This window comes from Cololabis saira, chromosome 21, assembly GCF_033807715.1.
Source record: "Cololabis saira isolate AMF1-May2022 chromosome 21, fColSai1.1, whole genome shotgun sequence".
Taxonomy (NCBI): domain Eukaryota; kingdom Metazoa; phylum Chordata; class Actinopteri; order Beloniformes; family Belonidae; genus Cololabis; species Cololabis saira.
The window spans coordinates 26,897,966-27,042,144 of NC_084607.1; the positions used below are offsets into that span (position 1 = coordinate 26,897,966).

Consider the following 144,179-nt stretch of genomic DNA (forward strand, 5'->3'; position numbering starts at 1 on the left):
TTCTAGCTTCAGTGCTACACGGGTAGTACGGGTGATACCAGAGGTCTCAGCTTGGGAGCAGTATTCAGTCCCTGAGTTGAAAATATAACTGTATTTTGGTAACTGTTTCTGCCAACAATGTGACAGTGTTGGAGGAGGCGGATATTGTGTTGTTGTTGTTGCAGTCATGACAGAGACAACAAGACTGGTGCCATCAAAGATGATATGTCGGGACTTAAAGGGGACCTATTATGGCATCTAATACTTATTTTAAACAGGCCTTGAATGTCTTAAAAACAAGACTTTGATTGTTTTTGCTAAATAAATTAGAAATTCAGCCTCTGAGCCATGTCTTTATCTTCCCATTCTCTAACCTCATTATCTATGCAGGATTCTGAGTGGGCGGGGCTATGATAATGAGGCTCTGTGCTGATTGGCTGCCTGAATGACGCGATACACCGCTATGAAAAAATGGCGGAAGCTCCAACGGCAGAGTTAGTTGTGGGCGTGGTTTCACACATCGGAGGCCAACCTATGTAAATCGCTCCGTCGTTACGTAACGAAAGGGAGCAGAATCTGAACGGCTCGTAGATCCACATCACACTGGACGGCTCATCCGGGCGGCTGCACAGACACTGCAGAATTTGGTTGCTTTCCTCCTTCTCTGAGTTGGCAGGCTGAGGGGAGACCACTTTATATATGTTAAAGCAAGAGAAAATGTGTTTTTCATAATAGGTCCCCTTTAAATTCAGTACCATCAGGACAGGAGTTATTTTCTCTCGTTTTACTGATGCAGGAAATTCCCAACAAGAATAATTTTATATAAGCCCTCCAACAACTTTAGGGTGTCATATTGCTCCGTTTTGTTTGACACGACAACACAGATAAGTTGTCCATAACTGACCATATGTCAATGTCAATGTCAATGTCAATTTTATTTATAAAGCACATTTAAAAACGACGAGGTCGACCAAAGTGCTGTACAGCATACAAGAGAATAAAACAATACCAAAAGAAAAACACAGTACCCAGTGTAGAAACAATAAAATCACTAACATACTAAAATGATCAATAAAATAGTAATAAAATACAATAAAAAACAATCACTTCACACAGATGTGGGGAACTAAGTTGTCACACACTAAAAGCCAAAGAAAATAAATAAGTTTTCAAAGAAGACTTAAAAACCACTAGGGTCTGGGCAGATCTAACATTTAGTGGCAAACTATTCCACAGCTTAGACCATAACAGCAGAGTGCCGGGATAGGCCACTCTCTATGAACTGCTACTTACCTATACTGTACTCGAGAGTTCAAATGAATATTCCCCCTCGTGTACTGGATATACTGTACAGGAAACGTCTGCAGATTTTCTGCAGATATTTTTGTGGGGATGGGCTGTAGGAGCTGGGAGCCACAGTTAACTTTGATTAATATACGGTGGGCATGTTCCGTTGGCTTCCTGAGTAACATGGCTGAGCGCCAGACAAAGAAAAATGGGCATCTACACGGCCGTTCAGAAACCAGTTGGTCACGTGACTACATGCCAGTCTGTGGTTGCATATCTGTCGAGTAGCACCCAGAGTCCTTTGGTGTTGCCTCATGGAAATTATAGTCAAATCCTCAGACACCAGACTAATTCTTTGTACGGAAGAAGATAATAATTAGGACGGCTGACTGCACTTAATAGTGCATGTTAGAATCAATAAATCTAAAGAAAAGTTCAAACAAACAAAGAATTGTTCCCACTAACAGCGATGGTCATAGAGGTCAGGGAAAGAAACTATGTCGGATTCAGTATTTTAATATGCTTAGATTAATAACAATATTTAATCATAGTTGTTCTATGTACACATGAACCATGATAATTGCTTGTTCCTGCAAGAAAACAGATCTGTGTTATGGTCTTGAATAAAACATGCCGGGCGTGCACACTCAGCCACGCATATGCACACACACTGGGCGTCCGCCAGTGTATTTTATGGTCTAGCCGTGTTTAATTATTTACTCCTGTCTTTTTCAGGCCACTGTGGTGTCAATTATCACCACAACAGGCTGCCTCCCTCGACTTTTCATCCAACACAATTCCCCCTCGTTTCCTTTAGAGGCTGTGTTACGATTGCTGGATGCTTTAAGACCCACAGACGCTCTGGACGTTTTTCTGACTTTTTCTATATTCTTGATGCAAAGATGTCAGGAATTTATAATGATCAGCTGCACCGCTCTACGTTGGGGATTTACTCGGTAAGTACTTGTTTCACGTCCGTGAGTCACATTAAACACACCTGGTTTCCTTTTAGAAGGCAGTCCAAGTTACCTTTTGGTTACTAGGAAGTCGAGTTTGATTCAGCACTTAAATGTAATATACGCCAAGCAATTCTCAACAGGAATTTAAGTCATTTTAAATTCTAGGAGTGTTTCCTCATCTTGATGAGAGCAAGTCAAAGGTTTGTGGAGAGTTTGGGTGCAGAGATGCAAACTGAATTAAAGATGAGTCCCATAGATTCTCCTTTGGATGAGTCCTGACCTTCTTTAAGTCTTTGGCGAATGTGTGTTTGTGTTTTTCAAACAGAACTTGATTGACGAGTTCAACCCGAGTCTACTGAAGCTGGTTTCACTGGGAAATTGCTATGCTCAAGCTTTCAAGGGTAAGACAGACAAGGGGAAATATCTGAGTAATATCTGTGTAAAAATTCATGAACAGATCCTTGAACATGTCGTGCACCGAACAGGCTCATATCTGATTCCAAAGTTCACATGCTTGTAATTATCCTGGAGCTGTTACAGCCTTATCGCCACGCTGTTAGCAGACAAGTGCGCTCTGCCAACATTGCATTCATCATTTAGGAATTACAGTCATTTTAAGGAAAGTACCTCTGTTTTCAAAGGTTTTAAAAAAATTGGACTATTAACCAAAAGGATGTTAACTGGTCAGGTGTGGTTAAGTCCCCTTTGAAGACAAATGAAGCAAATAAATGGTCTGGAGTTGATGTCAGGTATTGAGTTGGTATTTGGCAGCTGTTTAACTGTAGCTACTAATTTGGAAATCCAAGAAAATCTCAGTGCGAGTGAAAAACATGCTCGTTAGGCTGAAAAAAAGAGATGAAAACACAACATAAATCCAATCCAAAGTTGCTTGAAACATCTAAAAAACATCCTGTGACAGATGAGCCAGGAAAGAAAGAAATGAACAGCTCATGATCCAAAGTGTCAAGCATGGTGGAGGCTCGATGACACGATGTTTATCTGGTGACAGCAGGATGGTGATGAGGTATTTGGGGCTTTATTCTCTGATCACATTCAGACAAATGCTACAAAACTGATAGAAGACAGCTTAACGGAGCAGATGGATAATGAACTTAAACATACTGGAAAAAGCAACTTTATGAAGGTAAAGAAGTAGAACTAATATTCATCAGTCGCATTAAGTTATCCCATCAGAGCAGCTGTTTTAGTTACTGAATGTGCAGAAACGCCCACAAACAAGCAGACACTGAAGGTGAATCAGTGAAGACCTGGCAAAGCATCTGCAGGGAGGAAACTCTGACTGGGACGATGTCCATGAACTCCAGATTTTAGACATTGATGAGGCTTATTTATGAGTATCACTTTGTCCAAATACTCTTGCTTCCCTGAAAACAGATGTTCTTAATTTAAATGGCTGCAATTCTTAAATTCATATTTTTGTGAAACGTCTTAAAATAAGGCTGAAAGTCAACACTTTGTTCACATCTATATATGTTTTTTGTTTAAAATCGATATTTAGTATTTAACAAATCTGACATAGTCATTTTCATTCATTTATTCTTTATTTCATTCAAAAAAAATAAAACAATTCAATACAAATACAAATGTTCTTGAATTGTGAATGAAAAGGGAGCAGAAAGAAGAAGAATCTTATCTGATCTGCCCCTTTTTCGAAGAAATAACTTCACAAATAACATAAATAAAAAAAAAACAAAAACAACAACTAAGTGAATAAAAAACTAAAATAAAATAAAATTACCGCCGTCTCTGGGCTTGTCAATCAAACTTAACTAACATATTTCATTATATTTACTTAACATACAGGCTTTAATTGTTCTTTTGAATGTAATGTTTGATTTGGATTCTTTGTTTTCTTTTTTCAGATTGTTCCATAAACTGATTCCTTTCACAGAAACACAATGTTGCATCAATGTTGTCCTGCATCTTGGTTTTTAAAAAATCTCTGTTCCTTTTAAGTTATACTTTTTTTTTTTTTTTTCAAATCTTTTCTGAATGTTGATTGATTGATAGAGCTTTAAACATAATTTGCAGAATACTATAGTCTACTAGTTCATGAAATTTCAACAATTTTAACTAAGGGGAATAATGGATTTGTTGGATCTCTATATCATTTTCTACTGATTATTCTTATGGCTCTTTTTTTAGTGTCCAAATACTTCTGGACCTAACTGCATATCTGTCAGGTATTTAGTTTAATATGACCATTCTGATGGTTTTTGAGTTTTTAAATTTTCCTATTGAGGTAACCCCAGAACTTTGGTTAAAGTCCATCTATGTAATGATTAAATAACTTGTTTATTTCCAGCAGAATCACCACCGATACACCACAAGTCTATAAATGGCACACAAATTAGTTATCTATAAGAAGCCACAGGACTGCAGACATGAAATATAGATTGAGATGCATCTTTTTGCCACCTGCAGAGGGGCTTTAGCAGCAGAGCTGAGTCAGCAGCATTTATTATTAGAGTTTGTAAACTCTTTTGGATTCATCTACATATTGTAAACTGCAGAAAGAGGCTCCTCAAAACGAGGCCAAGACTTTCCTCTACCGATGCTTTCATGCATATGTCTTTTTGACAGGAGCAGGACGTTTTTATGTGCACATAAAGATCGCTGTCTCCCTGTTTCAGCTCTCGCCGTCACCAGTCAGGCCTACTTCAGTGCACTTTCAAAATTCGGAGAGAGAGCTTTCAAGACTGTGTCGTCACGCTCCCTCGGTATGTGGAAACACACGACACGTAATCATCAAGCAGAAACACACAGACGGTATTTGTGCTCCTCACCCGGATGTGAGCGCTTTGTCTCTATGGTAATTTATTAAACTTATTAAACAAAGCTGTTCTGTATCAGGAAGATCAAAGTTTACCCTCAGGCAGCGTTTTATTACTCATTTCACAATTACTGTGTCGTTTTAATGTGTGTATGTGTGATATTAGCATACCCTTTGATGTGCATGTGTAAAATATATACTTGGAGACGTTATTGCACATATGTATCAAACGATGAGCTAAAATCAGTTTAAAGCTCAGACAACATCAGACTAGAGACTGTGGCTAAAGCGGTGACTTATAAATCCTGATAAGTGTCCAGTTCAAAGCTCTGCTGCAGAGCTGCAGAGCTGCAGAGCTGCAGGGCGATGTGGGTATGAGTTTGTCTTTGGGAGCATATTGGCACATGAGTGTCATATATCAGCATGATGACAGGAAGTGGACCGTTGTCCGATCATTTAAGACGGAGGTGTGTGCGGTAAATCAGCCGAAGTCGAAAACAATGTAGAGTACAAAAACACAGTCTCCTGAGGAAGGAAATGAATCGGAGCAAACTTTTTATTAGGAACCACAGCAGCGTAAACAAGATTAATTTTACCGGATGCAGCCGCAATGTCTCACGATGGGGGGAAAAAAACAATAAAGGAACAACTTTACAGCTCTTATCAGCTGCTTACGTCATTCTTCTGCCATCATTAGAGGCGTGTAGATAGATGGTCCGGCGAGCCAAAGAGAACTGCATTTATGAGCATTTATCAATCGATACCAACTCAAAGGGACATCTGTGAATCTAACTAAATGACAATCTCTGTGAGCAGTCGTTTCATCAAAGGTGTGAGTAAAGAGGATTCAGCGCATGCAGCGTGGAATCATAAAAGGACTCATAAAACTCATAAAAGTACAAAACATGCGGATGTTAGAAACAAACAAGGTATCATCTAAATCAGTGGTCCTTAACCTTTTTTCAGTGATGTACCCCCTGTGAAATATTTTTTCAGCCAAGTACCCCCTAACCAGCGCAAAGCACTTTTGGTTGTAAAAAAAAGACCTAAAACAGAGCACTGTGCCATCAGTAACTGATTTATTAAACATAGAAATATTGCTGCTACGCTTCAACCACGACTCCATCGTTGGTCCAAGTGATTGACAGGTGAAGCCAGGTGATTGACAGGTTAGGAGGAACCATCCTGATGTGGGGGATACTCTGCGGTTTTAGGATAATAAGTTGAATAGCCTACCCCTGAAGATAAAATTCATTTTATGAATTTAGACTTATATTTTCCTCAATTATTTATGAAATATTTATTTTTATGAATGAATGAATGAATATTTTTAAAGGATTTTTGCATGTATGCTACTTTTTAAATATATGTATAATTTAAAATCTCACGTACTCCCTGGAGTGCCTTCACGTACCCCCAGGGGTACGCGTACCTCCATTTGAGAACCACTGATCTAAATATCAATAGTGAGCCACAATGATCAATGACAACAATATTCCAAATGTAGTAAATAAAAAAGAAATTAAATTTAAAACTGTAAAATGTAGATAATTATGAAATGTAGGAACTTGTGAAGTAATCTGGCCTCAGCTTCCCCGTCCCCACCTGTCATCTGGGGTGCTGCAGGAGCTGCAGGAGCTGCAGGAGGGAGATGCCCCTTAACTTGGTCATACATCCAACATCACAACATAACCACACAACCACCGTTCACTCATTCACACACACAGTACCACTCTGCATCAAACAACACATCCATCCATCTCTCCTGTTCAAGATGGTAGCTAGATACTCCAACACGGGTTACACAAACACATTAGAGAGCTTTAAAATGTGTACAGTCGTCAGGTGGGCTCTTTTGGGTATCCAAACACAACAGTACAGATGTTTAATTACACCACCACCTGTCTTTGCACATAATGGAACAAGTAGAAGTAGTAAAGCAGTATGCAGCTCCTGGATTCAGATGTAGCATCAAGCTATTTGAGGACCAAACTGAAGCAAGAACACATCTTTCTCCAACAAGCATCTTTGAGGCATAGATAAGACATATCTAGAATGTGATAAAAGCTTAATGTGTTATAGCAACATAACAAAAACCTACAATAACCAACTGCTCATAAAAGACTCGGCTCGCTTACACAGAAATGCTAGCAACAGACAAACAAATACAGTTGTGTTATCTGATCGTGGTAATGCTTTCTTTTATTGCCGGAGAAGTATTTCACATCATATCAGGCTTTCCTGTGCCCGTTCTATCACAGATTGTAGAATCATTATAACTTAAAAGTGTGTCCATGTCTTCAAGGTGAGGTCATGATTCAGCTGTCTGATAACCAGCAGAGACTCTTCATGGAGCTGGAGGACATGGTACGTTGCACTCGGCTGATCGCAGGGCCCGCTGCTTTGCTTTCCTGATCGTTACACAGTAATACCAAGTTGCCTGTTTGTTTTTATCCAGTTCCGGTGGTTCAGTATGGAGGTTCTTCTGAAGATGGACAACAATGTTCAACTGGACAGAGATTACTTATCAGTGAGTGCGAGACAAGCACGAACATGACAAAACCTCAACTGCTTTTCTGTTTCTGTTTGTAACGGCAAGCTGTTTTTATTTGGCTTTGTCTCGAACACAACAAAACCCAATCAAATTAAAAGCATCAAAATGTAAAAAAAGCAAAACAATTTAACAGTCTCATTCAAAAATAAAACACAGCAAAACAATGTGTTGGAGAGGGAACAGGAGGAAGCAGAACGCTTATTTAGTCCTGTCCCTTCCTCACAATATCATATATAACCTATAAAAATTTAATAAAATGAAAAGAGAGAAAGAAAGAAAAGAAAAGAAAAGAAAAGAAAAAGAAGGAAAAGACAAAATAACAAAAAATAAATACAACACAAACAACCAATAAGCAATATCAGTAATTATAATCATAATGGAAACGGTCTCCTACAATATCCTAAATTCAAGAGTCCAATCTCCCAGTCACCTCTACAATGATCCACGAACAGCCTTGAATGCCAGCAGTTATATTTGTATCGTACATAATCCATCCAACAATGAACAAAATAATAATCAAAGAAATACATATGTAAGGTAAATTACTTTCTTTAGAGGTCCCCATTTTTATACTTGTCAAGAATTGCTTTCTTGTATGTGTTTTTAAACTGTATAGAGTTAGTGCTATGTTTTAGTTCAGTTAAGTTCATTTTATCCATGGCTTTCCAATTTAATTAGCTGATTCTTTTTGTCAGACAATAATTTTTAGGTTTTTTAAATACCTGATATGTTGGAGATTTCTCTTCATCAGAGTCAAGCTGTTCTGTGTGTGAATACTAAAATAACAGCTTTCGTACCTCACAGATGTGTCATCGGTTTAATTATTGTGCCATTATAGCTCCCCTCACAGGGACATATGTCAAACATCAATAAATGAGGAAACATTTTCATTTGCAACCATTATGAGTTCCTCATTTTGACACCGGGTTGAGTTTACACAGATGTGATCTGAATTCTCCCACAGGACAGCAGGGTGAAATACGAGATGAACGTCCGTAGCCTGGCAGCAGCAGCGGAGAGGCAGATGAGGAGAGGAAACGGCCAAGTTGGTGTATTTTCTTTTCAATCTTTACCCCAAATTCAGCAGCACATCTTTGTGTGTTGCGTATGTTCTTCTGCAGCCGGCTGAATAAATGTTCTTTGGACATTTTGCATCCTCAGGATTATAGTGAGTATGAACACTTCGTCAGGAAAAGCCACGGTGAGGCTGTGAAGGAGGAAGAGAGGCGATTTCGCTTCCTGGCGGAGAAACACTGTGGCCTCATCCAGACCATCGCCCAGATCATGAACAAGGTACACACCTCGTGCGACAGTTTCCCTGGGTTTATTGTCTTCATGTGGCACGTGGAGAGGGGCGCCAAATAGAAACCATGGGAACGTAGAGATTATGTGAGTTTATCTTACTGGCCCCTGTGGGTACGTTTTTACAACCAAGGTTTCCACCCAAGCCTAGCAGGACTGACTTCTCATTGACACGTTTGAACTCTGGACTCTAATTTTTATGACACCACTCTGCTAATATAATTAAATGTTTTACAACGCATACATTCGCATGCACGCACGGTTTCCAGTATTAACCTACTTAAAGCACCCTGCAGAGCAAATAGCATTATTTGAACGGCTTATCTCAAATGATGTCAAACAGAGAAAAGTTAAGACATTCAAAGCTGGTGAAAAACCTGAGTAAAGCTCTGTTTCCTGAATTGGTTGTGGATGTGATCTGGGTTTTAGGCAACTATTGCAGTGGTGACGGAGATGTCTTGCAAACATGTAATATTGCTCTGAGTTTGTAGCCCGTTAATGAAAATATAAATGGAGCATCCTCTATGTAACTCAGAGTCTTTGCCAATTTTACAGTCATTTTATCATGTGATAGACTTATTAATGACAGCAGAATGCTAACATTCATGCATAAACACAAGTAAGTTCCTGGGTACTCAATTTAAGGTTCAATTATAACCAATATTCAGGTTTGGAACAAATAAACTCCAAAAAAACATTACCTGTCAGCTGAATGTAGGCGACTATCCAGAGATTATAGCAACATGGCTGAGTGTGTCACCACCACTATGTTGACAAGATTGCAACCATGTGTGTGAAGAGTTCAAAGCTCCTCACTCACTCAATTGTGTGACCATTTTTAGTCAGAAGTGCAATGTGTTGCGATGCAGTGTGAATGCTCTTATGCATTACAAATAACAAGTGTAAGTGCACAAGCATATGATCTGGAGTGCAGCCTTAGTCTCAAACCAATAGGCATGAAATGAAGAAAAAAACTCATATAACAGATGCTACTAGTTTTTTTTTTTTAACATACTGTACACCCCGGTCGTAGCTATTGAGACTGAAAGAAACCCACGTCTATATTGGTGTAGTATGACAGCAAGACCTGAACCGATTCGTTGGTCCATCCAATGTTTTTTCATGGACTATCTAACTTCTTCAAATGATTTGTGGTCACATGATTTAAGTTCATGTGAGAGGGCTGAGTGTAATTTCCTGCTTTTTGAGTACCCAATCAGCAGAGACCAGCCACCAGGTTGCCCCTCTCAGCCGAAAAACAGCCCTATAGTACAGGACCGTTTTTTTGCCACCGTAAATGTTCCTGAAGGCCTCGTTACAGGGCTGTTCCCGCTAGTGTAGCACGTATAGACTGTATAAAACAATGGACCAAGCATTAGGTGATGATGTGACCCACTGATTTATGAACAGTCGTTTTGAATCTTCTTTATACATCCCTATAATGGGTATATTCACTAATTGACTGTATATGTCATTTATATATGTATATCCACACTGCCCTCCCCCTCCCGAAACGTATTATACTTTTATTATAGTTATACTCAAAGACCTACATGCATCCCCAACACACTGCACACGCACTGCACACATCACACCAAATGTATTCACTGATAAATGGAATGAGCCCCCTGCCCCCTTTATCTGTCTTCTCCTGTTTATAAATACCTGTCTGTCTCATGTTTGTTTCTTCTCAAACACAACACATTTTACATTTATTCACACACACTACCATACCTGTACATCCCACACGCACCAAACTGCACCCATCACTGTTTTGTCTTTTCTTTCCTACCATTCATGTTCCACTTTCGGTAATCTTAATAATTAAATTTTTTTCCTTCCTTTTCTCGACCATTAAAATATAGTAGACTGCCAAGAGGGCTGGTGAACGAAACACACACACGCACAAGCACACAAAACAACCTTTGTTTGAAGATTAAAATGCATATAAAAGCTTTAGGTTTTACCAAACTTTGTATAAACCATTTATATAAATGCAGACAAGGGAAGAAAAAGAAAAAACACTCCCAACTTCTGGTCAAAAAAAGACTGGTGTGGAGTTTGGAGGTCAGGTGCACACACAGGACTTTGTGGACATCTTGTTGAGCTCCTGCAGTGCCCGCTGTTGTCCTGCAGGGGGAGTGCTGTTGCCATATGGAAGGAGGGTGACTGGCCTGCAGAAATGCTTATGTAGTAACGTCCATGTGAATAACAGGAAACGTGTTTTCCCAGCAGAGGATGGCGTTTTAACAAGCCAAGAAGTGATAAGTGACTTCACCTGTAAGTAGGTTTAGTGTTTGGGTGGATTGTTGTATTACACTAAATTAGACCTCCTCCCGCCTGGTGCAGCCCTCCTGATGACAAGATGTACAAAGTTCAGCGGGCCTTGTGCCACCACTCTTGTGAAATGCACAGTATATGACAGGAAAGCCCTGCAAATCCTGCATGCAAAAATACTCACTAAGTGTCGGAATCCTGCAAAGAAGAGACAAAAGTTGGAAAGTCAACATCAAAAATGAATCCTCAAAGCTCAGAAGAAGCGTCTCAAAGAGTTGACTATTTTAATCATTTTGTCTTGCCAGGAACAACGATATTTCTTCCACTTCAATGAATATGCCAATGAAATTCTAACTTTCACAAGTAATATTTTAATTAATTAAATTCAAACGCTGCAATCTTTTTGACCGAAAGACATTTCCTGAGCAAAAACAGGTGGCAGTCAAACTAAAACATCTAATTTATGATGAAGCTCCATCTACTTTTCCATAAATAAAGGAGGCCACTGTTTACTCTTATGTCTTCTGTGTTTGTTTTGCTGCTGTGGCAGACGGGAGGAAACCTCCAGCAGAAACTGAATGGCTGGACGGACGACATCAGTGCCACCAGACAACCTGAGGTCCGACAACCCCCCTCTCAGGAATACCCCGTGAGTTCAGAGCAGGGTTATTGACTCTCCAAGCAATGAGTTTAGTCAATGATTCATTCATGCAGGCTTCCAGCCAGATTGCATATAAACTTGCAAAACTTCACAAATGTGCCGATGGTCTGAGCTTTGCCTCTGTCTTTGGGGACCGAGCGGAGCAAATCTTTTTAGTATCGGTCTCGGGGAGCTTCAAATCAGCTCAAAACTTTGTATTAAAGTTGCAGAATAAATATTATTCATGAAGTAAATAGAAGATAAAAAAGACCTATGGTGATACAAGAGTGTGTTATTCACACTGAGAAATTCATCACAGGCAAACAGGCAGTTATGAGGAAAACAATGAGAATTTAGTTAAAGGGTTCCATCTAGTGGTTGATGTCTAATTTAATTTGAAGAGTGTCTAAAAGAATACCACCTTTGGCTAGATGGATAATATGATTACAGGAACTCTTTAGAGGCGGATTTAATCTGTACCTGTCGGAAGGAAAAATAACAAATACAAAACTGAGATTTCCGTATTTGAATCACAACATATAAAAATGGACAATGTGGTTATTTAAAAAGATGATTTACAACCTAAAACCATTATTCTCTCAATGAAAGCTGGACTGTTACGGATGAGGAAGTGATCCCTTATCCTTCCTCCCTCACCGAGGAGGGATAGCGATTACACAGGTAGAAGGATGCTGCCACCCCGGAGAAAAACCAAAGTGAAGATATGCAGTTGGTTTGTGTGACAGAAGATGCAGAAGACAGAATAAGATAGAAACTATTGTACACTGTGATGACCCGTAAGGTTTAAAGCTTCAAGAAGAAAAGAAAAATCTCGAAAGAAATATGTTTATCCCTTCTCATCTGTCTGTCATTATGCTATTTTTTGTACTAATCACGTTACAATCAGTTATCGACATCAGCTGATTGAACATAATTATATATTTTTTTCTTACTCTTTTGTCCTTCAGCTGTGTGTGTTTTTTCCAACCTTTTTCTCCTGCAGGTATCAAATGAAAAAAAAAGAGTAATTTGAAATTAAATGTGTTTTTTTGGAAAAGGAAATCAACCATTAAGTATCTTCGTTTCATGCAGTTTGTAAAATAAAAAATAAAAGCCAAGAAATACAGGAGTTTTATTTAATTTACATTATTCAAGCACCGGCAACTTCTTCTGATTTGGGTATTGCATGATTTGATCAGAGCCTTCGTGTTTGTTTCCCAAGCTGAAGCAGCTGGAACTAAACTGGAAAATGTTCCTTTAAAAATGATCCTATACAGGTATTAAGCTGCTGCTGTGAAGCGTAACGTTGCCAGCGCTGCTCACAGGCATCAGTTCTGACTCTCAACAACTGCACTTTTCTTTTTACCCAAATGACCAGATGTCTACTGCAATCACGCTTGTTTTCCTGTTATATCACTGCTGTGATGACAGTGGAGCTCGCTGGCGTTTCCATGATCTGTAAACTGCCAGCTGCAGCGATTACCGCCTGGACCTGAGCATGTCCATGTTTCTAGGTGGACGAGATCAGAAGGAGCCGAGACGAGCACACGCTTGGCAAAATACCATCGAGGGGTGAGTGGTTTCAAGCAAATAAAGATTTGGCAGGTTTAAACACACACAAGGAGACTTTTACAACAGCTGTGGAGATTTTTTAGCTTAGTTTGGTTCAGTTTTGAAGTAAATGTCTTTTTGTCACATTCATTTTTGTGTGTAAATTATTTACAGCCCATCACAGCTCTGTCGGGGCTCATTCAGCCTTCGACTTATCAGATGGTTTATAATTCCTTCACCCTTTTTCTTCCCGCTCCTCTCCCTCATGATTTAGCAAATCATGCACTTTAACACATCCCGCCATTGTAGTCCCTCTGCTGAAAGTCTGCCTAATCATTTGGTTTGCTTATCTAGAGCGAACATAGACACACTAATGGAGGTATCAACAACAGATTATAAATAATCTCAACAATATTAAATAGTCTTCCTCATTAAATTCCACTTTCCCCCCTCTGAAACCCTGCAAGTAGCAGACTGGTGCAAGCTGCCAATCTGTAGCTCACTGGAGAGAAAACAAAAGTACCTTGTGCAGAACAATCAGAGGAGCTGCATCCCCTGCTGCAGAGACAGAGAAATTAACATAAAGTCATGTGTCAGGACTGCCAGAAGCATGATTATTCTAATAATACTTTATAATGTAATCAAAACAACTATCCATTTAGATCCTTAAGTGAATCTTTTCAGAAGAGACCTTTTTCTTGCAATTTAATCATTAGGTTGAAGTTACACTGTAACAGCCATTTCTGCAACGGTCTGTTTCATTCGTCCTTCCTGCAGCTCCGTCTCCGCAGGGAAGCATTTATCGCTCCGGTGCCGACTCAGGTGGGGGAGGCTCTGGAGGGAGACCCATGAGGGCCAAGGTGGCGCATCAGCCTGCTGGCTCCAACCCCACCTTGCTGCCCTTCAGCAGGGGACAGATAATCACCGTGCTGGTCCAGCAACCCAGGAACGGCTGGCTGTACGGCCGGGGAGACGGCAGCTCACGGTCAGAGATGTTCAGCTGTGAATGTGTGTCCGTGTGTTTCTCAGGTAGCGGGTTTGACATAGGTGCGTCCTGACATCGGTCTCTGCTGAGTTCAACAAGACAGTTTTTGTTAAAAAGAATAAAGTCGTGAGAAAAGATTATGCTTTTAACATTTGTTGATGCAATAAGTAACTACAGACTGCGTAAAAAGAGCTGGACAAACCCTGCTATGACATCATCAAGAGGTTTCTCTGAGCGCGGCCTCTGGAGCCCAGAGCTGACACAAGCAAGTTATTTAAAGGGGACCTATTATGAAAAACACGTTTTCTCTTGCTTTAACATAAAATATATGTATAAAATGGTCTCCCCTCAGCCTGCCAACTCAGAGAAGGAGGAAAGCAACCAAATTCTGCAGTGTCTGTACGGCCGCCCGGATGAGACGTGCAGTCTGATGTGGATCTACGAGCCGTTCAGATTCTGCTCCCGTCGTTACGTAACGATGGGCGCAATAGGTTGGCCTCCGATGCTTGAAACCACGCCCACAACTAACTCCGCCGGCCGGAGCTTCTGCCATTTTTTCGTAGCGGTGTGTCGCGTCATTCAGGCAGCCAATCAGCACAGTCCCTCATTATTATAGCCCCGCCCACTCAGAATCCAGCATAGATAATGAGGTTAGAGAATGGGATGATAAAGACATAGCTCAGAGGCTGAATTTCTAATTTATTTAGCAAAAAACAATCAAAAGCTTGTTTTTAACACATTCAAGGCCTGTTTAAAATAGGTATTAGATGCCATAATAGGTCCCCTTTAAGCTGAGCTCATGCTAACCTGTGATGTTACTAATGTTCCCTTCATGCTGACTGAATCCACACATCCTGGTTTCTGACATCTTATTGGTCCTCTGACTCACACAAGTTAAGCCGGATTTATGCTTCTTCATCAAATCGAGGACATGAACCCCCCTCCGCAAGGCCTCTGGGTCGTTCTGCACCTCCAAAGGGTTCTGACTGATTTCTGGTAATTAGGGCCTGAGCATTTACAGTGCGAAGGCCCTATTGTATCTGTAGGAATTTTTTTTTTTCTCGTTTTTTCCGATGAAATGAGGGCCTTTTTGCCCCCCTAAACGTGCCCCAAAAGTCACCAAATTTTGCACGCAAGCCAGGCCTGCCGAGAAATTTGATATTTAATGGTTTGCATTAATGGACGTGGCAAAATGGCTCAACAGCGCCCCCTAGAAAACTTTGTGCCTCAAGCCCCACAATACGGTTTGACGTACATGCACGAAAATCAGTACACACCTGTATCATGTCACAACTTAAAGAAAAGTCTCCTGGCGCCATGGCCGAAACCGAACAGGAAGTCGTCCATTTTGAATTAATCGTGTAAATTTGGCGCAATTTATGCCATTCCTTAGGAAGTTAACCAGGTGTGTTATACATCAAAATGTTCGTCTCCATCCTGCGACGACGCGCATTACTTTTCTCAGTCAAAAGCGTTACTGTGGCGACGCTAGACGCCAAAAAGCCCGCCCCCCCGTCATCTGATTGGTCCATATCTGATAGTTCCTACTTTCTGCCATAACTTTTGAATGGTTTGACATAGAGAATCGTGGGTGGTGTCATCCGCTAAATGTCCAGGCCTGAAGAATCTACATGTAAGTCATACAAGCGCTTCCACTGCAGCACGCCTGAACGTGCACAAGGGTGCGAGGGCCCGTTCATCGCTGCTTGCAGCTTTAATTAGCTCTTCCAGTTTGTCCCTCAGACTCATTCAAAGGCCATACAGACCGACTTCTTTCATTTACCATGAAACAATTGCAATGAAAGCATCGGTCAGCTCCTTGCTCCTAGAAAACAAAACCGGAATCTAAACGCACAACCAAAGAGTTTCATGTGATGTAACCAAAGATCGCCAACGCTAGCATTTTTGTGGTAAATAGCACTTACGACTTTATACAAACTGGACGCAGAACTTTGAAAGAAACACAACGGCGTCGAGGTGACAGCGTTTCCTTCGCATCAAGTGGATGGAGAAGCATAAACCGAGCTTTAGACTCTTTGGACTGTGTTCTGAGACGGGCTGTTGAAAAGTTAAACTCACATTCATCTGTTTTTCCATGTGAAATCTAGATATAGAGCCCAAAACTAGTTTATGTTGTTTATATGTGTATGTTTTTGTTCATTTTAATTGTTGGTTCCAGTTGAGCTGCTTTTTTTTTTTGGAAGCAGCGCTTTGTCTGAAACATGGCTCTTGTGGAACGAATCACACGTTATAAGTAGTTTCTGTGTGTTGCTGGTGTTTTCAGACTTTTGCGTTGTTGTCATTTTTCTTGGTGAAATGTGACCCGACCTTAAACAACTTCTTCCTCACACAGCACACAAACCTCACCACACTTGTGTACAATGCTGTTGATTTGCAATCAGGGGTCTTTGTGATTAATTAGACTGAATTGGCCTGTTCTGAACTTGTTTGCTTTGTGTTCAAGTGCTTTGAAATGGCTTTTGATGTGACCTGGCACTATACAAATAAACAGAACTAAAATTAACTGAATTGCCAGCACCTGCAGGAACTGATAAAAGAAGTGCAATTCAGTTCCCAATTAAACATCCCCACACGTGACATTAATGTTAACAACACTGCACTCATGTTCTCTTCCTTTCTTTTCAGCCAGGGATGGTTTCCAGTCTCGTATGTGGAAGCACTGGATGATCCTCCAATGTCAACAATCTCCCGGTAAACATCCAATAAAATAGATTCAACAAGAATAGTTCTTGATTAATGTTGTATCACATCCAATGGTGACTCTCCTTCCCTAGAAATGAACAACAAATCCTCTTTGAGTATTCTGAAGTAAATCTATTTCTCCTTATGGTTGTAGCTGCTTAGAAGGGATGGGAAGTGATGGGAAGGGAAGTCTACACTTCGTGTCTAATGTTTGCCTCACGAAAAGCAATAGATTTGTTGTTGCCCCAAGGCTGTCCCTATTGTTTTTGGGACTAATAGTTAAAAAAGGGTCAGCATGTAAATCAGACAGGAAATAATCATGGACTACTTGAGATATTTGGGTGACCCATAGCTGTGAGGGAAACCACAAAAATGTTTAAAATTAAAACTTTCTCACCGGAGTGTGACTGAGGCCTCCAGAGTGGATGACATTGTTTAAATTAACTTATCTATCACAGGGAACACATTTGGAAAAAAAAGTAAATTTTCTATCCTTGAGGGCATTTATAGTGTTTGAAGTTAACTGATACAAAAAAAAAATCCTGATGTAAGAAAGCACTTTTACTTGTTTAAGGAAACTTATGTCTGAAATTTGTGTCAGTGTGAGCTTTATCTGCAGTGTATTGTCACATCACAGACCAAGATCAGGCATGAATTATACAGTTTCTCCATCTTTATCTCCACCCAACTTCAGCCACCCCCTCGGTGAGGGGGAGGTAGAGGAGCAGAGAGGATGACTGCCTCCTCTACCACCAGCTGCTGTGAACACAGCTGTAAAGATAGTGCTTGAGAAGCAAACTGTTGTACTGTCTGCGACAATTTGACTGAAACATGTCACAGAAAGGTTTTTTCACCTCAATAAATTGTGTCAACTTTTACGAAATAGTTGCATGGTTGTCCAAATGCAAGATCATCTTTTGTAAAATCTATGTTTCATCCATCCAAACACCACAGGCCTTAAAGGAGCTTGAGGCCGGATTGTGGCAGGATTTATGAAAAAAATCTGTATACATTTTAAGTTTTCTAGTAATAATGTCAGATGAAGCGTTCCAAACCCAAAAGAATAAGCCCTCTAGTGTATCTCTCCTTTGCCTTGAACAGGCTGTGTGCTGCAAAATGTGCTGCAATTCGGTCCCGAATTTCCCGCGCTGTCCTGCGGATGTGACGTCACATGACGCTGCATGTGCGTTCTCCCCGTTCTCCCGTGCCGGCTTCACTGTTGGCTGCAGTACCCCCGACGGCCGTCGTGGTGAAGGGTGGCGCTATAGAGTCTCATTTCTTAAAAGGAACCTCAAGCTCCTTTAATAAATATGACACTGCATTCAGTGCATGTTGAATTGTATCTTTCCCTTAATGCAGGGGTGTCCAAAGTCTGTCTTCGAGGGCCGCAGGTCCTGCATGTTTTAGATGTCTCCTTGCTTCAACACACCTGATTGAAATTAACGGTCGTCACCAGTTTGCATTCAAGGTCTGGACAGCTCTGTTGGTGTCACAGCTACTTTTATCACGGTGTGCTGAAGGAGGGAAACATCTAAAACCTGCAGGACACCAGCCCTCGAGGACCGACTTTGGACACCCCTGCCTTAATGTGTTGCCCAGTCTGTATCTTTATGGATGATCTGGAAAATCTGGAGGGATGGAACGTTGTTTTTCCGAGTTATACTCCTTAATTTTATCATAGGAAAGACAGTACGGTAAGAGCAAAGCAGCAAGCAGAGCAAATAACTATTTTTTTAAATCGCAGTAACTCCAGTCTCCGAAGCCGCAGCAACATGAGCATGGACAAACCAGATGGAGCCCCAGCCCCAGCCCCTCCACCTCCACCACCACTGCATAATCTATCATCCCACAAACATCCAGAGAGTCGACCGGGCTCACCGACTACTGACACTCCATCAGAAAGACAGGTACAACGGTTACAGACTCTCAAAACTCTCTCTGTCAGAGTAATCAGTCTTTGATTCTTTATCTTAGTACATGAAGTTCCTATAAAGTAGTATCCACCACGGCTCTGAAGTGTAACTGCACTAAATGGATTTTGTGTTGTTTGCTCTTTAACTTATATTTTCCATTATGGATCAATCAATAAAACTCTGACCTTGTCATGAGAAAACTATAATGACTAACAGGCTCATTTCCTTCTGCCTAGTCAGGCAGGCGCTGTCCGTGGTACTGAAGAAGCAGTCAGATTCAATGTTGCAGGGTTTTTTTTTCTCTTAGTCCCACCCTGCTTAAAATGTAATCTCTTATCTATAGTATTACTTAATTTAAGAAAACTCAATTATATTGTGTTTTTTTATATTTAAATCTTCTCATCTTATTATTACTGTACAATAATTGAAAATTGGAATAATAAGTTGTTGAACTGGTGTGAAGCAGAATCTAGAACAGCTCAAAGTGAAGATTTTTCCTTATTGTTGAGTCTTCCTAACATGTCATGACTCATGCTTGGCTTCTTAGGATAATATTTAGAGAAAAAGTCGGTGGAATTAGATCACAGACAGTGAATCAAAATGGAGCCACGAGTGAAGCGAGTGAGTGAAATACTTCTGATGACATACATGCGAGTACTTGCCCATCTGTGCAGCAGGGACACTGTGGCAAAGTGCTGTTCACCATGACACCACAGCCGTCTTTCTGGTGGATGCAGGGAGGATGGTCCAGCTGCTGATGTGAGCCAGCAGCGTGTCTGCAAATATGCGTGAAGCATGAATAGATTCAACACCTGTTTAACACATGCCTGAAGTTCTTCTCTGTCATAAGTCAAGTATTATATAATTGCATGACTTTTCAGAGTGCTGCTGTGTGATAATGCTGCCATTATCTTTTTTCTCTGGTGCTATTTAGCCGTATCAATAAGTGGTTTTAATGGTATCGCTGGGTCCGTTAGGAACATGCAGTCATTATGAGAGAGCTTATGATGAGTGTACCCATCCTGAACTTGGATATATACACACTTTATTACGTGTACCTGGCAAACTGATTCAAATATCACATAGGTCAATCATATCCCAGCAGTTCAATGCATTCAGGCTGTTAAGACGATCAAACTGACCATGATTATAGGCAGTACTGGAGTTGAGGGGGGATGAGGGGGGATGAGGGGGGATGGCATCCCCCCCTGAAATAAAAACAGTCCAAATCATCCCTGAAATAAAAACGGTCCAAATCATCCCCCCTGAAATAAAAACGGTCAAAATCATCCCCCCTGTAAAACTGCCATCCCCCCTTTCCATCCCTTGTGTCATTTCATCAATGAATGTGGTTTTACTGCTATTTCAACATTTAGAGTCGTCACCAGAAAAATAACACCAGAAAAATAACTTATTTGACAATTTTCACCTGTTTCAAGTACATTTTCACTTGAAATAAGTAGGAAATCTGCCAGTGGGACAAGATTTATCTTCTTATTACAAGCAAAAAAATCTTGTTCCACTGGCAGATTTTTCTACTTATTTCAAGTAAAAATCTACTTGAAACAGGTGAAAATTGTTGTTTTTTCCAGCGATGAGCCTTGTTTTAAGTGTAATGAGATTTTTTTACTAAAATGAGACATTTTAACTAGAAATAAGACAAATATTCTTGTTAAGATTTTGAGTTTTTGCAGTGATCCATTTTACTTATCCTGTGAAGGACAGAGTCATATTGATAAGTTCAGAAAACTGTTTTTATTGTTGTGTTTTGATGTATTTGATGTAAGCCCAGTGGATATTTAAAGCTTACAGAAGGCTGCATTTAACTGCTGCTATGTCATTCCTGCAGTATTTCTGCAGGTGTTTTGGTCACTGCTATTATTTGTAATATATTATATTATTTGTAATCAGCACAAAGTATCTGTACCCATAGGATAAAATCCACCATCCCCCCTGATTTTTCAACATGTATATATAATTTCACAACTCGAGTACTGATTATAGGTCAGTAAGGTCAGTAAGGTGGTTGTAGTGACTTTGAACTCAGTATGGTTCTTGGTGCCAGATAGTCAGAGCATCCATGCATCCATGCATCCATCCATGCATCCATCCATGCATCCATGCATCCATCCATCCATCCATCCATCCATCCATCCATCCATCCATCCATCCATCCATCCATCCATCCATTCATATATATAACCTCTCCAGCGTGTCCAGGGTCTGTCCTGAGGTATTCTCCCAGTTGAACATGCCTGAAACCTCTCCCCAGAGAGGTGACCAGGAGCATCATAACCAGATGTGCAAACCAACTCAATTGGCTCATGTTAATGTGGAGGAGCAGTGACCCTCCTCCAAATCCCTCCCATGACTGAACTTCTAATCTTATCTTTAAGGGAGGGTCTAGCGACCCTACAGAGGAAACAAATGTATGCTTCATATATTCGCAGTCTCGAAGAAACAACACATATTGTCCAGCACATCAGTGAGCACCTCTGAAAACAGAAGGCTTGCCGAGCCTCCATATACGCATGTGTTTGCATTTTTGGGTTTCATGCTGGCCCTCACTAACCCACACTCCACCAACTGATCTCTTCATCTTTCAACAGAGATCACAAGGACCGCGCCCAAATCTCTTCCCGAGGTAAGAATAATACTGCTGCGACTTTGCTCTGAAACTGGAGAAAACTTGGAATAAATGGAGCCCATTTATGTTCACTTCTGGAGGAGCTGATGATAATTAGCCAAGTATATTATGAAGCCATTAAATCTGAGAACAAAAGATGAGGGTGCTGATCTACAAGAAGGAGAAATTGCTGTATTTCCATTAAGTATTGAAGTGGTTTCTGAAGCCTTTTCTGTTATAAGCTTTTGGAGTCGTGATTTTTAGCCTCACTTCAAGGTGAACACATCACCAGCTGCTGCTTGTACAGTTTGGAAAGCAGTGCCTGTGAAACATAATTTAGGCTTGGGCATTTTCTGATATTCTTTTTTCCCCACTGAACAGAGTTGTCATGATTGTTTCTTTCTTTCTTTCTTTCTTTCTTCCCCCGTTTGCTGCAGGGGTACCAATCCATTTGCGACAGTTAAGCTGAAGCCGACGGCCACCAACGACAGGTCGGCCCCACGTTTACATCGGCAATGACATGGTGACGCTGAGACGAATGTCTTCATCTGGACGTTGGCAGCAGGTTCAGGTGGAAGATGAGCAAGTGAACGTCGTTTTATGAAACACTTCTGACTGTGACCTGCCACTGTGTCCTTCTGCATAAATACATACAAACCAGGAGAAATAGAGGTGTTTTAATGCCACTAAACCAATAACCAAAATATTTTTTTTTTGCTGTTTAAAAAAAGAAAAAATGTAACATATTTAAAAGTTAATCACAAACATGGATATGTGTAAGTTGAGTTGACATGTGAATGAGGAAAGTATATCATGTACAAGTCCAATGTGTAAAATGTAAATAAAAACAAAATGCAATGATTTACAAATGGTCATAATTGTCTACTTAATTTACAATAGCACATACAAAAACATTTTAAATGTTGACAGAAAGACATTTTAGCATTTCACGTCTTGAAAAGGGCAACACAAGGCTGGAAAAGTAAGCCGGGTTAAAAAGAAACATCTGGACGAACAACTTCCAACTAATTAGGTTAATTACCAACAAGTCGGTGACATGAGTATAAAAAGAACATGTTAAAGAGGGAGTCTGTTGAGGATGAGCAGAGGTTCACTAATATATAAACTGTGATAAAGTGTGTCTGCAAATAATGAAATGATTACAGAATGATAGTCCTCATCATAAAACTGTAAAAACTTCTACAGTTCATGATATTATCAAAAGATTTTGCGAATATGGAGAAATCTCTATGCGCTGGGGACAAGGACAAGAAAATGAATAAACAAAATAATAATAATGGATTCTCCTGATCTGTGGTTCTTCAGGGAGCTTCACGGTTAAATCAGATGTGATTCCAGACTGGATACGACTCCTCCGGGGGCTCTGGGACACTTCCAGAAATCCCTGCTGAGGAACACGGTTCACCGAGCTCGCCAGGCATGCAGGTTCAAGTTCTAGCATGCAAATGTAGACGTGATCCCCCTGCGCCATCGTCTTCTCTGGGTCAAAGTTTATTTTAGATGGTCTGAGGATTGTTACAAATCATTTATATCATCAAGATGTTGCAGAGACAAATCAAAATTGAAATTAGTTTTGGAAATCATGGAGCCTGTTTCCTGCAGGCAAGATGTTTCACCTAAAACGTTGGGAGCATCGTGGCATGAAAGACAACAACGAAGACCCATGACTGTTGAACAGCTTCAACATAGATGAGATTGTTTTTGAATAAAATGGGGTTTTATTAGGCTTTTATTTACATTTTTCATTGTCCCAACTCTTTTTGAAAATGAGAAAAGATGTGCAGGCTTTCACCTGAATGTATTTTACTGTATGTTCTTTGTGTCATTGGAGACTCAGGGATGGATGCTTGATGCTGTGCAACTCTTTAATAATCTTTTCTGTGTTTTTGTATATTGAATTTGCACCATTTTTCTCCACATGTTCTACATGTGATATTAATATTAATTGCATTTCAAATTGACTTTGAGTTGTAGAAAATGGTAATATAACCCCCAGGCAGAGGACAGGGGTATTATTTTTAAGGCAGGAGTGTAATGAATGATGCATTAGAGAATAATTAGTCTCGTACCGACTTTATAGCATCATATGATTGTTTTGGCCTGTAAGAGCTGAAGTCCAAACATCAACTCTTCAGGGGGTTTATTCGACATATTAAGAAAGAGGACTTACAGTATCTTAGTTATTTCCTCTACCACATGCTCTAAAAAGTGATACCCTGCACAGTTTAGATCTGTGCTTATTTGCTCGGGCACTGAACTGTCCTACTAAAAAAAGATCAAGCTTCCTCCACCGACTGTTTGGGTCCTCCACTGGGGATATTTAACCTAAATTGAACCTTGGTGTGAATCCAATTCTGCTAATGGCTTGACAGCAGCCCTGCACTTGTGGGTAAAGTCTCTCTGGCAGTTGGGATGAAGCGGCCTTTATTTCCTTTTCCGCTCTCAGAGATTGTATATGCATGAAGAGGCGTGCATGGAGTTTGGTTTCAGGCAACTTCATTTCCCATCACTGCTTCAAATGGCACTGTTAATCTTAGTGAATACTAACAAATGTCAATGAAGGATAATATATACAAAAGCTCCCGATACGCTTCAGTTGTGACCTGCTTGATAAGTGATGGCTAAATAGAAAAAGTGGGGGGTGAATGGAACAAAGCAAACAAGCTAGATTGAAAGTGCATATCAGATAAGAGAATCGCTTCAAAAGGAATTGCAGACTGCAAGCTTTTCTTTTTTAGTCCTTTATTTTATTCTTTCACAGCTTGACTTGTTTCTACTCTTAGTATTTTACAACAGCTCATTTCCAGAGAAGAAAGTGATGGACAGTAGATAGATTGAAGGACTGGCGGGGTGATGGTGAGAGAAGGCAGTGGGGAATGGGTGCAGGAAGGTCGCTGGGCCAGAAGTGACTTCAAGAGCAGGAAAAGAAGGGAGAAAGAGGGAATGTGAGCAGAGGAACAGCCCAACAAAAACAAAGAGATAAGGAATAAGTTACAGTCAGAAACACAGTAGGACATGTTTCCTTAAAATCCCGCTTTAAGGTGTATTTCTGCAGGTGTGTTTCGTATCTATATATGAACAAAATCAACAGCAGTTTGTATAAAAAGGATCAAATAAATAGGGGAAATGCTGCTATGGGGTATTTAATATGTAGCTGGAGCCCTCTTCCCTGTGGCATTGCACTCTGTGAGAACAGCAGTCAGGGGAGGTGGAGGAGAGAAGCGGTTGTAGTGAAGTAACTTCAGTGTGGCGGGCGGGGGAGCTGGTGAGGTGGGGGAGGCGGTGAGGCCGGGGTCAGGATGTGCTGATGGGCTGGGGGGGGGGGGGGGGGGGGTCAGCGTGATTCAGGTGTCTGTTTATTCTTTCACAAGGGCAGCAAATTCTGAAAGAGAAGAAAAACAACAAGCTTTCAGGATCGTTTAGTTACTTTCTGATATTGAAGATGCAGGACAACGGAGACGGGGACACGGGGACACAGGGCTCTTACAGTGGCGTAAATAAAAGGCAACTGGACTCCCTTTGCAACATAAGTAAGGTTGCAAAAGGGAGTTTTTTTTACATTAAAGTATCTATTTGAATTTGGTTTGATAGAATATCTTTAAGGAAATGTCATTTTGCAACCATTGTTACGCTACGCATCAGCAACGATAAAATAATCTCTCAGAGCTACAGATGACGTCATGGAAGTGAAGACTGATACACTCGTAGAAGTAATGAAGGAGTGGTTGCCTTGTGGTTGCAGAGGAGGGCTGGAGTCTGGAGGATCCAGGTTCAAGCCCCTGGATTGCAACTGAGGTCAACCACTTTGGGCCCCTGAGCAAGGCCTTAACCCTTACTGCTCCCCAGGCGCCGTGCAAATGGCAGACCACTGCTCCTAGTTTGACTAGAATAACATTACAATTTCCCCATTGTGGGATTACTAAGGGAAAAATGTTTTTATTTATTTATTAACCCTTGTGCTGTCTTCAGGTCAAGGAAGGAGGAAGAGAAGAAGGGAGGAAAGTAGGAAGAAGGAAGAATGAAAAGAAGGAAGGAAGGAAGGAAGGAAGGAAGGAAGGAAGGAAGGAAGGAAGGAAGGAAGGAAGGAAGGAAGGAAGGAAGGAAGGAAGGAAGGAAGGAAGGAAGGAAGGAAGGGAAGAAGAAAGGAAGGAAGGAAGGAAGGAAGGAAGGAAGGAAGGAAGGAAGGAAGGAAGGAAGGGAAGAAGAAAGGAAGGAAGGAAGGGAAGAAGAAAGGAAGGAAGGAAGGAAGGAAGGGAAGAAGAAAGGAGAGAGTAGGAGGAAAGAAGGAAGGAAGGAAGGAAGGAAGGAAGGAAGGAAGGAAGGAAGGAAGGAAGGAAGGAAGGAAGGAAGGAAGGAAGGAAGGAAGGAAGGAAGGAGAGAGTAGGAGGAAATAAGAAAGGGAGGAAAGAAGGAAGGAAGGAAGGAAGGAAGGAAGGAAGGAAGGAAGGAAGGAAGGAAGGAAGGAAGTAGAGAGCAGGATGAAAGAAGGAAGGAAGGGAGAAAAGAAGGAAGGAAGGAAGGAAGGAAGGAAGGAAGGAAGGAAGGAAGGAAGGAAGGAAGGAAGGAAGGAAGGGAAGAAGAAAGGAAGGAAGGAAGGAAGGGAAGAAGGAAGGAAGGAAGGAAGGAAGGAAGGAAGGAAGGAAGGAAGGAAGGAAGGAAGGAAGGAAGGAAGGAAGGAAGGAAGGAAGGAAGGAAGGAAGGAAGGAAGAAAAGAGGAAGGACGGGAGAAAATAGGAAGGGAAGAAGGAAGGAGAGAGTAGGAGGAAGGAAGGAAGGAAGTAGAGAGCAGGATGAAAGAAGGAAGGAAGGGAGAAAAGAAGGAAGGAAGGAAAGAAGGAAGGAAGGAAGGAAGGAAGAAAAGAGGAAGGACGGGAGAAAATAGGAAGGGAAGAAGGAAGGAGAGAGTAGGAGGAAGGAAGGAAGGAAGTAGAGAGCAGGATGAAAGAAGGAAGGAAGGGAGAAAAGAAGGAAGGAAGGAAAGAAGGAAGGAAGGAAGGAAGGAAGGAAGGAAGGAAGGAAGGAAGGAAGGAAGGAAGGAAGGAGAGAGTAGGAGGAAATAAGAAAGGGAGGAAAGAAGGAAGGAAGGAAGGAAGGAAGGAAGGAAGGAAGTAGAGAGCAGGATGAAAGAAGGAAGGAAGGGAGAAAAGAAGGAAGGAAGGAAGGAAGGAAGGAAGGAAGGAAGGAAGGAAGGAAGGAAGGAAGGAAGGAAGGAAGGAAGTAGAGAGCAGGATGAAAGAAGGAAGGAAGGGAGAAAAGAAGGAAGGAAGGAAGGAAGGAAGGAAGGAAGGAAGGAAGGAAGAAGAAAGGAAGGAAGGAAGGAAGGAAGGAAGGAAGGAAGGAAGGAAGGAAGGAAGGGAAGAAGAAAGGAAGGAAGGAAGGAAGGGAAGAAGGAAGGAAGGGAAGAAGGGAAGAAGGGAAGAAGAAAGGAAGGAAGGAAGGAAGGAAGGAAGGAAGGAAGGAAGGAAGGAAGGAAGGAAGGAAGGAAGGAAGGAAGGAAGGAAGGAAGCAAGAAAAGAGGAAGGACGGGAGAAAATAGGAAGGGAAGAAGGAAGGAGAGAGTAGGAGGAAGGAAGGAAGGAAGTAGAGAGCAGGATGAAAGAAGGAAGGAAGGGAGAAAAGAAGGAAGGAAGGAAGGAAGGAAGGAAGGAAGGAAGGAAGGAAGGAAGGAAGGAAGGAAGGAAGGAAGGAAGGAAGGAAGGAAGGAAGGAAGCAAGCAAGAAAAGAGGAAGGACGGGAGAAAATAGGAAGGGAAGAAGGAAGGAGAGAGTAGGAGGAAGGAAGGAAGGAAGGAAGGAAGGAAGGAAGGAAGGAAGGAAGGAAGGAAGGAAGGAAGGAAGGAAGGAAGGAAGGAAGGAAGGAAGGAAGGAAGGAAGGAAGGAAGGAAGGAAGGAAGGAAGGAAGGAGAGAGCAGGAGGAAAGAAGGATAGGAAAATGGGTTAACTTAACCTCCACGCCTGTAGGGGGACCCACTGAGCTACAAAATACAAATGCACTTTTGCGCTACTTTAACAACTCTTTCTAGGATCGAGATGATCGGGATGACTAGGCATCTCAACCAGCTTTTTGTGTTCTTCACAATCCAACACTCGTGATGACTAAAAATCATGTGTGACGGGTTGCAAACCGTCAAACTCATCAACTGCTAACGATTGGTCAGCAGGTGAGTCAGCACTGGTTTCAAATGCATAAAGACCTTTGTACTCAGACGTTGGAATGACGGGGTCTAACTTCTTTTAGTCAAAGTAATTTCATTTATATAAAGTGGAACATGGCGGTAACTCATACATTATATGAATTACCATGTAATTTATATCAGTGCCGTCATCTTCAGACGTGCAGTGTTTTGCAAGCTGGTTACACATTTACACCATGGTGATGCAGAAGATATTATGAAAGTTGTGCTGAAGTTGCTCCAGGGCTGCTGCTGCATGCCCTTAAGCTTTAGTGAACAAGTGTCTGGGTTTAAGTGTTATGCCTTCATTTATGTTGCTTTGCATTTTCCCTAAAAGCTCGTCTGACATTTCCAGCTATGAAATTGGATGTTTGAGTTTACCATCAACTCCAATCTTGCCGTCTCCGTCCTTGTCGGCTGCTTTTAAAAAGGCTACGGTCTCTTTGTCTGTCAGGTCCCTGCCATCTTTGGAAAAACCTTTTAGGACGAATCTAGACAGAAGGGACAAAGGACACAAGTGTTGTGAAATGGCTTTGCTCTGCCTGTATCATTGTTGCAATTTTCAGACTTTCAGAAAGTGCGTGTGTGTGTGTGCGTGCGTGCGTGCGTGCGTGCGTGCGTGCGTGCGTGCGTGCGTGCGTGCGTGCGTGCGTGTGTGTGTGTGCTTGTCTCACTTTAGCTCTTCCTCCTCTATGTAGCCGCTGTTGTCGGCATCTAGCACCGTGAAGACCTTCTTCACTTCATCGCAGGACTTGGACTTAAGACCCACCATCTCGAAGAATTTCTTATGGTCAAAAGAATCAGCAACTGCACGTGCAAAGACACGGGAAAACATGCAGACACAGCAAAGTCACATGATCAGTGATTTAAAAGGGCATTTCAAATTAAAATGATAATTGTTCATGCTCTCTTGTCTATTACAAGTTTGACAATTTTTAGTCGTTAAAGCCGAGTCTTGTATAGGACCAAAGATGGCCTAAAAGCCCAGCGTTCCCAAGTGTGCACATTCAGTACATTGTTTGTTTGCCCACAGTCTACTGTACATGAGGTAAAGTTATGTTGATGTACAACTCTACACTGTTTTTTGTGCTACTCTTGCGAAATTTTGCACAAAAATAATTTTTCTGGTGTCGTTCCATTTAACAAATGCATTTAACTAAGTAGAGGTAATAATAATATTATTATTATTATTATTATTATTATTATTATGATTATTACTAATATTATTTCTATTACTATTACGGTAGTATTTATTACTTCTGCTGCTTCTTTTTTTTTAAAGATCTTCTTTTTTTCTCTCTTTCATATAATTTCACACTGTACTCCAGATAGTCCCAATCCACAAAAGCTCTAAACTTGTAACTTTGCATTAATTCTCCAACTATCCAGCCTGAATCCTCCCAGAAAAGGTGGGTGTCTCTTTGGGGATCGACTAGTTTATGACTGACTGGTTTTGGGGCTCAGAGAGAAACAGTGATTTATCTGTGGCGTGTCCGTTACCTGCAAATGCATCGAGAGCTTTCTTGATGTCATCAGCGGTGAGGATGCTGGTCATTGCCATCTCAGCTGCTGGATAAGTCAGAAAGAGGAAAAAAGAAGAGAGACGGAGAAAAGGAAGAGAAGGAAACCAAGGGGACAAGGTTAAAGACAAGGTTGCAGAAGAGCAGCGAGACAACTCAGAGACGTTCTCGTGTTACGCTGGTGATACTACAAATGGAGCAGGAAATCAGGACATGTGAGAGGGAGCTGATGAGAGACGGACTGAATTAGTAACACTTACAGAAGAGTTATGGACAAGAAAGAGACTGTAGGAGGATGAGTAGGAGAGAAATTGTAAAGTTGAGTTGTGACTTTTGAGGACGTATGGTCAGATCATGAGGAACAAATGAAAGGTTAGTGAAGAGAGAAGTTAAAAGTGGACAGATACAGGAAAAGCAGTGTTAATTATCATCCAGACAAAAGTGGGGAACAGGACCACAGGCTAAGTTAGAGGGAGTTTAAAACATCTGCTGACTCATCTGCTGTCCCTGAATCTTCCCTTTGTCATCTCAGTCCATGCGAAGCCTGTTTTTGTACCCGACAGTGAAAGCAGAGTCTGGTATTTAACAAAGATTCTTAAAAAAAAGAAGAATAAATATGTATTTTAGATTCAAAAGGGAACCAAATATGGGTCTCATCAGCTTTACTATGTAAAGGTTTGTACATTATAAATTCATTGGTCAGTATTTTGGCGAAATGTTCTGTAGTTGCAGGGGAGTTCAGTGTTTTGACCTTAAATGTCGATGCTGCAAACAAAAAGGTCTAATCTGCAGCTGGATGCATGTTAGCCCCAGTCTACTTATGAAGTCAGCTCATTACAGAGCACAGAGAGAGGGGGAAATCTTGAAGCCTTTACGCTGTGAGGGAAAGAGAAAAGGCCCACGCTTCTGCTCGCGTGCCTCATGATGCTGGCAGGCCGGCATCATCAGACCTCGTCAGGCCTGGGAACACAGCCGGAGGTGCTCCATACATCTCCCTCCACTCAAAATCACTAAAGCCACAGCATTTTGCTGAGTCACACTTCAGGCATGATAATAGTCCTAGTATCATTTTGTTATACAGAAAGAGCAAAATCGACATGGCAATGCAACCCCAAATCAGACATTATGGAAAATACATATCTTAATCACTTTGAAATGTTGCCATAGCTTCTCATAATACCTTATTAGTTTATTTTCTCCCATTTTGTCTGCTGTTCCAACTATTTTATGGATGTATTGCTGCCATTAAAATCAAAATGAGGTAATATTTTCTATGAAATCGCAAAATGTCTCAGCTTTATAATCTGACATATTTTTGTATGTGCTATTGGCAATCAAATATAGGTTAATGGGATTTGCAAATGACTGCATCATTCAGTTTTTATTTACATTTTAAACAGCATTTCACTTCTTTGGAAATGGGGTAGTAAAATGAAGATAATACGGGAATAAAACATGAAATATCTTGGGTTTTAAGTGTCTGCATAAAGAAATAAAAGTCAGAGAAAATGTTAGAATCACTGTTGCATTATTTTTTTAACCTGTATTCAAACCACAAAAAAGTTTTGGGGAGTAACCACTTCCATGGTTGTCACACTTGGCCATACTGATGTACGAGCTTCTGCAGAGGCATGCCGTTATCTACTTCAGTAACACACTGCTGCACACACAGATCAATACTGAGCAGTACTGAACTTGGGCAACCACATCCAATGTTTTATCATCGCAGAAGCACCACCACCTTCTCTGACCTTTAGCACAAAGGTGTTCACGGGGAAAACAAACAATTCGACGTGAAATGAGGAGGATAAGATTGATTTAGTGGGATATCTCGGTCGGAGTGCCACTGGCGGTGCTGTATGAGGGAAGACACATCGATTCAATTTAAAGGAAAGCGCAGCAGTTGTGATTGTGCTGATGATCGCTCTCTCCGTGGTTAATCATCACCTGGATGAAAATATAGCAAGGTTTCCACAGCACAAAGGCAAACCATTTCATTTGAGCCACGTAATCCTTTTAAAAGACAAATTAGACATATTTAGAAGTGCACTTCTTTACCTTCTTGCAGAAAGATGGATGAGAATATAACCCTATTCATGTATAAACTGTAAATCAAGACAATGCTGTAGCGATTTTTGGGAAAGGAAAAACATACAGGGAATATGGCATCTTTGACTTTGTTCTAAGTGTAAAACAAAGAAAAAGATCCCTTAACAAGCCTGTAAGGCTCACCAATTATACTGTGTTGGAAAAAACTAACATTCATTTGGTTTTCAGAAACAAATCCGATTTATTTCCTAGAGATAATATATTTCCTAACACAGCAGGAGAGAGAAAATTGACTTTTCGGACTTTCTAAATTAAATTAAGCTAATGATAGCCACTATCTATCTAGAGTCATTTGTACGGAGCAGGAATATTCAGAGCATAAAACATAAAATGTGTAAAACTAACCGGTCAAAATATTTTTGATGACATTTTTGAAGTGTTGTCATATTCATTTCCCTGGAGCCTGCCGTGTTGAGACCACCCGACCCAGGTTAAAATGGACAAACTTTCAGCACAATCCCCGCTGAAAGCCAGCTGGAGCACTCACACCTTCGTTTAGTGAGCAGAAGTTAACTGGCGTTGATTCTGATCAAAGAGAAGCAGACGCTGAAGAGCTGGAGCCCGTCCATCTGGCATATTCATATTCAGCCCTTCCAGGCCAACCCAGAACCAGTCACACTGTCTTTTAGTAAAGTTAGCAGCACAATAAGTCCAGCTATCTTTAACATGATAATGACTTTGCTCTGTTAGGTTTTTTTTCACAGCTCAGAAGTCAAGTCAAGACAGTGCTGAGTACTGAGTAGCTAGTGATGGAAGCTAGGCATTAGCTGTAACCATCAACCAAAGTAGTGCTAAGTAACTCTACCTCGTGGTACGTGAATGTTAACCCTTTGTGTGGATGTATATCAACTCAAGGTATGGAATTCGAAACCACTTTTGAACCATGTTGTAAATACGTTTATTTCTGCTAAAAAGTTGGACATTTCATGGGGACTCGATGGAAATTGACTCACTTTTGAAGCCTCCGGTGGTCAGTTGAAGAACTACAATTTCGATTTCCATCGGAGTCCATTGGTTTACATTGGACTTATCAAATATGCAGGACAATTGTGTGATATCGTCTCCTTTCACGTTCTTCTAATGGCGCTTTTACACAAGTACCTACTTGGCTCTACTCATCTCATCTCAGCTCGACTCAACTTGGCCAAGTTTCTTTTCCATAACAATTCAGCTGGAGCAGAAGTAGGCGGGTTGGAGCGAAGCTGCTGTGACCAGAGCCGGATTAACGCAAAGGCAGACTAGGCACGTGCCTAGGGCCCGACAGGGGGGGGGCCCAGACAGAGGGACAAAAAAAAAAAAAAAAAAAAATAAATTTTTTTTTTTTTTTGTCTGCACACATATTAATGGTTGATAACATGCCGGTAAAAACCTAAGGCATATATATATATGTGCATTATTACTATATTTAGTATACATACATATATATATACGCATACATACGCACAGGGCCGCCGCAAGGGATGTGCGAACCGTGCGACCGCACGGGGCCTGGCGCCCCAAGGGGCCTGGCGCCCCAAGGGGCCTGGCGCCCCAAGGGGCCTGGCGCTATGGGCCGTTTTTTTTTTTCCCCAATTTCTTTTTTTTTCCTTATAAATATCAACAGTCACGTTCCATTACGGACCTAAATGTGTACTAGTCTGTGCATATCAATAAATATATGTGCAATGATGACGCGTGTCTGTTGTTCAATACAACTGATCAGACTAAGCGCAGACACAAGCTGCTCTGATCCAGACGGGTGGAGTTGGAACAAACTGTCACACAATGTCGAGAGAACGAGACAGATTAAGGAAATTTCCATCAGGGGATGAAAAAAGAAAAAAACAAAAGAAAATGGAAGAGTTTAATGCCTCTCTGAAAGGCACGTTTGATAAATTTGTTACAAAAATCACCGATCCGCCCGGGTCTCAAGCAGCCGTGGGGCCCCGCGTCGAGGCAAGAGATGATGATGAGGCAGGGGAAGGTATCCAGTATTTTGCTAATTGGAGAGTTAAAATTGCGCATATAGACACCCGATCCGACCCGAAAAACCCAAAAATTTCGCGCGCGCGCTCGCTACGCTCACGCGCGAGGGCCCCCCTGGCTGTTTCACACAGGGCCTCGCAAATCTCCCAAACGGCTCTGCATACGCATACACATACATACATATACACATACAGACATACGGTACATACTACAGCACACTTTGTCTTACTGCAAATTGTATTGGTCTTTGTAGATTTTACTTCTTATTTAAAGCGACACTACGTAACTTTTCCACCTTAATATCATATTTCCAGAGTCATTGTGATGGTACATCAACTTCCAACAGGTTTAATGACACCTCTGTCATGGTCTGAGGGAGTCTGTATCACCTTCACTGGCACTATGTAACTTTGAGGAGCATGGTAGGAACCCTGCCACACTAAAAAACTACAAATCGTTACGACTTTGACTGCTTTACGGCATACGTCACTTCCCCCTCCTTCCCGATTCGCAGTCGAGACGAAAATGGGCGGGGCGTGGAGCGCAGCTCCGCAGAAGCTGTTGCTGTGTTGTGGCTGCAGCAGCTCCACACAACAGACGTGGGGAAAAGACCCTAATGGTTTAACTTTTCACCGCTTTCCTGCTCGGAGGCAGAACCCCGGAGGCCAAGTATCTGATATAACAAAGTAAAAGAGTGAAAGAGCCGTCGGCTCGCTTTGGATCGCGGCTGTAACGACCAAACACACAGTAAAGCATGATTTATGGTTCTGCGTTAAATCGACGCAGACCCACGGCATAGGGTACGTGGCGACGCGCAACGTACGGTGCGTGTCGCCGCGTACCCTACGCCGTAGGCTCTGCGTCGATTTAACGCAGAACCATAAACAGCCTTAAACCACAAACACTCACACAGACGGGCGTCGGATCAAAACACGGGTTTTATTCCACCACTCTCCAGCTAAACGCAGTTGCTGGCCAGCTCTCTGCGGAGCAATTAACCCCAATCTTCAGATAAAAAAACTAGTTTGTTGAGGAAAAAATATTAACTCTATTTGTAGCTGCAGAGGAAAAAAATAATCTCACGAGAAAAACAAAAATATTGCTCACGCTTCGGAGCCTCTTCCACATAATATAGCAGTCAAAAAAAAGAAAAGAGACGTAAGAGGGATACAAAACATGTAGTGTATGTTGTACTATTATACAAATTTATTGAAACACATGGCTCTTAAGGGATTCAGGGATCTCTTAGGGATTTCATATGGATCCAGACCGTTAATAATCATTATTTTCTGCATATACCGCTCCCTGGCTTCCTTGTTTAAGGTATCCAAGTAAATTCCACTTCCTTTCCAGCAGTTTAACATCTTTTTTTTTGCGTTCTGTCTGTTCACTTGGTGAAACAGAAAAGCATCCCGTCTCCTCTCATCAAAACAAATGCAGCGACGGGACAGGAGTTTTCCGGCTGTACGCGCTAGTGCTCATGGGAAACGTAGTGTTCTTTCTGGTAAAACACTACCGATTTTGTCCACAAGATGCCGCCAAACTCAGAAAAGCTGAAAGTTACGTTGTGCTGCTTTAACTATTCAATTTAATCAACACATTTAATTAAGATTTTCTGCAAAATGCTCACAATCGATAAGATAAGGATAATTTAATAGCATTTAATAGAGCATTGTAATAACGTATAAATAATAAAAATCTAAAGATAGTCTGATAGACTGTTTAATATACAACACATGACTTATTTTGGAATACAAAGAACCAACTTGACTATGACTTTGCTATGTAAAATGTGAATTAAGTTTTATTAGTAACTTTGGTAAGTTTAAGATTTCATAAATAACATCGATGGAGGGGGGCCCAAAAATCACAGGCTGCCTAGTGTAGTCCATTTATTTAATCCGGCTCTGGCTGTGACGTATTTGATTGTGTGATAAACGAAGAAGACAACATCACTAAATATGTAGAACCTGGAGGAGATGATAAATGTGCTGCTGGGTCTGTGACTTGTGTTTGATATCAAGTTAAAAAATGAGAGTGAGAGAAGCTTCAAGCGGCGATGCTTTTTTTTTTGTTTGTTTATCTCGGCGCTGCTGAAAAGTCCGTTGGGAGCTGCGAGCTATGAAGTAACAGCTCCCGGTGGATCTGGTCATTCCTCATCGCCCGTCTACATCCCTTTTTAATTCTCTCCTCAGCTACCAGGTTTATGAAAATCTGCAAATCAGAGTTGGATCACCAAACAGACTTTTGCGCTGCCATTGCTTGTTGAATAAAATGAACAAGAAGCTGCTTATTTCCGCTTCCTGACTCGGACGTCTGACTCCAACCCCCCGACCAATCGGTGGCCTGTATTGTGATGACGTCAGATGCAGCTCGACTCAGCCCGCTTAGAACCTCGGCAGAATAGATACTGAAAAAGTAGCACGCCTCGACCCCTAGTGGAAAAGCGCAAAACCGAGGCGAGGCGAGTCAAGTTGGGCTGAGTAGGTACTAGTGTAAAAGCGCCATAAGTTAGCCACATGCTAACTAACGGTACAACTTTGTTTGTATGTTTTTCTTTTTTACGCTCATTTTTAATTTTGCTCACTAGGTTCCCTTCAGCTCTGTTTCTTAGTTGGTTTATACTGGATTCACACTACTTGAGTTTCTTTGTATTTGGCTTCTTAAATTGTTCTTTCATTTATTTCACTTTATTTTCTTCTACAAAACACCAACATTTCTTACAGTGGGGCTATGTGTTTTATTTTCTAGGTAAAGTAAGCGTGAGGTGAGGACTGATACTGAGCCTTTGGTTGTTCAGCTGGTCCAACCGGCTTAATGTTTAAATGCGGCAACCTTCATCTTTCCTACTTTAGATTTGCCAACCTGAAGGGTGCAGGGCACCTTTTGTGTTTTCCTTTCTCTTACTATTTACAGTCTTGGAAGTTTGCCCCCGAGCTGCGCTATTCTTTTTATCTCACAAACAATCAGCATTCGCATTTTACTCCAGCAAGACAGAATGACCCGTGAACAAACAGCACACCAATCTTCACCGGGTGCATTTAATAGATTTACATTTTAAATGTGTTTGCATGTTAAACAGAGGCTGCCATTTCAGATAAGCTCATAATTTTTATTGCTGATGAAGGGTAATTTGAACTTCATGTACACTAACACAGATGGTCTGAAGTTGTTGGAAAATCTTTGCTGGAGACAAGTTGGTAAGGTAAAATGAAACGGTAAGCTGTCAGTATGTGGCGCAGTGATGTATTGACGTGACTCCCCTTAGCACCCGAGCTATGGAAAATCAAATCGGTTCTCAGCTGGTTCGCAAGCTGAACGAGTTGTGAACCAGCCCCGGAACCGGTTTGGTGGAAAAGGGGTATAGGTGTGGGAAACCTACCTGTGCTGGCTCGCTACTACACAATAACAGCTGCATGAGAGTTGCAGAGGTGCCAAGCAGACTAGAGACACAGGAGGCGAGGGGAGCATGCTTCAGGAAGTCTTCAGGAACCAGAAGGAACGTGTGAGTGTTGTAGATATTACACTTATTCTGCTTTCAGAGGCAAATACTGTCCTGAATGAGTCTTCCTGGTGCTCTTTTCTCAGAAGGCACAGTTTTGAGACTCACAGATCTCCTTTTCTCACTCGTGCATTTACAAACATCCACAAAGGAGTAATATGACTCCCCAGTTGGATGTTTTCAAAAAGCATCACAGTGTTTCGGCATCCAAACTGTGCCCAATAAGCCTCTCCACCCTGCCTGCCTTCATAAAGAGCAGCTGCACACCAGCAAGGGACTGCTGGAGGAAGCTGCTGAAGGTGACGGCACGTGTTTCCTTGGGTGAAAGAAGAGAATAAAGAGTTCCTGCACTAAACCCTGTGTCCTCTGTCCTGTCGGTCAACCCCCGTAGCACTAGCCTTGCTACACCCTGGTTTTGGGCTCTACAGCCAGTGAATATCTGGTCACTGACTGTGTCATGTCCAGTTGTCACTGGATTAGCGCAACATAAATCCAAGTTTCCACCTGGCTGTCCCATTGGAAAGCACGCAGCAGTGCTGGCTTCAGTTTCACGCTGGTGTTTGCAGCATTTCGCTGCAGCAGGAGGGAAACGTCAGGTCGGCCGAAGCGGCTCTCTGTGGTGGCTGAGAAAGGAAACGTGGTTTGCCGAATACCCTTTGTCCCAAGTCAAGTGATAACGTCTGTAATCCAGCAGTCCACCAGTGTGGTTAAACATGCATCAAGCTGCATGGCCTGTGAGGAGATGGTGCACATAAAAAACAGGATTGGGGCGGAGGTTTGTGATGTATTGCCTTCAACACGCATTTTAAGACATTTTGCCTAGGAAATAAATGTCTGGTGCCTTAATTTGATTAATTGTAGTTTGGTTAATGTTTGTTGGACTAAAAACTCTGTGCTCCTTTTGTCGCTCCAATAAATCACTCTGCAGACAAAAGTAACTTTCAAGAACCGATTTATTCAAATCATGCAGTTCTTCATCAAAGAGATGCTGACTTTCCTGCACTTGTACTGCGTGATCAACTGTGTTAGTGCTGCTCGACCGGATTCTTCTGTTGTAAGTCGCTCATGAATGTCATGTAAAGTAAACTGAAAGCAACTCCTGCTTCATCTGGCCTGGGCTCCTTCCCCTGCTTCTCCCGAACCACGAGAAACTCCCGTCATTGAAGATAAACATGTTATATTACACTTTTATTCTCATTTTCAAAAAGTGTTTTCAGAATCAGAATCAGAAAAGGGTTTATTGCCAAGTTTTCACACGAGGCAATAAACTGATTCAGTCATCTGATTCTGATTTTATTCTCATTTTATTCTCATTTTCAAAAAGTGTTTTAAAGGGTATCTGCCTATTTCAGAAATAAGAGTCTGTTATGCCTTGTGTGTCAACACTGAACTAAAAACAACAAACATATTTTGTTGGATTATTATTCGACTGAGCTTTATGCCATTGTAAGCTTCAACGGTTGCTTTATTATGAAGGACTCAAAGTGACACTGAGAAGCGTTTCGTGTTAAGATGTCAGTTTCATTCCCACTGCAGGCGAAGACCACCCAAACTGGCTCTGCACGTCCACCCAGCCGTCTCTAACGAGAGCTGTGTATGACTTTATAACACAGCATCACACATCTGCAGCGATGCTTGAAAATGGACATGAAATGAACGTAGCTCAGAGGACTAAAGTGGACATCAAGAGACACAAGAGAGTAATGACTGAAGACATGAGGGGAAGAAAATGAGATAAGTGACTGAGCAAGACACCAAACAAAAAGATGTTTTGGACCGAGTCCTAAAAGTAATTTAACCTCCTCAGACAAAACTTGTAAAAGTTCTCATCGCTGCTTCAACATAAAAACTAGGAATTTTTTTGTGTTTTTATTTGTGTATGACGGAGCTGGAACCATGAACTACAACTATAATTCAGGAAGAAAATGTCATAAAGTCCTTTACTTTAATTAACAGCTTATATTTATTGTAAAGTAATTTGATGGTAATGTAATCTTTTTCTGAGTCCAGCTGCTGTAGCTGGGATATTGAAGTGGAAAACAGACCGTTTACAGAATTCATGGGGGGTCTCACTGATTTTTATCCCTCCTGTGAAAGCTTCATCTGATCGGCCACTAATCTGCCCAGTTGATCCTCAGAATGAGGTCAGCGGTTAAATGAAACCAGCTATCTTTTGCCTATTGATTCACATTATAAAACAAAGGAAGAAAAGACCTTTTATGCTGATTGTTAAAGTACAGAAACATGTAGATATTATTCATCCAGCTGAGTGCAGTTGCAGCTACACAACGAGGATGCTGGGAGAGGATTTGATAGCTGGAGCATATCGGCCGGGGAATCATCCGGCTGTTATCGCCGCTGTCCACCGTCTAATCCTCTGGCAGGTAGAGGACAGACCAGCCAGCCTCCAGCAACCGCAGTCCTGAGTTTGTGCCGTATGAATGTGTGCTATTCCCATAAGCTCAGAGGAAAGAGGAAAAGCAGCTGGAAACAAAACAACTTTTAGATCCTATTAACGTATTTCCAAACGCCAGATTAATTGTTGTTGAGTCTAATTAATCAAAAATGTTTTACACACTGTCAAATTGTTATTCTGTTCATTATTGCTTTTCTATTTCCATGTTAGTTGTTACATACATTTGTGTGTCCACAGTTGTATTATGCGTATTTGTTATTATTATTACAATAACTACTTTTGTATCTCTGGTGGAGCACTGTAACTGAGCAATTTCCTCCCACATATCTCCTCCCAGGCATATCTGCATCTGAAATGAATGCTGTGCTATTGTGGACATTTTAATTTGTACAGAATTAGCATACTCACAGTGAGTGAACTCAGATGAAACAAGCTTTTAGTCTCTTTTTCTCTTTCTCCGTTAATTGTTTTTGGTCCAGTACACAACATTTAAAACAGCTTTAACGATCTAGTGCCAAGTCAGCAGCTTTAATTGTTGACTTCTTGATGTAAATGATTCATCAATGCATCCATCCATGTATCCATCCATCCATCCATCCATCCATCCATCCATCCATCCATCCATCCATCCATCCATCCATCCATCCATCCATCCATCCATCCATCCATCCATCCATCCATGTATCCATCCATCCATCCATCCATCCATCCATCCATCCATCCATCCATCCATCCATCCATCCATCCATCTATCCACCCACCCACCCATCCATCCATCCATCCATCCATCCATCCATCCATCCATCCATCCATCCATCTATCCACCCACCCACCCATCCATCCATCCATCCATCCATCCATCTATCATATCCATCTATCATCCATCCATCCATCCACCCATCCATGCATCCATCCATCCATCCATCATTCATCCATGCATCCATCCATGTATCCATCCATCCATCCATCCATCCATCCATCCATCCATCCATCCATCCATCCATCCATCATCCATGCATCCATCCATGTATCCATCCATCCATCCATCCATCCATCCATCCATCCATCTATCATCCATCTATCATCCATCCATCCATCCATCCATCCATCCATCCATCCATCCATCCATCCATCCATCCATCCATCCATCCATCCATCCATCCATCCATCCATTCATCCATCCTATACCATCAATGCATCAGAATAGAAAATAGAAGCCACTTCACCTTCGTGGGATTATTTGAACAGAGATCTCCAGACTTCTCTTTTAGAGATCATCTCTTCCAGCTGTACAAAAAGTGCCTGACAGGTACCCAGACCAACGTATCTATTAATTTGATATCTATATGACTTCATGAAACTGAAGCCAGCAATGCTGCATGCTTTCCAACAGGACAGCCAGGTAGAAACATTGATCTATGTTGGCGCTGATGCAGGAACAACTGGACATGGCACAATCAGTAACCAAACATTCACTGGCTGTGGGGCCCAAAAACAAGGAAAAGGACCATCCTCAGATGGCGAGACATTGTGATGTTTTCAGTACACAACTAGTGAGTATAGGGAGAATAAAGAGGAGATCTGTGTGTCATGACAGAGCTAAGAGGCTCCTAAAAGAGCACTATGGTATTTGTCATTTGATTAGTTGGAGCATTCTGAGACCAGGTAGTCGAGGACAATTAGCAGCGCTGCATAAGAAACTTTGCACCTGCAGTTTCTACAATCTGCTAAAAGAACAAGAGGAATTCAACATCCTCCACCAAGGCCAAGTTTGTATTTAGCCGTTTTTAAGAACGTTATTCCAATTTATATTTTTATTTCCACAGGTAGGTTGGTATATTCCCTCTGTTCTTGTGCAGGTTTTTTCCGGATAATGAGATTTCTTCCCTCAATCCCAAAGCAGACATTAGGGAATTTTAAACTGAGTGTGAGTGTGTGTGGTTGTCCGACATCAGAACCTGAGTTAGTTGTCATGGTGGACTCATCAATACTTATATTTTCATAGATGCAGGATTTCTTATACAAAGTTAGACAATGTTGGAGCATAAAAAAATATCTTGCTCAATTTGGGCACCAGATAATTGTGTGGTTAGATGTGGTTTGGGCAGTTGGACATTTCCTGAAATTCAAACAGATTTCTGCTCCCTTTGAATCACGCCACTGTTGCTTGGCTTTACTCATTCACACTAGGTAAACCGAGATGGCGACACGTTGCCAGTGTTGTGGCATGTAGAGCAGCAAATACCTGATATGTGAATTTAACTCCAACGGGCTCTGCTGCTGGCACTTTTGGTCCCTCATGTCTTGAAAATCTAAAGCCAGGGCACATTAAATAAACTGTAGTGTCTTCATATAACTATTGGATGACCTAACCCCTTTTTTTGTATCCGTACCATATGTGGTTAGTTGAATTTCATTGAACTGTCTGACTTTTAGGTGGTTCGCTCGCATTAGTGGAACCATCTGTGTCACAAATGTACTGAGTCAAAAGACTGTCCCTTCACTGTGAACGGTGTGAAGGTTTTGGTTAAACGTACAGTAAGAGCACAACAAAAGGACCTCGTAACACAAGAAGAAGGGGGAGCTGGAAATATGTAGCCTACACGAAGATTCAATGATACCAACTGGGCCGGTCACATTTTTTGCAGTCCATTTGGCCTGGCGATTAGAGGAACGTGGGTACGTTTGTGTGGAGGTGTACGTCAGGCTATTGCCAAGGTTTTAATGTCGGGCTACGGTGGACATATGGCTGTGGTTTGACTTCAAAGCATAAATAACACCAAACACACCTCAATAATGAGACTGACGCTGAGCCAGCTGCTCGCTGCTCACAAGGGGAGGGTCCTGTAGTGCATGTAGAAAGAGTCTCCTGGCCTCCCCAGATAAAGTTGGTTATTGAGCAATGGCAAATGAATTTGGCAATAAAGAAGCAACTATTGTCTGGGCTGCAAACTGCCTCCCCTTCATTCGGTTTTTTACCTGGAACTCCAAGCTCACGTTCCAACTAGTGAGCGACCCACTAGTGTTATCTCACAACCTGAGAGAAGACCTCACATGATCAGTTCACACGGACAAAAATAGTGAAGAAGAGGCAGCATCTTCTCTTCTTTCTCAGAGGACTGAAGGGGTTCAGTATGAGCCCCCACGTCCTCAGGACTTTTTACAGCTGTAGCATTTAGCGCATCTTCACCTGGTACACCAACAGCACCACCTGCAAGAGAGTGGTGTGGTGTATCTCGAGCTCCCTTCTGTCAGTGGTTGACATTTCCTCCAGTTTGTGTTTCTGTTTTGCCCCGCTTGTACTTCCATCTGCCCTGATTGTCTGCACCTGTGTCTCGTTACCCCCTTGTGTATATCTGCTCTTGTCCTCCCCTTGCTCCTTGTGGTTCCGTACTGTGCTTCCCTCCATGTGTCCTGCCAAGTTTTTGCTTAAGTTTTTGGATCCCTGCTTTTTGATCCTGCCAAGCAGCGCTTTTGGTTTTTGGTTTTTGTAAATAAACCCTTTTTTGTTGAACTCCTGCCTTTCGCTCTCCTGCATCAGGGTCCTCACCACACCAGCCTGACACCTTCCCTTCAAGATGTCTACAGGAAATGCTGCCTTATAAAGCTGAGGATGAGGAACTGTTTAGCACAACACCACTTTTTCAACCTTCCCCATTTATCTTACCGTCATGTATTACTGTAGTTTATCATCATTATTTGTAGTTTAATTATTGTTCCTGCTGTACACATGTATAGTCTGCTGTGTGTGTACTTTAATATTGTTGCTCGAGAGACTTGCACACAAGCGTTTCACCGTCACCAGTGGAATGATGCAACATTTAAAGTAGTTTGATTTGATTTGTTTTTATGTATTTGCATAACTCCATGTTTTCCCACTCCAACTTAATCTTGAATTGACATTGAATATCATTCATAATAAAGCAGAATGACAAAGGTTAACATTTGCATGAAATATTACCAAACAAATTAAAATGTAAATTGCATTTAATCCCCTATTAAAACAATCAGCAGTAAGAGCATTTAAAGACACTCATAGAGACTAAAACTATAACCACGTGCACTTCTGCTCATCAATATTTATGGCTGTATGGCGGCCCGCAACATTTTTAATTCTCTCTGATCGCCTATAGTAACACAAGCACGTCAGTGTACTCCCAAAAGGAACTTCACGTCTTTAACAACATCAGCGTTTTCAAACCTGCGTCCCCCTGGGGCTCAGAGGTGAGGCTCCATTCAACCTAATTAGGTGTGATTAAAATTTGTCCTTGAAAAATATAGCGTGTAAAAGGGTGCAGTAAAATTACACTGTGTCTATTGCTCTGGCAGCAAACTTTTTTTTTATCAGAAAGTAATTACTGCGTTGATATACCGTCTCTGCATCCTGATCTAATCTGGCTCTATACGGGAGTCTGTAAACGAGGGAAACTCACAGTCCCGTATATGTCTCTGCATCTTTTCCTATGAGTTTTGTCCATCACAACACTTTCATACCATAGCTTTTATAGTTCAGTACCGACGCTCTGCCAGGTAACCCAGTTATGTGAAACAGTTCATTGTCTAGCATGTCTTTTCTCCATTAGTCTTTCTTTCAGGTGTGTCAGACCGCTGAATGTTCTCCGTCTTCTTCTTTTCTCCCTCCTACCTTGTTTTTGGCCGACGGGCGTTGAAGTGCTGGCAGAGCCAGATTGGTGCAGCAGGGGCAGCCGGTGAAGGACCAGGGGCTCTGCTCATGTCTGTTTTATAAATGTCTTAGAAACTATTTTAGGATGAGAAATGGGCTCCCGGTCGAGGTTGAGGTCAGTGATGTTCAGCTGCTGCGCTGGACATCTCATGCTAATCAAACATTACTATTAATAATAGTCCACTTTCCAGCCACATTTCAATTCTTACACACTCCCTTCGCTCTTCTAACACTATCTCCTTGTAGCCTTTTGATCTCTCCACCCTCTACCCCCACCATCCACCCACAGGAACGTTTTCGTCCTCTAACTCCCCTCTGACCTGATATCTGCCTCTTCTCTTTCTCCGCGCCTCTGTCAGACCCTCTTCTCTTAAACTTTTAATTTTCACTTTTAATTCTCAAGTACCACTTCCTCCTTCAAGGCATTCTGTATAATCAGTAACAAATTACAAGACTATGCCCTCTCTGTCCCCCTTTCTTCTCCCTGAATCCATAATTTAATTGAACATTTGCCATCTTTGTCCAAAATGGCAGCAAATGTTACAATTAGCCACCTATTTTAAGTATTATTAATGATCCTGGTAACTGGATTACAGGTACAGTTTTATGTACTGGTTAACAAGTTTCTTGCCAGGATTTCATCAGTTCCCAGAGTCAGAACAAGACGTGGAAAAGCTCCACACATCTGGATCAAACTCCCACACATGGAAAACAAATGTTTTTTTTTTCCAGGAACTTGTTTTACTTGTGATGTTTTTGTCGGGCGTTCTAAAGTAAAAACTGGAGGTGTGATGGGTGAACAGCTAGTGCAAAAGGACACAATATAAGACAAGTGTGGCTGGAAACGGCCATCTTGTTGACATGTCCTTCATGGATGCCAACAATTTTCCCTTTAATGGAAGGAGAGGCTGAATTTATGTTAGATGTTACATCTGCTTCAATGCTAACAACCTTAAATCCAGCACAGACTCTGGATGTGGAGGGTAGCACAAATGTATAGTATCCCCCTTCTTCTTAGACTACTGTTCGGTAAACCATGATGGGTAGACTACAGTTAGGTAGACTACTAGAGTTGCCAGCCACCTTTCAGAAATAGAAATAAGGGACGCCTCGATTTCAGCAATGCAGGCGCCAAAAAAAGGGACATCCCCAAAAACTTCTATACTGAATAGAAAGGTATTTATTTTATAAGAAAAAACTAAATGCTTTGATTTAAAGTTTAAAGTGCTTTAATAGCTTTGAACTTGCATGACTGTACAGACTGCCAACCATATAGCAACTGAAATAGCCTCCTATGCTAATATGTCCACATCAGCCCAGATGTAGAATATACATACAGGTGAAGAATATGGTGTAAAAGTAAATTTATTTCAATAATTGAATTTAAAAGGTGAAACTAATATATTAGTCTTATTACATGCGAAGCAAGATATGTTAAACCTTTATTTGTCATAATTTTGACAATTTAATTGTTGATTTCATAAAATATTCAAATATTTTGAGATCTTTTATTTGGGGTTTTCATAAACTGTGAGCCATAATCATCAAAATTATAACAAATAAAGGCTTGAAATATCTCACTTTGCATGTAGTCAAATCAAATCAAATCAAATCAGCTGATTTGATGTAGTGGGAAATAATATATTTGTTTCAGCTTTAGTTGAATTTATTATGAATATAGTTTTGGAATATATTCATATTTTCCGACCTTCACCTGTATATTATGACATCAATAAATAAGAGCATAATATGTGTCCGTAGTGGTTCAATACGGAACGCAACTTTTAATTCCCAATTACATAACAATTCCGTATTTCAAGGGACGGGTGTCAAGCCTACTGTTCGGTAAACTATGATGGGTAGACTATGATACTGTAGGTAGACTACAGTAGGTAGACTGACTCAACTATAGATGGAGACACAACACTTAAGTGAATTCCTTGGTTTTATTCCCATGATTCACTCTTTAAATTCAATATTGTTCTCACCTGTCACCATGGCGGCCAAGGGTCAGGCTTGTCACCAGCAAGTGTTAGACTACTTCTCCATGATTGAACGTATTTGGGGCAAGGTTTTAGTCAATACTGTGGACATTGAAATGCCACAGACTGATGCCCTCATTTATCTGTCCTTCCTAGAGAAATGCAGATGAAATGCAGGGAGGTGCGTGTTAAAAGACTGAGTTTCCCTGCAGGTGGACACATTTCAAAGTCTGAGTTGGGCAGGAGCAGGTTGCATGTATATGTACATCACGTACCGTGAACTGATAAATCTAAAAAAGCAGCCCCGCTGTCGTTAATGGGGATCACAGGAGAGACAAGAGGGAAACGTGAACAGAAAGTGGCTACCTTGATGTAGCCTATTGCAGCCTAATTAAAGATAGGAGCGTTCACCTTTGATGTTAAAGTGTTTGTTCACCATGAGGTGGACCCGAAAATGTACTGTAGAAAAGACATTTTTTAAATATTGTAAATATTAGAAAATATTCTTAATTCTATATTTAGACTTCAACTATACAGCAAAGAAAAAATAAAGAAAGTAACACTGCACCTCTGCTGTTCATCAGCAGTAAAATAAAGACGCTAGAATCTCTTCCCCCTCCTCGGACAGCCGGCAGACCCTGTCCAGAAATCCTCCTGGAAACGTACTTACAGATGTGTGTGTGATTAGACGCCGCAGCAGACGTCAGCTGTTTGCACCAGTGACATTACCGAAGCACCACCCACATTAACCTCCAGAAACCTCTGCCCGCTCAGAACTCAGAGGCTGCCGCATGCGTGCAAAGTCATTAACAAGCGTTATTGGGCGAGATGGATTTATGCGCTGCAGTTTCACGTACGCAGCGTAAATGTGGAGAACGGTGCGAGTGTGTGTTAGACCGTAAACGCGACTCAGCCCTCCTCGCTGACAGGATTTATGGGTTCATTTACTGTCAAGATAATGTTTAGGAGAAAAGTTTTATTGGTTTGTGTTCTGGCAGAATAGTTTATCAAAGCCAGAGATTTATTATCTTTACCGTTCAATCGTGGCATGTCACGTAGAGGTTGTTGTAATTGTTTCAGCAGCAATTTTGACTTGTATAGATGCTTCCAAGATGCACGACCGTTCATCATGTGTTATCTCATTTAGGGTTTTTTAAGGGTGCATGGAGTCCACAATTGTGGGGAATCAATCCGACGTTTGCTTATTGTCACATCTAAATTGTTTGGCATTTGCTGTCTTTCAATGAGACGAGCGATGGTGACACGGGGCTCTGATATCACTAAATATTGGCTATTCAAGAGGTTTTTTGGTTAAATTCCCAACCAGATAACGTTTCAACCTACTTTAGCCATCGAACAGCAGTCTTTAAACAAGACTAGTATCAGAAATTGTCCCGGCATCAATGCATTATCAAGATGTAGCATAAACAATGCTACAAAAACAAATGCTCTTGTCTAGGCAGCATGCAGCCATCTTTGTTTCTGCCGTGGGAGGCGTGAGAGGAATAGTTTCGTATCTGGAAGTGCTAGTTCTGTATTTCTATCCGCGCTGGTTACTTGTTGGTACGCAGCCAACGGCTGGATTTAGTCAAACAAAACGTGCAGTAGGGAAGATGTTGAATGATCAATCTGCAGCAAAGTTTTTTTTCTTCCAGCTCAGTTTTTACTCGTCCATGCATGTCCTGTCAGCCTGGATGGATGTGCGATACGTGACCACGGCTATGCGGCGTGGATGGATCTCTCTTTACATGCTGAGCTGAGATGAACAGATGCAGTGCTGTTCTGCTTTGAACGTTCAAATTAAACTCAAATTAAATCTAGCCAGTTAACATACATTTTCTCTGAGAAACATGACATATTAGGGTCATTTGAAGAGAAAACAGCTGCATAACAGTGTAATTTTGACTTTATAAACTTGCAAAATGAAAAGACAGAAACGCCAAAATTCTGATGTTTTAGATTTCAAATTGGCAAGAAAAACCTTTAAGACCACAATCAGAATCAGAATATCTGTGCATATCTGTGACATAACAACTGCTCCTTAGTGATGTAATTAAATCATTCCCCAACACTTCATATTGAGGCTGGCCTTAGGGCGTGGTGGTGGGTATGAGACCCCCGGTGTATCAGCAGGCTGCTGGTTCTGGTGGGGATTCACTTGTATTCTTGAACTCATGAACACAGTAACAAGGCTTTATCAAAGCAACAAGAAAGCAGGACGCTGAGACGTTGGATCAGCGTTCATACCTTTTTGTGGGCTAGATAAAGTCCTTGAACGGTGCTGACAAGTTACTTATTTTGTTTGGTTATCAGAATTCACAGAAGCACATATGAAATGTGCCTCGTTCTCCTGGCTTTCTTGAGTCCTTTCCCGAGGATCTGATCAAAAGAAAACATTAAATTGAGAACAAGAAAGATATCAGTCCTTTCTCTCTCATCCCACCTTAAATATCTTGGTGGAATTTTGATGCAAAGAAGGATTTTTTTTTTCTCTCTCCCTCGGGTCATTGCTAGTTCGCCAGATTTATCAGCTTCTCCATCTCCTCAGAGCCGCCCAAGGGCTGCAGAGGGTGGGGGTGGGGGTGGGGGTGTCGGGGTGTCATGATCCCATTTTGTGCTTGGGTGCTTCTTCCAGTCATCTGCCATGAGAGTCATCAGCTCAGTGAGAGAGAGGAAGGTGATAGAGTACTGGGAAGAGTAGCAGTGAAGGAGATGAGGTGGGTGATTAACAGACATTAAACTGGTATCAACAAAGCGGCGAACCGACACCAGTGAAGATGTGGTTCTAGAATCTAGACAGTGACAGCTGAGCTTTGACTCCTTATGTGGTGGAGGTAGGATGGATAGAGAAAGGAGACTCAACCGGTGAAGTTTAGCACCAAAACTCCGCCCTTGGAGGCTAAATTTAAATATCAATATGCCATCATCAACGTGTCCCAGCTGAACAACGTCCATGTTAAAGTGTCACTGTTGTGTTTGGACTCGTTTACGTTTGGAGCTCTCATCAACCATCTGCTCTAAGGTGACCAGCATAAAGAAATTCACCACAGACTTTAATTACAGTCTTTAGCGATAACAGGCTCATTATGTTAATTTTCTTTTTTGTCACATTTTTATGGCTTCTACACTGCAAAATCTTACCATTTGTTTTATTTCTAGTTAAAATGTCTCATTTTTAGTCAAAAAAATCTCATTACACTTAAAACAAGACTCATCACTGGAAAAAACAACAATTTTCACCTGTTTCAAGTAGATTTTCACTTAAAATAAGTAGAAAAATCTGTCAGTGAAACAATATTTTTTTGCTTGTAATGAGAAGATACATCTTGTCCCACTGGCAGATTTTTCTACTTATTTCAAGAGAAAATGTACTTGAAACAGGTGAAAATTGTCAAATAACAAGTTCTTTTTTTTGGCAACGACTCTTGTTTTAAGTGTATTGAGATTTTTTGACTAAAAATGAGATATTTTAACTGGAAAATAAGACAAATATTCCTGGTACCTTGGGTTTTTGCAGTGTAGTTTTTATTTTTTGTTTCACTTTGAACATAGCAATTGAGGCTCTGGCTTTTAGCACCGGATTTGAGTAAAACCTGAGATTTCACATCTTATCAAAATAAAGGAAAATTGATTATTTGGCTCAACTGTGAAGTTAAATTACAGCAAAAGGTGGGATGGATGAGAGGAAAGAGAAAGAGACCGTAAAAGGTTGAAGAAAGATGGAAAATCTTTTGAATTTGGGTCCAAATAAAATACATCATGCAGAAACGTTGTAGAACTTCTATACCTACCCCGTAATCAAAACTAACTTAGCTGAGTTTTACAGTTTTTCTCTATTGCCAAAACACAAAACCCAGTACTCTAAACCGAATGACCAGTTGCCTAAACACATTTAGTAAAACTATGCCCCTTTTGCCACAACCACAAACACAATTCACCTGTAGACACTGTTCACAAAACCCATCCCCTTTTTCTCAAAACTCTAAACACATTTTGCTGTGCTAAAACACATTTTGCATATAACTCTGCTCCAATATGCATTGTGAAGCTCATGTGATGCAAAATGCTACCCACAATCAGCAAAACTTGAACACAATGAACATACCTGGTGTCAATCAGTAGACACAACGACTCATAATTGAAAACACCTATTGCAAATGATGTGACCACACCTATAAGTCAGTGCAGTTTGCTGAAGGCTTAAAAACAAAAATGGATGATCAAGACAGAAGAAGAGGAGTTTGTGTCAGACCAGCAGATTCCTGGGCCAGCTGATCTTCCCATATACGTCATCCTCTGGGACAATGTTAGCTTCCATCGCAGCATCCAGGTCAGAGAGTGGTTTACAGTAACATCAATCAGCAGTTCATTACAGTAATGTGTGTCTGCCACCCTACTCTCCGTTCCTAAACCCAATAGAGGATTTCTTCTCATCATGGCGGTGGAAGGTCTATGACCGCCAACCTTACACCAGAGAGAACCTTCTCAGGGCTATGGACCTGGCCTTTGATGATGTGGCTGTGGAGGCGTTCCAAGGCTGGGTGTGGCATGCCAGGGCATTCGTCCCACGTTGTTTGGCTATGGACAGTATTGCCTGTGACGTTGATGAGGTCCTGTGGCCCGACCCAGCCCGACGTGATACCGCCCCATGATTTCGATGTCAACATCATACTGTGTCAATTTTCAAACGTACTGTAATACAGTAAAAGAAATCGCACCCTGAACATTGTGTAACATTGTTACTGTGCTGTATCTATTGTGTGTAATGGATCCTCTATGGAGTTTACAGTACTCATTTTTGCATTGAGTTGTGATATTACTGCATTTTCTGCATTAATCTATAGTAAATGCCCAAAACATATTTGAGAATATATAAGGGTTGCTCAAATGCATCCTGGCAGTTGTAAAACTGTAAAAAGAACAGTCTCACACTGTGAAAATTGTGTTTTCAATTTTTTTGGTAATGTGGTTAATGATGCTCAGTAGTGTTTACATTTTTGCAAACCTTGAGTGGTATTTTGGTGTCAGAGTTTGCTTTTGAGCATATGAGCAACTGTTTTGGTGTGATGGGCTGGTTTTTGAGCATATGAGCAACTGTTTTGGTGTGATGGGTTGGTTTTTGAGCATATGAGCAACTGTTTTGGTGTGATGGGTTGGTTTTTGAGCATATGAGCAAATGTTTTGGTGTGATGGGTTGGTTTTGAAAAGAAACTGTGAGGTTTAGTGTACGTAGCTTTAGAAAAGTGTTTTGTGTTTAGAGTTTTGTGAAAAGTGAGGGCAGTATCGTGAAATGTGTTTAAGCAATAGAGAAAAACTGTAATAGTACGACTCACACCAAAACAGTTTATGCAAAATCAGAAGTAATGCTTATGTCATGTAACTCATCTCGTCATGTAACCTATGTATCATGACGATACATATGTACAAAGAATTGGAGGAAGGGGGGTTGTTGGTTCTAAACAGATGAATGTGTGAACGTGCCGACAAAGAGAACTGGAAGTAGTTCATAACATAATAGACTCTCAGTCACTGGTAGAATTCAAAATCTTTGAAAATTCAAGTTGTCAGTGTGAAAGTAAGCATGTAACTTGTTTGGTTGATACTTCACACACACACATACACATAGAGAGAGAGAGAAACACAGAGAGAGAGAGAGAGAGAGAGAGAGAGAGAGAGAGAGAGAGAGAGAGAGAGAGAGAGAGAGAGAGAGAGAGAGAGAGAGAGAGAGAGAGAGAGAGAGAGAGAGAGAGAGAGAGAGAGAGAGAGAGAGAGAGAGAGAGAGAGAGAGAGAGAGAGAGAGAGAGAGAGAGAGAGAGATTGTGAAACAGCAGGAGAGGAAATAACTGCAACACAGCCGTCTTTGTCCTCGATGCCACTATTATATTTCTCCGTCTCAGCAGTTTTCCGGTCTGTCTCTCACAGTGAGAAAGCACACAAAAGGTCAACATTGGTTTAAAAATAAAGAATCTGTGTTTTCTTTTGTTTTTTAATAAGAGCGGAAACCATTTTTATGCATATTTTTATGTTCAGCCGAGTGATAATCATCATCCACCTTTGAATATTCTTTCATCTTTTTCCCATGTAGAGAGGTTAAATCCCGCAACGCATTTTGATGCAAAAAAACAATTCTGTCGGCAGTTTCTGCCGATGTTGGACACACAGTTCATCAGCAGCACTAAGACGCCAAGAGACTTACAGTAGGAAAAGAATGATTGACGTGCCTGGGTGGACGGGTGATACTATGATAGAGAGAAGTCAGGAAGCAGGGGGTAAACGGAAGAGACGGAAAGCTGCACCGATGAAAAGCACATTTTGTGTATGTGACCTAGAACAGGAAGACGTATGAGTCCGGTGTCAGAGGTTGTCAGATATCCTTCCCCGTGTCTGCCCCTGACCTGAACACTCTGGGAGACGGGATGTCCCAGACTAAGCTGAAGCACCTGAACCATTTACACCTGCTGGACCTTCATTCTTAAGAAACTCTTGAGAGAAATTTGAAGAATTATTTTCATTATATTCAATCATGGTAATGCATCTAGATTTTTTCTACAGTTAACATTTATTCAGGATCAGGTACATAATACTTAATATGATCAATTATGGTAATATTATGAAATAACAATGGTACATGCTCTCTGTTTTAGACCAACCTTTTAGACCAACTTGAAGCAGATTTTACATACCGTATTTTCTGAACTATAAGCCGCACCTGTATATAAGCCGCAGCTGCTCTATTTTTTAAAAAATAATAAAAAAAAAGATATACAAGCCGCACCTGTATATAAGCTGCACCCACTCTATTTAAAAAAAAAGATATGCAAGCCGCAGATATTTCTGTTGTTCGATTAGATATTTACTACATGTACAGAACCATTTTGAACTGTAAATGATGTACATGTTTGTACCTAAATAGATCCTTTCCTAACAGTGTCTTTTAACACGGCAGCAACTTTGCTGATTAAAACGGGACAGAACCAAGAGAAAATAACCGCTATTTATTTATCTATTTATCTGTTTGAAATCTACTTCTACCTACTTCTATCTGCTAAAGAAGAAGTAGCGTATTCTTCTTTGCATTTATTTTGTCTTAGTTCTGATTCTAATTCTGGTTAGAGCGCCCCGAGCGGTGGAAGAAAAATCCACAGAATAGCCGCACCTTTGTATAAGCCGCATGGTTCAAAACCTATGAAAAAAGTAGCGGCTTATAGTCCAGAAAATACGGTAAATCCAAACGTCAGTATGCGACTGCTAATGCTAACATTTTAATGAAGTGGCGGTATTATTTCATCAAACTTCACAGCAGACATTATAGTAAAAAGAAAACACGGCTTAAACTAAACTTAAAAGTGAAAATAGAATCCTGTTATCTGAAATGGAAATAAAAACTAAACTTAAAAAGTCAAAACTAATTGAAACGAACAGAATTGCAGGTGAAATTAATAGTTTTCGTTTCATACCTTGTTGTTTATTTATCACTTTATGTTTCTAATTACTGAAAGGAAAGAATAAAGGATTTTTTGTGCTGTACGGCATAGCTGACATCCTTTCATCCTAGATTTTTCAAGTCAATTTGCTGAAAAACTAAGATTAAAACTAAACTAAAATGATCCAGTTCTTAAAAACTAAAACTAAGAATACTGATGCACTTGCCTAACTAAAAAACTCTAAAGCTGAAGTAATCAAACAAACTGAAAAATGAAATAAAATAAACTATTAATAAATTCAGAACCATAATAACCGGTTCCTCAGTAACCAGTTATTGTGTGATGTTGGTGGTACATGTGGCAGCTGTAATCATTATCATGATAGCAGGGCACCGTTAATCTAAAAGTTTTTGGGATATTCTAGACTTGTTTGAAACTTTAAACCTGTAATGAAGTTACTCCTTTTCTTTTCTATGACATATTTTTCTACAAAACAACAGGAAGTAGGGTGATGATGACTTGATTACACACCATCTATGAACGGATAAAAGACCAAAACAAATCTCTGAAGACCACATGGAGGTTGGCATATGCCTGCTGTCAAGCGCACACCCCGGGACTGCCGAGCGGAGCTGCAGCGTGTGAAGCGCGGGCTCTGGGATGAGCGATGAGGGGGATTGTCAGATTCACACAGTATCTGTTGCCAGTCTTGGCTTGAAGAGCGGCGTGAATTTAAGCAACAGGTGTCTGGGACCGGCGGAGAGTGTCTTCAGGGTCAGTATGACTTCCAACACTCAGAAATGACAGAAAATGTGATGGAGGTGAAGACATGGGGGGGCCTTTTTTGAAGACTATCGATTTTTCCAAGTAGAAAAAGAAATGTCTAAAGGCTTCCAATGGAAAATAAAACATTGAGACTGAAGAATAGGAGATAGTTTACTTTATATCAGACCATACAGTAAAACATGCAGAACAACATAATTATGAGAAAAGAAATCATTTACAAAATGGAAAATAAAGAGAGATGTGAGGAAATCAAAGAAGAAGGCCAAAAAACAATGAATATCCCATACTCCTGAAGAAAGGGTGAGCATCTACCGGTCTAACAGTGGGAGGAAGGAGGAAGACCAGTTTTGGCTTCGACGGACGGACGGACGGATGGATGGATGGATGCTGTTGATGTTGAGAAAAAAGTCAAAATTTCGAGAAAAAGGTCAAAGTTTCGAGAAAAAAGTCAAAATTTCGAGAAAAAAGTTGAAATGTCAAGATTAATGTTGAAGTACAATCTTGAGAAAAAAGTCGAAATATCGAGAAAAAAGTTGAAATGTCGAGAAAAAAGTCGAAATGTCGAGAAAAAAGTCGAAATGTCGAGAAAAAAGTCAGAAATTCTTGAAAAAAGTCGAAATGTTGAGAAAAAAGTCGAAACATTGAGAAAAAAGTCAAAATTTCGAGAAAAAAGTCAATGTCGAGGAAAAAGTCAAAATTTCGAGAAAAAATTTGAAATGTCGAGAATAAAGAGAAAAGGAAAAAGAAGGAAAAAAGGAAAAAAAGAAGAAAAAAAAGAGAGGAAAAAAGATGGATGATGGATAGATGTTCTGTTTGCAGCTCAGCAGGAACTGATGATGATGATGATGATGATGATGATGATGATGATGATGATGATGATGATGATGATGATGATGATGATGATGATGATGATGATGATGATGATGATGATGATGATGATGATGATTGATGATGATGTCACAGTGTTGGCAGATGACTCAGGTGAACCGCTGGTGGAAACTTGCAGTCGTTAGATCTGTCTTGGTGTGAAAATACCTCACAGTAACACACTCAGGGTTACCCTATGTTTTATTAACCAGCGGTCCATCTGCAGTGTGTTTCTGCCCATACTGATCATAGAAAAAGGAGCAAGAACCTGGAATATGATCCAGCAGGCACGTCTTTAGCTGCAGGAAAATAACACATTATGCCCCTTACTATTGCTCCCTGCCTGAGAAGCAGCTGGTCGCTGGTCAGGGATACTCCCTGATGCTCCAAACTGAGAGTGGAGTGACCGTTTTAGAGGCTTTAATGACTTTAACCACTCACGAAAAGAACTTTAATCTAAACTGCAATATGGATTTTATTACGGACAGATACCATTCCAGCCTGTCGGAGATGCACAGCTAACCGCAGGCTCACATGTACGTGTGGGAGGCGTGCTACTGACTTGAATGGGGTAAAAGTGGGTGCTTGTGTCGCTCTGAGGCATTGCTCGTGTCATAAGATGAGAGAAGTTCACATTTTAATCTTCTTTTTTTTTTCTTTTTTCTTTTTTTTAAATATTTTTTTTATCCCCGATTTTTTTTCCCATTATATCACCCAGTGCTCCTACCTAAGCTACAATCCTGGGCATTGCTCCCTCTACCAACCCCGGGAGGGCCCTGGCCTGCACTGAGCTCATTTTAATTTTCAACATGAACATCAGCCAATCAAATTGCGTATATACGTCTGTGCTTGTCAACCAAATCACACATGGGGGAGGGTCTGTAGTGGACATATTTTTCTACCCTTTTTCAATATCAGAGGCAAACCATCTAGTGGCCCTAACAAGGCCCCAGTACTCCCCCACTGCCTGCGTTTCTGAGGAAAAGGACTCACCCAAAAGTGATGTGTATATCGCCAACTCAAAGCATTGATAACCCCTGTTGTCAAACTACAACTCATATACATTACTGCTGAACCGGAAACTGTATGAGAGAGCTGGACCAGTCCCCTGTGACATCAGCCACAGACTCTCTGAGTAGTGCTTTTGAAGCCTTTTCTTCCTCATATTGTGCCATGTTGAAAATGAGCAAAATGATTAGTTTTGGAAGCTGGCTGGAACACGCCCACCATGCATCAATCACAGTTCAACTAGTTTTAACAGTCTCCACTGACGAAAGTGCTGCCAGAGCTCAAAGAAGGACTAACGCTGCTCTGTTGGGACCCCTGCCATTGCCTCAGCTTGCCACATGCAGGATTAAACCCATCGCAGTCAGCCATGTCTACCGGCGTCAGCCCATGGGTTGTGTGCTAATTGGCTGTGGATCCTATCAGAGTTCTGCTTGGAACAGTTCTGAAACGATCCCCTGTGGGTCCTGGCTCCTTCAGCTAATCCACACCAGCGGAGCTGTGGAGCTGCAACGTCAGGAATGACTACTGTGTTTAGCAGACACATGGGAAGCACAAGCGGCCTGATGCTTAAATGAGCGTCACCTTCAAACATTTCCAATTTGTGGCATTCTGTAATTTTACCTGTAATCCACATAGGTAATCCTTACAGCGGTTATGGATGTCAAATCTAGTTATGGAAAGCAGGATTGGTTTTAAACCACGCTATAAAAGTGTTATTCTTGCTGCAGAGTTAGGTATTCTAACATGGAGGTCAATGAAGATTGACTCCCGGTTCAGGAACTGTAAAGTTTATTTTCTTGCAGTGGATTCAACATGGAAGCTGGATTTTCGGCACTTGAAGACGAGCCCAAGTGTCAAACACACCTGCTCTCAAGCATTTCCTCGTTTATGTGTGTGAGTCTGCTGAAATAAAGAGAATGTGATGGAAAAAGAGCACAACTAGCAACTAAAGTCAACTAATCTGTTGATTCTTTTTTCAACTAATCAGCTATGATCTCAGTCATGCCCTCCACGTGTCTCCATGAAATGACAGCTGTTAAGCACATCTGCCATCCGGTGACATTGCTTGTTTATTCCTTCCCTCCATTTCCATTGTCATTTTTCAGACATTATTATTTTTCTTATTCGGCAAACCACATGAGATACTGTCCCCCAGACACCCCATAGTACAATACAACAAGAAACATACGAATGTTCCCTTTCAAGCAGAAAAGACAGAACTATTGTTCATTTACATCAATGATATACAAATAACAACAGATGATGTCAATTCTGTCGATTAATCATTACACTCCTAGAATAAAATATAATTTGTGATGCATTTATACATTATTAACACAGCCTGCGTATATTCTTGGTTTTCTATAAGCTCTCTGTTACTCACAAAGTTATAAATAAATGTGTAGAAACATACAGTGCATTTAATCAATAAGCCTCCAGAAAAACGGTACATGTTTGTTTCCAAAATGAACAAAGACATGCTTGACCTTGGAGTGGAAGAAGCGTCAGGAAATGTGCTTTGAGGATGGGATGCAGCAAACACACGTGTCAGACAGTAAAAATGAGGCAGTCCCAAACACCTTAAGTCCTCTGCAGCTCAACTTTGGCCAGTGACACACTATTATGATATCGTTGATAGCGTTACAAGGCCAGCATTAGTATGGACCGCAGCTCCTGCTTCACGCTTTCATCCTACATATCCGCCTTTCTGCTTTTGTGCATGTCTTTATGAGCAATATAAGTTTAAGAGACTATTGCTACATGAATGGTCCATTAACACACATTATGCCAGCTGGATATCGGTTTGCCGTGCACTCAAAGTCAGCCGCATTGCAGCTGAAATCTTTTTGCAGTCAAGGACTTGCTCGTGTCGCAATCCCTCTGCAAACATCCTGTTTGCGAAGCAGACAACAGAGACCTTTATATTAACTGTATTGCACTGGGGCTAGTACAAGTCTGTGTATGTGAATGATGAGCTTATTTCAACCACCATTTCACTATGAAGTGGGGAGAAGAAACAACATCTAGTAATATAATTCAGCAGATGTAAGCAATGCATCAAACTCCTTCCACCAAGACGAGCTCTTGCAGCAGCAACTCTCTAAAACCTTTCCAGTGAAAAGACTGGAGCAGTTGTTGAACCCAATGGACTGGTGTATAACGTGAGCCTGTATTTATGCATTGCAGGGTAAGAGAGGGAGGGGTTTGACACCAGAGAGATACTGTAATTAAGTCAAGATAATGCTCTGGCATCTCATGTGCATCGATCCACTCGCTGCTAATGTCCCATGGCGGTATGACTTGTTGGATTTATTAAGTGCACACCTTCAACCACAGTATAATCTGATTAGATTTAAAAGGAGAGAAGAAAACGGGGGGGATTTATTCAGTCTGCACACGGCACCACTGGCTCTGTCAGTCAACGCAACAGCCCAACAGAAAAAGTGACGCTTTGATGAATTCAGGAAAACGATGGAAAACAAGAAAGTCTCCTTATCTAACAGACTGTGTTTGATTTGTTATCGGCGAAGGAGAAATTTGTTTGACTTTAATTCCAAGACTAAAGATGAGTTCATTCTGCTGTAGTGCACTTTATGGAATAGACTGTGCCGGTATTGTTTAACGATTCGGTGATGCGCCGTCACTCTAATGACTGAGTTATTAACGGAGAGGGGGTCCGATGAATATCTCAACGGATTACTTTCTATTACAGCTCCTGGTTCAGAAATACACAAAATGCTTGATTGAAAGACGAACTCATTTCACCATGGACGTCTTTAATATGTTAATATTGTGCATGGAGTTAAATAGTAATTATAATGTGTTTGAAGTGTTCATGGGTGTTCCGAGTAGTTAATCTAACTGTTGTTATTCGTCTAATGGGAAGTCTAAAGAGTGTCTTTGTGAAGAAAGAGCAAGCACGTTCAACAACCTCAGGTTGTAGTCAGTACTCGAGTTGTAAAAAAAAAAATCAGGGGGGATGGTGGATTTTATCATATGGGGAAAGATAATTTGTGCTGATTACAAATAATATAATATATTACAAATAATAGCACTGACCAAAACACCTGCAGAAATACTGCAGGAATGACATAGCAGCAGTTAAATGCAGCCTTCTGTAAGCTTTAAATATCTACTGGGCTTACATCAAATACATCAAAACACAACAATAAAAAACAGTTTTCTGAATTTAACAATATGACTCTGTCCTTCACAGGATAAGTAAAATAGATCACTGCAAAAATTCAAAATCTTAACAAGAATATTTGTCTTATTTCTAGTTAAAATGTCTAATTTTAGTAAAAAAAATCTCATTACACTTAAAACAAGACTCATCACTGGAAAAAACAACAATTTTCACCTGTTTCAAGTACGGTAGATTTTCACTTGAAATAAGTAGAAAAATCTGCCAGTGGAACAAGATTTTTTTGCTTGTAATAAGAAGATAAATCTTGTCTCACTGGCAGATTTTCTACTTATTTCAAGTGAAAATCTACTTAAAACAGGAGAAAATTGTCAAATAAGTTATTTTTCTGGTGATGACTCTAAATGTTGAAATAGCAGTAAAACCACATTCATTGATGAAATGACATAAGGGATGAAAAGGGGGGATAGGAGTTTTACAGGGGGGATGATTTGGACTGTTTTTATTTCAGGGGGGATGATTTGGACCATTTTTATTTCAGGGGGGATGTCATCCCCCCTCATCCCCCCTCAACTCGAGTACTGGTTGTAGTATCTCTCCAGCATGCTACCAGAGGTTCATGACTATTGAAGCTTATCCACTGATGCATCTCCTTTTTACAAATACAAAATATTGCATTTGTCGACCTGGAGGCATCAAAGCAGCTCTGACCTGTTCAAGTATGGCAGCAGATGTTTCCTCACCTCCATGCGAAGGTTCTGTGTTCTGTGTTGCTGATTCCTCGGGGGGGTTTCTTGGATCAGACTTGATTGGATTGAGATCTGGCGTGTTGGGACGCCATGAACACCGTGCACTCTTTATCATGTTCTACCAACCATACCTAATCCTTGTTTGAAGTGTAGCATGGTGCATTATCTTGCTAAAAGCAGTATATGGGAGGTTGAGTCTTGCTTGCTGATTGGGTAACGTATTGCGTCACGCATCGCGTCACTTCCTGGTGTTTGCGGTCTGTGCTGCTGCCGTTTCACGGCGTTGCAGGCTCAGATCTCTCCCGACTTTTTATCTAAAACTTAGACTGTTTTCTGGTAAAATAGCACTATATCTGGTACATTACTGTCTTTATTTCAACACTCGCTCATTTTCTCTTCCGTAACTTTCACTGTCACCAATCACCGATACATTTTCTGTCCGTTAGCCTCCGTTAGCATCTTAGCATGGCCGCTCCGGCTCCCACCGCTTCACCTCTTTCCTGCTCAGTGTGTGAAATGTTTAGTTATTCCTCTGCCTCCTTTAGTGAAGACGGTAAGTGCTTAAAGTGTAGTTTATTTGCAGGGCTGGAGGCGAGGCTCAGTCAGTTAGAGGTCCGGTTCGGCCAACTAAACCATAGTCCGAGAGCCTCCTCAGCTAACCAGGCTAAGCTAGCGGCGGACCGGCCCGTAGCAGCTGAGCGTAACCGCTCCCCTGCAGCTCCCGAGCAGCCGGCCAGGCAGGGCAGCTGGGTGACGGTTCGGAGGAAGACTAGTCTTAAAGGGCTCACGGAACACCACCACCCGCTTCATGTGTCTAACAGATTTTCCCCACTTAGCGACACATCTGTTGAGAAACCGACCCTGGTGATTGGAGACTCCATAGTCAGACATGTGAAGCCGACTCCAGAGACCTTAGTTAGGTGCATCCCGGGGGCCAGAGCGGGCGACATAGAAGCAAATTTGAAGCTACTGGCAAAGGGTAATCGTAAATATGGTAAAGTTATCATCAATGTCGGAGCTAATGACTCCCGTCTTCGCCAGTCGGAAGTAACCAGAATGAATATTGTCTCGGTGTGTAACTTCGCCAAAACCATGTCAGACTCCGTAGGTTTTTCTGGCCCCCTCCCCAATCTGACCAGCGATGACATGTTTAGTCGCATGCTCTCGCTCCGCCGCTGGTTGTCTCAGTGGTGTTCAGAAAACGACGTGGACTTTATTGACAACTGGGAGACATTCTGGGGAAAGCCCGGTCTGATTAGAAGGGACGGCATTCATCCCACCCGGGATGGTGCAGCTCTTATGTCTAGAAATCTGGCCAATGTTATTAGACACTCCCCCTGACAATGCAGGGTCCAGGCCAGGATGCAGAGCTGTAGTTTAACAGGGCTGGAGGCGAGGCTTAGTCAGTTAGAGGTCCGGTTTGGCCAACTAGACCATAGTCCGATAGAATCCTCTGCGGACCGGCCCGTAGCAGCTGAGCGTAACCGCTCCCCTGCAGCTCCCCGGCAGCCGGCCAGGCAGGGCAGCTGGGTGACGGTTCGGAGGAAGGGTAGTCTTAAAGGGCTCAGCGACACATCTGTTGCTTCTCAAGGACCAACGCCTGCCAACAAAACTGTAGGATTGCATTATGTAATTAGCGACTCTAAAACTGTAGGATTACATGATATTGGCGACTCTGGCCAGGTGCCTAGCAAAATAGAAGTGGTTGCAGTTCCCCGCCCTCCAAAAGTTCACCAGGTGCAGCGTTATAGAGGCGTTAACCAAGATAACCTTGTAAAAATTAAAACCAATGCACATTTGGTACCAATTACAGACCGAAAAATTAGATGCGGACTACTAAATATACGATCATTAAGCTCTAAGTCTCTGTTAGTAAATGATATAATTACAGAGAGCAGGAGTGATATTTTCTGCTTAACAGAAACATGGTTACAGGAGGAAGAGTATGTTAGTTTGAATGAATCAACTCCGCCCGGCTACTTTAATCATCACATTCCTAGAAGCACGGGCCGAGGCGGAGGAGTCGCAGCAATTTATAACTCCGGTCTCCAAACAAAAATTGAACCCAAGTGCAACTATAATACATTTGAAAGCCTCATGCTTGGTCTGAAATTTCCGAGCCGGAAATCAGAGAAGCCAGTTGTGTTAGTGGTAGTGTACCGGCCCCCTGCTGGTGCGTATCTGGAGTTTTTGTCTGAATTTTCAGATTTCCTTTCTGGATTATTGATCAGCACAGATAAATTCATCATAGTGGGTGATTTTAACATTCATATGGATGTTGAAAGCGATAATCTTAAATTAGCCTTCGATTCTCTTCTAGAATCAATGGGTATCTCACAAAAAGTGGATAAACCGACGCACTGTTTTAATCATACTCTCGATCTCGTTCTCACCTACGGTGTTGAAACTGATGGTCTGTTGGTGTCACCTGTAAACTCCCTTTTATCCGACCATTACTTAATAACGTTTGAATTTAATTTTGTTGATGTTGAAGTGCAAAATAGGAGGTATTATTTTAGCAGATGTTTGTCTGATGAAGTTATTGTTAAATTTAGGGAGGCCATTGCTTATCTTACGACAGTGCGAAATAGTGATGTAGTCGAGGCCAGTGACCTGGGTTCTACCTCTGCAGATGTTGATTTCCTTGCTAGTAACACTGCTGATTTGTTGCATTCAGCTTTAGATGAAGTTGCTCCTTTGAAAAGGAGGGTTTCTAGCCACAGGAGCTTAACTCCCTGGTACAATTCAGATATCCGCATGTTGAAACAAAACGTGCGTAAAATGGAAAGGAAGTGGTACTCTTGTAGGTCTGTAGACTCTCATCGTGAATGGAAAGATATTCTAATAGTATATAAAAAAGCCATTCGCAAAGCCAGAACAGCTTATTATTCAACGCTGATAGAGGATAACAAAAGTAACCCACGTTTTCTGTTCAGCACTGTAGCCAGGCTGACAAAGAGTCACAACTCTGTTGAGCCGTGCATTCCTGCAGCTCTCAGTAGTGAGGACTTTATGGGCTTCTTCAACAGTAAAATCGCGAGAATTAGAGAAGAAATCAACCAGCCGGTTGTAGGTGTTTCTTCAGCTTTAGCGACTTCCCTAGGCTCTGACTTGTCTCTAGACTGTTTTGATCCTATAGACCTCCCTGAGCTGACTTCACTCGTTAATAGAGCTAAGTCAACCACATGTATGTTAGACCCCATCCCGACTCGTCTATTCAAACATGTTTTTTCTCTTATTGGTACGACAATACTGGACCAAATTAACCTATCCCTAAGTTTAGGATATGTACCACAGGTTTTCAAAGTCGCAGTAATTAAACCTTTACTTAAAAAACCTTCTCTTGACCCAGACACCTTAGCTAATTATAGACCAATTTCCAACCTTCCATTTGTGTCTAAAATTCTGGAAAAGGCAGTTTCAAGCCAGTTATGTGACTATTTGTATAGAAATGATCTGTTTGAAGTCTTTCAGTCAGGGTTCAGAATGCATCATAGCACAGAGACAGCACTTGTTCGAGTCACGAATGACCTCCTTATGGCCTCAGATAAGGGATTAGTGTCCATACTGGTTCTACTGGACCTCAGTGCTGCTTTTGACACTATAGATCATGGCATTTTACTGCACAGGTTAGAGCATGTTGTTGGGATTAAAGGGACAGCTCTATGTTGGTTTAAATCATATCTATCTGACAGGTTCCAGTTTGTTCATGTACATGAGGTTTCTTCAGAACAGTCAAGGGTCTGTTATGGTGTTCCGCAGGGTTCAGTGCTAGGGCCAATCTTGTTCAGTTTATACATGCAGCCGTTGGGAAGTATAATCCAGAATCACGGCATACACTTTCATTGTTATGCTGATGATACGCAGCTCTATTTGTCTATGAAGCCGGATGAAACAGAACCGTTAGTTAAACTTCAGGCATGTCTTAGGGACATCAAGGACTGGATGTCCAGAAATTTCCTGCTTCTAAATTCAGATAAAACAGAGGTTATCATTCTTGGTCCAGAGCATCTTAGGAAGGGATTAGATGGTGTTGCGATGGCTTCCAGTGCAACTGTGAGAAATCTTGGTGTTATTTTCGATCAGGATTTGTCGTTTAAACCATATGTCAATCAGGTTTGTAAAATAGCCTTTTTCCATCTCCGTAATATTGCAAAGATTAGGAAAATCCTCTCACAGAGTGATGCAGAAAAACTAGTTCATGCGTTTGTATCTTCTAGACTAGATTACTGTAATGTGTTGTTAGCAGGATGTCCAAGTAATTTGCTGAATAGGCTCCAGCTGATCCAAAATGCAGCAGCACGAGTACTGACAGGAATTAGCAGGAGAGACCACGTCTCTCCAGTGTTAGCGTCGCTCCATTGGTTACCCGTAAAATTCAGAATCCAATTTAAAATTTTATTACTTGCGTATAAAGCTCAAAACGGCTTAGCTCCGCATTATTTGCAAGACCTGATAGTGCCTTATGTTCCTGTCAGAGCTCTCCGTTCTCAGAGTGCAGGTTTACTCGTAGTTCCTAGAGTATCTAAATGTAGATTTGGAGGGCGGGCGTTCTGCTATCAGGCACCATTACTTTGGAACCAACTTCCAATCTGGGTTAAGGAGGCTGACTCCACCTCCACCTTTAAAACTAAACTTAAAACCTTTCTGTTTAGTAAAGCCTATAGTTAGTGTTTAGTAAACCTCTAGCTGGTGTTGGTAAATCTCTAGGTAGTGTAAACTTTAGTGTGTCAGAGTCGCTCCTGTAGTTTCTTGTGCTGGCCCCCCCTTCTCCTCCCTTTTCTCTCTTTTGTCCATGTTGCAGCATCCTTTGCCGGACACCGGAACCTGCAGGTGGTCGTGGGTGGCTTGTAGCTTGCATTACGGAGCACAAGTCTTTCCCTGACCCTGCACCCCAACCTGGGACTTGCTGATTGGGCCGGAGCTTCGGGAGCTGTGTGCTGGCCTGCGGTCCCCACCCCTGGTCATCCCGTTGCTGCCCCCCCCTTCTCCTCCCTTTTCTCTCTTTTGTCCTGCAGGTGGCCATGGGTGGCTTGTAGCTTGCATTACGGAGCACAAGTCTTTTCCTGACCCTGCACCCCAACCTGGGACTTGCTGATTGGGCCGGAGCTTCGGGAGCTGTGTGCTGGCCTGCGGTCCCCACCCCCGGTCATCCCGTTGCTGCTTCCACCTGCCTGCTGTGCTGTTGCCGTCCCTGACCCACCAGTCTGGCCCTCGGCAGGAGGGTCCCCCCTGATGAGCCTGGTCCTGCTCAAGGTTTCTTCCCTCCTAAAGGGGAGTTTTTCCTTGCCACTGTTTGGCTTAAGGTTTTTCTCCCACTAGGGGAGTTTTTTACCTGCCATTGTTTATGTAATATCTGCTCGGGGGTCATGTTCTGGGTATGGGTCTCTGTAAAGCGTCTAGAGACAACTCTGTTGTATTAGACGCTATATAAATAAAATTGAATTTGAATTTGAATTTGAATATGCCATTAAGGAATACCACAGGAGCGGTGTAATTGATCTGCAGTTATGACGACAGTAAGTGGAACAAGTTTACAGGAATTCACTTTCAGAGGCTGGACTTGTGCACCAGTCCTTTATTTTCTGTAATGCAAAAATATCATAAATTCTGGATTCATTACAAATCAACTGAAATATTGCAAGCCTTTTATTATTTTGATATTGCTGATCATGGCTTACAGCTTAAGAAAACTCAGATATATATTTATATATATATATATATATATATATATATATATATATATATATATATATATATATATATATATATATATATATATATATATATATATATATATAAATCCGATCTATATATATATATATATATATATCCTATCTCAAAAAATTAGAATATTCTGGGAATCTTAATCCTAAACTGTAAGCCATGAGGCTTGCAATATTTCAGTTGATTTGTAATGAATCCAGAATGTATGACATTTTAGTTTTTTTAATTGCATTACAGAAAATAAAGAACTTTATCACAATATTCAAATTTTCTGAGACAGTCCTGTATGTTCAAACTAATTTTGGATATAAATGACTGAGGTGGAACAGCAGGGCATTGCTGCTGCACTATTGATGCACCTTGGGATGTAGTAACAGAGGTCAAATAAAGCTCTGAGTGTCAAATGATTCCTCAATGCTACTTCTGTGTTTGGTACAAAAGGGGAACAGCAACATTTAGGCAAAAAAGGGTTTATTTTTTTACTATGTCAGTGTAGGAAAGACATGAACACATTTAGTCTTTGCAAGAAAAAATCCTGTCCTTGTTGATTTGCATATAGGGCAGGTGATTGAGATCCTACTAAAAGACACATGTTAATGCAGGGTGTAAACAGCTGTGCTCAGGATGTATGTTAGTACCAGGTGTAAATGTGGCCATAGAGAGAAATAACTCACACTGTTGATCTGATGTTTCTATTTTTCGAGAAGATGCATATCCAATATTTGTTTAGATGAATAATTACAACATAGTCGGCGAAAGAAATATATACAGTATGCTTATCCTCTTGAACTTGCCGAAGGTAACTGATTTTCTTCGGTTCTTTCTATTTGAGTGTTTTGTCTTCCTGTTAGCAGCGTTTATTACTGTAAAAAATGATCGGACAGATCGCGATGTTCTCTGATGAACCCATAAAGCCTAGTTTATTCACTCACACCCAGTTAATGTAAAGATCTCACCGTTGGATTTTAATTCTGCAAAACCTCAAAGTGAAACATGAAAGTGTGTTGGTCTTGGCTGAAATTTAAAAAAAGGGTACCATAACTGAAAGAGCACCAGAGCAGGGAAAACGATCAATACATAGACCTTTGCTGCAGCTCCCTGAAGGGCAAGAGCTGCAGCCAAGGGAGTCAATGCTCAGTTCCCTGCATTGAACTTAAACACTTCATGCCGCTTTCACTCCCTATTCTGATGCGTTCGTGTGTGAGCAAAGATGTTTGGCTCACTTAATGGGCCTGAAGTGAGGGCAGATTAGATCATAATTGAAAGAAAAAAGGGGAAAAGGCAGATGATTGAATTCAGTGTAAGAGATGGGTAGGAGTGTTTTTAGAGTTAGAGATCTCATCTGATCCCATTCTTCCCTCTATAGGGGTTGGTTTATCATTCATGCACGGGTGGTGTCCCCGTCTTGGCAACAATGACAGATATCGCTGGGGTCACACCCATGAGGTCACACCCATCAGATCACACAGACCTGGTTCTCTTTGTCCCTCTCTTAAATCACCCACTGAGACACGTTGGACTCCTCAGCTGGATCTGCCAGCAAGAGCTCTTAACGTGGAATCAGAGGGGACAGACGAGGCAGGTGAGGAGAGGAGACGGGAGACAAGGAGACAGACGGAGGGAATAATCAGCAGAGGCAGGTGATGCTGGAGGCGGGGCATCCAGAAGGGGGTGTTTGAATGAAAAGGAGAACAAAGGGTAAAAAGGTTTGGAGGAAAGAGGAAACATCCGCAATGAGCATGTGCCAGGACGTTAATGAAAGTGTTTAAATGTTGCTGACAGTTTAATGAAACCTCTAATGGCCCTTTTGGGTTTCTTTTAACATTTGTCTATCTAGTTTATGTGGCTCTGGTGATGGCACAGAACGTTTGGAGAATCTTCTGGATCCTCTGAGGTTTGCTTATCTCCCATGTAAGGCTCACATTGATTGAAATGTCTGAAAATGTGGCGTAGATATTCATGACTTTACCAAGTGAGTGCCTGCACGAGCGTAGCTTTGTCTCTTTTCATTATCCCATCCTCTCTGTCGTCTTCTCTGTATTTTCCCTCCACTCTGGTCATCTTCACTTCATGTCTTCAATTATCAAGACATCTCTCCCACATTGGTTCCCACTCTCCTGCTTTTGTTAAAACATCTGCTACCGAGTCGGACAACCTCTCTCTGTTCGACAAATGTCTTTGTCTCGCTCAGATGGGTGCTGGCAGCTGTCACTCACACCAGGCTCGATGATGGCTTTCTCATTTCTTTCATTTTATCATTGTGCCATCCTCTATTCATGCGAAATGAGATGAAATCAGAAGCTGTGTCTCAACGGGCAGGTGTCTCTATGCATCTCAAGTAGCTCCAGGGCTCCTCATACCCAACCGATTTCACCAGGCAGTGAAATGCAGAACAAGAAAAGTGGTTAAGAATTGTATTCATAGTGGAGGGGATTGAATAGAAACTGGTACAATGAACAAAACTCAAAGGGTTCCATCGAGGGGTCCATAGGTCCATGTTTCTCCAGAGGATCCCATCATGTAATTTTGTCAGAGCCAGAACTGTTTCTGACACATGGACAAGTTGTGAGTAGCATATGGCAATAACCACACCAACACACTAGCTACAAAACTTGTATCAGAAGCCTCATTTACACAGTCCGAGTACTCCACCCTGTAGCTCCTTTATTACACGCCATTGTGCTGTCTGAAATGTGTGTAGGCCACTGTCACACCTCGTTTCTATCTTGGGAAGTAGTCCCAGAGGCAAAATGGGTGCTGTGTGAAAACCAGAAAGACATAACGGAGAGCGGGGATGGCTGCAAACTCAGTGCACACGTGAAATCTACTAGCATGTTACGGATATGAGAGATGACCTGTTTGAACAGAAAACCAAACAACTTTAACGTTATGCGGCTACTAAAGGCACAATTCCCAAGAGACAAGCAAACTAAAGACATTGCGGGAAAAACACCACCAGGTCTGCAACCACAATTGTTGCTTGTCGAGTAGTAGCCACTGAGTGAACCTTGGTTAGCAGACATGCAAGCAACAATCTGTTGAAGCCGACCCAGTATCTTCCCTTATACCGCAGTACAAACACCACACACGCCAGTCCTGGTCTGTCTTTATCCCATGGTAACAACCAAGTACATCCTTTAATTCATTTTAGCGTTTATTTAGCACCGACTCAATAAAACCACATTGGTGAACAAAGGCATTATGAACATGCTGCTGACCATGAACCACAAAGACAAGTAAAGGGACCATATTTAGATTGTTGAGCACTGATAGATGCGTTTGAGAAAGTGTCACGGGTGGGTTGTCTAGGACCCAGATGCAGGAGAGCGAGAGGCAGGAGTTCCAAGAAACAGGGTTTATTTCACAAAAACCAAAAACCAAAAGCGCTGCTTGGCAGGATCAAAAAACTCAGAACTAGGATCAAAAACTAAACACATGGAAACACGGAGGGAGCAAACAGTACGGAACGACAAGGAGCAAGGGAAAGACAAGACCAGATATACACAAGGGGGTAACGAGACACAGGTGTGAACAATCAGGGCAGATGGAAGACAGACGGGACAGAACAGAAACACAAACTGGGGGAAATGTCACACACTGACAGAAAGAACACAGTTTCAAGGCAATATAACACCTCGATGGGATGACTGTGAATGTCCGGCTGGAGGGTGGAGGTAGAATAAAGAGGGGATCTCTGGCGTTTTTTATACCGCAATGTCTGTGTGAAAGTGACTAACGATAGGAGAAATACAGATTAAATAGTGCAATAGACTTTGTGCTGCAGACAAGTTGTCTGTTTTTTTTCACTTAGTTTTGCCCTGGAAACTGATGTTGAGGTCTTTCTATTTGCTCAAATGTTTTCCAAATGATTGGTGGAAGTGATAGGATTTATTTCTTATTTCATTAACTTACATTATTATTTATTTTCTATCCTTAAGTTTCACCATTCACAATTGCAATTAATATCAGTTGGGAAGCGTAACCTTCAGCCAAGAGTAGGAGGAAAAGGTAGTGAGCTGACATAAACATTTCACATTGGACGGTGAATACACTGCTACAGCCACACACATCCCTACTTTTTGAATCCATCGCTTCTTCATTTACATTGTGACTGGTTTATTCCTGACGCCTCAATGAGCTGTATTGTGCCTTTCTGTGTTTTCTAACTTACATTATGTAATGTTATAATGACCAATTATCCTCACAAGAGTGCAGGCTCATAATATGAGGTGCACTAATGTCATAGAACTACGGGTTGATGGAAAGTACAAGAAACAGGATTTGTGAAAGTCTGATACCAGGTTGTAGGAACTTCAAGGTCATGGTCTTCAGGAAGTGCACATTCCTACGGGAATTCAAACTTTCAGAAGACTCTTAACTGTTACAGTGCTAACTGAGCTCTGCGGTGGCAGAACCAGCTGTTCATTAGAAAAAAGTGTCTCTCCTTTTAATTGTTGGTCTGATATAATTACGGCCTTCTGGTATTCTGATGTGCAGAGATAAAATTAACGAATGAGTAGGTAAATGAATAGATAGGTTTCTCAATGTTACAGATGCGTATTGGCCATCTTGAGGGAAAAATGAATCTTAAATTAGAGAATACGGTTGTAATTTTGTAAAAATATTCTTTGATAATATTATGAGAATAATTCACACATTTTTATGATGAGGTCCAAATTTTGTAAGATAGAAGTCATGATAAAAGGCAAACATTCAGAACAATGTTTTGATGTTTTTAAAGATATATTTTCTACCCCAGAGGAATCAGGATGGAAGAAGAGTCTTTGTCTTTTAACCAGAATCTATCTAATACAAATCCGATGTCTGAGTATCTCCAAAGTATCTCCTGGGACAGAGAGAAGATTTGGATACTTTCAGTTATGCCTTGTTTCCACTTGGCCTCCATCAATCTGTTCAAAACAATGAAATGCACTTCTTCATAGATGGGGTCGCTCCACGGTGACTTTGCAAGAAATGTATTTTCTGGTTTCAGCTTACACTGTCAAACAATGGGAAGAAAAAGTCTATTTTTCTAAAGTCTGTCAGTGTTTTAGTAGCTTACATTGGATTGTACAGCATATTACACTTTCCAAAATCCACTGAACTAGATGTTTTCACCGCACGCAGATCCAAACATGTAATGATGCTCTTCAGAACACCAGAAGGCGGAGTTGGTGATGAGTGGACTCCAGGATGTATCACAAGAGTGCACAGAAGCGAGTGAAAACGAGGCGTTAGGGCCTCATCTTCCCCTCCAATCTCAGATTTTTATGTGTTTGTTTTTATTTGATTTCCCATATATGATCATGTGTTTTGATCTTACAGTACCTGGTCAGGCTGAAGGAACGATGAATCCCTTTGAACCAAACGACTGTTCTCCTCTCACTGGCCCTCCATCCATCTCCTCCCACTCGTTTAGCCGTCCTTCTCAGGGCCTCCTTTGCCCGGGCTCTCTGCTTTCTATCTCCCTCCATTAATTTTACGCTTTCATTTTTTTCTTAGCAACACACATCTACTGTATGTGCTCGCATCATCCTCCCCGCCTTGGTACATTTTGCATCCTCCCGTTCTCTCACCCTGAAATCCTCAATTCCTCACTCCTTTCCCTTTTCTCCCTCCCTGTTTGCCATGTGCCTCCACATCCCTCGCTAGATCATTTGACCACAGCAGACAGGCTCCTAAATTCCAGGTGTACTGCAGTGAATGATGACCACTGGAGGACTGGGATGTGGCTCACACACACACACACACACACACACACACACACACACACACACACACACACACACACACACACACACACACACACTCACATTCAGTTGGCAGCCGCTTGGATGTTCATTTGTTTTTCTTCTTTTTTTCTCTTTCCAGTAAAACAGATTTTCATGTTTAAAGGGGTCACCTTGTGGCTAAATAATGACCATTGAGGAAATATTCTATCCAACCATTTGTACACTACAAACTCATACATATGACTTTGTTGTTTTATAATTGTGTCTTATAATTAATAAAAATATAATGTATTATAAATATGTCATATAAGAATGTGCTCTTACAATCAGGAAAGGTCAAATCCTTGTTTAAGGTTTTAGGTTCTGTTTGACAAATGTGGATTTCATGCCATCTCTCCATCTGCTGGGTCCTCTGCCAAGCCATTACTTCCCCCAACTCGTATTGCTTTTATTCTGGTTCCAAACAGATTCCTTCATCCAGCCGTTTAAGCTGTCAACTGCATCAATGGTGGGATATCATCAATTTGACTCTTGGCTCAAAGGTGTGTAAAGAAATGGCAACGTGTTTGTCTGGATGAAAGTTTGGGAAAGAAATAAAAGTTAATTGTATAAATTCATGAGAGAGATGCCGCTGCTATAGGAGCATGTTTACTTTAATATTTGTACTGTCTTTGGGTAAAAATGACCTAATTCTCCTTCCTTCTTTCCTCCTGCTCTCTCCTTCCTTCTTCCCTTCCTCTTTCCTTCCTTCCTTCCTTCCTTCCTTCCTTCCTTCCTTCCTTCCTTCCTTCCTTCCTTCCTTCCTTCCTTCCTTCCTTCCTTCCTTCCTTCCTTCCTTCCTTCCTTCCTTCCTTCCTTCCTTCCTTCCTTCCTCCTTCCTCCCTTCCTCTTTTCTCCCTCCCTTCCTTCCTTTCTTCCTTCCTTCCTTCCTTCCTTCCTTCCTTCCTTCCTTCCTTCCTTCCTTCCTTCTTTCCTTCCTTCCTTCCTTCCTTCCTTCCTTCCTTCCTTCCTTCCTTCCTTCCTTCCTTCCTTCCTTCCTTCCTTCCTTCTTTCCTTCCTTCCTTCCTTCCTTCCTTCCTTCCTTCCTTCCTTCCTTCCTTCCTTCCTTCCTTCCTTCCTTCCTTCCTTCCTCCCTTCTTCTTTTCCTCCTTCATTGACCCGAGGACAGCACAAGGGTTAATATTTGTGCCAGACTTATTTATGAAGTTTCTGTATTCTTTCAAAGTAATTTACAAAACTGAAATCAACGTAGATATAAGAAGGTACTCAACAAATGATTTCTATACTAGAAATACAGACGTTTATTTCAGTTGCAAACTGCACATTTTAACTTGGGGGTCGATGTAGATCAAGTCGCTTTTGGAGCCAGAACCTAGTGGTCAATCACGGAACTACACCCACACTATTATATCAAGAGTCTTTGATATTAAATTACAGCTCTGCCAAGTGATTGCTCTAAAATGTTACTCCAAAACTTCAAACCTGCGTTCTCTAATGATCAGCTGAAGGCACAAGCTGTCCAACAGTGTAGAGGGCTAGGAAAAACATGCCCACACATTTCACTTGATGTATAAACAGTATATAGTCCAGTAGGATTTCTAAACAGATGCCCAAACCAGCTCAACTGGTCCAATAGTGAACCCTTTCAATATGAAGGTTAGCCCACTCGCCCCTTGAAGAAAGCTCATTTAAGCAGCTCTTTCTTTTAGTCAGTACCATCAGGCCATCACCATTGGTCAGGGTTGGTGCCTGAGAGAGATTTGCTGTTCACCTCAGCTCCTTCTTCACCATGATGAACCAGTACACTTTTTGCATAACCACAGATGCTGTACAGTTAGCACTTAGAAATCACGAGACCCTGCACTCGAGAAACATGTCAACCTGGAGTAAGCAAAACAGTGTTTTCTGAGGATCATGTCCTAGGACTTGGAGGTGCTGATTTTCACCCCAGGTGTTTCACGCTCAGCTGCAAACTCCCCCACAGTCTGTTTTAGGTCCCTGATCAAAAAAAGCCAACAGGAGCACAACCTCTGCAAGAGGAAGAGATGCATTTTGACAAATGACTCCTGCGGCGAAGTCCATCACACAGGTTCCCAACCTGGTTGTACAGGGACCGAAGGATGGTGAAGGGTCTGATGTCCCACACTCCCAACACACCTCCCACAGGAGACCACAGGAAACACAGATGTAAGCCTTTTCCAAGTCCACAAAATGCCTAAAGACATTGTTGTAGGAGAACTGGTCCAATGTTCAATGACAAGGACGAGAACCACAATGTTCAACCGAAAATAGCACGTAACCATGGTCAACAGACAACTCAGACATCTTTTACAAACAGGTCATGGATACAGAAGAGCTGATGCAAATCCCAGCATGCTCTGAGTAAAAGCCGGAACACACCAACCCAATATCCGATCATCGGCAGAAAAGCAGTCGGACTGAAAGTCGTCTCTCGTCTCTCCCTGAGTTGGTCAAAAAAATACTCCCGAAAACACCAACCCAACACTGACTAGAGAGTATGTTCTGCACGTGCGCGAGGCCTAATACATCCCCATAACTGCAGGTGGTTCTAATCTGTGATGTCCCCCAGAAAGAAAAAGAAAGAAGAACAACATGATGGATCGCTTTAGTCTAGATTTCTGAACAGAGCCCGCTGTCATCAGTCAGTGTTTTCTTCTGATAGAAGTAAAAAAAGATCGAAAATACGATGCTACAGTAATAATGAAAATATACTGGCGTTATACTTCACTGATAGAGTGTATTGTAACATTGGTGCCATCGCTGTTTATCTACTATGTTTATCATTGTCATTTCCGGTTAGCTCTGATTCGCTAGTCAAGGGCTAGCTCAGATTGGTCATAGAGGTCGACAGTCAGTGGCCCATTCTACATGTCGAATCGGCCAAAATGAACACCGACGGACGACTGCACGGGTCACACCAACCCGACTCCAGTCACTAACCGCGCCTGACTGCCAGACGGCATCCGGCGGCCGATAATCAGGTTGGCGTGTCCCGGCCTTAAAGGAGCATGAGGCAAGAATAAGAAATGAGACTCATTAGCGCCACGATGGCCGTCGGGGGTACTGCAGCCAACAGTGAAGCCGGCACGGGAGAACGGGGAGAACGCGCATGCAGCGTCATGTGACGTCACATCCACAGGACAGCGCTGGAAATTCGAGCCCAGAATTGCAGCACATTTTGCAGCACACAGCCTGTTCAAGGCAAAGGAGAGATACACTAGAGGGCTCATTCTTTTGGGTTTGGAACGCTTCATCTGACATTATTACTAGAAAACTTAAAATGTATATGCATTTTTTTCATAAATCCTGCCTCAATCTCCTTTAAGAAAGGGGTTGACACCAACAATGTTGACTTCAGTGGTCACTGCTGCAAGTCATGACCCGCAGCCCCTACTCTGAACTGCAGAAACTGTATCTATACATCAAATGCGTTCCTCTAATGAGAGTAAAGTAGACCTTATTTTTTCAGCATAGAAACAGTCGACTGTATACTGTAGTAAATAGCTTAACAACAACAAATAAGTCACTCTTAGAAAAAGAGCTGCCTGAGATCCCAGTGAGAGAAAATGACTGCAGTCGACTCGCTGCCTCGCCATCATGCTACTTTTCCTCACCAACATGATTCCTCTCAGTCAGATAACCTTGGCAGTGAAATCTCAGTTTTTAAGTGGTCTCTTTGATCAGTGAAACCACTCCCCCTCCACCACTTGACTGCGAGGCCTCATCCTTTCCCCCGTCTTGTTCACTCGCTTTATTCGCCAGCATAACGAGAAAGAGAGCCTGCAAACACCCCACACACACACACACATAAAAATCCATCGATCAACCTGATCATGCATAGATTGAGCACGGACAACACAGACAGACGTATAAAACCAAGTTCAGGATGTACGTTTTATTCCCACAAATGGACACAAAGAAGAATCTCTACAATTCACATGTGTAGGCTGTCTTTGTGCATCAATCTTTCTGACTCTGATGGATTTGTGCAACAGAAACGTTTAATAAGTGGAGCTGGTGGAAGATTGATGAAGTGAGACTTTGACCTTGATGTAAAAAATGAACCCCGACAACATTTATGCTTCACTTATTTCCGCAGTAAGAATGTCTAAACGCGGTTTTTGGCCAATGATATGTCACATTAGAGGAGCTAGATTAGTGAACTGTTGTGTGTGTGTGTGTGTGTGTGTGTGTGTGTGTGTGTGTGTGTGTGTGTGTGTGTGTGTGTGTGTGTGTGTGTGTGTGTGTGTGTGTGTGTGTGTGTGTGTGTGTGTGTGTGTGTGTGTGTGTGTGTGTGTGTGTGTCCTACGGAAAATGCTGCAGTCTTCGTCAAGCCTCGCTGGCTCACAGCAGTGTGATGTAAGGGTCTTTTCTCTTTTTTTTCCTTGGCTACTTTAAAGTGAGTCCGCTGTGGTTTGGCTCTGTTTAAGAGAGCCTTAAATCACATGAGGCAGATGTTGATTATGTCACAGGGTTCATACGTGCATTAGCTGGTGCACTTCTTGGGGCAATGCCACACAAATAGGGTTTAAGCTCTGAGTAAATGGGGTCAGAGTGAGTCATGACGGATTTTTCTTTTCTTTTTCTTTAACTCATACTGACACACACCTCCTCGGGCCACATGGTCTGCACATTTTTTGCATGGTAAATTAATAAATTGAGGTTTTCTTTTCAGCACCAACGAGAGGCATTTTGAGTTTGGTGTTGAGACTATTGAGTTGATGACGTGCAAAGTATAACTTTAGCAAAGCATTTGCATATTTACTTCAAGTCGAGTGGACAGAGTGATTTTTTTGATGCTGTCCAAAATGTTCTGGTTGGTTTCTCTTTCACCATTACTTTGTCGAGTCACTAACTACTGCTCCTAATGGATGGATGGATGGATGGATGGATGGATGGATGGATGGATGGATGGATGGATGGATGGATGGATGGATGGATGGATGGATGGATGGATGGATGGATGGATGGATGGATGGATGGATGGATGGATGGATGGTCCTCGAGGGCCGTTGTCCTGCATGTTTTAGGTGATTTCCTGCTTAAACGCACGTGATTCAAATGAATGTCGTGAACAGACTTTGATCTTTTATGCCTGATATTCATTTGAAGTCAGAATACTGGAGGAGGGAATGTGACATTACAATAAAGAAGAAGAATCAACAAAAGAAAATTTAAAGTTCCAAACATATTTAAGCTGTTTTTACTCCTTTTTTATCTCTTCCCACAACTTTATTCCTCTCACCTACAACAGCCATTGCAATTACAAACAGACTGTATTTTATGCAAATTAGGTGATGACATCGTTCAGCGACTTTTAGGACAGCGAGTAGCTACTTTCATAACTGAAGAGTTGACAACACTTTTAGACATAAGTCCAATAACTAGTTCAAGTCTGTTCCAATTATATTCATTAATATGTCTGTTGACATATTTGGACCAATTGATGAGAATACATCTGTGATTGACTCGTGATCGCCCTCTGCTGGTATTCTTATGACCGGCAACAATAAAATGAGGTCATCCCAAAGATTTTAATAGGAGTTTAGTTTTTTTTACTGTTTCAGTATGTTCTGCATAAGACAGTGCTTGAATCATAGTCCAGCAACTCCCATTTTTAAGGTTCATATGATAAGACCAGTGGAGTCAAGATGACCACAACCCTTAATCAAACGAGGCCAAACATGTAATTTGTAATTTAATGATGCTATTTCATGCTAATTTCTTAACTTTTTAGAGCTCAATTATTTTAATTGTCAATGGAAAAACAGTAATTACCAACTCCATTTCTGAAAGGACACTGTAAGGGTTGTAAGGGCTTTGTGGTTCTTCTCAGAAGTCAGAGACTGAACATAATGAATAAATAAAAAGTTAACAGAGACGATGGTGAGATGTCTTTTAGAGTGTCACGTCTCGCTCCTGTTGACTTTTGCTTCTCTCTTGTGCAGAGCCGGCTTGTTTTAAGCTTTAATCAGGTGTCTCATGACACACTTTAAGTCACAGGGGGGGGAAAAAACCCAAACAGTCGACGCTTTATGGACCTAAAACCTTTTTTCATTTCACCTTTTGTCTTTGCATCTTTCCTTTCTGTCCTTCTCTATTCACTCATCTCTCCTTTATCTCCACTTTTCCTCTCCCCCGACTGTGTCTATTTCTTTCTTTCATTGTCCTCTCATCTTTTTGTCTGTTGGGCAGCTTTATTTCACTATTGTTGTCTCCCATCCCTCATACTGGGACACGCTCACTCCTCTCATCCTCCTTTGGCCTACAGCATTATAGGCAACCCAAAAAAAGAAAGAAAAACATGATTTGTATTCTGGACCACGTCTGTGATGTGAGTAGCAAGAGGAAGGGGGGGATGGGGGAGGACCGTGAGCAGAGGAGGGGTTGTTAAAGTCACAGTTAGAAAACTGGTAAAATGTATAAAAGGATGTTAAGGGGACATTCATCCACAATTCTGTTTCCTGTTAAGGAGGAAATTTGACCTTCAGAAATATACAAGTGCCACCCTGCAGCATCATCCACTTACTACCGACGTAATGACTTTCATTTTCACTGCTAATTGAAATTAGACATCCATTTGGTGTGTTGCCTCTTGAGAATTTGCGTGTCATTACCGAGCTCGTTTCTGCATTGACACATGACTTGTCTGCATTGCGCTTGAGTTTGCTGCTGATTTTCCAGGATCGCCTTAATATAGACTCACGTTCAGATAATGATGTGGTCAGAGGAAGTCGGATCCCCTCGTGGCATCTCAAGCGCTCAAGTGTAGTCTTTATGCGAGCGCTGGTGGCGTGGTGGGCAAAAGATGCATTTGAATTTATGTGTGCATGAAGTAGCAATGCTCATCCGCACCCATGAGCCTGCACATGTGGATTTTGGCTTGTGTCTCCAGCCCTGACGGGGATGCCTGGTCAGCAGGTAACCCCCCGCCGTGCCACTCACAGCAGTATCTGCAGTGGTATAAAGAGGGAACAGATTCAGGGCAGGAGGCTCCTTTGACCTTGAAGCAAAAAAGCCTAAATGCTTTCAGCATCGCTAACTCACCACACCCACTCCCCCCCCTCAAGCCTCTGGTGTTCATTGTGGAACGTGGTGCACTCTGTCGTGTTTAGCACTCACCTCGGGTCACTTAGCAGGGCATATCTTTCTTTAAAGAAAAACTAGGGGGCCGAGGATGAAATATGCAGTCATTCATGAACCCACAAAAGACAGCGGCAGTGTAACTGAATTGTTGCTGCAGGGGCAGAACAGCTACATGTGTATCCACCGAGAACTACCATGGTAGTATAGAGTACTGTATGTACATGCACATGCATCATTGTATGGTGCATTAATGCTGTCACGCAGTGGGATACATAAATGCACCCTGAAATCCCCTTCGGCAAATTCCATCTACACCTTTTGTTCCATACTAGTGTGATATAAAAATGGAAATGGCCTCGTTGAAGCATCATCTCTCCTCAGCCTACTGCCTCTTCAAGATAACATCGGGCTTTAGCCTGGAGTCACCTAGCTCCAATACGACACCGAATTGGAGCCACGGAAAGAGTGCAATAAATATAAGACTGTGACTGAAAGTGTCCTCTGGTGCTGGGATTTCAGGACAAGTAAACGTGGCTTTACTTAAAGCCTTAAAATATATCTTACTCCTTACACAACACTCTGTGGACCACTTTGTGCCGGCCCTTTTTCTAAACTTGATACTTAGGTGTCAAAATATTTGGCATATGGTAAGAATGAAAATGCGATGTCCAGTGAGCTACAGTACTCGGTGGCGTGACATCACAGAGCTTGATGAGGGTAGTGTTATCAAGCTGATTCGATAACTAAATGAGTTTACATTGTGTTCAGTTTCTCAGTACGACGGAGTATTAGGGCCAAACTAAGACAAAAAGAATTGGAAATTACGAGAATAAAGTCATAATATAATGAGAATAAAGTCGTAAAATTACGAGAATAAAGTCGTAATGTTGTGAGAATAAAGTCGTAATAGAATAAAGTCATAATATTATGAAAATAAAGTCTTAATATTACGAGAATAAAGTCGTAAAATTACGAGAATAAAGTCGTAATGTTGCGAGAATAAAGTCGTAATAGAATAAAGTCGTAATATTATGAGAATAAAGTCGTAATATTACGAGAATAAAGTCGTAAAATTCCGAGAATAAAGTTGTAACATTACGAGAATAAAGTCGTAATGAATAAAGTGGTAATTTATGAGAATAAAGTCATAATATTATGAAAATAAAGTGGTAATTTATGAGAACTCTAACAGGAAGAGCAGTCTTCTCCCTGTGTTAAAATGAAGAATATTGAGCATCTTGTGAAGTTATATTTATATATTTATAATATATTACAACTTTATTCTCGTAATATTACGACTTTATTCTCGTAATATTATGACTTTATTCTCATAATTTTACGATTTTATTCTCATTACATTATGACTTTATTCTCGTAATTTCCTTTTTTTGTTTTTTTGTTTGGCCCTAATACTCCGTCGTATCTCAGAGACCTGGTTAAGGTTGCAATCTTCTACCTCTCACTGCAGGGTTGGTCTGGACATCAAAGGTTACCAGTTACTGTAAGTTAGACTGTTAATTTATGGTTTATGCATGTTGGGATTTCTCAAAAGTCACCAGCAGTCAAGGATTATCCACTCAACGCAAGGGCTACAGAGACTGGCTTGCAGCTTTCCAATGAGAAGCTAACGAAGGATTTTTCTTCAAAATCATTACGCATAGGTGACACTGATCGGCCGGCTTCAGCCACAGCTTACGCTGCTTTCGCACAACATGCTTTCAGCGTCTGACTAGATTGTTTCGCTATTCAGACTGCACAACATGCTGGCTTGAAGTTCGGAGAACCTTAGTCACTGTTGTGTTCACACTATGTGACTGACTGGTGGCAGAAGATCAGGCACTGCATAACGACAGCTCAGCAGGACAGGAAATGAGGTGTAACCAAGTGCAAAACCTCAGCTGGTTCTATGAAAACGGTACCAGTGATGCAAGCTGTTCATGTGCGACGATTGATATAGAATACTAAGAAAAAAACGAAAAATCAAAGAGCATAAATAGAGGTATAGATCCGTAGGGAGTAGGGATCGTCTCGGCTGCAGATGTAGTTGAATGTGGTTGAAATACATTTTGAAAAAAATTTATGAAAAAGTAGCTGTCTACTTGAAGCATCTCGAAGCATCTCCCCTTTACTCTGCGGCTTTCCCTTTTTATTGTGACATCTGTCAATGCCTTGCTCTCGCATCGACTGTACTTTGAATAGAGATTATACTTCACTTCCAGCTTGTTAAAACTATCAGATCTCACTGGTGCAGTTCCAGTAGAAATGATCCACTGACCCTTGTGGTTCAAACCACGAACGACCTGGTTTCAGTACTCACAGTCATTTAATGTACCAGCCAAAGCCCAGTCTCTCACTTTTGTATTTCTTTTGTATCATTTTTTGTATTTTTTGTATAATTTGTCTTGTAAAATTGTAAATAGGTTATTTTTTATTCAGAACTGTCCTTTTCTCTACCTCAAACTGCTGCACCTTTAAATGTTTATTCTGTACATATGACAAGAAATACCACATTGGTTTATTGTTTATTTTACTACCTAAAGAGCGAAATTACCGGAGTCAAATTCCTTGTTGGACAATGTTCGAACCTGGCCAATAAAGCTGATTCTGATTCTGATTCTGATTCACTTGCACGACATTTCCCACCAGCGTGCTGTTGAGAATGTCTCTGCACGGAGCCCAGCAGCACAGCGACGTAGAGAGAGGACGCTTGGTGAGATAAGGGGTTTAGATTATATGCACGTGTAAATGAGGCAGCAGTGGATGAAGGACAGATGAAAGCAGAGAACAGGAAGAGGGTGAAGAGATAGCAGGAAGGGAAACTTCCCACCATCAGCGTCCTTGCGTTTCTTCCTGAGGGACAGGATGTGTCTCATAATGTGACATTCAAAGCAGAATTGATGAATACGGCCCACATCAATGTCATAGTCACAGCCTCGTCGAGCAAGGCCAACGCTATGGCCTTCTCATTTATGAAAGGGATTGATAACGAGACAATTCTTTTCCCCACATTGAAGTATGTTTTTTTTTAAGATGCAGTATTTGCCCTCCAGAGAGAACCGCGGTCCGTCTCCACAGCTTTCTTTCTCCTCTGTTCCACTGGGAGTTTTACTTACTTTGTATCATCCTTCACAGGAAGCATTTAATATGAAACAGTTCTAATCATGCTGAACTGTTTGAGTTCGCCACTAGAATCATTAAAATAGACAGTGTGTAATGAAGGTTTGATAACCTGCTGACACAAAAATATTCAGAGGCGACAGCCTTCCTTTGTTTTTCATTAATAAGATTGGATGCAACAATTGCATCTTCTCAAACCTGGAGGGACACGAGAGCTTTCTGTCATCATTTTCAGGATACATGAACAACATTTTCCTTTTTTAATATTCATGAACATAAATATCGGGGAAATCCAAACAAGCAACCTCTCAAAGATATAGATTTTCATCTTTTGTCCCCTGTTCCTGTATATTCTCTTGAGAAGCTTTACTTGTACTTTTAGAGACAGTAACAGTGACAAACACCTACAGTAATGCTTATTGTAGATGTTATGAATTTTAAACAGGCATTTTGTTTTGTTTAATTATGCAATTAACAGTGGAAATTATCATCTAGCACAGGGATATTCAATTGGCGGCCCGCGGGCCACATGCGGTCATATTTCAAAAAAGGGGGTGTTTGTTGAAAAATTTTTTTTTTTTTTAATAATATTTTTATAACTGGCTACTATGGACTAAAATGGTTGTGCTCAATGCTTAATATAATATTCAAATAAGGAAATCTTGATGGAAAGTGGTGCTTTGTCATTATGGCGTGTTTTATTAAAAGTAGGTCAATATCAATTTAATTAAGTTTGCACAATGCATGGTTTCAAAATGAACTTGCATTCAAAATAATATTTCTTTATCTGAATATTATATTTAACATTCACAATTACTAAATCTGGAGACAATTAATACATAATTCATATGTAAACTAGATATATTCAAATGTATAATACAAATGTATTATATTTACATAAGTCTTCGTCTTTGAGTGCAAAATACATTTTGAAAACCCCCACATTTTCAAATTGTGCGGCCCTCTCCATACAGTCCTTTTGCAGATGTGGCCCCCGGCCGAATATAGTTGAATACCCCTGGTCTAGCAGCAAGGACCCCCCCCCAAAACAGCAGAACTGTTCCTCAAAGTGTGTCAGCTCTGCTTTGGTGTTCGTCTCAAACTTTATAAAAGGTTTGTTTAGTATTTCTTCGTTAAACATCGTTAATCTCTTTCTCCCTGCCTTCTTGTGACTCCCGTCCGGTTCTTCCTGTATTAGAACCTCATCTGACAACATAAAAGTTGGTCTCAAATTATCTTTAGAGACACTCGGTGGTTCACGCTGTTACAGGAAGACGGATGCTGGACGAATCCCGGCAGAAAGTGTTGAGTGTGGAGTTTGTACTTTCTCCCTGCGCTCGTGTGGGTTTTCTCCCACTGGTCAAAAATGTCGGGTTAATTGAGGTGATTCCAAATTTATCTTAAGAGCGACTGTTTGTCTTTATGTGGCGATGGACTGGTGACCTGTTCAGGCTCTACAGGCTTTTGCCCCAAAAGACCTGGGATAGACTCCAGCAGATCCCAGTGACCCTTAACTGGAACAAGTGGGTAAAGATAATTGATGGATGGAAATGCAAATGACCAGAAACCTTAATTTGAGTCTTCAAAAACCTTTTTGAAAGTAAATATGGTCTTTGATCAAGTCAGTAGAACATATAATGATTAGCGGTAACACTGTTCTCTGTCTTATTAGCAAAAGGTAAATGATTAAATAGTGTGAACCAACAATATTTAACCCTTGGACACTTGTCCCTGCTGAAGAAACAGTATAAATCTAAATATACCAGGACTTTGCTCCCCAAAGATGAAGGCTTTAAGTGACTTTCATAAAATAGGTCACATCATCATCCTATTAATTTTCCATTTCTAAAAATGAAAAAGACCAAACTGAAATAACAAGAGACCTCTCTATCCACTTTCCTGGCTCTCTGTCCCACCTGACCACAGCTTTGTTAATGATCTCATTTAAGGGGTCGTGGGTTTTCTAATTGCAAATGGGCGGGTTCCTGTCGCTCTGGACCGACCTCTGCGACGTTCTAAAGTTAGCAGCGACTTTTTGTCCTCGCTAAAAGTACTCTAACTTCCATCGCTTGCTGAGCCCAAAAGAAACAACCTTTGGACCTCTCTTGAGGAGGAAGTGCTTTGGAAAAAAACAGGGAATAAATTCATCCAAGTATCTGGATTTTCTTGCTTCGGTGCATATAACATGACATGGGGGAGGAAAGAGATAGGCGTAACAAGCTGTAGTGATCAAATAACGGAAGAAAAAAAAGCTTTTAAGCAAAGGTATTTGGTGTCTATTGCAGGGCTGTGCAACCTCTGTTACTTTTAGTGCTTTAGTGCTTCTTCACATGACCTGACAACTTCCAGCGGAGCTCTCGCTGGCAGAACTCTGCACCCCTGTCGTCCCCCACTTTTCCTAATATTAGTGTAACCGCAGCATCCGATGCTTCAACAGATTCTGTTCACTTTGAGCTTGTGAGTGGTTATTAGTGGCTCCTTCCCAACTACAACATGCACACGAACACCTTCATTCGTGTCCCGAGATACACACAAACAACGGTGAGACCCGAACATGTGGCGTCGGTCACGTTCTATGACGATCAATCAGTGTATCACCGAGCCCATCGAGCTCGCTACATCTGTCCGTGACCTTGCCAATGATGACGAGCCAGCGGCGCTTCTAGTGGACCTGTTTGCTGATCACAGCCTTCTGTCAGGGCCCATTATGATAACAGGGCTATTAATTAATGTGTCTGTGTGCTGCGTGATTGTGATTGAGTGGCCGGGAAGTGGGAGAAAGCGTGCCATCTGTGACCTGCTTTGTATCAGTGCACACACTGTCACGCCTCCGCATGCACCTGTTAGCCTATTTGTATCAGTTTTCAGCACCAGAGCAGTGGAAAGTTCCATGTGTGCTACACAAGTGTTTTTTTAGTGTGTTCACAGTTAAGGCACAAGTGCTTTTAAATCTCCACTTCCTCATTTTGTTAAACTGGCACCGCATATGACTTCCTCCTCTACATTACTTTTTTATCGAAACAGTGTTTTAATTAATGCTCTTCTAAAAGAGGCACTGAACAGGGGGTTAATTGCACTTTTCCTCAAATCAGCACGAATGCAAATCTTCCGCCAGCAACCTCTTTTCTTCAGCTCTGAACGATGACGTTTTAATTATCCAGTCAACCTCTTAGGTTGCAGAGATACCGCGGTGACGGGGCCGCCATATGCTCAGCTCATCCTTAAGTTAGATAACGGCTCAAAAGAAGTGAAGGGATGTGAGGAGGATGGAGATGAATGTTACAAGGAATGTAATCTCAAGGGGAACAAGGAGGAAGTTAGGGCTGAAATAAAAGTAAAACAATGCTGGATTCTCAAGGATAAAGGTCAAGACGATAGAGTCAGATTAGGAGAAATGCTGAAGCGTGGTGCTTCTTTGTCCTTATTTGCTGTGACTTCTCCAAGTGCACCAAATACAATACCTCTCTTTGACCTCTCTCATCTGACAGACTATTTTCTGCAACTTTCAATTAAAAGAAAGTTAAACCTATGCCTTTCTCTATCCAGCCCCACATTTCTCCACACATGCTCCAACAGCTGCAGAAGGAAGTTGATGCTGAGGAGGTTAAGCTATCATCTTCCCTCCCTGATTGGGCCACCAATCTTCTATAAAGAAATGCAAAATAAAAAAAATATGCTCCAAATATAAAAACACAACCCATTTAAGGCTTTATTGGCAGTGTCGAACAGTGACGCACTGGATGAGCGGAAATAAATGGCTGCCCACAGTTATTAGTTGGGTCAAAAATCAAACAGTTATCAGCATTCTGATCATATGAAAGCACGCTAGTTCTGGTATAATCAACATACATTTTCAAAAGTTACCACAATATTTAAGCAATAATGATTTTGTAATAATGACTGTTTGCCACATATTTTATCTTTTGATTGTAGTAAACTCACAATCCCACTGGTATGAGATGTTTTTGTGCCAATTTGCAAAACATTAGCATGCATGCAGAGATGCGTAGTAAATATGAGCATATCAGCTAAAAATCAGCACGGTTGCTTTGTCAGATTACCATAAATTAAACTAAATTATATCAATCTTAAGGGATTTAGATATAAATCTTAAATGCGAGGTTATTTGCAGTAAAAGTGGAAACAGTGTTGAGAAAAGTTGACATTCACAAATAGAACAAGTTTTCATTTCAAACCTGGATCTGTAAATTAACCTTTAGAACTGCTTTCATCGATCATGCACAGACAACCAACACACACTCCCATTAACGGTGCACTAGTATACTCTCCCAGTCCGGGCCCTGTTCCACTCCCACAGACACAGGAATTACATTTCCACATTACTTCTTTCACTAGTTCTCTCTTTAAACGCACTTGTATCTGCACTGCTGCGTCACACACACCTTCCTTAACCTAACACCATTTAAACACATGCACCGTAATGCAAAAAACTTCCAGACATCTTCTCAAGGACAGGCAGAGAATGCAAATGAATGTCCACAATGTTCACTCCGGACCTCTGGTGGAGATTTTCTATGTGACAGCTGGAATAAAACCATTTATTTTCTAGTCTAGGAAGCAGAGCCAATTTTGCATATAATCTCTTTAATCCAGGAGAGAATTATTAAGAAATGGGTGTAAAGTTGGAGCAGGAAGAGTAAGCGTTTGAAGTCGTTATTCTCCCTAATTTCCTTGCTGTTGAATATTTAAATATTATCAGTTAATGTCTGTAAAGGCTGCAGGGACAGTTTGCACTGTGGTTGTAAACAATATTGGGCTTTTTAAAGTTTCTAAAGTTGAGCAAAAGCCTGATTTGTACAGCTATCTAACAACTATGTATAAACCCGTCATATGGGACCTACAGTACGCCCCCGTAGGTATTTATGCTTGTTTGTTGTTACGTCAATCTGTAATTACACCACCACACACTAGGTGGCAGTGCAGGTTCTTCTCTCCACCGCTGTACCTTGGATTGCTCTGTTATTGGAGGTAATGGTTAGGACGGAGGACGATTGAGGCATGACATGCACAGCCAGCCAGTGACTCGGTGTAGCCATGGTACTTTTTGTAAAATCAGAGGGATCTGGCTGCAGACTGTGTAGAGACCGGAGCGACCGGATATGATTTTGAGTTTATGGAGCACCTTTCCCTGGTACGTAATCCTAACCCTGACTACTTGAGTCTACTTGAAATAAAATTTGTTCTATTTGTGAATGTAAACTTTTCTCAACACTGTTGCTGCAAATAAACTCCCATTTAAGATTTATATCTAAATAAACTCGGGGGGTTGCGGTCCAGCTACATCAGACTTCCATCACTGACTCAACCTGGAAAAATGAATCCCCTGCAACTCTGAAGTAGTTCAAACATCCAGCTCAGTTTACATCCAATGGCTCAGACATGATTTCTCTCTGCATGGTGAACATAAATGTGACCTGGGCACTTTGCCGTAACACCAACTAAACTGGTGTATCTCGCATCAGAAGAATCCTGTTCCAAGTCAGACACCCAGAGCCTTAAGATGTCAGCTTTTGGTAAAAATTGCCTTTGGGTCCTGTTAATTTATAGCTACCAAGTTTTGCTACTGATATTTGTTCAGATAGGGTTCAGATTCAACTTAGGGATTAAACGAAAAAGACTTGTTCCAGTAACGTGGAACAAGTCTTTCGCAAGCTGAAATAAAAAATTGGACCCAGGTAAGACTGTGTTATATGGTCTTTGATACCCGATATTATGTAGGTTGTTTATTTTAAAATAAAGAAAAGTAGCCACTACCAACACATTAAGAGAAAATATTCCAATGCCAGCTGTTAACATCTTTTAAAATATCCAGTCGAATGTTAAATCCATCCATGTACATGTCTCATCTAACATACAGACAAACAAGCACGTAACGACTTATTCTTTCTGACTTTGATTTTCTCACACGTGGCCCACGGCCACGGTGTGCCGCCTCCTCCCACAGAAACATTATTTCACACCTGGGTATTTCACACTCCACAGAGCTCCATTCCAGTTAAATCACTGAATTCCCCTGAAATCGGAAGAAGGTATTCTCACATGTATCAACCCTGACTTTTATATCTAATGGGGAATTGGTGAGATGTGTGACGTGCCAGTTCTCTAGAGAAGTGGGCCTGAGAGGCAGGAGGAAAGAAGATGGTGTCTGAAACACCTCATTTATTCCTAAAGTGTCAGGTTTATAGAAATAGGAAAAAGTTTGGGGTATTTCAAGTCTCTATGAAATGCTTTTTTTGTATTTGTTTTGGTGGCATCAGTCCTACAAAATGTACCTGTAATGAAGTCTTTGTGTCTAGATTTGCCCGTGTTTGCCTTCTCTCAGGGGAAACATTTATAATTATATAAAGACATTACTGAGACTGATATTGTCTTGTGAGTTCATCTGGTTTGTTTGGCCACTTTGGTTATTGTTCAATAAATAAATTACAAACCAGTAATTCGAAAGCCATTTCAGACTCAGATGTGAACTTTGATAGCTAGTGCTTAGGGTTATTCAGTGTTTTTTTGGTCTGTTAATGAGTTTGTGTCGGAGTAAATAATTAATCACCACTGATTGATGCTCAAAGTTATTTACCAGTCTGGGTAATGGTTACTCTGTGTTCAGTAAAAGCATCGGATCATCTAGATGCAACCAAAAACAGATTATTTTTTTGTTTTTAATTTAAAATTGAACTGCATAGCAGAAAAACAAATTGACTTTACACCAACTTGGGTTTATACCCAAAAGTTGTACAATAAAGTTCAATAATTGCATACATTGCTAATGAGGCAGTAATTGAGTTTTTTCTAGATGTAATAATAAAAAAAAAGTTATTTCATTGTGTTTCCATAGCCCTTCAAATAACATACATTGGTTTTGTGGATAGCGCAGGCGACCTGTCCAGGGTGTAACCCCTCTTGTGCCAAAAGACAACTGATTAGTCCCTGCTCATCCCCATGACCTTGAATAGAAAGAAGCAAGTACATACATAAACTGAGTATAGATAATGGGTGGAATAATGGACACAGTTTCTCAAAATCTCCTACTTATCACAAAAACAAAGTTTGTTGCATGAGGTGGGTTTTCTTTCGTAAGACAATTTTTTTGCAAAGTTGAAATGGACACACCTGTTTTTTTACATCTATATTCCAGTCGAATTTGCTTTTCTGTGAGAATTGGTTCCCTTGAGTAGAATTTCAACTAGAAGTGTTATTGCCCCACATAACTCAATCAAAAGTTGCACAAGTCATCTTAAAGTTACAATCAACTGCGCCACAATTCATGAAATTGTGGACAATGACCTCCCACAAATCAGATGCAGCTGTGCGGATATATAAGAGGCTTCAGTTGCAACAATTCACTACAGAGGTGTGTGTCATTTTCAAGTAAAAATAATGATGGCTAGGTTGGCTGGTGAAATAGGAATTAACCTATACCAGAATTGAGGAAATTTTGGTTGCCGTCAACATTATCCTTGGAAGAATTTAAATCCATTCCATGCAGCAATACCACCTCTGACCACATGGGGGCAAATGGATCTGCTATGTTGATCTATGAACCAGTATCAACACAGTGCTAATAAGTAGGGACGGTAGGACATGTCTTGTTATAGCACCTTGTCCCCCTAGAGGTGCACCTCGTTGCGTCTCATGCCAGGGGATACTGTACCATATACTGTAAAAACAATGGACAAGCATTAGGTCCCGTTGGTTTCTGAGACCAGTGTTGAAGCCAGTTTTTTTTTTTTTGTATGGGGCACAGCCATGTTGATCACCAAGCCAACAGGAACACACCCATGGTATGTCAATCAAAGATAGCTTCAGCCAAACCCCCCTGAAATACCTGCAGAGCCGCCGTCAGATGTTTAGAGCGGGATATACCGTTTCACATGTTGACTCGACGGCAAAATCAAATACGGCCGTCACATGTAGCCAACGCTGGGTTAATATAAATGGCTGGTTCTTTCGCTAAGTGCGGTAGCATAATGATTATGGATGAGGAAGGAAATATGACCCAACTGTCATTCAATCATATTCAAAATAAACATAATGCTTTATTTATATAAACTCTCCTGGTGTGGTACAAAACAACTCCCTCATATTTGTCATGGGTGTGAAATGAAATGATTGAGAACAAAACAATTTTTTCAACCAGGCTGTAAAAATGTTTATTTCTGATCTAAAGTTGGACATTTTAACATGCAAGTTATTCGAAATAGACAATCGTAGTCCCGCATGAGCCTCAACCTGGAATTTAGATGGTTGGGCGTTTGGTCTTATGTCAGTCTTAGGCACATGAGGTTCATTGTGATGTGCTGCCCCCATGTGTTCAGATCTGGTATTGCTACATAGAGTATTTTTAGCGCAAGAGGAGAAAACACAATATTGTCCTTTAACAAGCAAGTTCATGGAAACGCAGTAGAACTTCTGTGATGGATGCCACTAATGTTATACTTGTCAGCAGGTCACTCCATTGGATTCAGACTCAACATCACTTTAAACGTTTCAACATTCCTATAGATGTTGTCAATTCCTAGTTTTTCAGGACAATATTTTAAACTATTTAATGAGACATGAGTTAGATGATCCTCTTTTTGCTAAGGGGCTGCACAAAGCTGAGACTTTGAGGTTTGTTTTAAACATCTCAGCCATGCTCAGATACTGTAATATTATATCTCCCATTTCTTTTTCACATTTCCATTGATAATTTCTATCACATCTTCTCACATCCAAGTTATTTCTCGGTTCCCTCTCCCGTTTAACTTGGTCTAAAACCACCATTTGACCACATCTTTTTTGTCTGCTTGATTATGTCCCGCATCATGCAGTGCTTTCCAAATGTTACCTTCATGTGATGTTTCATCTCTCATGGTCGGTGCAGTATTGTGGGCTGTGGTGTTACAGCTGAAGAGCGCGTACGAGAGCACACCCTGCTGTTTCATTCAAGCCTTCCTGCTGCAGGAATGAAAAGCCGGTCCTCTGTCTTTCCCTCACTCTAGTTTCATATCTTCCATATTTCTTTATGACACACTCACAAGCAAATACACACACACACTCACACACACACACACACACACACACACACACACACACACACACACACACACACACACACACACGTTCAGTGCTTTGGGAACCAATCACCTTCGGCTGTTTTCTGCTCCTGTTTGTGAATGGGATTTATATGAGAGGAGGAAGCGGCACCGTACTGTAGGAGCAGCAGTGATATCACAAACCAATTCTCTTTTTTATGTCTTAGGGAATTGAAATATTTCTGTTGGTTGCTCTTCAGCAATTTTTCTCCTCTCTTCCTCTTCTTTCTGCCCTGACTTTTTTCCTTTTTTCTTTTCTTCACCTTTTTTTGGTGCAGTTGATTGTGACTGCTACATTTAAAAAAGCCTTTATTTCAGGCTTTTCTCTTATTTGCCTACTTACTCACCATCACCAGCATCATCACCATCATGCTGCTGTTTCCCTCTTTTACATCTGTCACGTCACTTTCCCCTCTCAACTAAAGAACAGCTGGCTTTCTCTACAATATACATTTTTGCCTTTCATTCCATTTTTTCTTACTCTTCTGTTCTTCTCACCATCTCACATGGGTCCTGGCACAGCTGCCAAGGCAGGTGAGGCGAATGACCACACAGACACACAGACACTTACCTTCTGTGACAAGGTGTTCCTCCGGAGCACTTCTGGATCCTCACGTGAATGAAGAGTGGCGAGCCTGCTAGGCTTCTGGCAGCTGAAGAGAAGTGGAGGACAGAGAGAAAGAGAGAGGAAGAGACAGCAGAGAAGGAGAGAGAGAGGAAAGTGGACTAGAGCAGGCGGGTTGAACAAACCAAGAGGAGGAGTAGGAGGAGGAGGAAGAGGAGGAGGGTGCTCCGGCTCGCTGGAGGTGAGATGAAGGGGAGAAAGAAAGAGGTAGGGAGAGATAAAGGGAGAGGGAGGGAGATGGCGAGGGTGCACCAGAACGGGATAGGAGTAGATTATGTGATGTTTGAGAGGAGGAGGGATTGCAAGAAATGGAGGGAGAAGTTAGTTGGAGAAGAGAGGAAGGAAGGACAAGAATGGATGCAGAAGGCAAAAAAGAGAGGAAAAGAGGTTTAGTGGGAGGATGAAAGAGTGAGACGATTATGATGGAATACCCAAAGCCAAGAAATAGAGGTGGACCAAAAAAAAAGGCAGTGAAGTAAAAGGAGAAAGGAAGCACAAAAAAAGAGATATAGGACAGAGGCAGAGAGCTTAAAGCAAAAGAAGTATGAAACTGCAGAACATTACTTGACAGCGCTGGAAATAAAATACAAGTCGAAGTGATGTCCAGTCATCACACGCTGGCAGTCCTTGGAGACAATCAATTCCACAGTGCAGAAAATGTCCCTCCTTCCATTAAATCACTGTAATCCAATCTGGTGTTGCAGTATAGATACTGCAATTAACTTTGGAGCAATAACTTAGCAGAGCCAGCTGATGGAGGACCGAGGTGGGGAACATACAATGAGAGAGGGAACAGAAGAAGAGGAGAAACCTTCTGAAAGTGTCTGCCAGACTGAAGTTATTCACACCCGGCTGGGACACTTTAAATTTGGTTTTGTTGGGTAGAAATAAAGATGGGTGGGTGAATAAAAGTTATTGTTTTAACCCTATGGTGCAAATTGGATACAAGAATTTGATATCAAAGTAAAGAGTGTGCATAATACCAATGGAACTGTGTATGGTACAGTGAAATATCTGGAAAAATCCATCAGGAAGAAGTGGAATAATGGATGATAAAGAACTTTATGGAAGTTGTTCATTCAAAATCGAATGAGGCATCCCCTAAACGCTCCCTGCCTCCATCACAGGCTGCTGCTTCATGTTCAAACACGAGCGACTCAGACCATCTTCAAATGGGGACCGGGTCTGAATGTGCCCTGGAATGTGTTCAGACCTTTTTTTGACATTGACCACTTGAACGGGGTCTTGGTGACAAACACTGAATCAGTGAAGATCGTTTGAGGAATTTTTCTGAAAAACTTTCTGCTCTAATTCAATTCAGTTCTATTACAACAGAAGTTGTCTCCAGGCGCTTTCCAAAGACCCAGAACATGACTAGTGACTCTTGTCCTGCAGCTGCAGCTATGACTACTGGTCCTAACACACTAGAGTTTACACTAAACTTTACTAAACAGGAACATTTTAAGTTTGGTTTTAAAAGTGGAGGTGGTGTCAACCTCTTAACCCAGATTGGAAGTTGGTTCCATAGTAATGGTGCCTGATAGCAGAAGACTCATCCTCCAAATCAACTTTGGATACTCTAGTAACTATGAATAAACCTGCCCTCTGAGAATGGAGAGCTCTGTTAGGAACATACGGTACTATCTGGGGCCTAATCTATAAAGCTTGCTTGCGCACAAAAAGGGCCTGAAAGATGCGCAAGCCACCTTCTACACAAAGGCTGGGATCTAAAAATAAAAAACTAACCAAAAGATCTGCTTATCCCTACGGCAACCCGGACCCTCCCGTAAGAATCTACTTAAGACACGGGGAACTGGCGACGCAGGCTGTGAGGTGGTGAAATGAAGCCATATTCATGTCATACTCTCAGCGTCAGTCAGGACTCTGGTGCTGCTGCAGCCGCGGTGACACGCCGGGAACCTCCTTCACCCACCGCTTTAGGACAGAACAAATGAGGGGGTCCGTAGAGCGTTTAGGGGCTCCACAGAGCCCCTCATTTCTTCCCTAAAGGGACACAGATTTTTATTTATATATAATGAGTTTTACGCGCGCGTGAAACCTTTACGTGCGGGTGTAAGCCTAAATTATGGTTCCGCGGTTCCCCAGGCACTCACAGCGTTTAGCGCAGCAATGCTGTGCTGCCACTCACTCGCTTTAATTATTTTATACTATTTATATACTCTTTCTACTTTTACTGTCACCACCAAATAATGTCGTTTTCCTGTCTTCCACCTTATCCTCAACATCTAGATCTCAGATCTCAGTGAAATTTAGTGGCACGGTGGCTGGACACGTTCATTCATTCTGACACCAAACAGGCTGCAGGAAGCCGCTGCGCATGCTCAGCAGGCTCATCCATATGCAAATACTACTTTGCATTACGCTTTTAAGGTAAAGAGTGGGCGGGATATGAGGCGGATTCAGCTGCGCAACCTTCCAGCTGGACTGTGATTTATAAAGCGAACATTGCGTGCAAGTGTGCATGCACATGGTTTTACTGATCCAGATTTTTTTTTGCGCGCGGTATTTTCGGCTTTTGGGTGTACGTGCACTTTTAGTATGAATCCTACGCAGTCCATTTTAAATGAGGCCCCAGGTCTTGCAAATATTGCGGAGCTAGGCCGTTTTTGGGCTTTATACAGAAGTAATATAGATTTTAATTGGATTCTACGTTTTACGGAGAGCCAATGGAGTGAGAGTAACACTGGAGAGACGTGGTCTCTCCTGCTGATTCCTGTCAGCATTCGCGCTGCTGCATTTTGGATCAGCTGGAGCCCATTCAGTGACTTACTTGGACATCCTGTTAATAACACATTACAGTAATGTAGTCTAGAAGACACAAACGTGTGAATTATTTTTTCAGCGTCACTCTGGGAGTGTCTAAACTGCTACTAAAACCAAAATGGAGTAATAGCGAGAGAAAGGGGTGTTTTTCATTTTGAAAAAAAATATATATATAGGAAAGGGGAAAGAGAAGCTAAGGAAACACCCAGTCACATAAATTCAACATGTTTGAGGGAAAACGTCATTATTTCCTACCTCGTGTTAGAAACATGAAGATTCCTTCTTTGATGATTCCAGACACTTCTCAAGGTGGGCACCAAGACCCCTGGGAGCGCTACTGATGTTGAAATGTTTGCTCCCACACCCAGATAGTTTGGAGATGATTGACGCCAATTAAATCAGCAAAATACTCAGGTCCTGCCATGAGTTTTTTTTTCTTTTTTTGTGGGTGAGGGTTAAAACAAATAAACAAGCAATTCTACAGCATTTTCTTATCCTTTTTACGTTTGGTTTTACATAGACAAACAAACAAAAATGGTCTCAATTTGTCTGTTTTTTCCAATTATATTACAAAGAAAAAAAAAAGCCCTAAAACATGATTTCAAGGACAGATTTGGCGTGTTAATGACACAGGGTGCTATGGGGGAAGAGTATGGAAAACAAGCATTTAAGCCACCGGCTAAATGCATTGTGGGATGAACGGGAGGGGCTGGAGGACAGAGGAAAGATACAAGGTTAAATGGAGGATGATATTGTGGAAATCCACAAAATACTTTCACAAAGCCGAAGCCAGTGTGATGGGTTACATGTGTATGGCAGGATTCTATAGTGTCACGCACAGGGGTTAATTTGTGCCGGATCCTGCCGGAACAAGATCCGGCACCTCTCGATTTTGGCCTCCCTGCGTTCCGGGACTTATTTGGGCAGATCCGGCACTTCTCGTATATATATAAAACAATAATAATATAAAAACGTTTTTTTTTTAATGTATAAAAAATAATAATATGCATAAATTCATTTACAGAACAAATCCCAAGCATTTCATGTTGTTTATAAAGATTTAACGTCATTTGAAAGAGTCGGATATTTGTTGATGCAATGAAAAGATGGGCCAGCAAACCACGCCCCTGACCAAAAAAACTTTGGAAATTTGCTGGATCTGGGGAGCCAGCAGCGAGCAACGCAAACATGTCAAAAAGACAGCTGAATTTACTGTCTTTTTTCCAAAAGAAGGAAGAGTTGCATGATTCTTCAAAACGAATCAGAAAAGCAACAAGCGGCGATGAGGGCAGCTGCAGCACAATCAATGTGCTCCTTGCGCCGCGGACACATACACATGAATGGATTTGTGTCGGTTGCTGTGGATTATGTTCTCACTACAAATAAAAAAACGGGCTGAAGCCCCCCCAAATTTGATCTCAGCCCCCCTAAAATTAAGAGGACATTTTTCCCTTTCCAACGATACCAATATTGTGTTTGTACAATTTAAAACGGCGTTATTTTGGGGTTGATGCAGCCGCATCTCTCTGCCTGCAGTCACTGCACTCTGCAGCAATGTCCCGCCCACAGCACCATCTGATTGGTTACACACAGAGACAGGCACGGGAAACAGCCAATCAGCGGTGGAGGCTGTGCACGCTGTGCTCACACACAAACAGAGGGGAGAATAAAAGTTTAGCCGGGTAGAGAAGCTCCGGAGAGGATAGGTTTCCAAGGTAAGTTAAGGCAGCAGACACCCTATTATTGTTATTCTAGCTTTCCAAAGTGCACCAGATTGATGCATTTAAATGCATTATGCTCAAAAAATTTCCCGGATCCCAGGCCCCCCCCCCCCCCCCCCCCCCCCGGTACCCCCTCGATGTTCCGGGACCTCTTCATTTACAAATTAAGCACTGGTCACGCAACAGCAATCTTAAAACACATTAGAGGCATGGATTATGGATTATAAAACAACTGGCCTCCTTGCACAGAAGTGTGAAGTACCCGGAGCAAAAGAAAAAAAACACTCAACTGCATCTTTTGTTGTGTATTTGTGTCTATTTTTAGCTGTTTGGTGTTTTATTAGGCCTTTTTGGTCGAAATGTAGGTTTATTTTTGGTCTTTTCACTTCACAGTACAGACGAACAACCACACAACCACAGGTATATGGCAAATCTGTAATAATAAAAAATAACATGTATACTTTTTTGACTTGATCAACCAAAGCAAACTGGAGAAAACTCTAAATAAATAGCCTACGCCTGCTATCATTAGTACCGGTATGTTGTTTTGGTCATTTCATCTCCGATGGTGTTTTTGCCCTTCTTTTTGGGCATTTTCCGCATCTTCATAATACATTTGCACCTTTGCAGCCACAAAGTGGTAATTTGTGGTCGTGTGGTGACGTGTCCAGAATGCAGCTCACATCGAGTAATTTAACCTGAAAGCATGAGGTAATGCTGGCATCCTGCTCATCCCTGTCACTGCGAGCATATTTCATCTGTGTTTTATTGTTGTGGCCATGTGGTTGACTTGTTGTCAGTTTATACACATTGTAGTAATTTTGTTGATCAAGTTTCTTTTGTGGCCACTTTGCGGTTGCATCTCTTTAGTTTGCTCTTCAGCTACAAGAAATGTGTTTTGTTTGCTTCTGACACCGTTTTTATGTTTCATGTGGCCATAATTTACTCATATTCAGACATCAAATTTGAATCCGTTACCATGGGAGTGACTTTGCACCCACCTTAACTCCAAAAGCCAGTGATTATTTCAGAACAATAAATACTGAGAATCACAAGGAGAGACTGAAAATGAGCATATCTGGCTCAAGCGATATTGATACATATCACAGACATGCACACACATAAGTTGCATACATGTCAGTGGCATGTGATTAAACTTTTGTGTCAAAGACATGTCATGTTCAAGCTGATCCAGAATATGAAAGGAACGTGAAAGATATGTGAAACAACAAAGATTACAGATGAAATGATCCGCCCATCAGCAGCAGCCGAGCAGCCGGGCGCTGCATCAAATCCGATCTGCCCTTTCTGCACGATATCAACACCAGGCGCCGTTCGAGCAGAGTCACCACAATCATCAAGGACGCCTCTCACCCCAGTAACGGTCTGTTTCAGCTGCTGAACTCAGGTAAAGGCCTCTGCAGGCAGGGCCGCCTCCAAAACATTTTCATAGGGATGGCCAGATGGGGCCACTTAAATTCTTGGGGTGGACACCAAAACTAAAAGCCATCATTACAGGATTGTATTATACTGTGGTAGTATACTACGGTGGCCGACAAGGGCCAAACGCACTGCAACGGCCTAATGCTTCTCAGTTAAGGAAAACGGCTTTAAGTACAGAAACGATTCAAATTCACAAACTCAAAACGAGGTACAAAAAGAGGAACCTGGTGCAAATGAAAAAACGTGCTGCAAAAAACAAAGACAAATGCAGCATCATCAAATGCGCTGCAAATAGAGAAACGATGCAAAGCACAAAACGATATAAAACAAGAAACCATTTTCAAAGGACAACCATCTTGGAGCACTTCCGGTTGTAGTGACCGGTTATGAAGCGTTTTTCTTTTGAAGAAGGTTTCTTGTTTTATATCGCTTTGTGCTTTGCATCGTTTCTCTATTTGCAGCGCATTTGATGATGCTGCATTTGTCTTTGTTTTTTGCAGCACGTTTTTTCATTTGCACCACGTTCCTCTTTTTGTACCTCGTTTTGAGTTTGTGAATTTGAATCATTTCTGTACTTGAAGCCGTTTTCCTTAACTGAGACGCATTAGGCCGTTGCAGTGCGTTTGGCCCTTGTCGGCCACCGTAGTATACAGGCTCAGAAATACTTAAAGAAGCACCTGCTGATATGCATTTGGTTCAAATGATTTGAGATTAAACGCATAATTGACGATAGAATCTATGTGACCGGCAAGTGTGTTTTTTTTTTGTTTTTTTTTTAATTGAGGCAAGTGGGGTGGCCAGCAAATTTGTAATGGGGGCCGTGGCCACCCCTGGCCACCCCCTGGTGGCGCCACTGTCTGCAGGCTGTGGACAAGGACTTAGAGACTCAGGGGGAGCTTTGATGCTCAGAGTATCAGGCACTTCAACACACGACTCACCAGCCGTACTAGACCTGGACACTTGCTCACTGGTTTACAGTTAAAGCTCAATGTCACTTTTTTAAATCTCAGGGATATTTTATTTCTAGTATATACCTTTGCTTTTCATCAATCCACTCATTTCCTTTACCTGTTTCATCCTGTGCAAGGTCACAGGGTTTGCTTTTTATTCGGTTTATATTTTATGACTGGTAAATTTACACAGTAATCCTGGGCTACATTTTACTGCCCGTTTGAAGCGTATAACTGAGCACGTGGAAAAATACTTTTTGAACATGTGAATCTACCTGCTGTTGTGTAAAATTAAAGCTAGTCAGACTCGTAAAACGTCTGCAGCCCTTGAACGGACAAGCTAATGACACTACCTCCAGACTACATGTACGTCTGATGGATGCCAACAAACGAGGCTGTCATGACACGGTAATGAGTGAAACTGGTTTGTTTGATCTTGCAGGAGATGAATTGAAGTAAAGAGATGTGAGATAAAAGCATAAAATCACGAGTCTCAGCAACTATCCTTCAGACAAGCAGCTGTTGTAATTCCAACTCCAGCTCCCAGCGTTTGAACAAAAATGGATTTCAGCTTCAGAATTCAGAGGGGTTCAAAAATCTGTGTTAAGCCAAGTTCTGGAGTGGGACATGTCCAGGATACATCTGAAGAAGGGAACCTGGACCTCCATAAATCTGTCAGAAGATTCTTGTTCCATCAAACTTTGAACAAATATAACACGTCTCATCCCGCGTGTATGGATAGGTGGGAAAGAGAATTTCCACTTCAGGAAAACAAACCTTGCAGGAAGAGTGGTGAAAGTGGTCATATAGTTTCCTTTCTTTCTTTGTTTTAAATAAAGAGCTTAATTATAATGGAGCCCGGATACAGCTGCAATCCAACCAAGTGGGATGTGTTTACCAGAAACATTAGACTGGGTGGATACAGCTTCAGATTCTGTGGTTCAAGAGGGACAAATCCAACGTGAGTGGGTGCAGAAGTGGCAGAGCCCTGCTGACGCTGCACACAGGAGGGTGAAAGATTTAAACAACATCTTGATGTTGTGGGTACGATGCAAAATTATAGCACAAATAAAAGCGAGATGCACACTACATGAAACGTTATTCTATCCTCTCCAGATCTATTTTCTGTTCACGTTGAATATTTGTTGTGGAACGAGAGCAAAGCCTTTAAATGTTTTCCGAAATAGAAGATAACACTTCTTTGGATGAAGAGGTCAGCTCCAAACCTGGAACCCAAAAACAACTTTACTTCTAGGAGTAAAAACCTTTCAACCAGTCATTGAGAGTATACGCAAGAATCAAATCTATAAATACATAAAACATGTACTGAATAAATATTTTTAAAAGTATTTACCCTATAAGCCAGAATAGCATCAAAACTGGGACCAGATTTTAAGAAATAAATACTATTACCACTTTAAATCCTGTTATTCGTTATATTTGCATCTTCTTTTCCATCTTTGGGTTAATTTTCTAACTAACAAAAAAAATTATTTAAAACATTTTGATAAACTGTTTCACATAACTTCAAACTGAAGCTCTGATGAAAAATATTTGAATTGATCCATTTTGTGATGTAGCCTGATGAGGTTGTACGGTCCGTTAGTGCCAATCGGGCCGAGTGTTTGTAAATTTGAACGATGTCTCTACGATAAAGTTCGGCCGAGCAATAAGCGTCCGAATTTTCGCCTTTTTTATTGCTTTTTGGCATCTAGCGTTGCCACGGTAACACTTTTGACTGAGAAAAGTAATGCCATCGAGGCACGATGGAGACGCATCCAACGATGTATGCCATGCATGGGTGCACGTTGCGGTTCGGGCCGCATTAACGGACGAAAATAATAATGCGGAATAATAAGAAGGAGAAAAGGGAAACCTTTTCTGTATACTAATATATCGCCTTCATTTTCATGTTTTTTCTTGTTTTTTCGGGCATGTTTTATTTTTTGGGGGATTTTTTCTTTCCACATCAGAGCGGGGTCATGCTGTACACCCGCTGGTACTTTTGCGACTTTGGCTTATTAGCAAAATGCTAGCAACATTGCCCTTTGGGCCATTCTGGACGATTGCAATATGTTCATGCCACTACTTGGCATGCCCATAATAATAATAATAAATACAGTCAGTCATTCTGTAATCATTGTAACCTAATGAACCTTAATGACTTACTTACTGGTAATTTAAAAGGCTATAATTGGCTTACATAAAGAAATTACAGGTCATGTCTCATTCATTTTAACATGATAATAAATGTGTAAGAGGACCATTGAAAATCAGAAACGCGTGTCGGAGGTGCGGGTCAGCGACGGCACTCTTGAGCTGGCAAACTTTCACTTTTGTCAAGGTGAGTATTTATCTGCTGAAGGACGCTTCAGTGGAAGCCGGCCAACGCAGCGCTTAATCCTGGGAGTTCTTGTCCGTCTTTCATAGGAAATAAAGGAAGACAGAAAGAACAGCTTTACTCAGCAGTTTGAATACATTAGTGATACTGACGATGCATTTATATAACAAATCCACCAAGCGCAGGGCATGAAATCAAATGTATAGGCTCCCTTGTCATTTTTATACAAATGGGATTTCTTCCCGTGAGAGAACATCACAGAAAGTGTTTAATCTCCGTACGGATGGGTTTTGTGAGCAGTAGAGGGGCGCTGGCAGAGGGAGCTGCAGACATACGTCACTGGAGGGCTTTGCGAGCGTGCTGCGGCAGCAGCTGCAGATTCAAACCTTCAAGGAAACACTCATAAGCTGCATGAAAACATCTGGAAAAGACACAACGCTCAACTGGACAGTCACTGAAGTCAAACTAAACTAAATCAAGTCATACTCAACTGCTTGTGTGCTTTTGTGCGCCTTGTGTTTTAACGCCAGTACAAAGAAATCCAAGCATGTCCCGCCTGGCTGCTCTGCTCAGGCCTGACGGGAGCTACTGGCTGTTCACCTTCACGGACCCCCGACAACGAGTCCGATTGTTGCCTCGTCTCCGGCTCCTGCCCTCCCATGAGCACGCTCATTCCTGATCTGATTCCTTCCCATTACAGTCTCTTTTGCCTCAAAAAGGATTTCATGTGAAGTGTTGTGTGAAAGATTAGTGGGGAGACTCATTCGCCGTCCCAACGGGAGGTTGTTGGTTCCATCCCCAGCCCTGTCACATGTCAAAGTCTCACTGAACCCCCACACACTCACAGCCCCTATTGCCCGAGCCATTCATGGAGTCTGTCTTAACCCTGAATGAATGGAAAGAGGAAGGACATCTCAGGAAGAACCCCTGGCAGATCACAATGATGCTGCGATGGGAAATGTCCCAAGACGCTGCCTTGTGTCCGTTCTGCATGTTTCAGACGTTTCCCTGCATCAGCGCACTCTGATACAAACTCTGATAACAGGTGCAGACCTTGATAAGCTGATGATGATCAATTCATGTGAATCAGGTGTGCTGATGCAGCATGCACAGGACAGCGACCCCAAGGACCGGAGTCGGACACCTGTTCTCTCAGTAAATTAACTTCTTCTTTTGAAAAATACAGCTTGACTCATATAAGGTGACTCAATATAGGTGTGGTATATTACCCCTGCATATTGAAACAGGAAGATATAGAGGTGAACCTGAAGAAAAAAGAATATGTCAGTACTGTAAATTAAATGTGGTGGAGAGTGAAATTCATTTTCTTTTATATTGTCCTTTATATCATGATTTACGTCACGTTTTGTTTGAAAGAATTTATAATCCTGATTTAGATCTGTTAAGTATGGAGGAAGGCGTTTTAATTGAATATCTTTTTGAAAATATTTGTGTTTTTTCAGAATTTTTATTTAAAGCCTGGGATAGAAGGAGAAAGGTAACTTATATGGGATAAAATCCTCAATTTGTGTGTGTTTCTCTGTGACATGGACTGCATATTATTATTGTATGGATTGGTTCAACTGTCTGTAAGGGTGGGTATTGGCTGTTGTGGAGTGAGTTATGATATGATCTAATTATGGACCTGGGTATGGGGGGGCTGTGTGCGTGTGGGTCGGTATTTCTGTGGGTGTATTTTTTTTGTATTTTTTGTTCATTTTCTAGTGTGGGATATTTTATTTTATTTTGTTTTAATTTTAATTTTATTTATTATTATTATTTGTTGCTTCTTATTATCATTAGTATTATTTGTAGCTGGAAGTAGGTGGTTTACACACCGGAATGTTATATTTTGATGTAATTAATGTGTCTGTGTAATCCCATGAGGGATGGGTCATTTAAATGTCTGGACACGAAAATAAAATAATTCATTCATATAATCTGTCCAAATTTCATCGGTACAGACAAAGCCTCCTCCTGCCTCCGACCACAAGCAGAGCGAGTGTGTTTATAAGGAACATACATAAATACTGCTTGTCATTCTCAGATTTTACAGCAGAAATGTCTCATGAGGACTATGAATGTGCATGTTTTTGGCTTGTCATTGACCAAAATGCATGTTTTCACTCTTTAAGATGTGCAACTCAAACAGGCGGTGACCTCAAATCGTCTGAAGGGAGTACCCCAACCCTGAAATTCTTTTTGTCCACAGTTTTCAAAGGAGCTCACTGGTGAGGGCCGTGTCACCTCCTCATCCTCACTAGCAGCTGAAGGAGGTGCACTTGAGGAGCAGTAAATCCTATCTACAACAGTTTAAAAATTATGGGTTTGAAGTCAATTGGTGGCGACACATATTTGGAACTACATGAAGGGTTTTTCCTGTGCGTCCTTTTACATTTTCTATTTTGTCCTCTATTTGTACCCCACTTTTAATCAGTGTAATTGCTGTGTTTTATATTTTTATTATCTGTAAAGCAGTTTAAAGTGCCTGTGGGTATGAACTGCCAACCCGGTCCCAGTGCATGATTTATAAATGTGCCTTTCTTCACCTAAACTGGAGCAACAATGGATTTTTTTGTCTGTTGGTGATGTGAGGGAAATAAAGGTTTCCTGTTGGCTTGAGTTCTGTCATGCATGTCATGCAAATCGGGGCAGTTTTTAGCACAACTGCTTCACAGCTTGATTTTAAAACCGGTGCTCAGGAAACTGCAGTCAAGCTAAACTGAGTGTGTCAATATTGGGACAGAGCCCCTTCACAGATCTCTGTCATACTGACTTTACTATAAATTAGTGATTACTTATTTATCACTTTACTGTTACTATATATATATATATATATATATATATATATATATATATATATATATATATATATATATATATATATATATATATATATATACACATATATATACACAGTGTTTTTTAGATATAAGTTAAATATAAAAGTGGAGTACAGGTTGAATTGAATGCATTATGTCTGTATAGTCAGCTCCCCTCCACCCAGATGTTGGAGCGATTGATCGGACCACACCAAGGAACTGCAGATTGCCCCACGTTCTCGCAAAGACTCCCAGTCCTGGTCCCAAGCCTCGTTAAATGAGGATGTCTGCATTTGATGTCAAATCAATAGTGGAATGTGATGATCCGCTGTGGCAATATGACAAACAGAAAAGTCAAAAGAGGCTGCTTTTGGTCTGTGGAAGATAAAATATTCTGGTGCTCTCCACTTCTGGAGGTTCTTGGATTTGTTTCATTAGTTATGGTTTACCACGAGCATAGAGCAGACACGGTTGTAGTTTTAACGTTTAACCACTTGGGGGCGGCGTAGAGTATGAAACGAGGTGCCGGACCACGGCGTGACTTTTTGCATTACAGATTACGGTTTAATCTTTAACAGACAGAAGTACTGTACGCCTTTAAACTCCTTGACGTGAATATGAAACCCTCGTCGTGTCACAACATTCACTGATCCATGTGGCTCATTTCCCCGGGCCTGTGAGGGTCACTTAAATCAGAAGGCAAACCCGCTCTCTCCGTTCACTTTTCACTCAGTCATTGTGGGCCGAAACATAAATAATTTGTGAACACTCACTTTGTAACTTATTGACACACGGATATGTTTCTCAAGAATAAGAAGTCACAGTTCCTCCGAATTTCTGGAAACAAGAAGTATTTTTTTTTCTCCACCAAGAAAGCGACTACTCGAGTCTCCTTCAGTTTATCTGGACTGCTGCCAAACACACTGACGCACTAACACTGACTCTTCTGCAGTAACACTTGTTTTTCTGTTGTTACATATGTATGTGTATAAAATGACAGATTATAAAGTGCAAAATCAGATAAACATGAGATTATTGCTGGGACTTGTCCATATGGAAACAACATTTACATTTTGCAATCAACAATTATCAAAAATATATTGTCAACTTATAAAATGAGGAAATGGTCGTTATTTATCGTCGCTCTTGATCAACTTGGTTCAGACTGATGGAGTCAAAGACTCTTGGCAGGAAGTCTGAGGGACTAAGAACGAAACAAGGGTCAGCTGGACTTTATGAGACATAAATAAAGCGTTAGAGAAGCTGACATCAGCTGGTTTTTCAGTTATGAGGATTTTTTTTCTTTTAGGTTTTTTTTATTTATTTATTTTAAGTTAAGAGGATTTTCGAGCTTACACCGTTTGAATGTCTGCACTTGGTTATCTATTATGTTGTATTTTAATAATGCCTTCTTTATTTTCATCTTCATCTATTTTGTAGATGTTTCTTTTTTGTCATATCTGCATTTATCTGTTCCTATCTTTACTTTATATGTTTACATTGACTCACTCATCATCCATCCATTATACTCGTTTATTTCTGTTCAGGTTCTAGTGGGAATGAGGTACTCGCTGGATATGTTGCCAGTCCACGGCAGGGCCAATGAGATCAAAAATAAACAGCGTGTAAGCGTGTCAGAACGTCTCCACGACGATTATATTCACTATGGAGAAACGCTAGCGTAATACATGAAGTCCGGCATTGTCTTGCTGATATGAACAAGACATTGATGATGATTTCACAGAAGCAGAGGCTGCACATGCCATGATTACAAATGTCCCACCGTGAGAGTGTGGATGGCTGGCCTTTAAACCTCACACTTACGACAACGACCTGGATGCTCATCACCTTTAACACTGAGGATGCTGCGTCCAGGATCTCAGACTGCTGAAAAGACTTCTGAATAATACATTACAATACCTGATCGTCCAATCCACCCACCCAAACACATCCAGACCTCACTGCTCTTCACAAAATGGTTGGACTAGGAAGAACTACACATTTAATGTTTTACCATTCAGTATTGATTTTGGCGTACCAAGATTTCTTCTGTCTGCTTTTATTTAGTTATTATGTGTGGTAGCTTATGAAAATTCCTTATAAATATACATATATCATATCTTCAACATATATTTGATAGATCTTTTTATTCTTTTATTGTGATTTGAATGCTTTCCCATGTATGACAGTGAGGACAAGACAGCCGCTGCTTCCTTAAGTCTGAGGGCAGGCTGTCTTTTTGGATTCGGTGTAGGTGAGACTGAGGGTTCAGGTATGATAGCCGTCGCCAGGGGGTGTTTGACCAAACACAAAGGAGGCAGAACTTCCCTTTTCACCAGTTTAATAGGCTGAAGGAATGTGTGTGGTCTACAGAACAAAATAACAGATTCATAGAAAACAGTTAGGCTATCTGCAATAAACATTCATACTAAATAATACTCTTAAAATAACACCAAAGTATCATAACTCTGTCCTGCTTTCATAATAACATTACAAAAATATTATTATAGCAAATATAACATGTAGGCAAATTAATAAAATAAATATCACAATAATGTACATGTTAAACCTTCTTGGTAATATAACTTTAACTAAATAAACAGGTTTGGGTAACATTTATCCAAAATAAATCTGCCTTCAAATGATCGCCCAATGTGGCAATATAATAAAACTTTAAACAGGAATACAGGTAAAACATGTACTTACTTTTAGAAATACACGCACACAGGTGAACTAGAACTAATAATCAAACTGGTAAAATCAACCGAAAAACAACTGTTTCTGCTCCTGTCTCCATCTCTCTCCTCCCAGGGACTTTCCAATACAGCAGGTTCACTGCATGTGCAGTCAGCCCTGACTGGCTGCTGCCACTCAACGAGCACATGAGAGGGGGGGCTGATGCTCATGCACACGGCATGATCTCATGTCCACTCTCACCTCAGAGTCTCCTAAACACTCGGTGAGTATGTATGTGTCTTGAGCTACATTGGCACCGTGTTTTTTTCTTTGCTGCTTGGCAGTTGTTTGACGACTATGCAGCATTTATCAACATCATCTTAAAGTTAGTCAAAGTCAAATATTCTTTTCATTTTCCTCACATCCTTACCGTCTTTGCATTTCTCAAATTCTCTCTAGAACTATTATGACATTTAGTTTCAAGCTGCAGTTGCATTAAAAGGGAAAAAAACTGTATATTCAGGTCAAAAAACTGTGTGTGTGTTTCTCTTATGTACTTTTGGCTAATTTTCCTTTTTAAACATATGAAAGACTAAATGTTTTATCACTGAATGAAAAGACCATGAAGAGAGCAGCTCATTACACCTACAGTACCTACTAACCGGCAGTGAGCACAGGAAGGGGTAAATTGTGTGAAAGAGAACTTCAGGTCAGACAGCTACTGTAAGTGGAAAGTAGCTACGAATAAAGAATAGGCCTATGCCCAAAACAGGATACTGCAATGTATTTTAAACTGTAATGTGTTCAGAATCAGAGCAGGGGTCTATCCTGGCATTGGCAGAGGTTTCGGTCGTGTGTTGGCAAGCTGCAAAAAGGAGATGTGTAACGGCTTAAAGCATGTGGTTGGCAGCTAATTGATAGTTCATGTATTTAACGTGATAATCTTGAGTTGGGCATGTCAGATGAGAAAATATTGGCTCATGGTTTGTTTTTATCAGTTCTCTTGAAATGAGGCCCAGAAGACCTCGTTTAATTTCATGCTACGTACCTCATTAAAAGCTTTTCTTGAACAGTTTGCTGGGTCCCATGTGGTGAAACAGCTGATTGAGCAGTAAAGCGAAAATGACATTAAGCGTCACCCTGGACCAAAAGGGGAAACTGAAGGCGTCACGCAGGAAACTCCCACAGTGTTCTCGTCAGAGTTCATTAGGAGCTGTCTGAAAAGAAGGAAGCCATGGTGACAGCAGACGGGAACACAGCAATGCGAGGTAGGAAAATGAGAGCACAGCTTCACCTGATCATATCTAACTTTCAAAAGAATACTTTTTCATATATTAATTTACATGACAGTTCAGACAAAGCAATGTCCCCACATGGTCTCAACTGACATGATGATTGAAGACATGTCTATGGCGGTCAGTCGAAGCCATCTGGGCTCGCCGTTTGTCTCCATGAAAGCTGATTATGACATGTTGAAGCTGTGAATGGGGGCAGGAAATCCTTGACATCCTCTGATGGAGCAATGATACACAATAAATGTTGAGAGACTTGGATTTTGCAACAAGCCATGACACTGCGCTCAGAAATGTATCCGCTATTTCTGATTTACTACTTCAAGAAATCTTAACTCAATAAATATGGTGATACTACAACTGTTTCATGAATTACAAATATTTCATTAACTAATTAGAGAAATAATCTGTGTTTGGCTTGTCATAGTCCTTTTTTTTATCAACTTTTAATCCCGATTCTTTTTCCCCATTTTATGTAAATGTAAATATAAATGTAAATGTACTTTATTGATATAGTACCTTACATCAACCTATAGGTGAACCAAAGTGCTTTACATAATAAACATACAATCAAGACGAAAAGTGCTTGCAGAATAAAACAAGAATAAAACATACCATCAAGACCAAAGTATAAAAAAGTGTTGCCACACCACTGGGTATTAAAAGCCACCCTAAATAAATAAGTTGTAATTTTAGATTTAAAAAGGCCCAGGTCAGAGATGGTGCATAACTCACAGGGGAGCTTATTCCAGAGCCTGGGGCAACTGAAAAGGCTCGGTCCCCCCAGACCTTCTGCTTTGACCTGGGCACTTCCAACAAACGTTGGTTGGAGGATCTCCAAGCTCTGCCAGGCTCACGCACCGTTAAAAGCTCTGATAAATAAGGAGGGGCAAGGCCGTTCCAAGCTTTAAAAACAAACATTAAAAGTTTAAAATCAACTCTAAAACGAACAGGCAGCCAGTGAAGGGAATAGAGGACCGGGGTGATGTGCTCTCGTCTGGGTGTATTTGTTAAAAGACGGGCAGCTGCGTTTTGTACCAGCTGAAGACGGCTAAAAGAAGATTGGGCGATGCCAACATAAAGTGCATTGCAATAGTCCAATCTGGAGCTGACTAGAGCGTGGATAGCTCTCTCCATGTCGTGACGGCTCAACAATGTTTTCACTTTGGCTAAAAGACGCAACTGATAAAAACTTGTCTTCACAACATTGTCCACTTGTCGGTCAAATTTGAAAAAGCTATCGAAAATCACTCCCAGGTTTCTAACTTTGGGACTGAAAGATCCGGACAAAGCGCCAAAGTCAGCCGTCACGGTGTCTCCAAACAAAATGCACTCCATTTTGTCCTCATTTAAATGTAAGAAATTGCGTGCCAACCATTGCTTGATGTCAGTAATACATTCCAGCAGGGAGCTTTCTGCACTAGTGGCTTTAGGCTTCAGTGGCAGATAGATCTGTTGATCATCTGCATAACAATGAAATAAGTTATGTCTGGCTATAATAGACCCAAGTGGCAACATATATAATGAAAAAAGAAGTGGGCCAAGAATAGAACCTTGCGGGACGCCGCATGAGAGGAAGGCACTGGAGGAGGAGGAATCACCAAGCATAACAAGGAAGGTTCTATCTGACAAATATGAAGTAAACCACTTGTGTACAGTGCCGTGAAGGCCAACATACTGTTTCAGGCGTAACAGAAGGACTGTGTGGTCCATTGTATCAAAGGTGTCTGTGAGATCCAGCAGCACCAAGACAACAGGGCACTTGACATCAACAGACAGGGCAATATCATTGTGCAGCATTGAGACCTGAACCCAGACTGAACATTTTCAAACACAGAATTATTCTCCAGAAATGATCGTAACTGGGTAAAAAACAACTTTCTCTAAAACCTTAGGGCATATGAGAGACTGGTCTAAAATTTGATAAAAATGAGGAGTCAAGATGCGTTTTCTTTAAAAGGGGCCTAACCACAGCATGTTTAAAGGCAGCTGGGACTGCTCCTAAATTAAGACAATAAGGTATTGACAAGCATCACAAGACTGGGCCCAACAATATTAAAATAACTTTTTTAAATTTTGGCTGGAATAACATCCAGAGGACAGTTAGTAGGCTTCAAAGACTTCATGATGTCAGCAAGGGAGTTGAGAGAAACCAGTTCAAAGTGGTCCAATAGAGCGGAACGGGCCGGGGCAGCAGATAAATCCGTACCCGAATAATTGTTGGTAGCCTGCCTGACAGAGTTTACTTTATCAATAAAAAAGCTGAGAAACTTCTCAGAAGTAGCGGTTGAGACATCAGTCACAGGTAGGTGGGGTTATAACAGAGTTGATTGTATTAAATAACACCCTGGGAAAGTGGCTACTTCTGGAGATGATATCAGAGAGACACTGAGATTTTGTCTCCCTCACAACCCTCTGATATCACCCAGTGCTCCTACCTAAGTCCGTCCTGGGCATTGCTCCCTCTACCAACCCTGGGAGGTCCTACACTGAGCTCAAGTCTCCTCCTTCCTTGAGGAGTGAGCAGGCCGCTTCTTTTCACCAGACAGGGGGGGGCTTCTCCGGCCGGACGTAGCGCCTGGAAGGATCACCTTATTCCGGCCAGACCCCCCCCCCCCCATCTGGCGCCCCGGCTGGCACAAGGGGGCAGTGTATAGCCCAGGACTGCTGCATGTTTTTGTGAGGGAAGCTCATATTAGCTACCCAAGGGAACACGGGGAGAACATGCAAACTCCACACAGAAAGGCCCTTTCACCAACCCCACCAGGGTGTGGGCACTGAAGGCTTGTTATAGTCCTTATTACAGATTACTCCTTTACATAATAGTGCTTTAGTTGTGAACGTATACCTAAAACAGTATTCATGTTGAACTCATATAACCCGTGAAGTTCCCTAATGTTCAATTGTAGCAGGGCGAGTGCTACGGGGGCCTGACCGACAGGATAGAGAGGACACGGGGTTTAGTGCACAAACGTTTTATTTCCAAAACACAACTCTCACCCACGTGCACAAGCACCTTCTCCCACAGCAGACCAGCCATCTGGTTATAATGAGCCGCCTGGAAAACCATTTCCCGGCGGTTCTTTGGTACCAACAACTGGGTTATAATCCGGCCAGATTTAGTGTCACGGCTCACTCGATATAACCTGTCCCTATTCAATGCAAAGTGCGGATATGTGAGCGCTGCATCAGGGCGCACCTTGTGACCATCAATTTGTATCACTTGGTCGAAGGCTGAGCGTAGAGTATCATCACGAGACTGCTCGAGTGGAAAATCTTCCATAGAGTGCAGCGGGTCCCGCCGAGCCTCCGCCGGAGCCTCCGCGGGTCCCTCTCCCTCTCCATCTGCAGCGTCGGACGACCTCGCGTCACTGCTGAGCACAGCGCACATACCGCATGTCCCTGGCTGCCGTGATTGCATCCCCACACACTGACTCACCAAATTTTCAAACCCCGGCCAATCGTGTCCCAGAATCAGAGAATGCAAAAGGCGGGAGCTAACCGCGGCCTTTACTCAGCCGACATCAACAGCAGCTTCAGTCTCCCACGACCCCTTGCTGCTGTCCAGCCCCGCCTTATCAAGGCTGGCAGGGTGGAGAGGTTGACGGGCCACACCTGTGTCCCATCAGCCTGAGTGGCTGCACCTCCTCCACCCTGCCACACACCCCCAACGCCAAACTCGCGCCGGGGTCCGTCCGGCCGAGCCTACTCCCCCCCTCAGAGCGGGAGAGGAAGCCCGGAACCGCCGACTGCGCCCCGGGCCTTCCAGGCCCGGACCCGTCGGGAGGCCGCCCTCGGCGTCCGGCCGACCAGCGGGAACGGTCAGGAGGCCGTCCTCGGCGCCGGGCCGACCAGCGGGAATGGTCGGGGGGCCGTCCTCGGCGCCGGGCCGACCGCCGAGAACGCCGCTCTCGGGACCGGGCCAATGGTGGCCCCGGGCCAGACGGTGCGTCCGGGACCACCCCCTCCTCCGTGACGCGCCCCCGCGCCGGCCGCTGGTCCGCCACCAGGACCGCCTCCTCTGTCACGCTGCACTGCCCCGAAACTGGTGCGTCCAGGACCGCCTCCTCCTTGACGCAGCCCTGCTCCGGCTGCCGGTCCGCCTCCACCTCCACAGCCCCCTCCGACTCCGCCTCCGACTCCGCCTCTGCCTCCGCCTGGCGACCTGCAGCCACTGCCTCCCGGCCGGTCGGCTGCAGCCCCGCCAGTGCTGCCGCGGCGAACCTCAGGCGTGGTGCCGGGGTGGGCCGCTCCGGGGGTCCCACCGTCTCGGGAGCCGTCGTTTGGCGGCCCGCAGCTTCTGCCTCTCGGCCTCTCAGCTGCGGTGCCGCCAGCCCCTCCCGCGCTGCTCCGGTGAACCTCAAGCGTGGCGCAGGTGTCGGACGCTCCGCGGCCACAAGCGCTTCCAGCATCGCGAGCTGCTCTCCCTGGCCCTGAAGCACGGCTGCCAGGTCCGTGCTTCAGGGCCATGGCATGGGCGAGCACGTCCAGGGCCCGCTCCGTGCCTCCCTTCTCCATCCCGTCGGGCCCCACGTTGGGCGCCAGTGTTGCACGGCGAGTGCCAAGTGGACACTGAGTTTTGTGCAGAACCCTTTTATTTACCAAACACACCCAAGCACAAGCACCTCAGCCGACATCAACAGCAGCTTCAGTCTCCCACGACCCCTTGCTGCTGTCCAGCCCTGCCTTATCAAGGCTGGCAGGGTGGAGAGGTTGACAGGCCACACCTGTGTCCCGTCAGCCTGAGTGGCTGCACCTCCTCCACCCTGCCACATCAATGTTTATAGGAACAGCTCTTTAGAGTTGCAGTTATTATTCTGAGGACAGGTTTTTTCTACAGGCAATTTCAAACAGCTACATCCAGTTTGCTTATTGAAAAGATGCTTGAAGTATCATAATTAGGGTAATATAATAATTAGGGCTTGGTTTTTTTGTTGGTTTTGGATTTATTTGAATGACAGTTGTCACTTGTGCTTCTTAGCACCGATTGGTTGGCCTGTGGTCGGGCAGACAGGGGGAGGGGCTAGCATTCACTTCCACTGGCTACTCAAGGCAAGGCCACCTCCCCCCTCGGACCCCCCCAGGCCAACATGGTCTACAGCTGCAGTCTGATCACTGCCTCTGCTGTTGGAAGGCTGTGACAGCTCTGCAATAGAGCTTCTTAAGATTGAAGTTGATCATTTGAGTATTGTTGTCCATGTACTGTAAACAAAGCCAGCGTTACTAATTGTGCAGCTCGCGAGCCATCGTATCATCAAGCCTTGATATGTGGCTTGCATGGGAGCGTAAGACAAAAAAATCCAGGAAAATGCATATTCTGATTCTCATAATTCTTGAAAATATTTCAAACACATAATTTATTAGCGCAAGGTGGAATTGTAGGTTGCAAACATGGAACAGCTATGACCTTCTTTGGGATAGGGTTAGGGTACCCTAAGAACTTTTGGGATAGACTTTAAGGTACCAAGATCCTGATGGCTGTACAGGAGCATGAAATGAACTGACATAACAAGTGTTGGACAATAAGAGGCGAATATATAAAATAAATGCACTAATAATAAATTAAATAGAGGTCCATTATTGCAACAAAAAAAAAACAATAATACATAAGCAGAAATGTATAATACAGTGCTTCACAGTCTGGCATGTAACTACTTTATGTAATATTTAGATAGATTAAAATACTAGTTTATATACCTAGTTTCAGTTTCAGTATGTCACCTAGTCAAAGGGCTCAAACTGCAATCTGGCAACATCAAATCCCTTTAAATCATTCTGTGTAGAGCCTCAGTTACTGTGATATGCAAAAAGAAAAAAAGAAAACAATTAATTTAAACTTAAAAAGATGAAAATCAAGGGGAAAGCAATAAAGTAGACGACAAAAATGGTGGTCTAAACAACCACATCTCATCCTCTGGTTAAACTGACTTGTCTAGTTTGGATTGCTCAAATGCTTTTCAGTGAAAGGTTAAGTAAGAACATAATGATTAAGCATGCTTTTTGTGGTAGAAGTGGCTCTCCGGCTGTCTTCTTATCACTACAGTGTCCAACAATAAACTGTTAAGATCATTGTTTTAAAAGAGTGGACCGAATTTCAGAAAGGTATAAATGTTTAAAACATGCTGAAACAAATGTTTCGATGTACTGCTCAAAACTGAGGTCAGAGCAAAGGGTAAAACAAAAAAACAAGAAGTCAGCAAAAAAAGAGAATTTGTTTGGTCAATTATTTGCAATCCTGGGGTTAGAAAGTCATTACCCAGAAAAAAACAAAAAACACAGCTGCAAAGTTTCTGTGAATAAAAACTAAACCACTGCTGTCAATCACTTTCCATGAACACAGTGTCGCTGTATATCTGTATATCTATGTTTCATATATGACGCACTAACCCTTTAATCCATGTTAAAATCTTTCTAATTAAAGCAATCTCATCTTCTAAGTCTTGCACCAAAGAGTTGCAAGACTTGGATACATCACATCTGCATAGAAAAACAATACCTTGTTTGAGTTTAAGATAAGAATTTATCATCGCAATGCTTTGGATATGTCAAACATCCGGATGTGCAATCAAGATTGGAGTTGGTGTGATTAGAGGTGATAGAAGCTCTCTTTAAGAATAAGATTTCTTAGCTGAAAGACAGGTTGTACAGTAAGTGTAATTTTTAGCGGTTACAGACCTCACTTAGTTCCTATGTGTGATAAGTCTGGTTAATTTCTTTCTTGTCCACCATGCTTTTTGTTCCAACTATGAATAGCATGGTTTACTTTGTGCATGCAAAGATGTCACTGTAAGAGGTGCATGTATTAGCTCATGGACAAACATATAGCACCTAAAATAATCTGTCTCGAATGCATTTTGATCACAAAATATGAAAAGAAGAACACAGATGTCGTGAAACGTTAATCTGCAACATCAGCTCAAGCTAATTTACAAGTACAGTTGATGCACTTCTGCTCTGACTGAGTCGTATTTGTTAATTCCTCAGAAAAGATCTCACATCTCAGGGTGAAAAGAAAAAAAAAGTCTAATGTGTGTTCTTGTGCATTATGTCATACACAGTTACACTATTTAAGCTTAAAGGAAAAAGTGATGTTTGAAAACTCAGTACCGTGACTATTGAAGGAGTCGTAGCCATTGACTATTATGAGACCAATGACTTTTTCTGTGCTTGAGATCATTAAATTAGGTGTTATAAGTATTTACCAACTAAAATATTCAGATTAAACACAAGCATGCGACTTTGTTGGGGGAGGCCCACAGGTCTAAAAATTTCTCCTTCAGTGAGTTATTCAGATTTACAGGATTCTGTGATACACGGTCACAGATTGGAGTACAATTATGCAGTTTCACATCTTCCAGCATTTGCTGTTCTGCTGTTGGTACCACAAAGCTGTAACGCGGAGGCAAATCTCACAGAAAATAGGGCTGAAGTATAGTCAACAGGATGACTCCGCCCCCTAAAGATGGCTGCTATGAATAGAGTTGTAAAGACGTGTTTGAAATGGCAACTTTGGTACTGTATGTTTGCGGTATTTTGGGTGGAGCGCTTCGGTTTTGAAAGAAGAACTGCAAAAGAGGACAATTCACAATGTGATAACTTCTGACATTTGAGGCACACGGACACTGTTTTTCAGTTTGTTTGCTGACATAAACACAATATGGAGGACACAGTTGAACAAGCTCTTAGTCATCCTGAGTACTCAACCACGAAATCCTAATTTCCTAGGCAAATCATATGTGCATAAATATCTGTACAAAATAACAGGAGGTGGTGCTGGAAGAGGTGTATTATCTGGGTTTTTATTATGATTACAGTTGTCATCACAAACATAGGCAATGTTCCTGTGTACTTGTTATGTGTAATGGTCAAACTATCATTAATTTCCGCCTGCATGCTTGATGGCCTCATGTCAGTATCTGTACTAACCACCTCCGCCCTCCAACCTACTCCGCCACACTCAACAACAGTTTACTTAATGTGAGACACACCACTGGAGTCTCATCCAGAGATTATGCTTCCGGCGCCGGAGAGGATGGCGGCCACGGTGATTTGGTGCGTGTTACTTTGTCTCTTTTTATTAAATAACGCAGTTTTCTGCTACGACTCCCGGTGCTCTTTTGTTTTTAAAGATTCATATCCGGCACTTTTTAATCCTCATACATTCCTGTTTATCCCTGTTATTCATTTTAATTTATTCTATCTCTCAGTTTATCTCCATATATATTTGTTTGCTTTTATATTTTTACTTTTTATCTTTATTTTTATTCTTACTGTACTGCACAAATCACCACAACAAATTCCTTGTGTGTGTTGACAAACTTGGCAATAAACCCCCTTTCTGATTCTGATTCTGATCTTGTCCTGAAGGGGTTTTCCCAAGACAGAAGTCATGTTTGAGAGACCCTTAAAATCCCCCTTCAACCCCTCTTACTTATATCATGACAGCTTTCTTTTAATTTCCAACATGTGAAAGTATCGTATCTTTTCAGGATCTTTCAACATTAAATGTGTTCAAAAGTGGTTGTTCAATAATAAGCTATGCCTTTACAATTCTTTCAAATTTAAGTAAAGCCAGTAAACTGCCTGTCTATGATTGTGTTGTTCATATTCATATTACAATTTACTAATTTATTTGATTGACTTTTACATATTTTTGCATAACATCTCAGTGAATTTAAGGGATTTCTTGTTTTTTTGTAATGATGGTTTAAGATAGCCGTGACGTGTTTAATTTTCGCCTATAGCCACCAAGATTCTAGAGTAACACTGTCTATATATATATATATATGTGTGTGTGTGTGTGTGTGTCTGTGTGTGTGTGTGTGTGTGTGTGTGCATATGAGTTTAACAGAATGAAACATTTCCATTACAGTGAGGGCTATGCGAGTGGTTCAGACAGCTTCAGGTTTAATGTAGTGACGCCACAAAATATTATCTTTTATGTTGATCTGTGTGCACGTTTTTTGTTTTTTGAATCTGTCACATGAGAGATGGAGATAAGAGAGAGTGTGGTGACATCCCTCACCAAGAAAACAGTCAGAGCGGAAGACTGCTGGTGGTGTAGTCATGACTCATTTCTTCATTATTTCTAGTAAATGAAGCACTTCTCTGTCTGTCTCCTCACAAATGTCATCAGCCTCTCCTCTGATGGACAGGCTTCTTGAAGATGTGATGCTACGCAGTTGAGTGAGGCAGGAAGAAAAAGGCTCCTCCAGGTCTCCCTGTTTGCAGGATTCATGGCTTTCTTCTGGGTTCTGCTTTGGTCGGGGATCTATAATCTGGTCCTGGTCTCTGGTCTCAATCACTGCGACTTCAATGAAAACAGGAGCTGGCGCAGCGGTGAGTAGTCAGGGGGAAAATCCTTTAAAATAAAAAAACATGATGCATGATGAAAATGAGGGTAATTTTTCAGAGATAAATTGTTATGATCAAAACTCAAATTTGAAGGGTTGTTTTGGAAAAAAATGTGCTTTTTACTCTTCATTTTGATTGCTTAACAGATGAAACAGTCACAAGCTTGTTTGTTTTCCTTTTTATTCCTGTTTCTCAAATGATTTCTTAATTTTATTTATTTATTCTAAAAACCAAGTTCGGAGCTTCTGAAAGAAGAGAAACTGCTCAGTAGAACAGAAATCTTTCAGAATTTTGTTTCCAATAAAAGTGAAACTGTTTGAATATTCCAGAGTTCGTTCTTTGCCATTTTTCTATTTTGTTCTTACATGTTTCACAAGTCATAGACTTTATGAGTTGTTATAAAAAGCAAGTATTCTTACAACAAAAAAATTATTTCACAAGGTTTTAAATTTGAAAATAAAATTGTCCAAAACTGTTGAGAGATTCGATTCAATGTCAAACAATAAGAATGCAAATTTAAAAACCATAGACGCTCAACTATTAAAAGGAAATATCCCTTTCGTTACGCAGCCTCTCCTTTAGTGGAATCCCTAAAGTGCTATAACGACTACAAGTCCTACGTCCACTGCAAGTGGAAAAGCCACACCGAGGCAACACTGCAGCTCTGGGTGCAGATGGATGAGAAAAGGTAAGCAGAGTTGAAGGAGACTGTAATTCTGGAGACGGTTTTCAGCCTGACAGCTCTGGGTTTATGTCCTTGTAGAGAGTTGTGTGCACCCTTCGCAGCAGCAAACAAAACCGAGCCCGGGACTGTCCACTGCAGATATGAACCTCTTTATTTTGCAATTGGCTCGAGACACACTGCCTTCTTCCTAAACAACAGCACGGAGAGCTTCTGCTCATCTGCCCCAAACACATCTACAGATTTGCTTCAGCACTGTGAGTTGGCCTATCCGTCATCAATGTTATTAATGGCATATTGTTCTCATAACTGCAGATTAAAGCTGGGGTGGGGGGGTTCTGTTTTGTACAGTGAGAGCACGCCCGCCTGTAAACCTGTCTACGACTGAGATGAGTGATGGAGGCCAGAGGCTGCACTGGTCCAGCCCGTACCCGTCGTCCTCCTCGCTGAACAGCAACCTCACATATCAGTTCAGCTACAGGATGCAGACTCAGAACAGCTGGACCGTAAGCACGAAACGACATGTGTTACAATAAACAAGAGGCGTCACGGGATTTGACAGTGTCACGCATCTGTACAGACACGTGCCGAATGTCACACTTCAGTTGTTTTTGATGTTTAATCACATGTCAACAACGCATCGCGTCACTTTCCCTGCAGAGCGTGGACGTCACAAACACCAGCGTGAAACTTGAGCGGCCATCGCTGCCTCCGGGCCGCTGGTTTGAAGCACGGGTCAGGGCCCGGGCCAGCGTGGGCCAGTGGAGCGACTGGAGCTCAGCAGTGACCTGGAAGACTAAAGATGGTAAAAAAACATGTTTAAAAAAAAAATGTATGAAAATGTAAATACATAAGGCAGAAGTGTTAGGAACAGTGAAATTAATTGATAATTGATTGTTGGTGCAAGCAGTATTGAGACGGGATGGAGGTTTGGGAGGGTTTAGCTGAGACAACTGACATGGCAAGGCAAGTTTATTTGTATAGCACAATTCAACACAAGGTAATTCAAAGTGCTTTAAAGTGCATTAAAAGCAACAGGACATAATAAAACAGTAAATAACAAATAAAATTAAAGCTGCAAGCAGCGATGAACGGGCCCTCGCACTCACGGCCACCGCCCCCCATAAGCATATCAGAAACGACACCAGCCACGACTTCCTATGTCAAACCATTCAAAAGTTATAGCAGAAAAAAGGGACAACCAATCAGAAGAAGGGGGGGGCTAATTCAGGCCAATGAAGGTCAAGGACTCCATACAGAATCTGATGACACCACCCACGACTCTCTATGTCAAACCATTCCAAAGTTATAGCAGAAAATCGGGACAACCAATCAGAAGAAGGGGTGGGGCTAATTCAGGCCAATGAAGGTCAAGGACTCCATACAGAATCTGTATGTCAAAAGTTATGGCAGAGAAAAGTTTTCTAGGGGGCGCTGTTGAGCCGTTAGGCCACGCCCATTAATGTAAACCATGAAATATCCAATTTATCACCAAGTCTGGCTTGCATGCAAAATTTGGTGACTTTTTGAGCACTATCAAATATGGACCAATCAGATGAAGGGGACGAGCGCTTTTTCGCGTCTAGCGTCATCACCCTACTCGCCACCGATTGGTCGGGGGGCGGGGCCGTCATCACCCTACTCGCCACTGATTGGTAGGGGGGCGGGGCCGTCATCACCCTACTCGCCACTGATTGGTCGGGGGGCGGGGCCGGCAGACGTTTGAATCAGGAAGCGGGAGTCAGCGCGAGAGCGACTGGCGGCTCGCGGCGATTTTATCATTAAAAAAAGGACAACCAATCAGAAGAAGGGGCGGGGCTAATTAAGGCCAACGAAGCTTGAGGACTCATTACAGAGTCCCATGACATCACCCACAACTTCCTATGTCAAACCATTCAAAAGTTATGGCAGATAAAAGTATTCTAGGGGGCGCTGTTGAGCCGTTAGGCCACGCCCATTAATGCAAACCATGAAATATCAAATTTATCGCCAAGTCTGGCTTGCATGCAAAAAATGGTGACTTTTGGAGAACTATCAAATATGGACCAATCAGATGAAGCGCGCGCTTTTTCACGTCTAGCGTCGCCACGGTAACACTTTTGAAAGAGAAAAGTAATGCGTGTAGTCGCAAGATGGAGACGCACATTTTGAGGTATAACACACCTGGGTGCACGTTACGGTTCGGGCCGTATTAATTGCCGAAGGAATGGCATAAATTGCGCCAAAATTACACAATTAATTCAAAATAGCTGACTTCCTGTTCGGTTTCGGCCATGGCTCCAAGAGACTTTTCTTTAAGTTGCGACATGATCCAGGTGTGTACCGATTTTCGTGCATGTACGTCAAACCGTATTGTGGGGCTTGAGGCACAAAGTTTTCCGGGGGGCGCTGTTGAGCCGTTTTGCCACGCCCATTAATACAAACCATGAAATATCAAATTTATCGCCAGGCCTGCCTTGCATGCAAAATTTGGTGACTTTTGGGGAACTATCAAATATGGATCAATCAGATGAAGGGGGGGCGCCCCTTATGGCATCTAGCGTCGCCACGGTAACACTTTTGAAAGAGAAAAGTAATGCGCGTAGTCGCAGGATAGAGACGCACATTTTGATGTATAACACACCTGGGTGCACGTTACGGTTCGGGCCGTATTAATTCTCAAAGGAATGGCTCATATTGCTCCAAAATTACGCGATTCATTCAGAATGTTCAAAATGGCCGACTTCTTGTTCGGTTTCGGCCATGGCGCCAAGAGACTTTTCTTTAAGTAGCAACATGATAAAGATGTGTACCGATTTCCGTGCATGTACGTCAAACCGTATTGTGGGGCTTGAGGCGCAAAGTTTTTTCTGTCTGAACCAATCAGATCAAGGGGGGGTGCGCTTTTTGGCGTCTAGCGTCGCCACGGTAACGCTTTTGAAAGAGAAAAGTAATGCGTGGTGTCGGAGGATGGAGACGCACATTTTGATGTATAACACACCTGGGTGCACGTTAAGGTTCGGGCCGTATTAACTGCCGAAGGAATGGCATAAATTGCGCCAAAATGACACAACTAATTCAAAATGGCCGACATCCTGTTCGGTTTCGGGCATGACGCCAAGAGACTTTTCTTTAAGTTGTGCCATGATACAGGTGTGTACCAATTTTCGTGCATGTACGTCAAATCGTATCGTGGGGCTTGAGGCACAAAGTTTTCCGGGGGGCGCTGTTGAGCCATTTTGCCACGCCCATTAATGCAAACCATGAAATATCAAATTTTTCGCCAGGCCTGACTTGCATGCAAAATTTGGTGACTTTTTGGGCATGTTTAGGGGGGCAAAAAGGCCTTCCTTTTGTCAGAAAAATAATAATAATAAAAAAAAAAAAAATAATACAAAGAATTCCTGCAAATACAATAGGGCCTTCGCACTGCAAGTGCTCGGGCCCTAATGACAAGAGGTAAAATATGAAAGAGCACAAGTTGTTAAAAAGTAAGGGCAGTAGAGTACAGCAGGTAAGTATTTAATTTAGGAGTACACTTCAGTAAACAGTAATGTTTTTAGTCCTGATTTAAAGGATCTACAGTTGGAGCAGACCTCAGGTCTACAGGAAGTTTGTTCCACCGGTGAGGAGCAGAATAACTGAACGCTGCCTCACCTTGCTTGGTTCTGGTTCTTGGTTTCACGGATGGTTGTATGAGGACCCAGACGCAGGAGAGCGGGAGGCAGGAGTTCACAAAAACGTTTGTAGTTTATTCCTACAAAACCAAAGCGCTGGGCAGGATCAAAAAAGAGAACACAGGCGTGGAAACATGGAGGCGTGGAAACATGGAGGGAGCAAACAGTACGGACCCAGGGAGCAGGGGAAGACGAGACACAGGTGTGAAAAATCAGGGCAGATGGAAAACAGGCGGGGCAGAACAGAAAGCATAAACTGGGGGAAATGTCAAACACTGACACTTGGGCACAGGTGGAAAAAGTACAAAAATATTGTACTTAAGTAAAAGTACACATTTTCTGCTTGAAAATTACTTAAGTAAAAGTAAAAAGTACCCATTAAGAACATTACTTAAGTAAAAGTATAAAAGTACCTCAACTTAAATATAATAAAGTACCAAAAGTACATGGTGTAAAATGTACTTAAGTACAAAAGTAAAAAGTACAAAGTACAAAATTCAAAGTACAAAATTATTTTCAAAAGGATTGCAAAGAAATGAAAAATCCAAGAATTTGCTTACAACTCTAATAATGGTGATATTATTCTGACCCCTTTAGCGTTTGTTTCCATTACCCCATTTTAATTTCTCCCTTTGATTTGTAGCGAGTAACGACGTGTCCAATTTTAAATATAGCGGATTAAAAGTAAGATTTTTTCATGAAAATGTAACGAAGTAAAAGTAAAAGTACAGAAAAATGAAAGTATCAATAAAAGTACAAATTCTCAAAAATCTTACTTAAGTACAATAACGAAGTACTTGTACTTCGTTACTTTACACCACTGCACTTGGGACACAACAAACCAGATCAGGATGACCTGAGGGGTCTGGGAGCTTCATAGGGAACTAAAGAGGAGTAAAGATGAAATGTGCTTTTAGCCTGGAGTTTCACAGATGCTGTTGCCAACTCATTCTTTCTCTCTCACTTTGGTCCCAGACTTAAAGCAAGTTCCCACTTTGCACTGTGTACTGGACGGGGAGAGGGACGTGACGTGTAGCTGGGAGGTGAGCAGAGAGCTGGCTCTCCTCATCACCTACCAGCTGCTCTGTCAATACGAGCATGGAGCGCCGTAAGTTGTGCATGAGGCTGATGACGGGTTTAGTGGTGAAACAATCACCCACCCAGTCGTCCATCGTTAACTCGTTTGACCTTCTGTTCTTTTAGGTTTGAGGAGTGCTGCTGGAACCCAAAAGTAATCTCTGACCTCAGTGGGACAGGAGTGAGGTACAGCTGCTCGCTGAACACCTCACACCCTGAACATCTGCAGGTGGACCTTCGACTGACACACAATATGAAGACGTTTCAAGTCCACCAACATAGTAAGCAGACACAGAAGAGATGCAGCTTTGACATTGAGTTGAGACTGGGGAGTGATGTTAGTAAAGAAACCAACTGGGGCTCTGTGTGGGGGGGTTCTGATCGCACCACCAGTTATTCTAAAAAACATTATAGACTTGTGAACACAATTTCTTCCTGGGTAGGAGATTATTTGCATACGTATGCTCAGTTACGCGTTTTTGGACTGCACAGTAGGCTGCAGAAGGACCCAGTGGAGCCTGGCAGCAGTTCAGATAACAACATATTCATCACACGGCCCACGAGACTGTGCAGAAACTGCGGAGAGGATTTCCTGCCAAAGTCAAATAAAGAAATAAAAAAAGGCGCTGATAAAACCGTTGCGAATTCTAATGAAACAGCGTCATCTGGTGCTCAAAATGCAGTACTGCAGTCTGATAATATAGTCGCCCCTGGTGACTTGGTCTTGAACACTGATATGTGAGCAGCTGTTACTGTAAATATGGAGCCCTGTCGGTATTTCTTAAGGATTTTACTCAAAATACGTCAGATCAAAGCTGAATTAATCATTTTTGTCAAAACATGCTCACTTATTCAGAAATTATTTTAGTTAATATGACGCAGATTATTGTATGAAATGTGAGTTTTCAAAACCATGACAAACCATGGATTAAAGTGTTAGTGCGTCATATATGAAACATAGATATACAGATATACAGTGACACTGTGTTCATGGAAAGTGATTGACAGCAGTGGTTTAGTTTTTATGCACAGAAACTTTGCAGCTGTGTTTTTTGTTTTTTTTTCTGGGTAATGACTTTCAAACCTCAGGATTGCAAATAATTGACCAAACAAATTCTCTTTTTTCGCTGACTTCTTGTTTTTTTGTTTTACTCTTTGCTCTGACCTGTTCTGACCTGTTCTTACTTAACCTTTCACTGAAAAGCATTTGAGCAATCCAAACTAGACAAGTCAGTTTAACCAGAGGATGAGATGTCGTTGTTAACACCACCATTTTTGTCGTCTACTTTATTTTCATCTTTTTTCTTTTTAAGTTTAAATTAATTGTTTTTTTCTTTTCTTTCTGCATATCACGGTAACTGAGGCTGCAAAAATACACAGAATGATTTACAAAATTAACCGTTGCCACTGCACCCAGATAAGTCTGTATATCGAGCATAAGAGAGATTGAGATTGATATAGGATTTTTTAATCATTTCACATATACTGACAGTAAAGTCTCATTTCAGTCCAGCCCTCCCCTCCACAGCAGGTAAAGGTGAGAGGGGAAGACAGAAACTGGATTGTGGAATGGAGCCCACCACCTACAGCACAAGAACTGAGTCTGTGGTATCAGGTCTGTTATCACAGGACACATGACCAGGTAAGAAACCTAAAGATATGGCCTTTTTTTGTATTATTCCCGGTGAAAAGCATACCAGTCAACATAGTGATTTAAAATGACATGAAAGGTAAAGTGTGTAGTATGGATTGTATTATGAATGCAGGCATGAAAACAGTCACAAGGAGAGGTGAGTCACGGTGGAGTGGTGTTGGGATGGAAAAGCCATATCTTGAAGAACGTTGCCCTTTTCCTTTTTTCATCTGCCTGAGATCATGTATGATTACATCTAGCTTAAAAGTTGGTCTAAATTGTCAAATTTGATCAAGAAAAGGAGAGACAAAAAGGGGAAAAGAGAGATATGGATCAAATGGATCAAAACAAACACATATAATCATGCTTCCTTGATGCAAGATAAACAACATACAGGACTGTCTCAGAAAATTAGAATATTGTGATAAAGTCCTTTATTTTCTGTAATGCAAAAATGCCATACATTCTGGATTCATTACAAATCAACTGAAATATTGCAAGCCTTTTATTATTTTAATATTGCTGATCATGGCTTACAGCTTAAGAAAACTCAAATATCCTATCTAAAAAAATTTGAATATTCTGGGAATCTTAATCTTAAACTGTAAGCCATAATCAGCAATATTAAAATAATAAAAGGCTTGCAATATTTCAATTGATTTGTAATGACATTTTTGTTTTTTTAATTGCAGTACAGAAAATAAAGAACTTTATCACAATATTCTAATTTTCTGAGACAGTCCTGTACTGCTGATTCTGTCAGATCACTGAACAAACGACATGTTTGGACAGGGTGGATGAACGTTGCAGATGGATTAACACAGGAGTTTAGAGGCAGTATGTTCATGAAACCCAGAAAATCGTAAACTTGGCCTCAAGGTTGCATCTCTGCTCGCAGGATCCCAACAAACCCAGACACTCAAAGCTGCACATCCTGTCTGCATTTCTTCGTTAGGGATCTGCTGTGCTGCTGAACATTTCAGACGTGTCCACAAAAGTGATGATCCCGGGAAGATCCCTTACCCCGCTGGAGCACTACCAGGTCAAAGTCCGGTCACTCGTTGTCCCTGGGCATGGCTCCCGCTATGAAGGAATCCCATCTGAATGGACTGATCCTGTGGCGTGGACCTCAAATGAAGGTGTTTATAACCTGTACGGATCACATTAGACCGTATCGGCCCAACAAGGATTCATGATACGACTTTGGTGTCCAGACCTTAAGAAACCACCTCCAGTTAATGCCATCTCTGTGTCCTGACAGCCTCTTGGTCCATCTCCACCCTGATTTATATCCTGATCAGTGCCTCCGTGGTGACAGTCTTCCTGACCCTCTACTGCACCATCCCGGCTTGTCAAAGGTAATTTGGTTCATCTATGCCTGTCAGTAGGCCTGTGTTGAAAAAATCGATTTCCCAATTCTAAATCGATTCTCATATTAATTCCTAAAAATCGATTCATATGTCTAAAGATCGATTTTTTTTATTTTTATTTTTTTTTGGGGGGGGGGGTTTATTTTTATTTTTTATTTTATTTATTTATGTATTTTTTTTCCATCATTACATTACAACTTTTGGTTATTTTTTTGTTTATCCCCAAAAAAGGAATGTTTTGTTGGACACGAGAATAACTGGTGCCATGTTTTTGCCTTTAAATATGTTTAAAGGTATGAAAACATTAAAGTGTTAGGTTATAATTGCATAAATTGTCTATATTTCATTACTTTATATACTGTCTTGGGGTTACATTTGCAAAAAATGCTAAAAACCAAATGCTCAAAAATTAAAAACCAAAATAAACCAAAAATGGAAAAAATAAAAACGGAATGTGGGAAAAAATAAAACCGATTTCATCCGTCTCTGTTTGCTGCCCTGGATCTGTTTGATAATTCTGACCCACATGATGTTTCTGAAAGCAGTTCTATCAGCATTCTGGGAGGTGATTGGTCCTTACAGCATCATTAGCTGCCAATACTTGCTGTTTAATCTCAATATAATACTAGTAGTAATATTTTGCATAACTACAGTCATAATTCATGCAACAGCTCAAAAAACAGTTTTAATAACACTAACCCAAATCAATATCGGAATCGAATCGGATCGAATCAAATCTTGATAATCGATTCTGAATCTTAAGAATCGGAATCGAATCGATTCTTGACATTTGAATCGATCCCCAGCCCTACCTGTCAGCATGTTCAGCTAACAACAAGTTTAGTAAAGGCAGGTTAATCCAAACGTTTTCTGAGTGTGGATTTTTCATTTGAATAACATTCCCTATATTTTGAACCATTAGGAGAGTGATGCTTTGGGTGGACTCGGTTCCTTCTCCAGGAAAGAGCAAGACCCTGTCTGAGATCAAGGTGAGGCCGGATCACTCTGGAAACTGACCCAGACCCTGTTCACCATTTGTGAGTTGTTATTTCATTTTCGTTTGTTCCCATGACCCAGTTTGCCAGCTGCCAAACCCACATGCAAAGTGAGAAGACGCCCATATGCAAAGTGCATAACATTGACAACGTGTCTACATGGTAATATGCATCACACATCCACAAATATAACAACTTCATGCATGAAAACAAAGAAAACACTTTTCAACAAATGTCTGCTTACGTTTCTGACATTATCGAGCTAATAATTCAAGGTCGACTCTTCTTTAGCTGGAGGTCAGTCGGAGGTCAGAGACGTGAAAAAGAAACTAGCAGAAATACAGTTCCTGTGAAAAAACAGGGGGACTTTTTAGAGCTTCCTCTGTTTGCTTCATCTGCAGAGGAAGTTGTAGGAGAAGTAGTTGAAAAGGTCAAAGTCAATAAGTGGTATTTCACACCTATGAAGGATTGTTGAGACAGCCAGCGTGGGATACTTTGAAGGGCCGAATCGTACTACTGTATATGTTAAGACTGCAAAATGCAGTGTGTCTGCTTCTTATCTTTCTCTTTAAATTTGCTGAGAAAGAAATAAAAGGCAATTCTCTGATTTTAGCCCCTCCCGCGGCCGTCCGTGGCTGCTTCTGGTGCAGGCTGTGATAGTCACGGTGCTTTGTGCTTTGATAGTCACATTGTGGAAAGAAGAAAGAAGCTTGACCACTTTTCAACAATAGTTTCCATCATAAGTGTTGTGGTGTGTTGTGCTGTGATGGCATCAAAAAATGGCATCAAACTTTAACTCCAGATTTTACAAAAAGAAGATGATAATGTCACATTAGGGGATAGAGAATCGGTATTTCTTGGACGGATAAATGTCTGTGTCCCCCCACAGTTCCTCAGACGCTCTGCTGTGGCAGTGCAAGGACTCTGACACAAAGTGGGTGGACCAGGACGATGAATGCTGCAGCTGTAATAAGCTGCCCCTGCCTGTGGACGACTGTGACACGTCAGCCATGAGCTTCAGCGGGCCGTACATCCTCTGTCAGGTCAGATACTCGCAGCTCTCACTGGACTCGTTTGTCAGGTGTTTTACAAAAAAGGAGAAAGGGTCTGCGGTAAATTCAACTGTTCTGCACCTACTGTCCTTGTCCTGCAGGCTTTCTTTGCTTTGCTTAAATATGGAAAAAGCAGGAATAACTGCCTACTGTTGTTTGGCCTTTTCTTCGGGGATTTTGATGAGATGTCTCTTTAATCAAGATTAAAATGAAAATCACAGTAAACTGTGTTTTACAGGTGGTGGTGATGCCAGATTAGAATCTCATCCAGTAGTTAGTAATCCCTCTAAAAACATGGACACGTTCTCGAGCTCTCACACTCCTCCGTCCCTACTATCCACCAATTCTTTCTACTATTACGTGTTGCACTAAAGAGTGAGATGCTCCAGTTTCATTCCATGTATCTATAGCTCACTGAACATGTGTAAATAACAATAAAAGGCATTCTATTATATTTTAAAAGAAAAAAAATGGCCAAAGTAACGTTGGATTCTCTTCCTGTTTGCCTTTTACAGTTGCTAATAAATATTGGTCCCGAAAGCAACTTAACCTCCACACCTACTGTATAGGGGAACCTTCTCAGCTGGCGTCGTTTTTATAAGTCCATAACTTTGTATTTTATAGATAGATAAAAGAAGCCATGCTAAAGATATGAAGTAAAAAGCAGGCTAACTAGTATTGTTTTTCTCCACAGGTATCAGCTGCAGAGTCCAAATCCCCAAATGCCCAGCAGGAAGAGGACAAAGAAACTACGCCAGATGCCTCTTCATCTCCCTCCCACATACCCTCTGCTGTTTTCGGTGCAGGATATGTTTGTCTTCCCAGCCACAGCGTCTCAAGGTCCACAGGGGACCTCACTTTTCACAGCATCAGCACCACAAGCCCTCCGTGGTATGAGGGTTCTGAGGAGGACAAGACATCCCCAGGTCTCACGCTGGAGTCGGACAGCCAGTCCAGCCTCTGCCAGCCCACGACCAGGACTAAAGCTCCAGACGGCATACCAGGGCCTTTCATGCCCTGGCCTCCAGGGGGCACCGTGCAGGAGTCGGGGTACTGCCACCTCCCCCATCCTTCATGACAGCAGCTGAATAACCTGCTGCATGCCAGAGCACACACTGCAAAAACTCAAAATCTTAACAAGAATATTTGTCTTATTTCTAGTTTGAATGTCTCATTTTTAGTCAAAGAAATCTCATTACACTTAAAAAAAGACTCATCACTGGAAAAAACAACAATTTTCACATGTTTCAAGTAGATTTTCACTTAAAATAAGTAGAAAAATCTGCCAGTGAAACAAGATTTTTTTGCTTGTAATGAGAAGATAAATCTTGTCCCACTGGCAGATTTTTCTACTTATTTCAAGTGAAAACTTACTTGAAACAGGTGAAAATTGTTAAATAACAAGTTATTTTTCTGGTAATGAGTCTTGTTTTAAGTGTAATGAGATTTTTTTGACTAGAAATTAGACATTTTAACTAGAAATAAGACAAATATTCCTGGTAAGATTTTGAGTTTTTGCAGCGCATTACAGAGGACAGAGCAGGACTTTTCAGCACATGCAAGCTAATCTTTTCAACATCACTGCTTTACTTTTCTCATTTGCTTCACACTTAAAGGTATTTTGGGAACATTTGTTTTGTTTTACAATCTTATGAAAATGAAGATCATTTAGCCCAGTTTAATATGGAAGTAAAGGTATTTTATTGAACTTGTATTCTTATTTTAGTCTGTTTATTTTGTCCTGGGATCTGTCCACGAGCAGAGACAACAAAAACAAAGCAAGGACATTTATACTCCACATGGATGTATCCATCACTGAAGAGCTAGTCTGAATCCAGAGCCTTGTTGCACTGAAGGGTTTTTCTACACATCTAAAGGTAACATATGTATGAATCATACATATATTGCTTCTTTATTAATTTATTTTCAGAATTAAAAAATAAACTAAGCACAATTGATAAGGGCCAAAACTGTTTATACATTTTTCAAAAATGTCTTAATCAACTTCCGCTGCTTTTTTATTTTCTAATTGGGCTTTTTTTTCATCCTTTCTGGAAGATTTTGTTGCATAAGAGACAGTTTCATGTTGGTTCCAGCCGCTGATGTTTTGAGAGTGAACATTTGATTCATTATCTTTGATGCTGGCTACCGTTTCTTCACAGCTTCGCTATGATGTACATCCCATCCAGGAGTAATCTATGAAAAATGTTCTATCTGACTTGACTTCAGGCTCCTTGTCATAATGTGGCTTTAAGTTTCTGTGTTGAGTTTAAAACAGAAGATTCTTCCTGTTTGGAGGAAGTCACATGTTTATGTATCGCAAGATGTTGGTCACACCTGCAGTGTTGTAACTGGTTTCTGTTGAAAGTTTGCCCTTTAATTTAAACCACAGTGTTCAGTTTCATCTTCACAGTGTTTTTTTATTTCATGAACAGTTTAACCTTTGTAACATCCCACTCAATCGCTGGCTGCTCGGTTGGCTTTGCCACGGTTCCATGTGCTGGTGTTACATCTGGGCTTTGAGTGCAACCAGTCACAACCCATATGCACTATTGTCAAATGTGTCATTGTTACGAAACTGTAGAATAAATGAATAAATGTAACAGGGCAAAGCCTCAGAGAGACTAAGCAGGATAAACAGCAAGATAAACATAAGAACATTTAATTCTTCTCTTCAATAAAACCACAATAACAGACTGCTATTCACAGTAACTGTACACTAACGTGGGCTGAACTGTCTAACCCAACACCACAAGTGATAAAAGGAAATACTGACAAGTCATGAAATAAGAAACCAAAATCCATTGAGCTTAACAATAATAACTCTACTATAAGAATAAACAGCTTTACTCAGGTTACAAAGGGAAGAAATCACTTTAAACAATGGTATAAAACTTTACAATGTGAAAGGCTAATCATTTAAAATAAGCTAAAAACATATACAACAAATGGGTGAACTCAATAAAAAGCAGACATACTGAACCACAGTAGTAAATCTACTAACGCAGGAGCTCTCACTCTGCTGAGTTAACTCTAAACCCACAAACTACAACAGTCTCATCTGAGATTTTCCTCAATACAGTTTTCAATAATACCTCAAAAACATGCCTAGATTAGCTGCTTGTTGCCATTTGGAAACTAACAAACAAACAGACAAAAGATCTGCCGAAGAGTCAGATAATGACTGAATGAATGAATGAATGAATGAATGATCTAAAATGCGGTGGAGTGGTTCTTCAGCCTCACGAACATCGATATCGTGGACCGTGTTATTGCTATATTTAGTGAGTTTTCATAGCCCTTGGACAATTTGTTAGTCTGCTTGTTTGTTAGTTTGCGAAAGGTGATTGGCAGCTAATCTAGTAATGATTTTTGGGGTATTATTGAAGACTTTAGGAGACATAAACATGAAAGCATGTATTATTCTTCACGGAAAGCAGCAGCGCGTCTAATATTTATACATAAAAATTAATTAAAAATATTAAGAGATTTTAAATATTAAAAACAAGAGGTGTATCTCACCAGCCTGTGCTTTCCTTGGACGGACGTGCAATGGATCCACTTGTTGCAGACATCCCACTGTATGTCTTTAAATGAAAACCAATTATAAAATGTATTATAAGTAATTGTTTATATAAAGTTTTATTATTTACACCTAAACACCACTATACATTTTTTATGGCTATATAAGAATTCAACATGTTATAACTGTCTTGCAATTACTCACCCATTGTATCATGGCAGTTCCTGGTCCTGGTGGCTTGAGGACGACACACAGTGCACAGGTGTTTTGGTCATCAAAGACTAAAAAACAAACATTTATTTGATTATACATACCTATTGTTGGCCTTTAGGATGTAAAGAGCCAGGTCTCGCCTCTCCTCCTCCATTTTTTATTTTTTTTGGTATGTGCTGAAGGTTATATTAGGGATTTCTGGGAATCCTTTATCACCGCCTTTGCCATCTAAACAACATCAAATACAGGCACTTACAGCAATAATGTGGGTGCATATAATAAATGACACTAATGATCACTCATAAATGAATTGTTATTTCTGTTCAGACTCTAATTTGTACATTTGCCGATATTGCTTCACACTGCAGCTGCTCCATCTTATTGGACTGGGTGGGACATAACCCCTACTTTCCATTTAACATCCACCCAGTCCGTTCTTCCATGGCATATTCTTATCATCACAAAGTACTCCCTGAATTAAGTTTATATTCATCACACTATTTAAATTGACATTGTTGGAGATGTATGAACCATGGGTAATTTCTTATAATCTATTTTATAAGCACAAGCACCTAAGTCATAGCTTTAAGACCTTAACATTGAATGTAACCGTATAAAAGGTTAAGCAAGCGGCTCATATACTGAGGCTACAGTCCTCCTGCAGTGGTCGCAGGTTCGAATCCTGGCCTGTTCACCTTTGTTGCATGTCATCCCCATTCTCTCTCTCTCTACCCCCCTTCCGGTCTGCAACTTGAATAAAGGGCCCAAAAAAAAAAACACATGGCTTTACATCTTTGAAGAAGCCTTTTTACTTAAATATTTTACCTTATAGAATTATCTATCCCCAACTATTGGTCATTAAAAGAGCCTTGGCATGTGGCCCATTATTTGAAAACATGTTACATAAACTGAAAATAGCTTATTCTTTTAGCAGCAGTTTGTGGGGCCTTCAGCTCAGAGTTCAGTCCATTTAACTGGATCCACCAGGTACGCTGTGCTGGTTTCTGCATGCATCTACTGTGACAAAACAAAACATGACAAAAAAATGTCAAACTATGAAATTTGTGGCCCTAAGTTTTGAGAGGGCTGCAGGGTGATGGAGACATGTGTGATATTAATATAATGAATTAAGGCAGCAGCATGGCTCCTAATCTGTGCTGTCTGTTAGTTGCTTTATGCCTGTGTGCCCCTGTGACTTTCTTTATCTGTTTCACTGTGCTATGCACTCATCTCTGCAGTTATTTCATAGTCAGTGCTACATGCTACATGCTACATGCCCAATGGCACTGCCAATATCTTTTGTCTTATTACCTTGGAGATGATATGCTTTTAAAGACAATACTTCAAGATCAACACCAGAAATTTATAAGCTAGCAAATTCCAGTGGTTATTGTTGACCAGCACAAATGAACAGCTCCAAAGTGGCTGAAGTTCACGTACAATTGAAATAATACATACTCATGAATGAAAATAACCACTGAATCAAAAATATAAATGTCAAGACAAATTAACAGTTCACTTATGACCATAGTATTTCTCTTTTTCCTTATTTGTTTATGCTCAGGAGAGAGCACATTAACGTTTTAGTCAAAATCTTACTCATCTTGCACACACAACTTTACCTTTCGTAAACTTTGTTGAGGCAGCTTTTTCCTCTCACCAAAGAGAAAACAATCTGCTGTACAGTGGCTCATTAAGTAGATGATGTCCGTCACACTGGATGTGTGGGCTAAACATGAAGCAGGCCGTCCATATCCTGGTAGAACCAACAAATTGATTGTCCATTTAATAATAATAAACAGCCTCAAATAGGATGAGATATGACTTCCATCAGTAAATAATTAATAATATAATACTTAACATCAAAACACCTATGACAGTTTAAAAATTACATTTGCACGCTTGATACTTGATCCCCCTGTCAACCTAAGTGTGCACAGCTCTGAGTGGTGGGTAAGCCCGTTCATCTGTGAGGGAATCACTGCAACAACCACCTCACAGGCCCTTTTTTTCCACAGCAGGGTTAACTGCAAATTAAGATATAAAAAACTGTATTTCTAAATGAGTTTGGATGGGGGTGGGACAAAGATGTGACAAAGATTTATTTATAAACCTATGATAATTACAGCATTGCACTTAGCGGTGCGAAACATGGTTGTAGGATTAGGATTATTAGTATGGCCCTATAACAATTACTAATAATTTTAACTCATAACAGTACATATACAAAACCCCCCTGTGCATCTTCGTCTTGCTGATCCTGTTCGACTGTTACTGTCTACACGTCTTGCTCTTGGGTTTAGTTTGTTTTTATGGTGGATTGAAAGTACTTTGATTTTGACTTGGACCGTCCAGCCGCGCTGTTGTTCCAGTGTTCAACAGGGTCTGTTCGTAGCACGTTTGGAAAACACCACAAAATCACCACGACACCACAGCTATCCCTGGATCACTTTTACTGAATGAGACTGTAATGATACAACATGTGAGAGGGACTGCATCAGTTCACATCCCTGTCTCCTCTCAGAGCACTCTCTCAGCTCCAAATGCAGACTGTGAGGAACTATACATTTATACAATTCCTAAAGAACATAAATAAAACGAACAGCATGATCAACATGATCAAGCATAAATTGAAATGATCGTATAGTGGTTGTATATTCTTTCCCAACCATACCTGTAATGATACAACATGTGACAGGGACTGCATCAGTTCACATCCTTGTCTCCTCTCAGAACATTGTAAATGATGCATAAAATAACTAAGTAGAACCAATGACAAAAATAAAATAAATACCCAGATAGCAAAATATGTTAAATCAATGTTAAATTATGGTCAGAAATGTTGGCTTTTGGTTAAGGTTGACGATTAATGTGCGCCAATAACGCCAATTTAGTGGATTTGCTGCACAAAAGATTGTTTTAACAATGAGCCCTCTTCTGTGTAATACCTCACATTATCCACATGGTGGCAGTAGACTACAAGCAAAATGGACCTTTGACTGTTGGTAGTTGGGTATGGTATGTGACACCAGCAAAGAACAAAATAAACCATGTATCAAATCACATTTTTTTTAATCACTGAAAGATAGATATAATACATTTAAAAAAATAAAGCATTAATGTAAGAACATTTTAAGGATAATCTCTCAAAATGATGTTGAAGGAATTCAGACATGAAAAATCCAACTGATTTGATGGTTAGATCAGTGGTTTGTATGGCATGGTACTACAATTTTTTACGATTGTTTACACACTAAAATAAAAATGTCCACACAATTTGCGAAATTCTACTCCAAGGAGCAAAACATCTCCACAGATATGCACAACATTGCACACAATGTCTGCTTCACCCTTTTTGCAAAACATTACACACAGTGATTTGTAAAACTCTACACACATTTTCACACCTTAGACACAGATAAGGATTGTGAGGTTACTTTCTTGTCATTACAAAGCCCCGGATTGCCAATGACCACACTCATGAACAAATTGGATAATCACATCCACCAGGTGTGGAAGCACACATCTGCTTATTTGAAAACGCAGCACTCAGGTGTGCTATAAAAGGCAGCAGGTGAGTTGTCTTCAACAAAAAATGGAAGGAGCTATAAGAAGAAGAAGAGTGAGAATGAGAGGGGGAGCTCAAAGAGGAGATGAAGGAGGTAGAGGAGGAGGCCCAGGTAGAGGAAGAAGAGAAGAAGGAGGTAGAGGAGGAGGCCCAGGTAGAGGAAGAGGAGAAGAAGGACTTGAAGAGTTGATAGAACCTGAACAAAGAAGACGAGGACCAAATTTGACTCAAGAAATCCGTGCAACACTTATTGACCATGTCATCAACCATGGACTGACACTGATGGAAGCTGGACAAAAAGTTCAACCTAATCTCAGCAAAAACACTGTTGCGTCAGTAATTCGGACATTTCGTCGAGAAAACAGGTAAGCTAACCACACTGTACATTGAAACTGAATCTTGCTATACTTCCTGAATCCAATAGAAGAGTTTTTTTCAGCATGGCGGTGGAAGGTGTACGACCTGCGGCCCTATGACCGTTTGCCCCTCATTCAGGCCATGGAGCAGGCCTGTGATGATATCGAAGCAGCTTCTGTGCAGGGGTGGATTCGTCACACGATGCGATTCTTCCAACGGTGCCTTGCCAATGAAGACATAGCCTGTGATGTGGATGAAATCTTATGGCCTCATCCAGCCAGACGGAGAGATGATGAATAGTTACAGTATTCTTTTTGCTTTTGCAGTAGTTTTTTTTTCAGAGTCAAAGTGTATGTACTTCATGCAGTAATTTCTATTTGTTTACGGATTGTATTTGTTTCATTGATTTCATTGTTGGTTGATTACTTTAACTGATTATGGTAAGAAATACTGTAAGCATTGGAATAAATACTTGAAATATTCAGTCTGCAGCATCAGTGTTGTGCAGTGCTTGGTAAGTTTATAGTAGGCCTATTTGTGTACATTTTCCCTATATCTCAAACTAATCATGAAGAATGTTGTGGGTTTGTCACTATTTTTTTAATCTAAATTATCCCTTACATAACAATGTCTGGCAAATCTAGCACATGCTATTTCTTAAAATTATTTTTTTTACAAATGTGTTTTTTATTTATCACAGCAGTGTGAAACTGGCTGCAATAATGTCTGATCATTGAGGACCAGGGGTGGACTGGCCATCGGGCATACCGGGCATTTGCCCGGTGGGCCGATGGTGATTTTGGGCCGGGCCGGGCCGGCCCAAAAAAAAAAAAAAAAAAAATTTTTTTTTTTTTTTTTTTGGCCCGGGCAGGCCCAAAATCACCATCGGCCGGCCCGATTTTGGGCTGGCCGATTTTTTGGCCCGGGCAGGCCCATCGGCCCATTTGATTTTGTTTTTTACCTGACAACAACTGGTACCACTGCCGATTGGTTATGATGAGTTAGATTGGTTATGGGCTGAAGTCTCGCGCCCCAAGGGGCCTCGCGCCCCAAGGGGCCTCGCGCCCCAAGGGGCCTCGCGCCCCAAGGGGCCTCGCGCCCCAAGGGGCCTCGCGCCCTGGGCCGTTTTTTTTTTTTTTTCAAATTCTTTTTTTTTTTCAAATTTTTTTTTGTTTTTTCCCTTATAAATATCAACAGTCACGTTCCATTACAGACCTAAATGTGTACTAGTCTGTGCATATCAATAAATATATGTGCAATGATGCGCGTGTCTGTTGTTCAGTACAACTGCGTCAAACCAAGCGCAGACACAAGGTGCTCTGATCCAGACGGGTGGAGTTGGAACAAACTGTCACACAATGTCGAGAGAACGAGACAGAATCAGGAAATTTCCATCAGGGGATGAAAAAAGAAAAAAAACTAAAGAAAATGGAAGAGTTTAATGCCTCTCTGAAAGATACCGATCCAACCGGGTCTCAAGCAGCCGTGGGGCCCCGCGTCGAGGCAAGCCAAATGATGATGAGGCAGGGGAAGTTATCCAGTATTTTGCTAATGTGAGAGTTAAAATTGCGCATATAGACACCCGATCCGACCCGAAAAACCCAAAAAAATTCGCGCGCGCTCGCTACGCTCACGCGCGAGGGCCCCCCCCCAGCCTGAAAATCACAGGACTTATCTGTGGTGGTGAAAGAAGTCAGCAGTATGAATTTGAAAGATGTGTGAGCATCCCTTCATGATAAACAGAGGGGGAACGCATTCTGACAGCAGTATTTCACGCTGTCAGAATGCGTTCCCCCTGTTTAAAATGGGTTAATATATCATTGTAGATATCTGAAATGTTCTTTTTGACTAGGAACAATTGAATTACAGATATCTGCAACACATATCCAGTCTAGCTATTAAATGTTAAAACGGCTTGCCATACAAGTTTGCTGGTCTACTCAGAAACAGTACTAAGTACATCTATAACGGGACTGGGGGGGATGGTGTAGGTTTAGGTTTATTAGACAAGAACATACACACCAACAAGACAGTGTACAAGCGGTGTCACAAGAACGTTTGTTTTCATTCATAGGCTTCATTTTCTTTCCATCAATACCTGGTGGGCCGGTCTAGGCTCAAAATGCCCGGGCCGATTTTTTGTCCCAGTCCAGCCCTGTTGAGGACTGTGTTGGTTAAATGAAAACGAATAACATTTTCACAAATATGTGTATATGTTTTGACTGAAGTGTGTCATTTTGCAAACAATCTAGGACTTATACAAATTGAGTGTTGTGTTTGGACAATTGTGATTATATTTTGAAAAAAAGAACCCAGTTTTCAAAATAGCGTGTAAACAATTGAAAAAAACTGTAATGACTCAATAGATGGTGCCCTGGGGTTTTTCTCCTCCCAGATCTGAATGATCGCAATCACTGTGTTTCTGGACAGTGCAAGGTACAATCTGACTGTGTTGGATGAACTGAAACAAAAATACCCCAGAGGTTTTGTACTGGATTCTGGTCAGGCAACGTGGGAGGCCGGGCAATTGTATCAATTGCTTCATCCTCTGCATAGTCTTGGCATATAAGACTGGGCATTGTTGCGCATCAGGAGGAGTCCAGGACACAGTACCAAGCCTCAGGCCACCCTCATGAAGTCTGCTTCTGATTGTTTGATCAAAGAAATTCAGACCAGTGGCCTGCTGGAGAAAGTCAGAAAGTTGGAAGAATAAGATTGCAGATACAAGGGTCTGAAATTAGTTCCCTCCTATGTGAGATCTCTGGTTAGCTGCTCTATGCTCTTTCATATGGTCCTATTTGTGTTGTTTTTGTGTGGTGTGGGTTCAATAACAACACCTTTACTTGAAGATGCAGGTACGTTTAAGTAGCAGTTGTTCTGAAAAGCATTTACAGGCAGGATGACTCTAACGGGTCTACTTCTTCAGTTAATCTGCTCAGACACTGTGCACTCCCTACTTTCTGGTTGTATAAGCAGTATTCCATAACCAACAGAAACCAAGCAAATCTCATTTGCTGTTATCATTACAATATTGCCGTTCTTAGGTCATTAAGAGTAATTTGCGTCTTAATTTCTATTTGACTGGTAGTGCAAAGCTAAGGTGGAGCCCATGAGAGAGGGAGGTAGATTGTATCATTGGACGTACCTAAAAATCATCTTCTCTGAACAGATGTGTTGGTTTTTGCCTTCGTTGCCTTGGATGTTCTAACCAAAACAGGTCACAGACATTTTATCAGTGCAACTAAATGGGCTTAGCCACTACAATGTTCAGCTCTAGTGGAACAAAGCAGTTGTACAAGAGATGCTGGACAGTCCATTGTAGAAGAGTATTGTCAGATACTATTCCATCTATACAGCAGATGTACAGAAACCTACAGTATCTATAGATAGCTATATGCCCCCTTGTGGCCGGATGTGGAATCGCTACAGAAAAGGGGCTACACCTCAGGAAACTGTGTCAAATTGTGGAGAAAAAAAGGACAGATTATGTATCTTTATTACAAATAATGCCCAAATTGGAGTTTTGTGGGTAGACCTGACGGTTTTTGGGTCTTTTTGTTCAGTTCTGGACACAGCATCGCAGTGGTTTCTAGAGACATGGAATACTGTATGTCTGAGTCTTCAATACAAATTAAAGTCCCACAGATAACTACTGTACCAAAAAATGATAAAGTACAGTCGTAACTACTGATTCTTCATGGATTTGAATGAAAACATGTTGTCTGTGCCTTTTGGCTTGTTTGGCTCTTTTTCTTTTCTCTTTCTTTTTTTATAAAATAACAAACAGTATTTTTTTGCCAAAGCATTGCCTGCAAGATTTTCACATGTAACCACAGATTCTTCACTTGTCTCTGTTAACGCTAAGGGGGAAAGCTGAATTGAAATGTAACAGTGGTAATCAATGAGAAGAACGCCTCATATTCCTCGGTGTCATGGTTTCTGCAGGCATGTTTGCACAAAGGTGTGCGAGTTGGAACCTTGTTGTTAGTGCTGTAGCCTAGGTGTTGCTGAGCACATATATACAACAGGTTGTTTAAACTTTCACATCCTGGGTCGAAGCGGTCCAGTATTTTCAAGGACTGAGTTATGATTAACTGAAATAAAGATTATGCACCTGCCTTCAACAAAAAAAGTTCTGTTTATTTTGACTTTTTATAGTAGATCATTTTTTATCAAATGCATATTATGAATTCCCTTGATTTTATGATTGTTTTTTTATTATCTGCTGTATATTGGAATTAGTATCATAAATGAAGAGATTCTTATTTTAAATAAAGTCTTTGTAGACTGATGTTATGATACCAAAAACATGTATTGAGATGTGTTGAAAAATAATTACTGGTAGATAGATGGATTTTCTTTCATACATATTTCCTATATTATTGATATTTATTCCTCACTTTTTGCCTGGATATCCATGTCTTGTGCTTATATGGGTTGTTTGTTGTTATTGTTGTTTTGTTTTTTTTCTTTTGCAGTCTTTGCCCTCATATTTGGATGGTTCCAGAGGGGAGGCAGATTCAACCAAGGACCAACTTCTGGGTTGAGTCTTCTGTGGAACTAAGATTTGTTGCAGTTCCATGACTGGCCGCTAGATGGCCTCTAAAGGAGTCAAACTCCATTGACACCCTTATTAAAATGTTCAAGCATGAGCAGAAATAAACATATTCAAAGCCTTGTTCAAAAAAACTGTTATGGTCTCAATCATTCGGTTTCATCACAACCATGACAACTCTGAGGGGGGTGAATTTTATTTGTACCACGTCAGGAGAATTTATACCAAGCATTACATTTACTTCTGATAATTCTGACTGACAGTCGGCTCAGCCAATGGCAATCCATAATCATCATGCTACCGTGTGATGCAACCAGCCATTTGTACTAGCCCAGGGTCTACTAGTTTAACATAAAACATGTTAAACACTATATTTTGCTGCAGTAGCGGAACATATCAGAGCCGGGCCGGGGGGCGGGGCATATGGCATATGACCTTTGCAGCAATTTACCACAAACTCACATTTTCTTCCTGACAGTGTGTGTCTGCGATTGTTATAACTGTAGCCTACCTGTAAACCTGGAACCCTGACCATGATGCAGCTTTTGGGGGGCCCGGGTCCAGGCCCGGGGATGAATCGCTGCTTACAACACCAGGTTCATCTCCCACAGGAGGAGGATTAGGACGAACAAAATACATTAAGCCTCTAGCTTGGGCAATTTGGCTTTTTCTTGCTCCCCTCTTTTCTTTTTCTTTGCATTTTAAAGCTCCACTTTTATGATCATGTTTAGGCTGTACGATTCGATTACTGCGCTCTGTTGACAAGTGATCGATGATGACGTATGAAATTGATAGACGACTGTTGAAGAAAACCACAAAGATATCAATCTGAAGACATAATGAACACAATACAACTAGACGACTGTTGATGACGAACGATTTTACCCAAAATACATTTGGAGATTCACTTGCAATTTTTGTTTTAATATTAACTGTGAGTGTGAAAATCTCAGCACAACATATTATACAATGCTTTATAACTAATATGAACCAAGTGGTGCCACAAAAAAAAATTAAATTAAAAATTTAAAAAAATTAAAAAATTTAGTGGGCGGCGGGGCCTGCGGCCCGGGCCCCATTGGCCCCCGGCCAGGGGGAAGACTGACCCCCCAGCCCCCCCTGAAGCCCTGCACGTGTTTTGCTGTAAACATCCGCCAGCAGCCGGAGGTATTTCGGTGGGGATCCACTAAAGGAGCTGGAAGCCATGGATAATTTTGATTGACATGTGGTGGGCGTGTTCCCATCGGCTTCTCAAGCAACATGGCTGCACCCCATACGAAGAAAAGTGGGTGCTCTTCAAAAACCAATGGGTCCCGTGACCAAATGCTTTGTCCATTGTTTGAATCCCATGCAGAAGTAAGAGTCATTGCAGTTCCTCGACCTGCCACTGATTGCGTCAAGTGAGTCAATCTCCACTGACTCCCATGTTAAAATGTCCAAGTCCAGAGCAGAAATAAACATATTTACGGCCTGGTTCAAAAGAACCTTTTGGTCTCAGTCATTTGATTTGACACACAATTCTGAGTGTGGTGAATGTTTTTCTACCACATAAGGAGAATTTATATAAAGCAATTGATCTGTTTCTGATATGACTGATTGACAGTAAGCTCAGCCAATTATCAGTTTCTTATTCGTAATCATGCTACCAAACTTAGCGTAGCAATCAGCAGCTAGTACTAACCCAGCTAAATGCAGCAGTAATTATTGATGTTTCCATCAGCTCATCATCTGAAAGGGGATGTCAAACATGTGCTGGCAGCTCTGCAGATATTTTAATGTGGATCGTTCGAAGGAGCTGGTAGCCACTGCTAACTTTGATTTGGGCATGTTGTCATTGGCTTTCTCAGCAGCATGGCTGCATGCAGTACAGTACAAGAGGCTCTTCAGAAACCTATGGGTTACATGACTTATGCTTAGTCCATTGGATTTACGGCATATGGGTTCGATCAATTCCTATGTTAACGGTTAAAATATACAACTTTACAGGAGAAATAAGAATGCTAACCAGGTTAAAAACAGTTTGGTTTCATAGCTACGTTTCACATACATTTGTATCTAAGCCGGTAAATGTTATGAAGTCACAATTGTTGCTCAGTTAGGGGCATTAGCTCCATGGCAGTGTATGGTGTTAAATGAGTAGCCGTTATCACTTTAAACTCTCAGTATATGAGGTGAATCTTACTTCTTCGCTGAGAATGAAAACCGAAGTATACACAGAGTATTATCATTATTATTTTAAAGATAATATGGCTTGTTGAGCTGCTAATTTTACAGAAATGTGTTTTTCTATTTACGTTTTCTTTTAAGTAAATTAAGTTTGATTGTAATTTCAGGATTATAAATTAATCAGAAGACATAAATGAGTTTTACAGATTTGTCCATTTCTTTTGATACGGTCTCAGACCTCACTGCAAGGGCAGCATAGTTGCCTTCTTTTAGGGTGTGTTTCTTTTAAGGTGGATTGATAAATGCAGTAATTGTGGCTCTTATAATTCTTCAAGAGCTCAAATATCAACTGTACACAATTTCTTTTTCTTTTTCTTTATAAGCAGGGCCACCCGAGTGCCTCAATATTGGTGTCTGGTTTTTAGTTACTGTATGTACACATTGATTGTTTTTCAGGTTAAGATTTGCTGCATCTTTTATTGCTTTTTTATTTTCAATGTTTTATCTCATGACAGTAAGAGTAACATCTTCTACGCCTCACATCTGAGAGACTTTCATTCATAGTTTCTATTCCTCCTTTTTTCCTGCACAGCTGTCAGAAACGTCATGACATTCGTGAATGTTTACCTTACTCCAAATTAATCTAAACCCGATCCTACTATCCTTCAACTACAGTGATTTAAGACGCCTTGTTTTTGACCGAGTAAACAGATTTCGATCCCCACAACATGAATAATACCCAGAGCACACCCACGCACATACACCCACACACAGTTTTACAGCCGTACCAAATTTATTGCCCTGTTTGTCTTCGCATCTGTTCAGCTGGGACTGTAGACAGTTTCCAGAGTCTGGAGGCAGGTGCAAGAGTGTAACAGAAATGCATTTATTGTAACATGAAGATATTGTGCTTTAATGATTAGCGTTAGCGTCAGATAACCTTGCTTGTCCCTGCAGAGAGAACACAATGCTGGAATTCCAGGCATGCTGATATCAACTTCCTGTGTTCAAGCCATCTGCAAGGTACATTTTCCTGTCTCTGAAGAGCACTATGACACAGGCCCACTTGAGTCATGATGCCCACAAGACGCTTCACCTATTGTTGTCCTGACTGTGCCATTGCAAGCTAAGAGGAGGGTGATTTCATACGTTCCCCGGACTTTTCCAAATACAGGGCTAATGAAAAATGCATGTTTTTCCTTTTATGAGATAAAACAAAGATGTATGCTGTGATGGAAAGACCAGGATCAGCTCCCACGTGCTGGATGACGGGATAGTTGTGTGGTCTCCTGTGTACAGCATGTCCCTGTCCTTTTGTCAGACATAAAAACAGGAAAATAAAAATACTGGAAGGTGTAGGGAGTGCGTGGCGCCACACAGATGCTTGTGTAATCTCCTGTTTGAAGGCCTTCTGCTTCCTCTCTCTTGTACCTCGGGGAATCCAGGCGCCGCTGAACTGAAGACAGTGGTGGCAAAGAAATGTCTTCAACAGCAATCTAGAGTAGATGGTCAGATAGACTTTTTCAGAGCAGCACAACGTTACCCTGTTGGGCTTTGGTGTTCATTACACACTGATCAGACTAGGAACATGAAACAATCCTTGTATCGTGTAGACAACAAGAACAAAAAAATTGTAATTAAACTCACTCCAAATAATCTTGGTTCTGCTCTCGTTCTACATGGATGCACTCTCCCTGAGGCCCACCACATGTTTCAATGTCTGATTTCACACACACAAACCCTTACTTCATTACATCTGTAGAGATTTACACCAATCAAAACTCTGTCTACTAATCCATCCCTAAATAAGGGTGGCAATGGAGGTTCTGTGGTTTCTGTCTGATGCTGGAATTTTTTAGATGAATGTAAAAATTATATGAAGAGCCAAGGTCACGGAAAACTTTGGTATTTAGTCCAGATGTTCAGCTGCTACCTTGGAGCAGAGGAACACCTATCCCTGCATCCCAAAGTAATGGCCGAGAGCCACGGGCTCAGATTTGAAGGTGCTGATTCCCATCTCCGCCTCTTCAAAGCTAGCTGCCAACTGCTCAAGTGAGAGCTGAAGATCACAGCTTGAAAGTGCCAGCAAGTCCACATTATCTACAGCAGTGTTCCTTTACCCTGGTCCTCAGGGCCCACTGTCCTGCACGTTGTAGACGTTGCTCGGCTCTAACACATTTGGCTCAAATTAGTGGACCATTGACAGACTTGTAAACCTTGATGACAGTGATCCAATCTTTTTGAATCATAAGTCCTGGAGTAGAGCAACATCTAAAATATTCAGGGCTGAAGAACACTGATCTACATCCTGAGCATGGTGGCACCTTTTAAGAGCAGTGTGCAACAAAGCCTATGCAAACCCAAAGAAGATAGATATCCATGCGATGTGCGTCTGCAGTGGTGTAACGCGGGTGGAGATCTACAGCATGAAACCTAGTGTCAGTTTTGTTTTGAAAAAGAACAGTGTGGATGTTCCCTGATATCACGTCACACAACTTGACTGGAGCCAACTAGTTCTAACAGCCGGGGCGATGGGTGGTTATCAGATTGCTTTGCATGTCAAGTGTCAGTTGTTGGTAAGGTTGTGGTGTCACTGAGACTCAATAAGTCAGCCACTCAGCTGTGAACA

At 41.4% G+C, this 144,179-nt stretch overlaps 3 protein-coding genes across 4 annotated transcripts; 2 read left to right on the plus strand and 1 right to left on the minus strand.

Annotated features, from left to right (window-relative positions):
• Nucleotides 1-2,002: 2,002 nt before the first annotated feature.
• On the plus strand, nt 2,003-22,431 carry baiap2l2a (BAR/IMD domain containing adaptor protein 2 like 2a). Its single transcript, XM_061712017.1, has 14 exons — nt 2,003-2,222; nt 2,551-2,626; nt 4,880-4,966; nt 7,325-7,386; nt 7,478-7,549; nt 8,538-8,618; nt 8,735-8,866; nt 11,703-11,801; nt 13,307-13,364; nt 14,121-14,328; nt 16,975-17,040; nt 18,776-18,938; nt 21,554-21,588; nt 22,008-22,431. The coding sequence occupies exons 1-14, from the start codon at nt 2,169-2,171 to the stop codon at nt 22,087-22,089; spliced, it is 1,275 nt and encodes a 424-aa protein (XP_061568001.1). The 5' UTR covers nt 2,003-2,168; the 3' UTR covers nt 22,090-22,431.
• Nucleotides 22,432-24,316: 1,885 nt separating this feature from the next.
• Nucleotides 24,317-91,507, minus strand: pvalb6 (parvalbumin 6). Of its 2 annotated transcripts, none has more exons than XM_061711016.1 (5): nt 91,267-91,507; nt 29,264-29,329; nt 28,438-28,570; nt 28,145-28,254; nt 24,317-24,973 (listed from the first exon to the last, which is right to left on the minus strand). In XM_061711016.1, exons 2-5 carry the CDS (start codon nt 29,322-29,324, stop codon nt 24,948-24,950), a joined length of 330 nt encoding a protein of 109 aa, XP_061567000.1. In that variant the 5' UTR covers nt 29,325-29,329; nt 91,267-91,507; the 3' UTR covers nt 24,317-24,947. The 2 variants fall into 2 exon arrangements, with proteins under 2 accessions (XP_061567000.1, XP_061566999.1); XM_061711015.1 differs by having other exon boundaries at nt 29,264-29,332.
• Nucleotides 91,508-116,478: 24,971 nt separating this feature from the next.
• Nucleotides 116,479-128,330, plus strand: csf2rb (colony stimulating factor 2 receptor subunit beta). The gene is made up of 14 exons (XM_061711831.1): nt 116,479-116,688; nt 117,274-117,391; nt 117,467-117,642; nt 117,737-117,891; nt 118,046-118,190; nt 122,017-122,149; nt 122,245-122,399; nt 123,627-123,760; nt 124,707-124,890; nt 125,013-125,109; nt 126,044-126,110; nt 126,199-126,278; nt 127,006-127,159; nt 127,863-128,330. The coding sequence occupies exons 1-14, from the start codon at nt 116,586-116,588 to the stop codon at nt 128,244-128,246; spliced, it is 2,085 nt and encodes a 694-aa protein (XP_061567815.1). The 5' UTR covers nt 116,479-116,585; the 3' UTR covers nt 128,247-128,330.
• Nucleotides 128,331-144,179: the final 15,849 nt, after the last annotated feature.

Bases quoted from the DNA above. Each gene is read 5' to 3' on its own strand.
- baiap2l2a (XM_061712017.1), top strand. From the start codon at position 2,169: ATGTCAGGAATTTATAATGATCAGCTGCACCGCTCTACGTTGGGGATT. The intron at 11,802-13,306 runs GTGAGTTCAGAG...CCATGTTTCTAG, and splicing joins CCCCCTCTCAGGAATACCCC to GTGGACGAGATCAGAAGGAG. The intron at 21,589-22,007 runs GTAAGAATAATA...CGTTTGCTGCAG, and splicing joins CGCCCAAATCTCTTCCCGAG to GGGTACCAATCCATTTGCGA.
- pvalb6 (XM_061711016.1), bottom strand. From the start codon at position 29,324: ATGGCAATGACCAGCATCCTCACCGCTGATGACATCAAGAAAGCTCTC. The intron at 28,255-28,437 runs GTGAGACAAGCA...CCTTCTGTCTAG, and splicing joins ATAGAGGAGGAAGAGCTAAA to ATTCGTCCTAAAAGGTTTTT. The intron at 24,974-28,144 runs GTAAACTCAAAC...CTTCTCTTTCAG, and splicing joins CGGCAAGATTGGAGTTGATG to AATTTGCTGCCCTTGTGAAA.
- csf2rb (XM_061711831.1), top strand. From the start codon at position 116,586: ATGGCTTTCTTCTGGGTTCTGCTTTGGTCGGGGATCTATAATCTGGTC. The intron at 117,392-117,466 runs GTAAGCAGAGTT...ATGTCCTTGTAG, and splicing joins GTGCAGATGGATGAGAAAAG to AGAGTTGTGTGCACCCTTCG. The intron at 117,643-117,736 runs GTGAGTTGGCCT...TGTTTTGTACAG, and splicing joins TACAGATTTGCTTCAGCACT to TGAGAGCACGCCCGCCTGTA.